General features: G+C 47.4%; 2 protein-coding genes across 3 annotated transcripts; one reads left to right on the plus strand and one right to left on the minus strand.

Moving 5' to 3' along the window:
• Positions 1-23,732: 23,732 nt before the first annotated feature.
• Positions 23,733-26,206, minus strand: LOC115526354. Its single transcript, XM_030333772.1, has one exon. The coding sequence runs from the start codon at positions 26,199-26,201 to the stop codon at positions 23,733-23,735; it is 2,469 nt and encodes an 822-aa protein (XP_030189632.1). The 5' UTR covers positions 26,202-26,206.
• A 185-nt stretch (positions 26,207-26,391) lies between these two features.
• On the plus strand, positions 26,392-110,369 carry ACCSL (1-aminocyclopropane-1-carboxylate synthase homolog (inactive) like). Of its 2 annotated transcripts, XM_030332442.1 has the most exons (17): positions 26,392-26,455; positions 27,562-27,646; positions 91,231-91,325; positions 99,612-100,168; positions 101,399-101,458; positions 101,891-101,961; positions 102,340-102,409; positions 102,654-102,720; positions 103,739-103,836; positions 104,088-104,165; positions 104,510-104,610; positions 105,697-105,786; positions 106,955-107,000; positions 107,094-107,235; positions 108,557-108,699; positions 108,785-108,938; positions 109,966-110,369. In XM_030332442.1, exons 3-17 carry the CDS (start codon positions 91,316-91,318, stop codon positions 110,046-110,048), a joined length of 1,770 nt encoding a protein of 589 aa, XP_030188302.1. In that variant the 5' UTR covers positions 26,392-26,455; positions 27,562-27,646; positions 91,231-91,315; the 3' UTR covers positions 110,049-110,369. The 2 variants fall into 2 exon arrangements, with proteins under 2 accessions (XP_030188302.1, XP_030188303.1); XM_030332443.1 differs by lacking the exon at positions 91,231-91,325.
• The last annotated feature ends 2,426 nt before the right edge of the window (positions 110,370-112,795 follow it).

Genomic DNA, 112,795 nt, shown 5'->3' on the forward strand with positions numbered 1-112,795 from the left:
TAAAGTCTTATTTTAACCAGCTTTGTTGTTGTTGTTGTTGTTGTTGTTGTTGTTGTTGCTCAGCACAAAAATCAGAAACCATCTCTATGCCACCGTCCTACCCTAAACAGAATCTCTGTCCTTACCTCTCTGAGCCTCTATTTCCTCATCTCTAACATGGGAATAATAACAAAGGTTATGTTAAAACTTTCCTCGAGGATTAGTGAGGTAATAAACGTAAACCACCCAGAACAGTGCTTGGCAGATAGTAGGTTGGTTGCCTCGAGAAGGTTAGTTGTTTCTCTTCTTTCCAGTCCCTCCTTACCCTTCCCCTGCGGTGGGAGAGAGCCCTGGGGCAGCAAATCCCTGGTCCCCAGCAAGCCCTGCTGGCTCACAGATCCTGCCAGGACCCCACCTCCTGCCCCACGCCTCTGCTCCTGGCGCCAGCCCCTCAGCCCTCCGGAGCTTTCACTGTTTCCTCTCACTTTTTCCTCCCCGCACTGGACAAGAGCCAGGAATAATGTTTCTGGCTGTCAGCACCTTCCCCAGCCAGCCGGAAACAGCTCTGTCTACAGAGGGGCACAGCCACCTGGGCAGATTAGCCTGTTCTGCCCACTGGGTCTCATCTCCCTCCCCTCCCCTCCACCCCCTCACCCCTCCCCAAAACAGACATGGGGCAGGGGTGAAGTTTTCCTTGATTTTTTGATAGCTTTTCATTTTTGAATAATTTCATATTTGGGGGAAAAAGGATGTAAAAATAGTACAAAGAACTTCTGTATGTCCTTAACCCAGATTCCCCAAGTGTCCACATTTTACATTTCCTTTATCACTTTATCAATTGATTTATCTATCTATCTGTACACACACACACACACACACACACGCACACACACACATTACTATTGTTATTTTCTGGACCGTATGAGAGATGCAAATATGGAGTTCCTTCACCCTATAGTGCCTTTTTGTGTGTGTACCTAAAAACAAGGACATTGTCTTTCATGCCTCCCATGCAGTTCTCAAATTCAGGAAATTAATATAAATGTGATACTATGATGTAATTGATAGACATTCATATTTTTTCCAATTGTCCCAATAATGTCCTTTATAGCAAAAAAGAGAAACTTTTTTTTTTTTTTTGTCCCAGATCCAGAATTGCACGTAGCACTTAATTGTCAGGTTTCTTACCTGGAATAAGTTCTTCAGTCTGCCTTTGTCTTTCATGATCTTAACATCTTTGAAGAGTATAAACCGGTTATGTTGTAGAATGTCCCTAAATCCGAGTTTGTCTGCGGTTCCTTCATGATTAAATTCCCAGTTATGCATATGTGGCGGGAATACCACAAAGGAGATACTGTGTCCTTCTCAGCACATCACACCAGGAGGCACGCGGTGGTGGTTTGTCCCTCACTGGTGATGTTAACTTTAATCTCTTGGTTAAGGTGGCGTCAGCCAGGATTTTCTACTATAAAGACAAGATTTGAAGACAAATGAGCATGGGAGGAAAAAAGAGAGTGTTGAATCACTACATTGTACACCTGAAACTAATATTACACTGTATGTGAAGTAACTGGAATTAAATGTTTTCAAAGATTTTATTTTTTTTTTTTAGAGTTTATTTATTTTGTGAGAGAGAGCACGTGAGAGCATGCGAAAGTGCGAGTGGGGGTGGGGCAGATAGAGAGAGGGAGGGAGAGAATCCCAAGCAGGTCTCGATCTCACAAACTGTGAGATCATGACCCGAGCCGAAATCAAGAACCGGACGCTTAACCAACTGAGCCACCCGGGCGCCTGAGATTTTATTTTTAAGTAATCTGTACACCCAACATGGGGGGTCTGGAACCCACAACCCCAAGATTAAGAGTCACATGCTCTACCAACCGAGGGAGCCAGCCAGACGTCCCGCTAACTGGAATTTACATAAAAACTAAAAAAATAAAATAAAGCTTCAGTTTACTTAGAAAGAAAAGAATGTTCTTCATTGTAATTAATAACTATTTTGAGAGCAGGTAAATACCTCATTCCTCATCAAACTTCACCCTGTGGTTTTAGCATTCATTAACAATTCTTACCTGAATCAGTTTCTACTATGATATTTGCCAAAAAAAAAAAAAAGACAAAAACAAAGACAAAAAACAAAAACTCCGCCATTTCCTCTGCATTCATTAGTTGCTATTCTAACATAACAAAGAATCCCCCACACACACCTTTATTTGTGCACGCATGCATTTGTATCAGTATGCACTCATGAATCTCTGTTTTATTCAACTTCTTATAATTGTTACTGTCATTTATGTGGGGGCTCAAACTGTCCCAGGCCTGGTCCGCGGGAGCCCACTGGCATATTAACTGTTCTTCTGGCATCAAAGAGCAGGGCCTCTGTTTGTTTTGCTCATTGCCAATCCTAGCTCCTAGCACAGCACCTAACATATTTTTGTTCTCTTATTTTGATTCTAGTATAGTTAACAGGCAGTGTTATATTAGCTTCAGGTGTACAACATAGTGATTCAACAAGTGTCTACACTGCTCAGTGCTCGCTGTGGTAAGTGGACTCTTAAGCCTCTTCACATATTTCACCCATCTCCCCTGGAACCATCTGTTCTCTAAACTTAACATTTTTTTAACGAATGATAGAACGCTTATGTATAAAGTGTCAGTAATAATAGTAACTATTGTAGGGTTTTTGCAAGAAGTAAGTTGAGCTATTGCACACGAAGTGCTTAGAGCACCATTAACATTAATGGCTGATATTTGTTCCCCACTTACCCCGTTCTACAAACTTTGACACGCGTTAATTCATTATACTGATCCTGTGAGGTAAGGAGTACTCTTTCCTTATTCCACAAAAGAGGAAACCAAGGCTGAGAGAGACGGAGCATCTTGCCCAAGGTCGCACAGGCGATACGCAATAGATGCAAGACTGAAACAGTCAATTTGCTCCAGAGCCTGAGCTCCGACCACTGTGACGTGTTGCCCCCTTACACCTGTCATGAGAGTGAGGCAGGTACACTGATGAAGTCATAACGGAAAGGGTTGCAACAGATCGAGGATGAAAAGGGATGTCACACTGATGGCATCGTGCAAGATGTGAAGGTCCAGACCCTGAGGAGTCCTTCCCACCTGGCTCCCTGGGCGTCACCTTGTGAACCCGAGCAGTCCTTTTCTATCCTCACCCTTCCAGCCTCTGTACTGCCTTCCTCCAATCCTGCTACCGCTGCCTTCCCCCAACCAGGCAGCGCCTCACAGGCAGCAGCTCTGGGTCCTAGCCCTCGCCAGTGCTCCTGGACAGTGAGCTCCCTGTGCCTACATGCGTCCATGACTTTGACTGCTGGACCTTCTGCTTCTTAGCACCGATCACTGTCACAGCCTCAGTTATTTATTTGATTAGTCAGTTCATGTCTGTCTACCCTGATAAACTGTAAGCCCCCTGAAAACAAGGGTTGTCATTGTGTCTGCTGGGCCAATCTGACAGATAGTAGATGCTCAGTAAATACATGTCAAAGGTATGAATGACTACAGCCTTTTCCTCTCTCATCTACTCTTCTCCTGACTCTCCCCCAGAGTCCCGCAATAGAGAATGTCCTCAGCTATAGAGAATGAAGGTACTCTTCTAACATTAAAAAAAAGTGGGGGTGCACCTGGGGAGCTTAGTCTGTTGAACAGCTGACTCTTGATTTCAGCTCAGGTCATGGTCCCAGGCATAGGATTGAGCCCCGAGTTGGGTTCTGTGCTGGGCAGGGAGCCTGCTTAAGATCGGCTCTCTCTCGCCCTCTGCCCCTCCCCAACTTGCACCCTCTCTCTTCTCTCTCTCTCTCAAATAAAAAATAAAATAAAGAAAGAATGAGGGCACTTTTGATGATTCAGAGAAAGAAAGGACCTGTTTCCAGAAGCCCACACCAGGCAAGGAACAGAGCTAGGACCCAGGCCCATTCCACCTTTGTGACTTGTGTCCCCCACTGCCCTTTACCTCAGTGTTCAGATTCCCAGTCCCAAGGAAGTAGCTCTGGGCTTCTGGAAACCCACACAGAAGGACTCTGGGTAGTATTTAGTTCTCAGGAAAATGGAGCTATTTATATTTCTAATACTTGGTTTTGAAATTTACATAATTGAGGTGTTTCTGGTGAGTCATGGTGATACCAGGAGGGGCCTTAGAAGCCATCTAAAATTGACAGCTATCCTTGGCTGCGCAATTCTGCAGGTGACCACAAGAGACCTTTCTGGGAAGACTGTCTTATGCCTCCCATGAAGTCCAGACCCAGCTGGTAATAGAAGATTGAGACTAAACCCAGCAGAGGAGGAGACATACCCTAGGGCACAGGTGATGTGCTGTCACTGACGGGCACAAGAAAGGAGTTTCTGTATCAGGTTTACCAACAGGGCCAAATAAAGGGTGAATATCAATTCAAAGAAAAAAGTCAATTAAAACCCAAGCAATGAGTCAGGACCAGGAGGAGAATACCCATGAGTGGGGTTTCTCTGGAGCAGAATCACTGAGGGAGCTGGTTAATGCAGACTCGTGGGCTCTACCTCAATAATGCTAAGTCACAACCTCTAAAATGAGTTTTTCTCTTTCACAAGTGTCCATCCACCCAAAGGAACACTGACTCACACTAGTCGTTGAAGCCCAGTGTCATAGAGAAAAGACTACATGATATGCCCTGGCATGAGAAACCTCTAATACCAAATATTTAATGTATCCTTTGAAACTAAAAGAATAAAAAACAATCCCATGTAAAGAACTAAAAGATAAAGAATAGTGGGCATGGTTATATGACTATCAGATAAAGTAGGTTTTTTAAAAAAAATTTTTTTTTCAACGTTTTTTATTTATTTTTGGGACAGAGAGAGACAGAGCATGAACGGGGGAGGGGCAGAGAGAGAGGGAGACACAGAATGGGAAACAGGCTCCAGGCTCTGAGCCATCAGCCCAGAGCCTGACGCGGGGCTCGAACTCACAGACCGCGAGATCGTGACCTGGCTGAAGTCGGACGCTCAACCGACTGCGCCACCCAGGCGCCCCTAAAGTAGGTTTTAAAACAAAAAGCAGAGACTAACTAATAGAAATCCAGATGGCAGTTAAAAGAAGGATCACCGTCTTGGGGCACCTGGGTGGCTCAGTCTATTGAGCAACCACTTCGGCTCCTGGGCTCAGATCATGATCTCCCGGTTGGTGGGTTGGAGCTCCACATGGGGCTCCTCTCAGCATGCCGAGTGCACTTCAGATCCTGTATTTCCCTCTCTCTCTGCCCCTCCCCCACGCACGCGCTCGCTCTCGCTCTCTCTCAAAACTAAAATAAGATTTTTTTTTTTTTTAAAAAAAAGAAGGATCACCATCTTGATTACAGTAGCAGGCTGCAGGTGCTCATTTCTGGGATAGATGAAAAGAGGGGCTGCCATAAGGACTGGTCGGGGGACTTAACGGTTGCCAACAGTGGTCAATCTCTCTGCTGAATAGTGATCTTATGGGTGTTTGCTTTAAATTTTTTTTTTTCCAACGTTTTTATTTTTATTTTTGGGACAGAGAGAGACAGAGCATGAACGGGGGAGGGGCAGAGAGAGAGGGAGACACAGAATCGGAAACAGGCTCCAGGCTCCGAGCCATCAGCCCAGAGCCTGACGCGGGGCTCGAACTCCCGGACTGCGAGATCGTGACCTGGCTGAAGTCGGACGCTTAACCGACTGCGCCACCCAGGCGCCCCTGGGTGTTTGCTTTATAACTGTTGTACATAGGACACAATGTACCTTTGCTTTAATTCCTCTCTGTGTTGTATTGCACCCAAGAGTTAGTTTTTGTTTTGTTGATGAATGAATGATGAGAGTGATTCCATCCCAGGCAGCCTGCCATCAAAGCCTAAGCCTTTAGTTACATTAATTCTGTGCTTACTAATTACCTAATGATAAGTAAAGCTCTGTAGATGTGTTAACTTATTTAACCCTCATAATGACCCTATGAGATAGATTCTATCTTTCATCCCCATTTTAAGATGTGGAAACAGGGCAAACACATTAAGTTCAAAGTCAGAGACTAGAAAGGGACAGAGGCGAGAACTGAAACATACAGTCTAGTTTCTGAGCCTCTGTGCCAGAAGGGCACTTCGTGGTCCTTACCACACTCTGGAAACAAAAGAAAGAGGCTTTCGGGTGCACTGATAATATTTTTATATCTGTAAATGAATCTTTGCTATCAGGTTGGAGAAAAATTCATATTGAAGAGTAATTGGCTTAGAAGAGCAAAGATAATTTTGGAGAAAAATGGAGAAATAATCCTATACTAGTATTTATTAAAGCAAAAATTGCTAAGCACTGTCTTTTAGGGGAATGGAATTGAGGACCTAGAAACAGACCCACATAAGTATGGGAGTAGAGAATCAGTAGGAAGACATTACAAATCAGTGAGGAAAGTATGGGCAATTTAATATATTCTGTTGGAGAAAATGGCTATCCATATGGAAAAACATAAAGCTAAGTTACTAACTCACACCACATGTAGTTATAAATTTCAGACAGATTTAAGACCTTTTTTTAGCAGAAAACATAGAAGAAATGTCTTTATGTCTTTATGACTATATTGAAATTTTTAAAAACCCAAAAGATATCTCATATATCAAGTTAAAAGATGCACCGCATATGTCCTGGGCTTCCTGTGTTTTATCTGGCAACTTTACTGAAAAGATGCTTGACCTCACTAGAAATCAAAACAGGCAAATTACAACAACAATGAAATTTTACATCCATCAGGGTGGCCAAAATACTCTAATAACAGTTGCAGGTGAGTCTATAAATGGGTGCACTCATTTCAGAGAGAATTTTGTAATACCTGCTAAAATTGAAAATGGTTGTTGCACTATGACCTAACAATTCTATTCTTCGGTGTCCGTGGAGAAACTTGCTCACCAGTACGTAAAGAAACACATACAAGATGTGGATTGCATGCTATAGAAGTAAGGGAACAAAACAAAACAAAACAAAACAAGATGAAGACAACCCTGTCACCCTTCAGTGGCTCAAACCTTTGTCAAAGGTTGCATCATGTAACATGACTATCATCACAATCACAGAACAAAGAGCTAATCAGTAGTCAAAAGTGAATGAGTTCGAGCTGGATGTACATTTCCACATGGATACACTGCAAATACATTACATGGAGTGATTGAGACACAAATGGATGCCTCCAGCACACGTAGATCCACAGAATCGCAGAGGATGCTATTTATTAGTATGTGTCTGCACACTGGAAGTGAAAGACTAATTTATGTGTGGGTATGTGTCTTGGCACCAGATGGAGGTGCGAGAGGTCAAAGTAGGGGTGAGCTTTTAACTGTATTTATACTGCTTTCTTCCTATAATAAAAATGTTCAATCTGTTTCATCCAGGTGGTGGGGTGTGGAGGTTGCTGTTTTTCCTATTTTCTGTATCTTTGAAATGATGCAGAATTAAGAGTCAGAAGTCATTTTTTTTTTTTTAAAGGAACAAAATGATCTGGTAGATACTGCAATGCCCAGATGTGCTTCCAGTTCACAGGCGGTATTTGGTATCAACTCTGGCTCAGGTTACTAATCTCGTGGATCTCCTTGAGTCACCTCCAAAGGGAAGGTTGTTATACTCCAGTGAGTCATTCTCAAGCTGGTGGCTGCTTTTAAGTAAGGCGGGCGTGTGTCTGGGTGGGAAGGCAGCATGAATTGCACGGACAGCAGGGAGATGCCTTTTGTGTGTGTCAATCCTGCCTTAGCTATAGATGATGGGTGGTATTTCGAAGTCCCTTGGTCACACCTAACTTGTTTCGGCAGGCTTTGGCAGAGGGCAGGGGCTGTCATCCCAAAAGGCTGTTTTGACCTGTTCCAACCCAAGCCAGGCCTTAGTGCGTTAAGCAGAGCTGGGCTCCATACCTTCTCTCAGCTTCCTCCTCCCTTTCAGCATCAGCCTACGGTTTAAGGGCCTCTAAGGCCAAGGCTTGCCTGGGCCAGCTCTGCTTCATTGGGCTTGCTTTGCCTGCCAAGAGAAACAAGGAGTGCGGGGAGGAGGCACAAAAGCGGTATTGGAGAGGAAGGGGGCCAAGTGCTGCAGACAAAACGTAAAGCAGCCACTGGCTGAGCCCCTCAAAGAGTCTTCTAAATGCGTGCATCTCTAGGAGCGCCTGGGTAGCATAGTCGGTTGAGGGTCCAACTCGTGATTTCGGCTCAGGTCATGATCCCAGGGTTGTGCTGAGCGTGGAGCCTGCTTAGTACTCTCTCTCCTTCTGCCCCTCTCCCCTCCCCCCCCCAATAATAAATAATAGTTTAAATACGTGCATCTTTAGCAACAGATCGGTAGAGTGCCAGTTCTTAAAAAGCTTACCTTTTCAGCCAGCTTCCCTGTATTTAATAGGGAAGATCAGCACTTAACCTAAAGATGCAAGTCCTAAAAAAAATTAAAAAATTAAAAATAAAAATGATGTAAGTCCTAATTAATTCAGTGCAGCTTTCTGGATCCAAACCTTCAACCATTCCCAAATTGTCTGCCGAATTCGGTACAGACACCTACCCTGGCATTCAAGACTCCGAATCTGCCTTTCCAGCCTCTTCGCTACTTTCTACCACAGCTCTGTGCTCTCACCAAGCCAGACCACTGGCTCTCTAGAGGCTGGCGTAGAGGCATGCCTTCTGCCTCCTGAATTCCAATGCCAAGGCCACTGTCTGTTCACAGGAGGATCTTGGGAAAGCCACTTCAAGTCTCTGAACCTCTGTGTCCTCATCTGTAAAATGGGAATAAAATAGAACCGAAACTTCTTGGTGAGGAATCCATGTTATCCATGAGAGAACATCTAGGGTGTGGGAACAGCCCAGAGCCTGGTGTGCAGTTGTTCAGTCAACATGAGTTCACCTTCCCCACATCTGCTGAACCATTTCTCCTTTCAAAATCTACACTTATCGACCATTGTTTCCTTTTCCTTGTTGGTATTTTTCTCACTGGAAACTTTCCTTTCTTCTCTGTCATCATTTATGTGGTAGCCGTTGCTACTTGATTTAGCCTACTCTATTGGCTTTAAAAATCATTTTTTATTGTGGTAAAATATACATAACATGAAAGTTACCCTTTAACTCTTTTAAGTATACCATTCAATGGCATTAAGTGTATTCACATTGTGCATTCATCACCACCAGCCACCTCTAGAATTTTTTCATGTCCCCAAATTGAAACTCTGTACCTATTAAACACTAACTCTCCATTCCCTCCTCTCCCTTCCACCTCTAGCAGCCACTATTCTATTTTCATAAATTTGACAACTCTAGGAACTTTATACTAGAGGATTCATACAGTATTTGTCCTTTTGTGACTGGCTTCAGTTAGCGTAATGCCTTCAGGATTTATCCAGGCTGGAGCCGGTGTCAGAATGCCCTTTCTCACTGTATGTGTTCACCACGTTTTGTTTATCCATTCGTCTGTTGGTGGACAGACACTTGGGTTGCATCTACTGGTCTTTGAATGTCTGGAGGAGCAAGATTGGGTCTCCTGGCAGAGCCTGGCACCCAGGAGGCAATGTCAGTCCTTCTGAGTTGGAGAGCTTTTCTCCAGCAACATGAGCGCAGAAGGCGAGAGAGGCCACCACCACGCTGAGAAGGAAGCCAGGGAAATCCAAGGCAAAGTGGGTGAAAGCAGCTTTTTGACTGGCCCCCACGGCTTCTACCCTTAGTCCTCCCATCCCTCCTTCCAGCTGTAGCGAATGCAAAGATGGCCACGTCAGAACCTTCAACAGCTCCCCAGTATCCTCAGGATAAAGTTCAAGCTTTAAAAAAAATTTTTTTTTACATTTATTTATTTTTGAGAAACAGAGTGACACAAAGCATGAGCAGGGGAGGGGCAGAGAGAGGGAGACACAGAATCTGAAGCAGGCTCCAGGCTCTGAGCAAGCGGTCAGCACAGAGCCTGATGCGGGGCTTGAACCCACAAACTGTGAGATCATGACCTGAGCTGAAGTCGGACACTCAACCGACTGAGCCACCCAGGCACCCCTAATAAAATTCAAGCTTTTTACGACGGTTCACACAACCCTTCATGCCAACCCTATCCTACCTCCACTCCCATCTCTTAGCAATCCTCTTGCCAGCTGGATTCAGCCTCTTCTGAGTCGTGAAACACATCATGCACAGGTGCCTACAACTCTGTGTGCTGGAACCCTCTTCTTGGGGCGGATTCCAACTCATCCTTCAGAGTCCAAGTCTGCCCTTTGAATCCTTGGCTCACTGCATGAGGGTTTAACTGCTATAAAGTTTGTTTTCAGTTGCAAGTAACAGAAGAATCAATACACAGTGATTGATTAGGAGGGACTGTTTATTGTCTCATCACAGATGTTGAGGACTGGTTAATTCAGTGACTCAGGAATGGCATCTAAGTCCCAAAAAACCTTCCTCTTTCCCCTCCGCTATATTCGGGCAGTCAGCTCATCCTTTTGGCCTCGCTCCCCTCATGGTGCCAAGATGCTTGCAGCAGCTCCAGACAGGATGGAGCCTTAGGTGTCTTTTTAGGCACAAAGAAAACCTCCTCAAAAGCCCCCTATCAGATATCCCCAGACGTTCCATTGGCTGGAATTACATCACGTGTTCATACCCCAGCTAGTCACATGGCCTGGGGAATGAGATTATGCTGAATACACAGAACAGTCAGGGACCCACCCCCTGCGGGATGGGGAAGGACCCAGCACAGTGCTGGATGAAGGATGAACAAAATCATCATGTAAGAAAGGAAGGAGTGAAGAAATGGCTATTTCTTAGTCTCCTCTGTATCCCCAGCGCATAACCAGTGCTAAGTATATGATAGGCATTTAATAATTATTCGTTAATTGTTGTCACAAGCCCAAAGGGAGGATGTGGCATTCTTTACCCTTCTGTAAGCATCCATGAACATGTTGCCACCAGATGTGGGCTCCATGCTGTGTTAGGGATAGTCCTTTGAGTGTTTCATAGCATGGATGTCCCTCAGGGCCACCCCATTCCCCACATTGATACTGTGCTCACCAAAATGCCTCATGAGGAAAGCAGAAATACAAACCACCAATACATCTTATTTCAAACGAGGCACTGTAAGGCATGCCAAGAGAAATAAGCTGCCATTTCTTATCTGACAAGTTGGCAGAGGTGAAACTGCTTGATGGCACATAGTATTGGCAAGGGTTTGATAAAACAGGCACCTCCATTCACTATTCATTAGAGTTGACGCTGGTACAAACTTGGGGGAAGGCAATTTGATGATAACCCTTCACAATGGGTATATGAGCCGGTCTTTGATCCTGGCAGCTCTCCTTGTAGGAACATCGCCTCCGGAGAGCCGCACGAGGCTGTGCAAAGATGTATGTGCAGCAAAGTCTGTAGTGTGTTATTCATAATACCAAATAGCTATAATCATTTGAAATATCCATGGGTGGGGGATTGGCAAAGTACATTCCAGGGCAGCCCTACACCAAGAAATTTGATGCCATTAAAAAAAACTAAGTAGATACACTTATTCTTAACCAAACGTCTGAGAAGCAATAGTGTCTAGAATTAACAGCACAGCTTTGTCCACTTCACAATTTGTTAACAGGGTAGATCTCATGTCAGGTACACACACACACACACACGCACACGCGTGCGCGCGACAAAGGGAACTCTGGGAGGTGCTGGGTATGTCTATTACTTTGATTGTTACACAGGTGTTTGCATGTTTCCAAACTCCTCAAATTGTACACTTTAAATATGTGCAGTTCTTTGTATATCAATTTTACTGTAATAAAGCTGTTAAAAAAACACACACACACAACTAAGTAGATCTACATGTACTGAAAGATGCCCTCGGTGTACTGCTAAGTGAAAAGAACAGGTTACAAAATAGCATTTATATCAAGGTACGATTTCAGTATTTGTCCCAAAGGTATATGCTTTATATTTGCCCAGTATAAGTCATTCTGAAAGATTTAACGAAACTTAAATGTCTGAGTATTTGTTAATAGTAGCTAGTATGAAAAACTGGCAGGTCTGGCAAAGTCTACACAGTAGAACTTCATCTCTGGCTCCGAGTCAAAAGCAGGTGTCCTGACCCATGCACTTCTCTCCTCCAAGCAGTGATGCAGAATTCCAGATGCATCCCGAGTGCTGCCATTTTCCGTATAGGGTGTCCCAGGAGGAGGCTTCCCGGGGCCAGGCTTGCAAGCAGTGGCCTTCACCCCTGTGTGTCCTCATTGGCCAGAACATGTCACATGGCCACACAGGACTATAGGGAAGATTGGGAAAAGAGGACCAGCTGTGTGCCTGCTGAGACTGTGAGGCTTGTTCCAATGAATGCATTACGGTGCATTGCAGTCACATGCTTCTATAATGTTTATTTTGCGTGAGCAGATACTACTTTTGTAAAGTAACCATAAATAGCTTTGGGTAAATAATCCTCATGCTGGGTCTTTCTGACCTATCAGGACCAGGACAGGCATGCTTCCAACTGTGACAGATCATTGATGTTCCTGGCCTAGGAATCAGTCTCTTGGGCATTTTCGTCAGGATGAGTCAGTTTCTCCACTGGGTGGGTGAAAACCAGACCCCGAGTTTGGTGGCTCCTTGAAGTCACTGCCTCCCTAAGCGTGGTAGGCAGAGTAATGTACCCCCTTCAACCAAATGTCTAGGACCTTATCCCCAGAGCCTGTGAAGAATATGTTCTGTTCCATGACAAAGGGGAATTAAGGCTGCAGATGGGAGTAAGGATGCTAATCAGATGACTTCAAAATAAAGAGATTATCCTGGATTACCTAAATAGCCCAATGTAACGGCAGGGTCTTGACATGGGAAAAGGGGAGCAGAAGAATGAGAACCAAGGAACAGGCATCGTGTAAAGACACCATTGGCCTTTGCTCGCTTTGTAGATGCTGGTGGAGGCCACCAGCCCAGGACAGGGCAGCTCTGGAAGGCAGAAAGGATTAGGAAGTGGATTTTCCCTTAAGCCTCCTGAAAGGAAGGCAGCTGTGCCAGCACCTTGACTTTAGCCCAGTGAGACCTATTGTAGACTTCTGACCTCCTTCCAAATTCTAAGATGATACATTTGTGTTGTTTCAAGCCACCAAGTTGGTGTGATTTTTTGCAGCAACAATCGGGAAGGAATATACTGGGTATCCTGCCTAAGGAACTTACCAGGATTGTCTGGAGACATCTCTGTCTCTCTCAATATAACAGCAGTCCACAGTTGTGTAGCCAAATTGACTGGGTTTGAATCTTGACCTCACCGCTCACCAGCTGTGTGACCTTAGGCAAGTCACTTCATGTCTCTGAGCTTCATTTTCCTCCGTTGTAAGATGGGGAGGATAATGTTCTTAGGGTTGTTCTGGGTAACAAATGACATCATTTGCATACAACATGTAGCATATGCCCCATCCTGATGGCAATAATAACGATGCACGTGTCACTGGATGGAAGGATCTCTCCTTTACTTGCCTCTAGGAAGGTCCAGCCCGAGACGATCGAGATCTGTCCTTGGACTGCCATTTTGTCAAGTGTTTTTGTAAGGCACTCATGAAATATGGTTAGAAGAAAAATCTTGAATTGATACTATAAGCTCACACAGATCGCTGTGTAATAGAGGCTCTTCTGAGGTCCTGGCAGGGTGGTGGGGGCAAGGGGCCCAGAAGTTCCCTCCTCAGCCTCCCCACTGCCAAGGTACCTTTGCCCGTACCTACAGATGTATTTTGTTCCCACCTGGACAGGGAGTCACCTTATCTCTCACCACCCCATCCTTTTGAGGTGGGGAAACTTGTTTTTTTCTTTGTGCTTGAGACAGTGCTCACTGGGGTTGATGAAACACTGTCCACTTAATGCCTAAAAAAAACCAAAAAAAAATCCCGAAACCTAGAATGAATATAACTTCCTGGTGGAGAAGGTGGGGTTTTCACCAATAAAAGGAAGGACTGCTCTTCTGCCAGCTCTGAGCCCCTCCTGTTCTCCAAGGTCAGCTGGTCTGGTAAGAAGTTTTCATTCTTTTAACTATCTGGCCCCGCTTTAACCCTCAGTGGGGGACACTGTGATCTGGGGTTTCATTAGGAAAGCCTTTTGGTAGTAATTATTGTTGTTATGGTTTCCAGGTAAGGAATCTTTCCAATTGCTTTCCCTTAAATCTGGATAAAGGACCAAGGAGGACCCTCACACACAGGTTCTGGGTGGTTTATAGCTGGCCAAAGTAAAATCGCTCAGGGTTTCTATCATATTCAAGCCTAACACATCTTCTGGGGGGGCTGGGGCAGGGGTCCTGGATGTGGCAATCCTGGCCTTTTATCCCAGGGAAAAAAGCTGCAGTTACTCAGAGAAGCTTTAGACTCACCTTGTGTGTCCTGTATTTGATCTATGTTCTATACGCTGGTTGGTACAAAGAAGCCGTTTCTTAGAATGTTCTCACATGACTAACCCTAACTCCCTGAAAAGGAAGCTTTTGGCACGACCAGTTGAGACCACCCCACTTACTGCCATCTCTTTTAAAATCCGCATGCTTTGGGTCTAATAATAAAAGAAGTATCTGCAGAGCTCCTGGGTGGCTCAGTGGGTTAGGTGTCTGACTTTGCCTTAGGTCATGATCTCACAGTTCATGAGTTTGAGCCCTGCGTTGGGCTCTGTGCTGACAGATCAGAGCTAGACCTGCTTTGGATTCTGTGTCTCTCTCTCTGGCCTCTCTCCTGCTCTCTCTCTCTCTCTCTCAAAAATAAGTAAAACATTAAAAAAAAAAGAGAAATATTTGCTCATCATAAAAAATATGAGAAATACAAAATACCAAAAAAAGTAGAAAAGAACAAAAAGAGAAAGTCACCTGTGTACCACCCCTGTTAATCTTTGTACTTTCTGTTCTTCCTTGATAGTAACAGTTTCATACCCTCACCTTATGGTGCAGGTACTATTTTTGTGAGCTTTCATCACTTAAAATAATCCTGCTTATAGGGGCATTTTTGATCAATGCTTATACATTAAAGGAAAACCACTTTCTCCCAGCACAACGTTATATATGCCCCTCCCAATTTTAGTCAACGACTCCTTCCTACCACCCCAGCATCCCTGGGTGTTTCGTAGGAAGCCATTCATCTGTCTGGCTCTTATGCTGGGTAGTTTGGCTTCTGAGCTCCAGGAGGCCAGCCCAGAAAGCTAAACCCTAGAGACCCTCTGCTCACGAGCCTCCTCCCGGGACATCTTGGCAGAATGCCTGGATGGGGAAGGGTGGCTGGTGCCTGTGCTCGCTAGCAGTCTGGGGTGGGATTCTGAGGCCAGGCTGGCTTCCTTCTGCCCATCCCCTTCTGCTGCACCCTCTCCCTGTGGTGGGGGCGGGGGGATCTTCACAGTCTGCTTTTCTTTTTCCAATTCCATTCCAAACATCCCCTGGAAAGACCTGCAAGGGGAGAGGCAGGCGTTGGGGTTTGGTCTGTTTGTGACTTTAAGGGTGTGGAGTAGGCAGAACCCACTTGCTGACAAGGCTTTGGTGACATAGCTCACTAGAGCATGGTGGGGAGGGTTGGGGGGCCTGCAGGGCATGCCAACATGCCCCCTTCCTAGTTTGCAGGGTGACAGAGCCTGAGCTGTGGAGGGCTGTGCACTGCGCCGGACCTTCAGCTCACCTTGTCCTTGCCCTTCATCTCCCTCCCGGATGCCTTCCCAGGGCCCCCAGTCTAACCTACCTCCCCACCCCAGACCCTCCTGACCACTTCTGCCCATTGCTAAACTTTTCTTCATACAACTTATTGCCACTTTTTTTTTTTTTTTTTTTTTTTTTTTTTATTTAAAAAAAATTTTTTTTTCAACGTTTATTTATTTTTGGGACAGAGAGAGACAGAGCATGAACGGGGGAGGGGCAGAGAGAGAGGGAGACACAGAATCGGAAACAGGCTCCAGGCTCCGAGCCATCAGCCCAGAGCCTGACGCGGGGCTCGAACTCACGCACCGCGAGATCGTGACCTGGCTGAAGTCGGACGCTTAACCGACTGCGCCACCCAGGCGCCCCTATTGCCACTTTATCCACTTTCTTTATTGGTGTGTGTGTGTGTGTGTGTGTGTGTGTGTGTGTGTGTGTGTGACTCTCACGTGGGGGAGGAAATAAAGATGCATCCTCTGAGCAGAAAGTCCCCAACATTCACCCCGTAGCCCAACGCTCTCATGGGGACCTGGGAGCCAGGGGTCCTGGAAGTCCTTCCTCCTGTTGTGGGCTAGGTGCCCGGGAGTCAGCTCTCACAAGGAGATATGTATACAGGGCCATAATTAAAGGGGGCCTTGGGGACCCATGCCATGGGAGGAAGAGAAGAGAGGGAGCAGTGGGTTGCAGCACAGCTGACCTCTCGCCCAGAGCCCAGGTCACTCTGAGGATGGGATGGCCTTGCAGTGCTGTTCCAAGTGGGGCCCAGGGCAGGCCTTTCCTTTATCAGCCCAGGAGGGGACCCAAGAGGGGACGGGATGCTACCCAGGAGGGGATGGGATGCTGGGAGGAGGTTCTCTTCCAAGGCATTCTCTGCCACAGGAGGCTGGCCGCGGAGGGTGAGGGGGCAGGCCCTCTGCGTTAAGGGGGTCTGAGCTAGCAGTGCGGCCTCCACCCACAGTCTCTTGCTCGTCATCCCTCCATCCCTCCATGGAAGTGATCTTATGTCCTCTCCTCCAGGCTCTCAAGGGACTTGCTTGAGAAGGCAGATAGAAGAGCTTTGGTTAAGGGGTTGTAAATAAAGGTGCTCCTGGCAAAACAAAATTAATTCCAATTACTTGGAATTAATTAAAGAGAAGCAGAAGGCCAAGTTTGAGTTAAGAACATTCTTTTTTTTTTTTTTTTTTTAATTTTTTTTTTTTTCAACGTTTATTTATTTTTGGGACAGAGAGAGACAGAGCATGAACGGGGGAGGGGCAGAGAGAGAGGGAGACATAGAATCTGAAGCAGGCTCCAGGCTCTGAGCCATCAGCCCAGAGCCCGACGCGGGGCTCGAACTCCCGGACCGCGAGATCGTGACCTGGCTGAAGTCGGACGCTTAACCGACTGCGCCACCCAGGCGCCCCTTGAGTTAAGAACATTCTTAAGAAAAAAAGAAGTTCATTGCTTTTATTTATCAATGCTTCTATAAATACCCATTGAGCACCTACTGTGTGCCTGGTATGCGGGACTTAGTCCTTGCCTTCATTCCTGTACCTTCTAGTGGGAAGACAGATGACCACCAAACACACACGAGGATCCCTTTAGGTGTTGATCACCACTGTGAAGAAGGGAAGGGAAGCACAGACGAGTGTGACAGGGGCTGGGGAGTTCTGTCAGATGGGGGCAGGGAGGTCTCTCTGAGGAGACCCAAGTGCAGGGAGAGAGGAGCCAGGCTTGGGGGAGGTGGGAGGGGCCCATGTGCAGGGGCCAGGCAGGTGCTGAGGGCGGCCAGGTGGGAGGGAATACACGGAGAATGCTGTTGACTGAGGTCATGAAGGAACACGAGTAACTTTTGAAAGAACACACTGAGAGATGGAGGTACTCTGCCAGGGTCACTTCGGTGAATCACGCCTGAAATGTTGTTGATCTTAAAAATAATCGTGGGGGGCTGGTCGGGGCAGGGAGCGTCAGACAGACCTGGGCGGATGGCAGCCCCTGCACCACTAACCGTGGCTTCACGGTTTCTATAATCATGCAGAACCTCCATCGTCTCTTCCGTGGCACTGAGGGGAAGGGAGAACGCAAATCACCAATATCAGGACTGAAGGAGTGGACATAACTAGAGACCCTACAGACATTGATGAGAGAGGGAATGTAATGCCAGTACAACTGGAATTTTGGATACAAAAAATTCTGTGGGAGACATAAATTGTTTCTCAAGAAGATTCAAGAAGAGATAGAACACTTTAGTAGTCTTAAAGCAATTAAAGAGATTTCTTTAAAAAAAATCTGCCTTACTGAGAAGTTGAGGGAAAGAGACAGAACATGTATAAAATTCCCAGCCCTGTTTCTGGCACATGGCAGGTATCTAACACACATGACTATTATTTTTTTCAACGTTTATTTATTTTTGGGACAGAGAGAGAGACAGAGCATGAACGGGGGAGGGCCAGAGAGAGAGGGAGACACAGAATGGGAAACAGGCTCCAGGCTCTGAGCCATCAGCCCAGAGCCTGACGCGGGGCTCGAACTCACAGACCACGAGATCGTGACCTGGCTGAAGTCGGACGCTTAACCGACTGTGCCACCCAGGCGCCCCCACACATGACTATTATTATGCACTATTCTAAACAACAATGAAAATATTTCGTCATCTTCAGAACCACATAACAGTCTAAGAAAAAAAATGCTCTGTAGAGCCTTGCCATTAAAATCTCTCCTCCACCTCTGCCCCTACCGCCCCTCCCCAAAAAAACATTATCTGCTTTATTTATTAGACTTGATAGAAAATGACTTTTTACTTGTGACTGAAACTACGTCACTTGCTTGCCTCGGGAGAGGATGCCCAGATGAGTGTACTGTATGTAGGCTTAGACCTCCTCTAAGTACAAGCAAGAGGTTTGGGAGCACAGAAGCCAGAAGTGAGGCCACTGAAATGCCACCCGTCCTTGACAATGACCCAGCAAGCCTCTGTATTTAGGGATGCTGCCGGGACACGACACTGCAGCCAGGCTCTGAATAAATTAGCAGTGACCCAGAGTTATTGGTGTCCAAAAGGACATTTCTGTGTGTATCTTGCCAAGATATTCATTTCAAAGAAGGCCCTGGCTCCTTCCGGCGGCCTTTCCCGTCGGCCACGTGCCTCTCCTTCACAGGGCTGGGTTGCACAATTGGTTTTCCAAGCAGAGGTCAGGTCCTGTCCCTTTCCTGTCACAGCCTTGCCCAACAGAGGGTGATTTCTCCAAGCCTGGGCCCACAGGACTCAGATGTGAAGAGCAGGTGGTGAGCGTCTGCTAGACTGAGCAGTGACTGCTGGGAAATGACCAAGGGCCCCTGTAGCCACCAGAGAGAGGGCTGGGGGTGGGCATTCAGATCCACAGCCTTTAGAACCTCCTGGGAGAGGCTTAGAGCTGGGGTCCAGGGGCCTTCAAATTAGAGAGACTCAGAGAACTGCACAGAGGGAAGGGGGACCTGTCCAATTACTTGCAACTCCCTATTTGTCAGATGGGGAAACTGAGGCCCAGGGAGAGAAAGGGAGTTGGCCAAGGCAGCACAGCAAGTTCTTTCCAGTCCTCCACAGAACCCCCTCTGCCAGAGCTAGTGGGAGTTGTTGTCGGGTAGAGGGTGAGCCTGGATCATGGAACGCTGTGGAACAGAAAACAATGTGAGGGAGGCTGGCTTTCCCACGGAATCCTATTCAAAAGCATGTAGGGGCTGTGTGTGGAGAGGTCCCTGGGGTTGGCCCGCTGGTGCCCAAGACTTTCCCCTGCCTTGCCCTCTCCCTGGCCGGATGTCACAAGACCTACAAGGCCACCATTAACACTCCCTCCTTTGAAGGGCTTCTCTGCTCTCCTAAGTGCAAGACTCCTGGAGGATTCTTGTGAAAGCAGCGAGACAGAGGTCTATGCTCCCTTTCTGATTTTGCCAGCCCCATGCTGAAAGCTTCTTCCCTCATTTCCTGTCAGGGGCAGCGGAGGGTGGGCAGGGGCTGTGTCTGCCCCCCTCCAAGTCTAGCTTCAAGGATCATTCAAGATAATGGAAGGCAAAGTGTTTTGAGAACTAAGTGCAGCTCCAATGTAAGAGGTGATTGTAGTTAATGATTTATGCCTGGGGGCTGTGCTTCCTGCCCGGAAGCGGGGGTGGGGAGGGAGAGGAGGGGAGCTGAGGGAGAGCTGGGAAAGCAGGAGCCCAGGACTGAGTTTCCCAGGGGGCCAGCCCGGATGGTGGCTTAGGCACGGTCTGTCCCCGGGGCCCCAGTTTCCTGGGGCCTCATCTGCATACCCAGCGCCCTCTGTCCATTCAGTTGTTTATTTGACAAATGGTATTGAGCTCCCACCTCCGGCAGCACTGGATTCAAGGCTGAGAGCAGGTTTAGAAGAAAAACCAGGCTCAGCCCCTGCCTCTCGGAGCACACCAGGCACACAGGAAAATAGGAGCACGAATCAAATAGGATCCCCACGATTATTGTCCTTGCTGTGAACATCCAGCTGCTTCCTCAACATCTCCCCTTGGATGTTTAACGGCTTCGCTTGCTTAACTCAACTGAAGCTGAGCATTTCATCTGCCCCTCCCCAGTCTTACTACGTTTCCCCTGGGAGCCATCCTTGTGCCTCCCTGTCCCCACAGTCCTCCGCCCCCTCAGCAAGCCCTGTCATTTCTACCACCCAAAGCTCTCTTCCACGAGGTGCATGCCCCTAGGCAAATGGCATCACCTCCCATCCTGACCACGGGCCCCTACAGCCCCCTAACCAGTCACCCTGCTGCCTCTCTCTCTCCCATCCTGTCCCATCCCCCTTTATTCAGAGCAACATATGGTCTTTAAACATAAACCGGATCCCATCAACCCTCTTGCTTATAGCTCTTCCCCAGCTTCCTGGTGCTTTCAGAATAAGACCTGAGCTCCACACCCTGTTCACAAGACCCTGTGTGACCAGGGCCCGACCAGCCTTACAGACCTTGTGGGGGGCCACCCTCTGCACCTCACCCATTGTGAGCCCAGCAACACACCCATTGTGGCCTTTCGTTGCAGAGGATGCTGAGATCTTGCACACCCGAGGTCCTTTTGATGTGGAAATGTTGGGATTCAGAGCCAAGGCCAAGAAAGAATTTTTGAGACTTTTTGGTGCAAAAAGGTTTTTGCTATTAACGCACGGAAACAGGACCCAGTGGGCAGAAAGCCGCACTGGCGTTGTGAGGAGTGACCGATTCTATACTCAGTTGAGGAGGGAGGTAAAGACAAAGGAAGTTTCCAAGAGGACTTTCATATGCTAAAGAAGACTCACAGGATCCTGGAGGGCTAGCTATTGCCAAGCTAAGGTAGTTTTTCCCTCTAAGAAAGCATTAGCATTAAACAGCTGGGAGTTCTGGGGTCCTGTCGTACTCTGCCAGCCTCAAGTATTTATCAATGGGCTGCAGATTATGAGGAAATTTAATGTTATCTGCATTTCTTTTTGCCTTCGTTCTCCAGTTCATGCCCCCTCCCTACAATTTTGACCCTTAAATCTTTAAGGTTATTGAGGGTGGAATGTCCTCTGTAACTTCTTCCTGCTGAATAGGGGCGTAGAGAGGTCCCTACCCCATTGGTCAGTTGGGGAATTTATACATAGGAGTTATTGAAGGCAAAGGCAGCCGATCCAAGGTAGACTGTAATGCCCGAAGTTCCGAAACCTCCCACAAAAGTCCACCAGAGTCATAAGTCAAAGCCAAGCGGCAAGGGTCGTTTATTGCAGGTTCGAACCTGGTCCTCTGCGCACTCGTCGCCGGTGACGCAAGAGGCCACGATCACGGTTGGTACAGCGTTTTTATAGACAGAGACAAATAGCACAGGGGAGGTTTCAAATTATGAGGGGCCTGATTAGTTGATTTTAAAGTAAGGACATTTGTTGTTCTCTGATTGGGCGTCCTTTGTCTGTCCTTTGGCGGGAAGGCTTTGTCCATTACTTGTGGCGGGAGGAAAAAAGGGGGAAGGGGGAAGGGGGTAGGGTAGGTGGGGAATGTGCTAAGCAAGCAGGTTTACAGAAGCGAGAAATGCCGGTTAGTTTATGTACAATCACTCATTCCATTACATATCAGACTACATTTAGGAAGGTTTACAACCCATTCTACTACACAGCGGGTTACATTCAGGAAAGGCCTCACAACGCTCGTAACAAACAGCAAGCAAAACAGACTTCTCAGCAATTGTATTTCTTATCAAAGATCCATAATAAGCAGAAAAGAGAACCTAGCTTTAAACTAAGGCAGGGCTGTCATTTGGATTGTTCCTTTCATTCCCCCCTTTTTCTTGTGCCTAAAGAGCCAATCTTGGGTCTTTTAAGCCTCTGTTTGTAATGTCTCGAGCGGTAGGTACTGAGTTCGTAAGACCATTAATTGTACAGCATTGAACCTGTCTTGGACAAAATTAATAATTTTGTTTATGATGCAGGGGCCTAATGTGAGAGCGAGAAGTAGGATGGCTAGAGGCCCGAGTAAAGCGGAGAGCAGGGTAGTTAACCATGGGGACGCACTGAACCAGGATTCAAACCATCCAGCCTCCTGTTCTTTTTCCTTTTTCCGTTTATTTAGCCCTTCTCGGACCTTGGCCATAGAATCTCTTACTATTCCTGTGTGGTCAGCATAGAAACAACATTCTTCTCCTAGTGCTGCACAGAGACCACCTTGCTGTAGGAACAGCAGGTCTAATCCTCTCCTATTTTGTAAAACTACTTCCGAGAGGGAGGTTAGGGACTTTTCAAGCGAAGTGATGGCAGTTTCAATTCTTTCCATATCTTTGTCAACCGCTTCTCTAAGTATACTAAATCCCTTGTTTTGTATAGTTAAGGCCGAGATCCCTGTCCCTGTTCCTATGGCCCCGAGTCCGAATATGGTGGCTAGAGTTAGAGCCCCTGCAGTAATGAGTGCTCTCTTAGTTACTCTTTTGGGTGCTATCCACATCTGGTCTACATACTCAGTTGTGTGGTATATGATTTTGGGGAACACAATTACCATTACACAGAACTCTGACTGATCGAACATATCCTTGTAGAGGCAAGGGGTTAATCCCGCATAAGAACAAAGCCACCATGAGTTATTTGGTGGAATAATCCAGTTTTCTGAAGTATTGAATATATTTCTGTTACTTATGCATAAGTGGCTATATTTTGTTGGCACTGTTCCTATACATGTCCCATTTCCCATAAGCACTGGTAGTGTGAGGCCGGGTCGTCTCTGTCCCCAACTGCAAGTGTCTGAGTTGTTCGCAGTGCTATAATTTCCTACTATTGCTACTGACTCGTAAAATGGAGGCTTTGTGGAATAGCACAGCCAACAAGCTTCTGTTTCATTGGGTTTAGTATGGTTTAAGGCCTTATAAGTGGTATTCATCATTACCCATAAGGGGTCATCTTTGAATGGGGTTTGAATTTTTGGGGGTTTTCTTGGAGTAGTCCCGGTTACAGTGACCACCTGAGTGGCCGGAGGATTAGTACCCTTATTTGTGGACCGCGGGGTAGTATTAGGCTTACTTGTGGGCCATACTGACTGGTTTGGCCCTATTAGTGTTGGTGAGGCTTTGGGTTTTATTTTTAATCTTATCTGAATAACAGTTGCAAAGTAAGGCGGTCCCCGATACAGGTAAATTCCCCAATTTAGTCCCGTAATCCATCTCGTCTCCTTTTTTCCGTCCTCTAGGAATTTGATACGAATAAGGTTACAGGCATGGGTTTGCTTGGGACAGGGGCTGGCAAATTTCATGTCAATATAATGGGGTTTTACCTCCCATTTCCAGCTTCCATCATTGGTAGTGACACAACTCCAAGCCTTACAGTAGAGGGATTCGATTCCTCCACAGGTTTTTTTCATTGCTCCTGTTCTGAACCCGGGACATGCATAAAACCCACTAGATCTTATATGCTCTTTTTCATTTTCTGGGGTTCCGGTCCATGACGGATTAGGACGCTGGCGGCTTCCATTGGGGGGAAGTACCCCCATGGTTATGGCTACGTCCTCTAGGTTAAAATATAGATCAGGCCACCACCAGGCATTTAGGGGAGTATCGTCTGCTGTGGTAGTATTATAGACTTCCTGGGTTTCTAAATTAGAAACCTCCCAAGTTAAAGTATAGGGTATATGGGGGTTGCTCGCAATACTTATCAGTCCGTAGGAGGTGAGCAGGAGCACGCTAATGTGTGTTCCTCCGATCATTGTGGGTCAGGAGCTGCTGCAACAGTCTTGGTATGGGACACCCAGGCCTTTGGTCTCAGCCGGTTTTCGGGGTCAGGTTTTCGACGCAGAGTCAATTTTAAAGGATGGGTCTTACTCTGGTCAACTGTCCAGGCGGTGTTGGCTTCCGGCACGAAGTCTTCTCGAACCACAAAGGGATCAGCTGGTCGGGCGTGGGCGTAATGGATCCAGGTGGCAATCCCGTCGACTTTGAGAGCAGTGGGTGTGGTTAGGATCACAATGTAGGGTCCCTTCCACCGTGGTTGGAGGGTCTCTTGCTTGTGTCTCCGCACGTATACCCAATCTCCGGGTCGGTAGTGATGCGGCTCAGGAGGGGGCTCGCTCTCATAAATGGCTCTCAATCTGGGCCAAACTTCCTGGTGTGTGTGCTGGAGTTCCCTCAGGGAAATAAGAAGTTTATGATCATCAAATTCAGTTAACACATTAGACTGTAGGTTGGGAATTATGGGGGGGGGCACTCCATACATGATTTCAAAGGGGGTTAATCCCAGTTTGTAAGGGGAGTTCCGCACCCTGAACAGAGCGTAGGGGAGTAAGACTACCCAGTTAGCGCCAGTCTCCATGGTCAATTTGGTTAGTGTCTCTTTTAGGGTTCTATTCATTCTTTCTACCTGTCCTGAGCTTTGGGGTCTATATGCACAATGTAGTTTCCAATCGGCCCCAATAAACTGCGCTATCCCTTGTATTACCTTTGAAACGAATGCTGGTCCGTTGTCTGATCCTATTAGGGTAGGGAATCCGTACCTGGGCATGATGTCTTCCAACATTTTCTTTGCTACTACCTGCACAGTCTCATGCTTGGTGGGGAAGGCCTCTGTCCATCCTGAAAAGGTATCTATAAACACTAACAAATATTTGTATCCATATTTTCCAGGCTTTACCTCGGTGAAGTCTACTTCCCAATAGGCTCCCGGCCTGGTTCCGCGGGTTCTGGAGCCAGGGTTTTTCCCGTGGTTGGTGGCATTAGTTAGTTGGCAAGCTTTACAGCTAGTAACTATCTGTTCAATTTTTGTCCTAGAGTCTTTAATGGTGATCCTAGCATGTCTTATTAAGTCTTGCATTTTTCTTGTGCCCATATGAGTGGCTCGGTGCATCTTGGATAAGACTTTATTTCCCATTTCTTCTGGGAGGATTATGCTACAGTCTGCTGCTCTCCACCATCCATTAAGGCACTGAGTCATAGGCAATTTTTGGATCCAGTTTAGGTCTTCTTTAGTGTAGGTGGGACTTTCTGGTAAACTAGCTGAACTGGGGTCTGGTAGGGTGGTCATTAAAGCACAGTCCACCTGTAAGGCCACCTCTCGGGCCACCTGGTCAGCCAAATTATTTCCTCTGGCCACCGGTGTGACCGGTTTTTGGTGGCCTGGGCAATGTATGATGGCTAGTCGTTTAGGCAGCCAGAGTGCCTTTAAAAGAGCCAATATTTCTTCTTTGTTTTTGATAGTTTTCCCCTCTGCAGTTAACAGTCCCCTCTCTCTGTATATAGCTCCATGTATGTGGGCCGTAGCAAAAGCATATCTGCTATCGGTATACACGTTTAGTCTCTTGTCTTTTCCCAAAGTCAGTGCCTTGGTTAAGGCCACAAGTTCAGCCCGTTGGGCAGAGGTGCCAGCTGGCAAAGGCTCTGCCCAAACAGTCTCAGTTTCAGTTGTGACTGCTGCCCCCGCATACCTTTCACCCTGATGTACAAAGCTGCTGCCGTCAGTGAACCAGGTAACTTTGGCATCTGGTAGCGGGCGATCCTGTAAATCTTCCCGAACTCCATGAACCTGTGCCAATATCTCAGCGCAGTCATGGAGGGGGGTATCCAAGTCCGGGTCTGGTAACAGGGAGGCAGGGTTTAGTGTTCGGGGGGGAGCATAAATGATTCTGAGGGGATTTAATAATAGTCCCTGGTAGTGAACCAGTCGGGCGTTACTTATCCATCGGTCAGGAGGTTGTTTGAGGACTCCCTCAATGGCATGAGGGGTTGTAACATGTAACTCTTGTCCCATAGTTAACTTATCAGCATCCTTTACCATTAGAGCTGTAGCAGCGATCATACGGAGGCAAGGGGGCCAGCCAGCCGCTACTGGGTCCAATCTTTTTGAAAGATAGGCAACGGGCCTGGGCCATGGGCCAAGGAGTTGCGTCAGCACTGCTTTGGCTACCCCTTTGTTTTCATCTACGAAGAGATGAAAGGGTTTGGAGACATTGGGGAGCCCTAAGGCTGGTGCCGACAACAGGGCGAGTTTAATTTGCTGGAAAGCCTGCTCAGTTTCCTCTGTCCATTCAAAGGGCACCTGTTCTCGGGTGACGAGGTAAAGAGGCTTAGCCATTTCGGCGAACCGAGGTATCCACAAGCGGCAGAACCCGGCCGATCCCAGGCCTAACCTGCCTTCGCGTTGTGGGTCGGGGGATGCGGAGGACGGTTTCCTTCCGTGCATCAGTGAGCCATCGTTGGCCTTCTCTTAACAGATACCCCAAGTAGGTTACCTCGGATCTGCAAATTTGGGCTTTCTTTGCTGAAGCCCGGTACCCCAGGGCACCAAGTGTCCAGAGGAGGTTTTTGGTGCTTTGCAAACAAACTTCAGCAGTCTCAGCGGCTATTAAAAGATCGTCAACGTACTGCAAGAGAGTCACTTCGGGGTTTTGATTCCGGTACTCACCCAGATCCTCGTGAAGTGCCTCATCGAACAAGGTGGGTGAGTTTTTAAATCCTTGGGGGAGCCGGGTCCAGGTGAGTTGCCCATTTATGCCTCTCTCAGGGTCGGACCACTCGAAGGCGAAGAGCTCTTGGCTTTTGGGGGCCAGAGGCAGGCTGAAAAAAGCATCTTTTAAATCAAGGACAGTATACCATTGTCTTCCTGGGCTGAGGGCATTTAGGAGGGTATAGGGGTTGGGTACTGTTGGGTGTGTGTCCATGACTCGGCGGTTAACTTCTCTCAGATCTTGTACCGGACGGTAGTCCGCACTGTTAGGTTTTCGTACAGGCAGCAGGGGGGTGTTCCAGGCTGAATGGCAGGGACGCAAGATGCCTAAGTCTAGGAGGCGACGGATATGTGGCGTGATGCCATTTCTGGCCTCCATTGACATCGGGTATTGTCGGACCCGAACTGGATCTGCCCCTGGTTTCAGCTCTATGAATAGAGCTGGGCGATGTTTAGCCAACCCCATACCCCCGGTTTCAGCCCATGCTTCTGGAAACTGCTGGAGCCAGGGCTCTATGTTTTGACTTTGTGAGGGTGGCCCCTGATGGAGTCGATATTCATCTTCTAATCTTAGAGTAAGTATGGTAATGGGTTGGTTGTGAGGGCCAGTCACTTGGGGGCCCCCTGGCGTAAAATGAATCTGGGCCCCCATTTTAGTGAGTAAGTCTCTTCCTAATAAGGGGCATGGGCTGTCGGGGATGACTAGGAAGGAATGGGTGACCTTTCCATTTCCTAGGTCCACAGTCCTCTGGGTGGTCCAGGGATATTTTTTTATCCCGGTAGCCCCTTGGACCCAGGAAGATTTTTCAGAAATTTTTCCATGGGGTCTGATCAAGACCGAATGTTGTGCCCCTGTGTCGACTAGGAATTGAACTGGGTTCCCCTCCACTTGTAGCATTACCCTAGGTTCGGGGAGCGGATCCGAACCCCGTCTCCCCTATTCTGCATCTTGAGTGAAGAGGGCGGGTGTGATTTTTGGCTGCCACGGTTTTTGATCATGACGTGGCTTTTTCTTTTTAGGGCATTCTCGGGCCCAATGGCCTTTTTCTTTGCAATAGGCACATTGGTCCTTATCTAAGGGCTTTTGTTTATCCAGGGGCTTTTGGACAACAGCGGCCAGGACTTTGGTCATTTCCTCGGTGGTGAACAGGATTCAGAGGAGCTGCTGACAATCATCCCAGGTGGGTTGGTGGGTAAACATAACACTGTCTAAGAGACTTATTAAATCTTTAGGGTTGTCAGAAAATCGGGCATTCTGGGTTTTCCAGTTATATAGGTCACTGGTAGAGAAGGGCCAGTATTGAAGTCGGGGGTTCCCCGTACCATTGGGAGGCCCTATTTCCCGTAAGGGTAAAGCTACGGTGGAGTCAGGAAGGCGGAGTCCTGGCTCATGAGGGGCCCGCCTACGGGTACGTCCAGCCGGCCTTTGGACTTTGCCCCCACTAGGCATGGGCGCGGGTTGAGCCTCCCTATTCTCTAGTTCTCCTATGGGCTGGGCTACGGGAGGCTCTGCCGGCGCAACAGGGATAGGGGCAGCTTGCGGAATAAGAGGAGGAACCTGGTAAGGGGGAGGGTCAAGGGAAAGTAAATCTTGGCTGTCAGGGAGAACAGGGGGTGCATTTGGAGTTGGCGGCTTGGGAGAGTTGATAGGTTTAGCCGCTAGAATTTTGCATGGCCCTGTTGTTAAGAAAGAGGCCACCCAGGGACGCCTGGGTGGCGCAGTCGGTTAAGCGTCCAACTTCAGCCAGGTCACGATCTCACGGTCCGGGAGTTCGAGCCCCGTGTCAGGCTCTGGGCTGATGGCTCAGAGCCTGGAGCCTGTTTCCGATTCTGTGTCTCCCTCTCTCTCTGCCCCTCCCCCGTTCATGCTCTGTCTCTCTCTGTCCCAAAAATAAATAAACGTGGAAAAAAAAAAAAAAAAAAAAAAAAAAAAGAAAGACAGAGGCCACCCAGGGAGGTGGGTTTTCTACTAAATCTTGCCACACCAGAATATAGGGAATCTGATCCGAGTGACCTTCTTTCCCTGGTAGGAAAATTATTGATTTTACTTTAAGGACCACGGGGAGGCAGAAGGTTCCCTCTGTAGGCCAATTGACCCCAAAGGTGGGCCATTCAGAGCGGCAATAGGTGATCAACTTCCTTTTGCGAATGTCTAGGCTTAAGTTGTGTCCTCTAGCTTTTACGTCCCTGAAGTTGGCGAGATGGAGGGAGAGAGGGGTGCTCTGCGTTTGGCCCATGTTATGATTCTGAGGAAGAGGAGAAGAGAAGGGGGCGCGGGCAGCACGGACGTGGGGGAGGGGGCGCCGCTGGCCAGGGGGCGGGAGGGAAAGCCTCAGGGAGCTGAGGAAGGAGGAGAGAGGAACAAAGGATGGAATAATTAATTCTGATCAGCCGAGAAAACACTTAATTCCAATAAAACATCCGACCCATGAAAGAAAAACAAGAACTAACAAGAATCTTTCGCAGCGGTTCCAACTTTCTGGTGCCGTCTCGGCCAGCCCAACAGAGAGGGTTGTGGCTAGGACGGCGGTAATTACAAGGGCCCAGGGGTGACAATACATTTAGACTGACATAGAAGCACTCACGTACTCGCCCGTCCGCGTCCCTCTCGGGAACTTAGGTGCCTCTTAGCATGGGCGGGCAGGTATAAACCCCCTGCTTGGATCAAAATAAATTTTGACCGCCTTAAGCCGTATGAGGATCACCGCGGAAGTCGGGTTAGAGCCCACTCGAATCCCGTAGCTTATGCCGTGGGACTACACATAGGGTAAGTCAGGCGCGTGCCCCTGACTCCCAACAATCATTCCAGTCGTTTTAACAGACAGACACACAGACACACATCACATCAAAATACGGGTAACAATTGGCATGCCTAGATGGTTTTTCTTTTAGACGCGTAGAGATATTTCTTAGCACTCTGGAAGTTCATAGAGAAAATGAAAGTATTTAGTTCGCAGGCGCGTTGGGCGTAAGCAGCCCACAGAAAAGAATCCTGATGGGCCAAAAAGGCCCCCCGATGGACCAAGAAGGTCCCCTGATGGGCCAAGAAGGCCCCCAGATGGGCCAAGAAGGCCCCAGACGGGCCAAGAAGGCCCCCAGATGGGCCAAGAAGGCCCCAGACGGGCCAAGAAGGCCCCCAGATGGGCCAAGAAGGCCCCAGACGGGCCAAAAAGGCCCCCCAATGGACCAAGAAGGTCCCCTGATGGGCCAAGAAGGCCCCCAGATGGGCCAAGAAGGCCCCCAGATGTCAGTGGACGTCTCCAACTGACCCCGGCTGGGTGCCCTATAGCGCGTCCGCCAGGGTCACACCAGCTTCCAGACAGAACCGGTTCTCCAGAGAAGAAACACAGATCAGAGAGAAAAGGAAGAACGTTAGAGCCGGCTTACTTACCGATCGGAATCAGATATGACCCGTTGACCAGAAGTCTGGTGGGCTCGGGGGGATCTCGGTGGGACCTCCAAATGTAATGCCCGAAGTTCCGAAACCTCCCACAAAAGTCCACCAGAGTCATAAGTCAAAGCCAAGCGGCAAGGGTCGTTTATTGCAGGTTCGAACCTGGTCCTCTGCGCACTCGTCGCCGGTGACGCAAGAGGCCACGATCACGGTTGGTACAGCGTTTTTATAGACAGAGACAAATAGCACAGGGGAGGTTTCAAATTATGAGGGGCCTGATTAGTTGATTTTAAAGTAAGGACATTTGTTGTTCTCTGATTGGGCGTCCTTTGTCTGTCCTTTGGCGGGAAGGCTTTGTCCATTACTTGTGGCGGGAGGAAAAAAGGGGGAAGGGGGAAGGGGGTAGGGTAGGTGGGGAATGTGCTAAGCAAGCAGGTTTACAGAAGCGAGAAATGCCGGTTAGTTTATGTATAATCACTCATTCCATTACATATCAGACTACATTTAGGAAGGTTTACAACCCATTCTACTACACAGCGGGTTACATTCAGGAAAGGCCTCACAATGCTCGTAACAAACAGCAAGCAAAACAGACTTCTCAGCAATTGTATTTCTTATCAAAGATCCATAATAAGCAGAAAAGAGAACCTAGCTTTAAACTAAGGCAGGGCTGTCATTTGGATTGTTCCTTTCACCAAGGTAGACAATACATATGAACCTCCTTGAGTAGAAAGAATCATCTGTCAGCTGGAAGTTATGGCGGCGAAGGGGTCTTGGCAACAGGCTGAGAGACACCAGCAAAGACAACAAAATAAGGTTAATCTTATTGACCTTTCATAGTTGACCAAAATCTTCCTCCAGGAGGTCCAGGAGTTTAACCAATCACTACAAGAAAGAGAGAGAGATGTAAAGCACCAATTTGAGTATCTCTATGTTTTAGCAATATGGTTACATTTTTGTGATCTCTGGGATATCCTTGTGCAGCAGTTAAAACATCTAATGCCATTTTGAGGGTCATTTAATTGTGTGGCAGGTGGTGTTAGCCATCATATACTCTGTTTTGTTTAGTAAGCGATCAGGTAGTTAATAAGAGGCAATTTATAGAAACAAAGGAAAAAAATACGGGTTAATGGCTAGAGAAAATTACAAACCCAGTGTCCGAGTCTTGAGTGCTGTCAGTGAGAAGATTTTTAGATGCCAGGCTTGAAGTATAGAGTGGGAACAGGCAGCTGGAATCAGATGGGTTTTTCTCCTTTGTAATTTAAATGTCTCTGGTGATCCGTTTGAATGGCCCATTGTAAGAAGGAATTATCAGTATAAATTGGAGAAAGGAGAATGAAAAAGAAAGTTACAACCTTCATTTTCATTTGAAGAGAAGTTTGAGGGCTTCTAAACAGGTTCACAGGAATAAGAAGGTGTATTAGCTGGCACACTGGTTTCTTGTGAGGAAGGTAAAGGTTTGTTGTTTTTTTTTTTTTTGTACTTACTTTTTTTAAACATTTAATTTACGTTTTAATTTACATCCAAGTTAGTTAGCATATAGTGCAACAATGATTTCAGGAGTGGAGTCCTTAATGCCCCTTACTCATTTAGCCTATCCCCCTTCTCACAACCCCTCCAGTAATCCTCTGTTTGTTCTCCATATTTAAGAGTCTCTTATGTTTTGTCCCCCTCCCTGTTTTTATATTATTTTTGCTTGCTTTCCCTGTATTCATCTGTTTTGTCTCTTAAAGTCCTCATATGAGTGAAGTCATATATTTGCCTTTCTCTGCCTAATTTCGCTTAGCATACCTTCTAGTTCCATCCACATAGTTGCAAATGGCAAGATTTCATTCTTTTTGATTGCCAAGTAGTACTCCATTGTGTGTGTGTGTGTGTGTGTGTGTGTATATATGTATACATATATGCATATATGTATATATATATACATATATATATATATGTATATATATATACCTATATACCACGTCTTCTTTATCCATTCATCCATCGATGGACAGATATTTGGGCTCCTTCCATACTTTGGCTATTATTGGTAGTGCTGTTATAAACATTGGGGTGCATGTGCCCCTTCGAAACAGCACACCTGTGTCCCTTGGATAAGTACCTACTAGTGCAATTGCTGGGTTGTAGGGTAGTTCTATTTTTAATTTTTTGAGGAACCTCCATACTGTTTTCCAGAGTGGCTGCACCAGTTTGCATTCCCACTAGCAGTGCAAAAGGGTTCCCCTTACTCTGCATCCTGGCCAACATCTGTTGTTGCATGAGATGTTAATTTTAGCCATTCTGACATGTGTGAGGTGGTATCTTATTGTGGTTTTGATTTGTATTTCCCTGATGATGAGTGATGTTGAGCATTTTTTCATGTGTTGGTTGGCTATCTGGAGAGGAAGGTACAAGTTTAATTGTTGATATATGAGTCCATGAGGAATGTCCTTCTAATTTTATGGGTGGGGAGTACATAATATGACCTGGTAGGGGCCTTTTTATTTTGGAGTTAAACCTCCTGCTGTATTAGACTTTCAATTCTTTAAATAAACCATGTCTCCTGGGTTTAAAATGGGGTGGGTTGCTAGTAACTGTTAATCAGGTTTAGGGAGTGTTAGAAATAAGTCCATTGACCCAATCAAAGGAGGGAGGCAGAGACTCAGAGTATAGTGAAGGCACAGTGAATCAAGGCTTTAATCAATATTCTTGCAAGAGTGGGTACCTGATGGACAGGTACACTTGGGGCAGTTACAGCAGACAATTTATCTCCTAGCATGAAGTCCTGCCCCTGGTTCCTCATTGGCTGAGTACTACAGAGATTACAGCCTCACCTGGATGTCATCTGTGCCCATGTAAGGCAAAAAGTAGTCTTACTGGAACAAATGTACATTCTCTGAGATGACGCAGAGACTTTCAGTCCAATCTCCCTTTGTTCTTTGGCACATGTTCATTGAAAAGCCCATGAAAATAAGCCCGAGAAACTGGAGAGGGGAAGAAGAACCAGGAAGTGAAGTGTCTAAGTGTTTGGGACTCCACTGTGGGGGGCTGGGGTTCATACATATTTCCAATAGGTGGTAAACCTACTGTTAACTAGACAGCACAGCTTTCATTTGACATTTCTGAAAATGAACCATCTCCCTTACTTCTCATAGGGGGGATATTGTTTACACATTTATAGAGATTTAAGAATTAATTGGGCCTCAAGTGAATAATTTAATAAAGCATTATTAAGTTAAATTAAATGAATAGATAAGTAGTGTATATCTACTGATAAGACTATAGTGAGAAAAGGCTTTTCATATACAATTAATTGTTGGGGAAATCCATCCCATTTTCCAGTTGTTCCAAGAATCATATGCTCATGGGGGCTTGTTATTATCCCCACAGAATAATAAGCAGGAAGATTGTCTATACATGAACTATTTCAATGAAGTTGACCTCAGGTTGTCCAGCATCAGTTTTTAGGACTTTTAGGAAAAAGGCAGTTTTCATTTTTAATGATGTTAAGTCAAGAGGATGGAAGAGGATAGGAAACCTTAGTTGGAGAGTCATAGCCAGATATTTGAGGAAACCTGAAGAATTCAAGGTCTAGTCTAGTTTATAATAGTATTAAAATTTAATATCTACAAAGATGTGTTGTTGAAGCATAATTTTCCTCTATATTTACTCTTATTTCCAGAGATAGCCAAATCAAGACTAATTTGTTTGTAGAGCAAGTCCAGTTTAGCAAACTTGGCCTAATTATTTACATAAGCTCAGCAAGAACAGTGATTGATCATACAGATCTTTGAAATTTTGCTTTGCTGGAACTTTCCATAAGGAATCTCAATTGAACTTTTAGTAGCCTCTCTAGGCCAGATGCCAAGCCAAATACTTGCCGTCAGACATGCCTGCAATATCTGTAGATTTGGGCAAATTCCTCTTCTTGAGGTCCCCAAAATATCCTGAGTTTCCTGCACCTGCCAAGAAGTAACATTCTTTATTCACCTGATGTGGCTCCTGGGAACTCTGTAAGCAAGGTATCAGGCCGACATTTCCAAGAGGCTTTATTGGTTCCAGGCTTCATAAAGTCAACCTTAGTTTTCTAAAGCTGTCTGGTCATATCTGATTCTATGTAGATTTCTCTCAAATATGACAATTCAACCAAAAGCCTTGGTAAAATGACCATTGTTTCCAGTGGTGTCCTCTTACAAGGAAAACAGATTCTTAATGAACTTATGCAAATAACGATAAGAGTTTTTGAACTTCAGTGGGTTTGGTAGGTAGAAAAGTTAAATAAATGCTTCAGTTTGTTCACAGAGGAATATTTTATCACATTTCTGTAAGTCATAGATATCTTAAGAGCAAATTTCCTTAATATGGAGGAGCAAACATTACATAACCAGCAATGTTTCAAACACAAGTCACAAAAATTATAATCATCTTCCTTGACTTATTTAACCCCATGTTAACTAATGCTTGTTCAGTTTGAGTATAGCTTGCAGTTAGTTCTGGAAATTCTAACCGATTTTCAAGATATCAAAAACCTTGTCAAAGGTTTGTCAAAAGCCCCCCCCCCTTTTTTTTTAAATCTCCTTGAAGATGAAACATGTTACACAAGAGAATAATAACAAGAACTATAAATGAAAAAAGGCTAAAAAATGGACATGGTTAGGGGCACCTGGGCAGCTCAGTTGGTTAAGCGTCTTACTTCGGCTCAAGTCATGATCTTTTTTTTAAATTTTTTTTTTTCAACGTTTATTTATTTTTGGGACAGAGAGAGACAGAGCATGAACGGGGGAGGGGCAGAGAGAGAGGGAGACACAGAATCGGAAACAGGCTCCAGGCTCTGAGCCATCAGCCCAGAGCCTGACGCGGGGCTCGAACTCCCGGACCGCGAGATCGTGGCCTGGCCGAAGTCGGACGCTCAACCGACTGCGCCACCCAGGCGCCCCTCAAGTCATGATCTTGTGGTTCGTGGGTTTGAGCCCCGTATCAGGCTCTGTGCTGACAGCTCAGAGCCTGGAGCCTGCTTCAGATTTTGTGTCTCCCTCTCTCTGCTCCTCCCCCACTCACGTTCTGTCTCTGTCTCTCTCAAATATAATTAAAAACATTAAAAAAAATTTTTTTTAAATGGACTTGGTTAAAGATCTGATGTGGGTTCATTATAATGTAGCTGACAAGGAAATCTGGTTGTTTCTGTAACACATAACAACGCTTCAATAATTAGAATGTTAAGTGATGATCTTATTACCAAAATATTAAAACTTTTACACACACAACCACACACCACACACACACACACACACACACACACACACACACACAGACACGTGCACAGCTGTAGCATTGACCCAAACATAACCTAAGGCTTATTATTTGTTGGATGGTGTTTCCATAGTCACTTAATATACCAAAGAAAAAGGTCTAATTAGTCAGAAAGACTTTATTTACAGTTTAAATCCTGGGAAGTTTGTTTAAAAACCTTAGAAAGCTTTTTTTTTTTTAATGTTTATTTATTTGTTTTGAGAGAGAGAGCACAAGTAGGAGAGAGGCAGAGAGAGAAGGAGGGAGAGAAAGAATCCCAAGCAGGCTCCATGCTGCCAGTGCAGAGCCCTGTGCGAGGCTCGATCTCATGAACTGTGAGATTAGGACCTGAGCCGAAATCAAGAGTCAGAAACTTAACCGACTGAGCCACCGAGCCACCCTAGAAAGTTTTTAAAACACATTGCCTAAATAGGATTACAGATCATTACAAAACTTAATTATTTCTTTAACCAAAGTGGCAATAAGAGATTCTAAAGGCAAGTATGTAGGGTTATGTAGTTATGAGCAAAGCTTAGTGTTTTAATATTGAGAAGTTTTAACTAAGTAATCAAAGACCTGATAAAGACAAAACATAGAAACTGGTTTTCCTGGCAGACAAAAGAGGAACTAAAACAAATAAACAAACAAAAAAACCCCAAAAAGAACCTTTGTTTACATTTTCTTATCAAGAGCAGACCAACAATCCAAGAAAACTTTGTCTTTTGAACAGACAGAAAAACAGAATTTCAATCTTATACCAGTGGACTTTTAAAATCCATTCATTTCAGCTTCAGTCCTGAACACACATAAAATTCCTTTCCAAAGATTTCCCTTCATGAACCTACAACTTTTTAATTCAGAGTTGCTTCCCTTATTTCCATCAGTCTTAACTACATTTAGCAGAGAATTTTAACTCTTGGAAACCTTGGTCTCCAGTGAAAACTAAGTAGTAACCAATTGTGAACTGTTATACAAAAATTCTTTAGATGGCAAGTTTATGAATCTATTAAGCACAAATTATGTTTTCCAACAGACTCAAATATCCTTAGTGTCTTTGCAATAAGAAGCGAAAAACACAAACCCACATTCAGTAATCAATGCTTTAGCATTCCATTCTATTTGGAAAAGACTTACATGTCCAACCAATTCAATCCAATTTATCATCCAAGCAAAACTTAAAGTTCCAGGTCACTAAAGACTTGAAAAGCTATCTTAACAGTTACCCATGAAAACTTTTAGACAAAATTAGCCATCATTTTAAGTCATCTTTTTGCTGACAAATTTCAAAAGAGATAACACGAATTTATTTGACCTTTAGTAAACTTTGATAGCATAAAAGTTTCTTATATGATGCTGATAGCTCTATAGACATGTCTATCTTAATTAAACCAACAAACTTAAATTAGTTTAAATATAGAATTATGTTCCATCTGCATCCACTTAAAAGTCAATCAATTTGTTCCCCATTGTCAGTTTTTACCTGAGGCACTGATGGGTGGTTTGAGACCAGTGGGGTGCTCCTCCTTACTTGACAGCAAGAGGAGGAGGAGGAGCCTATGGTGCTGAGAGGCACCTGGATGATGGGAGCTATTACGTGGACCACACCCAAGGTGGTGCCCAGAGGGGGTGGGGTGGAGGCAGGAGAGGTGAGGTGCTACCTGGAAGGCTGGAGAAGGATAAAAGTCCAGAGAGAAAGAGGTCTCCCAGTCCTAAAACTCATCCGCTTAGACAGATGAAAAGACAGGTTTTCTTTCCATGAGAGTGGTAATAGGCAGTCCATGTCAGGCCAGAGAAAACAGGGAACTTCCCTGAAACAAAAGGAATTCAGGCAGCAGCTTGGGAATAGTCCTTAAAGTCCCTATCCTGAGGTAGACTCACCAAAGACAATGGGCTCCAATTATCATAGCCGTTAGCCCAGGAAATGAATGAGGGAGAAGCCCCCACATAAGGCTAGAGTAACCTGGGTGTATTAGGAGGAACAGTGAGAGAGAGGGTCAATGCTGCTTCCATCAGGGGTGGACTGTGTTTCCTCACGCAACCTGGGTTTATTCAGAGGAGGCGTGTTTAGACAGTCATCATGCAATATATCAGGAGAGGGTTTACCAGCCAAACACATTTGGGCAAACACGTTCTGCAAGACGTCCTTAGGTTGGGGTCCTGATTTATGGGCCATGCAGTGCTGGACACGGGGTACCTCTGTTCATTTTCTCTGTTTCCTGCAGAAGAGATCTAACTGATAGATCATATTGAAATTTAATGTCCCATTAATGGGCCATTTTTCTTGTCTACTAAGGAGTACTAAGTCCTTACAGTGTAACAAAAGAAGATCAGGGGTTTTTCCTTTCAATCTCGCAATCTGAACTATTTCCATTGGGTTAAAAGGTATCCTGAGGCAGAGTCCCTGGGGACAGAAGAGAGAAGATCCATTACCAAGAAAATCCCCCCTGACACCCTGGTGGCATCCAACACAGGATACGTCAGAGGTTCCTGGTGTCAAAGCAACCAGAGGTGTCCCTTTAAGGAAATCACTATGATCACCATCCTACCAAAAAGGCCCCATAGGAGGGATGCCAGCATTTCCCTATTTTCACATTGCATCCTAGGCTACAGATGGGTGCCTCATGAATGGACCAAAATACTGTGCCATGCCTTGCCTTGACGTGAAGTCTATGCCTTGAAGGCCATACCATACTGTGAATAATCAGCTGTTTTTAACCCATGGGAAACACTAGAAAAGTTTTACAAGAGGAAGTTACCCAATTTTATTTTATTTTTATTATTTTTTTTAACATTTATTTATTTTTGAGACAGAGAGAGAGAGAGCATGATCCCGGGGAGGGTCAGAGAAAGAGGGAGACATAGAATCTGAAACAGGCTCCAGGCTCTGAGCTGTCAGCACAGAGCCTGATGTGGGGCTCGAACCCACAGACCGCGAGATCATGACCTGAGCCGAAGTCGGACGCTTAACCGACTGAGCCACCCAGGCGCCCCCCCCCCCCAATTTTATAATTTAAGTAGTCAGTAGACAGTGACAGAAAACAGTAAAGATAGAAATCCATCATGATGTAAGTGACATTCCATCATATGTAGTCCTCTAAAGCCAACTTCCCTAGGAAATGGTCCCCAGTTGGGCTTTAATTCAATTCATTCAGGTACTGGTTTCAGCTGGCTCCAAGTGGAGATCTTGTGGCCAGAAGAGGCTAGACCAGGGATGTGGGAGGGATCACACTAGACCAATGAGGAGGAAACCTTACACTGGAGTCTTAAGATTGGCAGCATTCCTGGTGACCTAGGTGGCTGTCCTGTGCCCAAGACAGCTTTGTATAAGGACAGGAATAAAGAGAGAGCATCAAGTTCTTGGATCTTATTACCATTCTGGCCAGGGTACTAACTTCCACTCAAAAGGCAAGCTTTCTACTCCCTGTAGAGTAGCCAAGGGCTAGAGGATTCAGCCTGAGCAATTGACTTGAAAGTGTTCCAGTAACACCATATTCCTTAAAAAGCCCCTTCAATGAAAATAAAAGAAGAGAAGAGGAATTATTCACCAAATTTGCACTGAGGCTGGGAGTCCAGATGAGAAGACTCAGACCCTCAGGCCCCACATTGGGCACCAAAATGATGTGGAAATGTTGGGGTTTGGAGCCACTAGTCAAGAAAGAATTCTTGAGATGTCTTTGGTGCAAAAAGGGGTTTTTATTGAAGCACAGGGACAGGACCTGCAGGCAGAAAGAGCTATATCGGGGTTATGAGGAGTGGCTGATTATATACTTCAGAGTTGAGGTAGGTAAAGACAAAAGAAGTTTCCAAAAGGAATTTCATATGTTAAGGAAGACTCACGGGATCCTGGAGGCATAACTATTGTCAAGCTAAGGTGGTTTTTTCCTCTAGCAAAGCATTAACATTAAAACAGTTGGGAATTCCTAGAAGAACGTCCTATTCTGCCTGCCTCAAGAATTTGTCAATGGGCTGCAGGTAATAAGGAAATTTAATTTTATCTACATTTCTTTTCTTTTTGTTCCTCTGGCTGAAAAAGCCCTTTCCTAGACCTTTACCAGGCTGGCTCCTTCTCATTCTGTGGGCTCAACCTAAATGTCACCTCTTTGGAGAAGCAATAGAGACCCCCCCCCCCCCCGCCAGACCTTTTCTCTACCAAGCACATCCCAGCACCACTCACTTCTGTCACGTTGGTCATTGGTGTTAGTGTCGTTGATGTTGCAGTTGGTCATCTCTCATTCATTTGTTTGCCTATTGGCTAGTTGTCTCACCTACAAGTGCAGGGGCCTTGTCTGGATGGTTCACAGTACAAATTCCATGGTTAGCATATAATATGCCCCCAATAATGAGCACCCAATAACGCCCTCACTGCCCCCCATCCCAGAAGAGGTGAAAGCAGCAGCTTCTTAGAGCCAGAGAAAGTATGGATCCGGGGCTCAAAAAGTTCTAGCAACACTCCCACTCCAACTATCAGAATGGTGTGGGTACTGCAGCACCCTGGGTCCTACTCCCTCTCTCCGGTGTTCTGGTCCCCTAAATCTGTGCTTAAGAAGAACTTTTTAATTGACCCTTTATTCCCCGTCCCACCCTCTATCACTACTATAGGGGCACATGCATCAGGATTTTCATTTGTGCATTTATTTCGAACATCCTGAGAACCTGGATTCAGAAGTCCTGGGCTTAGGTGTGACCTCTACCACCAACCCATTGTGTAGCTTTGGTCGTGTCTCTGCCTCATTCTGGGGCTTAGTTTGTTCCTGTGTCAAAGGGGAGGTAAGGGGTGGACCTCATGAGCTAAGTCCCTGATGATGTGGGAAACAAAGGCAAAAGAAAAATTAAATTTACTGACTACTTACAGCCCATTGACAAGCCCTTGAGACAAGGGAGCTCAGCTGCCTTGATGATGACACTTTACTAAGGGCAAAAGGCAATCTTAGCTTGACATTATCCCTTCCCTCCCCTCCAGGATCCTGTGAGTCTATTTTAACATCTGAAAATTCCTTTGGAAACTCCCTTTATCTCTACCACCCAAGATATATGTTAGCAATCATCCTCCAAGCTTATGGTCCACTGATACATATCTGAAAGGCCTCATGACTGAGGTTTTATTAGACAGTAATAAATGACCTTTTCCTAACAATAGCTAGTCCCCTCAAGTACCTGGAAATCTTGCTTCCAAAATTCTTTAGAGACTTACCCTATTCCTAACCCCCTCCCAACTTGAAAGTTTATAATCAGTCACTCATCACAACCCCAGTGCAGCTCTTTCTGCCCATGAGTCCTGTCCCATGGTTTAATAAAAAAACCTTTTTGCACCAAAGATGTCTCAAGAATTCTTTCTTTCTCATCGGCTCTGAACTCCAACATTTCCACATCATTTCGGTGCCTGAACATGTGGCTCAAGTCTTCTCATCTGGATTCTGAGCTTTGGTGCAAACTTGGTGAGTAATTCCTCTCATCTCTGTTTACTTTCATTTTAGGGGCTTTTCCAGGAGTATGGCCTTATTGGAACACTTTCATATCAATTGCTTAGGCTGAATCCTCTAGCCTGTGGCTACTCTATAGGGAGGAGAAAACCTGCCTTTTGGCTGGAAGTTAGTACCCTGGCCAGAATGGTAATAAGACCCAGAAACTTGATGCCCTCTCTTTGTTCCTGTCCTTATACAAAGCTGTGTTGGGCACAGGACAGCCAGCTAAGTCACCAGGGAGGTTGCTGATCTTAAGACTCTCGTGTAAGGTTTTGTCCTCATTGGTCTAATGTGATCCCCTCCATGTATCTGGTCTAGCCTCTTCTGGCTGCAAGACCTCCACCTGGAGCCAGCCAAAACCAGTGCCGATTTAATTAAAGCCCACTGGGGACTGTTTCTTAGGGAAGTTCACTGTAGAAGACTACAAATGATGGAATGTCACTTAGATCATGACAGATTTCTTTTTTTTAATGGTTATTTATTTTTGAGACAGAGAGAGAGAGCGCACGCGTGCGCGAGCAGGTGGGGGGGGGCAGAGAGAGAGAGAGGGAGACACAGAATCTGAAGCAGGCTCCAGGTTCTGAGCTGTCAGCACAGAGCCTGACACGGGGCTCAAACACATGAACCATGAGATCATGACCTGAGCCAAAGTCAGACGCGCAACCGACTGAGCCACCAGGTACTCGGATCGTGATAGCTTTCTATCTATACTTTTTCTGTTCATGTCATTTACTAACTATTTAAATTACAAAATTGGGTAACTTTCTCTTGTAAAACTTTTCTGCTGTTTTCCATGGGTTGAAAATAGCAGGTTCTTCATGGCAAGGTAAGGCATGGTCTTCATGGTATAGCCTTCAAGGTAAGGCATGGAACAGCCTGGGCTTCGTGGCAAGGCAAGACATGATATCTTAGACTGTACATCAGCACACATTTTGCAGTCTAGAATATGATGGGGGAAGCGGGAGGATGCTGACATCACTCTTACAGGGCCTTTAATGGTAGGGCAGTGATCATAGAGATTTCGTTTGAGGGATTCCTCCAATCACTTTGACACAGGGTATATGGGATGCCACCTGGGAGTCAGGGGTGGGGGGTTTCCTGCTACTGGACCTTCTCTCTTCTTTGGTCTCCAAGGACTCTCCCTTGGGATGCCTTTTACCCCACTGAAAACAATTTGGATTGCAAAATTTGAGGAAGGATTGATCTTCTGTAACACTGCATGGCCTCAGTATAATCTGTCAGTTAGATCTATTGGCAACAGGGCAAATGGACGGAGGTACCCTAGTTCCAGTGGACCCAGGTGGAACATAATTCATTATTTATTTATTTTTTTTTCAACGTTTTTTATTTTATTTTTGGGACAGAGAGAGACAGAGCATGAACGGGGGAGGGGCAGAGAGAGAGGGAGACACAGAATCCGAAACAGGCTCCAGGCTCCGAGCCATCAGCCCAGAGCCTGACGCGGGGCTTGAACTCACGGACCGCGAGATCGTGACCTGGCTGAAGTCGGACGCTTAACCGACTGCGCCACCCAGGCGCCCCCATAATTCATTATTTAAATGAACTTAAGTTTGTTGGTTTCATTAAAACAGATATGCCTTTAGAGTTATCAGTACTAAATATAAAACATTTATTCTACCAAGGTTTACTGAAAGTCAAATAAGCCTTTTGCAATATGTCAGCACAAAGATGACTTAAAATGATGGTTCATTTTGTCTCAAAGTTTTCATGGGTAATTGTTAAGATAACTTTCAAAGTCTTTGGTAACCTGAAACTTTACAGTTTTGCTTGAATGATAAATGCAATTGAATTTGTTGGACATCTAGGTCTTTTCCAACTAAGATAAAGTGCTAAAGCATTGATTACTAAACAATAACATTTATTTGCTTTTGACTTCTTTTTTCTTTTTTAATTTAATGTTTATTTATTTTGAGAGAGAGAGGCAGAGACAGAGACAGAACACGAGCTGGGGAGAGGCAGAGAGAGAGGGAGACCCAGAATCTGAAGTAGGTTCCAGGCTCAGAGCTGTCAGCACAGAACCTGACTTGGGGCCCAAACTCACCAACCAGGAGATCATGATCTGAGCCAAAGTCGGACACTCAACCAACTGAGCCACCCAGATGCCCCTGCTTTTGACTTCTTATTGCAAAGAAACGAAGGGTATTTGAGTCTGTTGGAAACCATGCTTTGTGTGTAAATGTATCCATAAATTTGCCGTCTAAAGAATTCTGGTGTAACAGTTCACAACTGGTTACTACTTAGCTTTCACTGGAGACTAAGGTTTCTAAGGGTTAAGATTCTGCTGCATGTAATTAAGACTGAAGGGAGTAAGGGAAGTAACCTTGTATGTGCAAGAAAGATGTAAAGAATGGGAATACATTTTTGTTGAAGGTAAAAGAAGGTAATTTTGTCCAAAATGAGACTGGTTGTTTGGAGAGAAATGGCTTGGGACAAAATCTGAATGCAAAGGAAAGTTGTAGATGGTTTGTGAAGGGAAATCTTTGGAAAGGAATTTTACGTGTGGCAAGGACAGACTAAGCTTGAAATGAATGGATTTTAAAAGTACACTGGTATAAGATTGAAGTCCTCTTTCTCTCTGTTAAAAAAAAAAAAGTTTTGCTGGATAGTTGGTCTGCTCTTGATAAGAAAATGTAAACAAAGTTGTTTTTCCTTTGTCAGTCCAGAAAAAACAGTTTCTATGTTTTGTCTTTATCAGGTCTTTGATGATTTGTAATCCTGTTTAGACACCTGCTTTAAAACTTTCTAAGGTTTTTAACAAACTTCCCTGAGATTTAAATCACAAATAAAATCTCTTTGACTAATTATTTATTTGGTATGTTACATTCTGGTATAAGGTCATCACTCAATATTCTGATTATTAAAGTGTTATGTGTCACAGAAATAGCCAAATTTCCTTGTCAATTGCATCATAATGAACTCTCATATTAGATATTTAACAGTGTCCATTTCTGAGGTTTTTTTTTTTTTTATCATTTATAGTTATTGTTCTGATGCTCTTGCAAAATGTGTTTCGTCTTCAAGGAGATTCATATAAAGGGCTTTTGACAAATACAGGTAGTTGATATCTTTAAGATCATAAAACTAAAATGGGTGAGAATTTCCAGAACTAACAGAAAAGCTGCATTCAACCTGAACAAGAATTAGTAACATGGGGCAGGGAGTGTCTCCTGGGTGGCTCAGTCGGTTAAGCATCAGATTCAGGTCACGATCTTGCTGTTCATGAGTTCGAGCCCCGCATTAGGCTCCACACTGACAGTGGAGAGCCTGCTTGGGATTCTCTCTCTCCCCTCTCTCTCTGTCCCTACCCAACTAGCACACATGCTGTCTCTCAAAATAAATAAATAAAGTTAAAAAAAAATTTTAATAACACCCAAAAAAAGAATTAGTAAAATGGGACTAAATGAATTAAGAAAGATGATTCTAGTTTTTGTGACTGTTGTTTGAAACATTGCGGGTTGTCTAATGTTTGCTCTTCCAGATTAAGGAAACTTTCTTTTAAGATATCTATGACTACAGAAATGTGATAGAATATTCATTTGTAAACAAATTGAAGCATTTAACTTTACTGTCTACCCAAGCCCTCTGAAATGCAAAGTCTCTGTGAGTATTCTTTCTTCCATAGCAATCATCCTTATTTGCATTACTAGTTCAAGAAGAATCTGTCCTCTTTGTAACAGGACACCAATGTAATTGGTCATTTTGCAAGGCTTTGACTGGAATGTCATATTTGAGAGAGACATCCATAGAATCAGATATGACCAGACAACTTTAAGGGACTCAGGTTGACTTCATGAAGCCTGGAACCAATAAAGCCCCTTTGAAATGTTGGCCTGATACCTTACCAGATGAGTAAAGAAATGTCACTTCCTGGCAAGTGTAACAATCTCAGGGTATTTTGGGTCCTTGTGACGAGGAATTCACCCAAATCTACAGGTATTGCTGATGGTGAGTATTATTAGGCTTGACTTCTGGTCTGGAGAGGCTACTATAAGTTCAATCAAGATTCCTTATAAAAGTTCCAGCAAAGCAGATTTTAAAAGATCTCTACAATAAATCATTCTTTCTGCGCTTTTCTAAGTAATCAGGCCAAGTTTGTTAAATTCGGACTTGCTTTACAAACAAATTAACCTTGATTTGGCTATCTCTGGAAATAAGGGTGATTTTAGAGAGAAAAATTCTGTTTTAATAACCCACCTTTGTTGATGTTAAATTCTAGTTCTGATTGTCTTTGAGTGTTTGTTGTTTGCCTAAGCTAGACAACTTGGGGTAAACTTCAGAGAAATTGCTACAATAGCTCAAGTATAGACAATCTTCTTTCTTGTTATTCTGTGGGGATAATAACAGGACCCCGTGGGCATATGAAATGGAAAATACTGGAAAATGCTCCAATAGAGCATAATTGTTCAGAGGCTATCGATCTTGTTTATTCTGGCCAATCCGACTTAAAAGGGGATTCTCCTATTAGAAATGCAGACGACAGTTGGTTTAGCAATGGCAGAAGTTTCATGGAAAAGGGGATTAGAAAAGCTGGGTATGCTATAGAAGCCAAAGCCCTCCCAGCAAATACATCCACCCCAAAAGCGGAGTTAGTAGCACTCACTGGTGCTTTGCAATTGGCAAAGGGCCTCAAAAGTCACATCTATACTGACTCTAAATATGCCTCCTAGTCCCACATTCCCATGGGGAAATTTGGAAGGAAAGGGGATTATTATCAGCTCCACAATCAAATATGGGCCCGAAATTATTACTCTTCTTGAGGCTGTACACCTTTCTAGGGAGGCAGCTGTAATTCACCTCAGAGGAGATCAAAGGGATATGACTTGAGAATCTAAAGGAAACAATGTGGCAGACGGTGCAGCCAAACCAGCAGCACAAAATAAACAAATACTAAGTCTTATACCAGCCTTACCTCCAAGAAAGTCCATGACTCCAGTCTATTCAGACCCAGAAAGTCACAGAGCCCAGGAACAAGGATGTTCAAAACATGTACAGGACTGGCTTGTTAATAATGAAGGAAAAATCTTTATACCCAACAATAACCAATGGAAAGTAATACAGGGTTTACACCAAGTAACTCATTTGGGTAAAGAGGCCCTGGGGCGATTGGTTAAAAACACCTTTGCTGGAATTAACTACACCACTACTAGAAAACAGGTCTGTCGATCATGTGCTATTTGTACACAAGCAAATCCAGAGGGTGCAACTCGACACCCTCTTTTTTTTTTTAACATTTATTTATTTTTGAGACAGAGAGAGACAGAGCATGCGCAGGGGAGGGGCAGAGAGAGAGGGAGACACAGAATCTGAAGCAGGCTCCAGGCTCCGAGCTGTCAGCACAGAGCCCCATGCGGAGCTCGAACACACAAATCAAGAGATCATGACCTGAGCCAAAGTCGGATGCTTAACCAACTGAGCCACCCAGGCACCCCTTGACACCCTCTTTTAAGGCCGGCCCAAAGGCAAGGGGGACATATCCTGGGAGGACTGGCAATTAGATTTTACACAAATGCCACCTTGTAAAGGATCTAAGTACTTACTGGTTTACATAGACACCTTTACTGGGTGGGTGGAGAGGCCTTTCCTTGTAAAATAAAAAAGTCCACTGAGGTGACAAAAACTTTGCTAAGAGAAATTGTCCCTAGATTTGGCCTCTCTTGGTCCTTACAAAGTGACAACACTCTCTTTTACTGCACAAATAACTCAGCAAGTAGCTTGGGCCTGAAAAATTAATTACTATTCGCATTCGGCCTGGCATCCACAGTCCTCTGGAAAGGTGGCCCTCCAAAACTGAATTGCCCTTGATATTCTGACTGCAGTTCAAGGGGGCTGAAGATTAGATTGCTGGCCTCTAACAGGGCCCCAACGGCTATGCTGCTGTTACTTGTGTCCGTGGCTTCCGCAGGCTGGTGAGGCTGCTGTATTCTGGGTTTTGCCTCGACGCACAGATGCATTATTAAAACCACTACCAACCCAGCCAACCTTCCAAGTTTAAAACAACGGTGAACACATTCTGTGTTTCATTAGTGTGACCACCTAACATCCACCCTTGTTTCCTCTTTGGGGCTGAAGAATGTTGTCTGGCACACGGAAACTCTTAATAAGTACATAGTCAAAGCCCTAAATGACACCCAAAATAGCATTTCCCTATTAAACACTTAAGTAACACAAACGGGTAAAGCAGTTTTACAAAACAGAACGGCATTAGATGTTTTAACGGCTGCGCAAGGCAGAACTTGTGCTCTCATAGAAACAGAATGCTGTGTATACATTCCAGATTACCACAAAAATATTTCTGGGTTTCTGACAGACAAGAATACTCAGTTTGGTGCTTTAAACGATCCCTCTCTTTCCTTTAATGATTGGTTAAACTCCTGGACTGGAAGAATATTTTGTCAACTATCGAAGGACTCTTATTTGGGCTGCTTCTTCTTTTTGTTATTCTAATGATGTTTTACCGTTTTTCTTCCATGTCTCTCCACCTGGTGCTGAGACTCCTTCACTGACATAACTTCAAGGCAACAGATAGCGCTTTCCACTCGGGAAGATCCGTACATGCGGTCTCCCTTAGATTCAGCTGCCTCTGCCTTTCATAACTCCCGTAAATTCCCCAACTGACCTATGTTGACCCATAGGTGGAGACATCTCTATGCCCCTCATTCAGAAGATGAGACTTTCCTCCCTCAGCAACCTTAAAGATTTAAGGGTCAAAATTGTTCAGGGGGGAATGACGGGGGAAACAAAGGCAAAAGAAAAATTAAATTTCCTTACTACTTACTACTACAGCCCAGTGACAAGTCCTTGAGACAGGCAGTGACCTTTCTCTGCCTTGAAGATGACACTTTGCTAAGAGCAAAGGGCAATCTTATAGCCCTCTCCGCCCCCGGGATGCTGTGAGTCCTACTTTAACATATAAAAATTCCTTTGGAAACTTCCTTTATCTCCAGCCCCTGAGATATATGTTAGCAATCATCCTCCAAGCATATGGTCCACTGATAGACGTCTGAAGGGTCTTGTGACTAAGGTTTTATTTTATTTTGTTTTATTTTATTTTATTTTATGTTATAAGGTTTTTGTTTGTTTAAATGTTTATTAATTTTAGAGAGAGAGGGCTCGAGAGAGAGCATGGGCTTAGGAGGGGCAGAGAGAGTGGGGGACAGAGGATCCAAAACGAGTTCTGTGCTCACAGCAGAGACCCTGATGCAGGGTTCTGTGGGGCTTGCAGAAGGGAGATCATGACCTGAGCAGCAGAAGTTAGATGGTCAACTGACTGAGCCACCCAAGTGCCCCTGTTTGTTCGTTTTTAAGTTTATTCATTTATTTTGAGAGTGAGAGCAAGTGAGCACAGGGGAGGGGCAGAGAGAGAGGGATAGAGAATCGCAAGCAGGCCCCACATTGTGGAGCCCTGATATGAGGCTTGAACCCACGAACCATGAGATCATGACCTGAGCTGGAATTGAGTCAGACGCTTACCACTGAGCCACCCAGGTGCCCCTCGTGACTAAGGTTTTATTAGACAGTAATAAACGACCTTTTCCTAACAACAGCTAGCTCCTCAAGATGCTGGAAAACTTGCTTCCAAAATTCCTTAGAGACTTACGCTATCCCTAATCCCCTCCCAAGTTGAAAGTATACAATCAGTCATCCCATCACAACCCCAGTGCAGCTTTTCCTGCCCATGGGTCCCATCCCTGTACTTTAATAAAACCACCTTTCTGCACGGAAGACATCTCAAGAATTCCTTCTTGGCCATTTGTTCTGAACCCCAACATTGTCACCTCCATTAAAAAGGGCTGGGGACATGGTCCAGGGGGGGACCATGTGGGCTGTGGGATGTCTGAGTCTAGCTGGAGCGCCTGAGTCTAGCCTCACTCACGGCAGGGAGACAGTCGGTTTCCTGCTGGCCTGTGCTCCACGTGTCCAGCCCTCCTAGCTGGTATCTGGGAATGAAGGGAAGTGGGACAGGACGTGAAATCTGGGTCACCAGCCCACCAAGCACACCCGCCCCGCCACGTTCCCAGACTCTCTCTGCCTCCCTCTGAACTGAGCTTCCTCACAGGCTGTGGAAGTGGCCCAGGTCTCATGCAGTAACTGTCCCAATCTATGGGAAGAGCAGGGTGGGGGGGAGGGGCAGGGCGGGGAGCACAGAACAGGCAGACTAGCCAACTTCCCAAAATAGGCTCACATCTCTTCCCAAGTGAGCAGAATCAAGATAATCCAGCCTTCTGAAGTTCAAGGCCAAGGCAGGGCAGAGGTCCCAGCAGAAGTGGGTTTGAGGCCGGGGATATGGCAGGAACAATAATGTGCATTTGGCAGGCAGAGAAGATTTTTCCTTTCAGGCACTTCAGGCGGATGCTTCTTCCTGCACCTCCTGCAGGGAATTTCCTTGGTCCGCATGGAAACTGGTTTCCCTGGTTTCTGTCCCAGGGGTCAGATCTGCATCCCCATTCCAATCCCAAGCAAAACAGGATGGATGAATTCCCCTGCGGCTCTCTCGGCTCTCTCTTGGCACTCTCTCTCTCTCATCTCTCTGTCTCTCTGGGCTCAAGCAAGAATTTTCCATGGTGTGAAACCTTTTCTTCTACAGACTTGGTCATCTCAGTAGAAAGTCCCCTTCCCCCTTTCAAGGACAGTAGTTTGTTAAACTAATTCATATCAAGGTGTGAACAGTTCCCTGACGGCTTTCAACCTGCTGTGTGCATTTGACTATGAACTCCTGCAGCAGGGGGTGGTGGGGGAGGCTGTAATTAGTGTTTGGATAATAATAAAGACGATGACCGTACTAAGTAATAGTAGATAACAAATAATAGTAGATAACAAATCGTAACAGCCAGCAATTACGGAATGTTTTCTAAATGCGATGTAATCTCTTAAAGGCTTTATGTATATTACCTTATCTCACTACCCCTTATGGTAGGTGCTATTCTTACCCCACTTTACAGAGGAGGAACCAAGGCTCAAAGAAGGTAAATAAGGTGCCTAGAATCTCACCAGAGCGGGGTGGGTTGGAGCTTCAAATTGGAGAGTCCCTTCCAACAGGTGTGTGGATGGTGGCGGGAGCAGATGGGAGAGGACGGAGCCAGGCCCCAGCTTTGGGGTAGAAGATGGGCCTATGGCCTCTGCAAGGTTTGTGTCGTCCCTGCCTCCCTCCCAGGCAGAACCCTGAGTGCCGAAACCACCCTCACTACCAAGCCTCGTATTGCTGGGGCTCTCCCAGGCAGCCGCGGGGCAGGCATGCCACAAGACTGGTCCTTCCTGGGCTACCCTTGGTGAGTCACAAACTTGGCTTTCAAGGGGAGCTGGTCTCACGTTAGGTTTAGGCAAAAGGTAGGGGATTAATAGCAGACCGCAGGCCTTGGCGTCCAGCCTCATGGCTGTGAGGACAGCTCAACACTGTTCGCGGGCCTACCCGGCTCTGCCCCTTGCCAGCTGTGTGGCCTTGGACAAGTCACTTTATCTCTCCGAGTCTCAGCCTCCTGATATTTCAAATGACAACAACCCTGGCCTTGCAACCGTGCCATAAGAGTCCACGGAAGATGAACAGAAAACCTGGCAGGGAGAGGTGCTGGGTGAACGGTGGGCGCCTGCTTGGCTCAAGGCTGCCAGCCCATCCACACTCCGGCTGGCCCCTCCCCCGCCCCACTTCCGGCCCAGGTTCGGCCAGATGGTGGGACCTGGGAAACGCAGCAGAGCTGCACGCTCCTGGTCTATTTTGAGAATCCTCCTGTTTCCTTTCCTGCCTGGGGCCATGTGGTGGCTGCGGGTCTCTGCTCACAGGATGGGCTCAGAGCTAGACCTTATCCTTCCCCTGCCCCTCACTTCTAGCCCTTCCCTTCCTCCTGGCCTGGGCCCTGTGAGCCCCCACATCCTGGCTCCCAGCTCAGACACTGCAGCCGGTGACCAGAGGGGCAAAGGTCAGGTGCCCAAAGGGGCTTTGAGGTGGGGGCTGGTCGATTGCCTACAATATCGAGAAGGTGGGCAGCTAGAGCCGGCCCCACTTCTGCAGAGCCTTGTCCTCAGAGGCCGCCAGCACCCTGTTGTCACTGCTAGATTGCCGGTTGGGTGGAGTCATCTGTATTCCACACACTGTTTCCTTCACAGCCACCTCGGGATCCTACAGAGAATCCTGGCCCAGGCGGAAAGTGAGAATGTTCCCTGGCCTGGGCCCTGGCTGGTTTAAATTCCAGGGGATCGGGGGAAGCAGAGGTCCCACATCCCTCAGTCACCATGCTGGAAACCTGGGAGTCCTCCCTGCCTCCTGTCTCTCCCTTCCTTCTCTCTGCACAGAGCTCTGATGCCCTCTGCCTGGCTTTCAGTCCCCCCTCCCTCACTTATTAAACCTGTGACCTCTCACCTCTCGGTGCCTCAGTTTGCTCATCTGAGAAAAGAAGGGTACCTGCTTCATGGGCCTGTGGGGAGGTGATATTGAGTCGATACTGGTAAAGTGCTTAGGAAAGTGCCTGGCACACAGTAATTGCTCAATAAAGTGTAGCTCCTATTCTCTAACTGGTCAACAAAGTCTGCCTCCTCCAATTCTCTTACGTGGTTTCATCCCTTCTGTTGCTGTCCTTGTTCACCCTCTCCTGGAGTGCGGCCAAATCCTTCCACCGGTTTCACCTCCTCTGTTCTTCACCCTGCTAAAACTGGGCATCTTGCTAAATAAAAAGTCTGATTTGTGTTGCAGGGTTTTGGAATCAGATAGATTCGCTAATTTGCTCAACAAATGCTTGAGCACCTACTGTGCCCTCAGCCCTATTCTGAGAGCTGGACCCCCGGAGTGCCCTAAACAAAGTATGAAGTGAATTTTCTAGTGGGTTCCAGTTCCAGCCCCTACTACCCAGTGGCCATGGGCAAGTTCCTTACCTCTGGGACTCTCAATTCTGTCAGCTACAGAATGGGATCATGGAGAACCTGCCCTGGGCTGGCTGTGAGGATTAAGTGAGCGCATGGCTCTACCCACAGAGTGTATGAAATGTTGTCCCAGTGGTAGCTCCAGAGTAAGGACTGGGAGGATGGTGTCATTCCACCCCTCATGACCTTCCAGGTTTCATGCTGGCCTCAGGCGTGGCATTCAAGGCGTGTGTGATCTGGTCCCAGGAGACGCCTCCCCGCCCCCACCATTCCTGTCTCTGTGCAACTCCGGCCAACCCAGGTGTCGCCCCAGGCTCCCCCCCTCAGCCGCTCGGCAGGAACGTGTCACATGTACCTTGTGCCCCCAGAGCCTATCCCTGGCGTGGCGTACCGGCATACCGTGGATTTTGGTGGATGCGTGTGCGAGGGCGCATGCGTGTGGGGGGTTCAGTGTTAGAGATTCACGCTCCACTGGAGGGGAGAGGGTCCCCACAGGCTGGTGGGATGGAATGCGTCAGCTAGCATCCACTAGCTAGCAACAAGCAGCAACAAGTAGAGCCCAACGTGGATAATGGGGCAAACATAATAGGTGTTCATTTCTCACTTGAGCCTGAGGCCAACGCTGGCCGGGCTGCCTGTGGGTTTCCTCCACTCTCTGATCTGGGGAGGCCGAGGCCGGCTCCCTCCCTCGAGCTGGTGGCTCTGCCACTATTTAGGTGTCATCTGCATCCGACTGGCAGAGAAAGAATGTGGAGGAGGTACAGCTGCTCTTCAAAGCCTTGGCTCAGCAGTGGTACTCGTTGCTTCAGCTCATGTCCCATTGCCCAGAGCTCCGTCACACGGCCTGGCCTGGGAGCAGGGGACGTGGGAAACGGAGTCTAGCCATGTGCCCTGGAAAGAGCAGGGAGCACGGATTTCGGTGATCACTGACCATCCCTGCTAGTACAGCCAGCAGGCTGATGCCGGTTTTCTAGTCGCCCCTCTGTGTGTGTGTAGAGACCGTTGGGCAGACCCCCCAGGCCACCGTGAAGGGGGCTGGGCTGCCGGCCTGGCTGCCCCCACGCGCCTCACCATGTGCGACTGACACAGCTTGATTCACGGGTTACAGCCCCTCCTCTTCTGCTGGGCAGAGAGCGAGGCTGACCCCCCCCCGCCCCCCGCCATGCATCAGGATGGGGGTGGGGCTCAGGGAAGCCCACGTGGGGCTGGAGGGTGGCTCGAGGTCAAGTGCTCTTCTTGGTGGACTGAGGGCTCTGTCAGGGTTCGGGGACGGGGCTTTCGAGCTGCGGGAGTCCAGACCCATGCCAACTGCTGCTCTTCCTCCTTCGTCAGGAGGAGTCTGGGCTGTGTCCTGCATAACGTCCTAATCTTCCAGATGGTCACAGCTGCTTCTCCGAAGCCGCAGCACCATCCAGTAGTGGAGACCAGGCTTATTTCTATGGCCAAGTGCACTCGGTTGCAGTTTGAAAGGCTCTTTGAGAGCCAAGCCTCTTTGCCCCTCAAAACTTCCAGCCATGGGAAGCAGAAAACAGGCCTCCCCCACCCCTCCCCCCCACCCCTCACCCCCACCCCTCGCTGTCGCTGTCGGGGGCAGAGCAGTGTCACCTAGAGCACGGGGCAGCCTGGCCAGCGCCGCCCCTCGGCTTCCTGCCCCACCTCCTGCCCAACTGCAACGCCTGCCCCCTGCTCAGCCAGCCTCACTCCAAGGCCAAGAATCTCAGGAAACCCTAGCCCAGGGGTCCTCACTGGGGAATGTTTAGAACTTAGGGGGGGGCATTTTATATTGCTGCGGGGACTGGGGCATACACTGGCCGAGGAAGCCGCAGAATCTGGGCCATGTAAGAACCATCCTGGGTCCTGCGCCACCTCTGCCCGTGCAGCCGTATATTCCTGTAGGACAGTGCTTCTCAAACTCGAACATGCAAGGCCTGAAAACAGACCGCTGGGCTTCGTCTTACAGTTCCTGATCCAGTGGGTCTGCAGCGGGCCAAAGGGTGTGTGTTTCTAACGGTTCCCAGGTGATACCGGGGACCATGCTCTGAGAACTGTCGTAGGGGGAAATCTGTTTTTAAGCATCTGAGCCTCGGTATAATTCTGTTTTACATCTGAACACAAAGTATTCCTTGCGTTTTTGTATTCGCGTAATTTTCCTGGATTGCAACTGCTGCGTCAATTAATCTCTTTTGTTCTTTTGCGAACTTTACCAGGAGTTTTTCACCTCAGAAAATGGCCTCCCCGGTGATGCCCCTGGGGGTGTCCAGGTTGTGGGTTTGTCGCTGTAGCGATCTGCGTTCACAGCCGCCACGTGACATTTGAAGTTTGTATCCATCTCTCTCCGTATGTGCCAGTCTCTGTTTCTTCAGGCCTTCGATGTACTCTTAGAATTATTCAAATAGTTTTAAAACGCCCATGACTTTTAAAAAAAAAAAATTTTTTTTTAATGTTTATTTATTTTTGAGACAGAGAGAGACAGAGCATGAACAGGGGAGGGGCAGAGAGAGAGGGAGACACAGAATCTGAAACAGGCTCCAGGCTCCGAGCTGTCAGCACAGAGCCCGACGCGGGGATCGAACTCACGGACCGTGAGATCATGACCTGAGCCAAAGTCGGACGCTTAACCGACCAAGCCACCCAGGCGCCCCTAAAACGCCCATGACTTTATTGCAAAATGCTTTCCTTTTGTTTCTCCCTTGTATCAGAGTTAGAACACTGTGTTGTATGTGCGTGTGTGTGTGTGTGTGTGTGTGTGTGTGTGTGTTTGTATTTCAGATTAGCGACTGGATAATTTTTTGTTTCTGAGAATTTCATTTGGGGAGGTCAAGGGGTTGTTTCTAAATATTTATTTTAAAAACGGGGTATTGCGTCTGTTAGAATTGAGACCAATGGTTTAGTCCAGCTCCCACACCGGACAGGGTAAAACACACCCCAGATGGGGGAGTGACTTGGGGGAGGCACAGGGACTCCTTCCACCCCCACCCTGACTCTGGGGTCCATACTCTTTCTCAGCAGAGGAGAATGAACCTCCGTGAAAGCCTACTGGGTGCTGGGCACCCTAGTGGGTATTACAGGAGATGGGAGAGGGTGTCGTTAGACCCATTTTCCAGCTCAGGAAGGTTGGGTGACCTGCCCAACAGACACACAGCTGTGGAATTGTAGCACTGGGATTCCAGCCCAAGACTCTGGTTCCACAGCCACTAAGAAGGCTGCTCACCGCTATGCGGAAAGAGGATATTTTCAATGACTGCTGTTCTCACCACGCAGCTGATAATCCACACGTGTTGAGGACATGCACGAGACCCTATGTGCCTCAGCTGTCAACAGAATTGATTTAGTGTCTCTCTTCAGGGAGCTTATGTTCTGGTGGAGAAGCCTGAGCATAAATAGCTCATTGCAAGGTGGATGTTCTAACAAGGTGGAGAGGACAATGAGAGCGTGTGCTAGGAAACGTGACCTGACCGGGGAGTGAGGGTGGGAAGGCTGGGGTGGGGAAGGGGGGGCAGTGCAGTCGGTAAGGAGGCAGGAAGGAGAGGGCTCTGTACCCAAGAAGACAGTGGTAGGAACTGTCCGATATGACTTGTGTCCAGTTGTGAGGAACCCAGCGCATTTAAGAGGAAGGAGGCTGGTGTGTTTGGAGCCTGGAGAGCAAGAGAGAGAACAAAGCAGGAAAGGTAGCCAGGTCAGCCCCCACCGGACCAGTTGGGACAGAGGACCAGGGGAAGAGTTTGATTTTTATCCTAAAAGCAATAGGAAGCCGGGTGTTATGGTCAAATGTGTCCCTCCTCACACATGCCCCCTAAAAGATGTTGAAGTCCTACTCCCCAGGACCTGCGGATGTGACCTTATTTGGAAATAGGGTCTTTGTAGACAGTCAAGTTAGGATGAGATCATTAGAGTGGACCCTAATGCAATATGACCAACAGCCTTATAAAAAGGGGAAACGTGGACCCAGAGGCAGGAAAGGCCATGTGAAGACACAGGGAGAGCTGTCTACAAGCCCAGGAGTGCCCGAGGCTCCCAGAAGCCGGAGGAGAGGCATGGAGCAGGTTCCCCATCACAGTCCTCCAACCCTGCCCACACCTGATCTCAGGTGAGGGCCTCCAGAATGGTGAGACCATGCATTTCTGTTGTCTAAACTGCCCGGTCTGGGGTACTTTGTTTTAGCAGCTCCAGGAAACAAATGCACCAAGGATGGCTTTTCGCAGAGGAATGGTGTGGCTAGATTTGACGTTTTGAGATGGTCTTGCTTGTCATGGCGTAGAGAATGGACAGAGGCACACAAGTGGCTGTGGGGAAAAGACTGCCGTGCTCCAAAGACAGTTGATGGTAGCATGGTGTGGCTGGAGCAGACAGAGGTGGACCAAAGTGGACAGATGTGGGAGATGCATAGAAGGTAGAGTTTATAGGGCATGTCCAGGATAGATCCTAGGATGCTGGCTTCCGCTAAGGAGAGGATGGCAGTGCCCGTCCCTGAGATGAAGACACCTGGGCCAGGTCTGAGGGTAAAGATCATGAGTTTGTGTCTGAATTTGAGGTGCTTTTCGGGCATCTGGTGGAGCTACAGATTCTGTCCCTCAGGAAATTTGAACTGGAGATAAAGTTTGGACCCACATTCCAGATGTTTCCAGAAGCTTCTGCCTTGGGGACTCAGGGCAGCTTTCATGGGCCTCAGTGTGGCAGAACTCATGTCCTTCAACAGAAGTCCTCGCCTTGGTTTCACATGATGCTCAAGTGGGGAGATTTTAAGGTCCCAATGCCCAGGCCATATCCCAGACCAATTAAACTGGGACCTCCTGCGGTAGGACCCAGGCATCAGTGTTTGTGTTTTCCCTTTCAGCCGAACAGAGAGTGCCATGTTGCTGCTCCGCTGTGGGGTTGTCTGACTGAACCGTTTTTGGAAACCCCCGGTGTTAGTTTCTTTTGGGCTGTTGGAGTTCCAGAGATTCTTCTAGTTCCCTCGCCTCTTCTGCTAGGGTGGGGTTGGGTGGGAGAGCCAGGGTGGGAGGGGTTGCCCAACCTCAAGGAATGGAAAAGGGGATCTGGGACTCTAACTGCTGTTCTAAAACCTTTCAGCCAGTCCCCTTATTTTAGCTCATCTCAAACCTCACTCCCCCCAACACCCACTTCCAGGCATCCTGGTCCTCTGGGGGATTCTGCCGTGCAAATGAGGTGAACTCCCCATGTTTCCCCACGCTCAGGCTCAGGATTCAGCTTGCCGGGGTCTGCGAAATCAGAGGCAACCTGCGTGGCTGTTTACCAGTAGCAAACTTTTTCAAGCAGCTTTTTCCTTTCCTGACCTCGCGATCCTTGGAGCTGCGTGCCTTAGAAATCATCCTTCGGCTATTGTTTCAGTGAGGTTTGGGGAAAATTGAAAGTAGATGTATATGTTTAGGGTTCACCCAGCCAAGGAGCGGGTGTGAACACCCGGAGATACGGGTTACTTATTGCCAATGTAGCATCAGGAAGGCTTTGGGCCGTGTGTGATAGAAACCCCAATGAACAGTGGCTAAAACAACTGTGGCTTTGTTTATCCTCCACAAGAGGCTAGATTCAAGCAGCTGAAGACTTTGGTTCGAGGGCTCCGCGGGGCTGGTGGCTGCTCTCTGCAATCCTCTTGGCCTCGCCTCATGGGAAGAGAATGCCTTCCTTCTTCATCTGTAGGGGGGACAGGCAAGGGAGAAGGGGAGTGGGTGCTGGGTTAGCCACCCAACAGTTTCTCTCGCGGTCACCAAATCGCCGTCAGCATGGCATGGTAGTTAAAAGTGTGGCGTCTGGAATCAGGCAAACCTTGGTGTAAATCCCAGCTCTACAGTTTCTTAACTGTTTTGAGCCTCGAGTTCCCCATCTGGGAAAAGAGAATGGTAGCAGCACCTCCCTAAACAAGGGATCGTTGAAAATGAAACGAGAGGAGGTATGTAAATGGTTGAGCCCGGGTGGGAGTGGAGGGGTGGGGTGTCCTTTTGGAGGAATTGAGTACATGGAGGTGCTCCACATCATTGTCACCACCAGGTATAAATGTTAGCCAGGTTAGGCTGGCCAGAGCCGTTTAATCCTGTATTTGACCCAATGAAATAAATACTGTCAGCACATTTCACAGAATAGGAGGCTGAGGCACAGAGAGGTTAAGAAAATTGAGGCTAGATTCAAACCCAAGCAGTGTGATTCTCGAACTCATCCTCATGACTATTTTTTTAAATGTGTATTTATTTTTGAGGTGGGGGAGGGGCAGAGAGAGAGAGGGGCACAGAGGATCTGAAGCGGGCTCTGCACTGACAGCAGTGAGCCCGACGTGGGGCTCGAACTCACTAACTGTGAGATCCCGACCTGGGCTGACGTCAGACGCTCTACCGACTGAGCCACCCAGGCACCCCTGGAGCTTATAACTTTTACACCGAGCTGCCTTCTTGACATATGGTAGCCAGTATTGTTCTCATTCATTAATAACTATTCATTACTAATAGTAACATTAAGTAAGCTCCTGTTTTGTGCCAGGTTCTGTTCTGGGCATAGGGGTCACAGAGGTGTACTAAGATAGAGTCTCTACCCGCAAGGAGCAAGGAGTCTTGTAGGGGAGACAGAACCGTAAACAGACACATAATAACAGGCAGTGTGGACACCGGGACCGATCTACCAGCAGAAAAATTGGTGAGTGGTACTCATTATTTGTATGCAAAATGAAATCCCAACGGTGAATTGTGCTTTCAATCAGGAGCGAAACAAGCTTCCCAGCTTTGGGTGGTGGCTTGCTTCCAGCTTTGCCCACGGGTCTTTCTGGCTCTTTCTGTTCAGACTTTTGCTGGCAGCAGCAACAGGCATCCAGGTTTAAAAAAAAAAAAAAAAAAAAAAAAGGAGGAGAAATTTCAAAATTATTAAAATTGGGAAATGCTATAAGATTTAGGGGAAAGGAATGGAAGTCGGTGTCTCTTGCGCTGGTGACCTGCCAGTGGCCTCACTTTGCCCATCTGTTAAATGGAGACTCATTCACGCGTTCCCGCATCCATTCAGGAAACTGTGAGACAGATCCCACCCACCCTGTTCGGAGCTAATTATAAACACAAACTTTAAGTGGACAGGAGGAATTCTAGAAAAGGAGGCTCGGCTTCTGCCTTAGAACGCAGGGGTTGCAGGGTAGGAAGGGCTGGGATGAAGGGGTTTAGTCCGAGTGTAAGAAGGATGCTGAGCCCTGCTTCCCCACGGCTCCTTCTCCCACCTGGGTGTTGAAAGGGCTGCGGAGATCAGAGCCCCTTTTTCCCTGGTACCCCTCACCCCCCTGCACCCTGAGTAACAGGTCCTCTCAGAGGCAGAACGGCTTGTTCCCAGTATTAATGGCTCAGGGAGGGGGCCTTGGTGACAGGCGATCAGGGAGAAGGAAATGGTTTTGCAATTACAGTCTTTATCTCTCTCTCTCTCTCTCTCTCTCTCTCTCTCTGTTTTTTCCATCTGCAAGCAAGGAGGTAGGGAAAGCCTTTGTCCCTGCTCCTTTGTCCCTGCTTCTGGGCCAGGTGACACAGGCCCTCCCTCCTCTTGTGCTGTGTGACCCAAGACTGTGTGGGCGTGCATTCTAGTGGGACCGAGCCTCCCCATACTGCTCTGGGCTTTGTTGGAGCCTGACCTTGAAGGACTATCTCCTCAGACTCCTTCCAGACCTTCTTGCCTCTGAGCTGGCCTGGTGGCACCCAGGTGGGGTACAAAGGACCCCCAGGAAAAACCCACTCTTTGGAAGAAGATGCACCCCAGATGGTTTTCAGAGCAAGCTTGTGACATGGGGGTCTCTGGCAGTTAGTAAACATGTCTCCTCTGGTTTCTGTTTATGGCTTCTCTGGCCTGACACACAGGAAGGCCAAATTAGTCCCTGCAGCCAACTCATGGTTTTACAGCTCACTTCCCCAAGAGACTGGGCCTTGGGAACTGCCATCAGGCCATCATTCCCCAGGGACCACCCCTCCCTTACTCGGGGCCCTCCCAAGCCTAAATTGGCATCTGGAAAAGGGCAATTTGGGAAGCTGCCTTCTATGGGTCTGAATGCTGTGTGATGTTTTAACCTCTCTGGGCCTCAGAATCCTCACTGGCAAAATGGGGATAGTCAACTTACCTGGCAGTGATTTTTGTTGTGGAGGTTCGGTGAGATAAGATGCAAAATCCAGTGCCTGTGGAGAAGCTAGTCTACAAGAGAGAGTGACTGCTATGGCCTTGTTCAGGGCTACAGGGTCTGGATGGGGCACTGTGAGGGTGGCCCTTCTGGGAACGAGGAGGGAGAAAATGTGACCCCGCTGACGTGCAGAGGGGCCACAGCTATGCAGGCGGTGTTTTATTGCTTAAACTGGGTGGGCGTTCATGGGTGAGACTTTTTGGTTCATCTGAATTATTTCATAATAAACATTCCTAAATATAAAAGGTTATGGCATTTTGCAGAAAAGTAACTCAATTACTAAAAACCTGTGGTTAAAAATTTTTTTAAAAATTTTTTAAATGTTTTGTATTTATTTTTGAGGCAGAGGGAAAGCACGAGCTGGGGAGGGGCAGAGAAAGAGACAGGATCCAAAGCAGCCTCTACGCTGACAGCAGACAGCCCGATGCGGGACTTGAACTCATGAACCATGAGGTCATGACCTGAACCAAAGTCGGACACTCAACTGGCTGAGCCAGTCAGGCGCACCTAAAAATTAAAAAAAAAAAACTTTTTTTTTTTTTTAACATTTATTCATTTTTGAGAGACAGAGACAGAGTGTGAGTGGGGGAGAGTCAGAGAGAGAGGGAGATGAGAATCCGAAGCAGACTCCAGGTGCTGACCTGTCAGCACAGACCCCTATGCGGAGCTTGAACTCACTGACTGTGAGATCACGACCCGAGCTGAAGTCGGACGCTTAACCGACTAAGCCACCCAGGCACCCCACCTAAAAAAAAATTTTTAAAGTAATCTCTACACCTAACATGGGGCTTGAACTCATGACCCTGAGATAAAGACCCACACATTCTACTGACTAAGCCAGCCAGGCACCCCAAGAAACCTGTTTTTAAAAAGAGTGAGAGAGAGAAAAATTATAACAAAGCCCAGGTTTCAGTGGCCAAGGGCTGTGGAAGGCGCTTCTCAGGGCCCATTCAGTCCTTCAGACTCCACCCTGTCTTTTCACCTGCCCCTCTGGTTGCCGGCATGGGGAGGCAGGCCGGGAGGTTTCCAGAAGCTCACTACCAGATGCTGCCTGTGGGCTGTGGGTCTGTGTCCTGCCGGGGGGGCACCTGTTACCCAGGAGACGGTAGGTGCCTCACGGGGAAGAGCCTCGCCCAGGTCCTCAGCTGGCAGGCAGGGAGGCACTCCTTCTGGAGTTGTGGGCTGGAGACAGGAAGGTGACGGTGCGTGAGAGGGGCTGCAGCCGGCTGAGCAAGGCCAGGCATCTGGTGCGGGGGGAGGGGGTGGGGGTGGGTGGCAGGCGCTGGGGACAGGATCACCAGAACCAGGCCCCCTGGCCCTTGAGCAAAGACTGCCTCACTACCTGCAACCAAGAGAAACTGAGGCCAAGGAGCTCTCGGGAATGAGTCAGGTGAAGGGGAGGAGAGTATCCCAGGCAGCTAGAGCCACTGCACAGAAGCTTGGAGCTGGAAGAACCTGGAGCAGGACAGTCAGGAGTGCAAGTCAGGGGAAGGGCACGGATCAGGTTGTCCTGGGCCAAGCTCTTCTTGGTGTCTGCCCACCCATGTGCCCCCCTTGGGGACCCCCAAACCACCCACAGACCCCAAGATCAAGAGGTGAGAGAAACGGCTGATCCCTACCCCCACCCACGGCTTTCTGGGTGAGCTGTGCCAGGCTGAGGTCCCGCTGCTCCCTGACACGCCATTCTGCAGCTCACGAAGGCGTATTTTCAGCTGCTTTTCCATTTTGTTCATAACACAGCCCAGTGATACAGAGTGTCCCCTCTTTTCTGTGTTAGGATAACGAGGCTCTGGGAGTTTAGGGGGCTTGCTCAGTGTCACAGAGCAGGAAAATGACCCCGGGGTCTTCCTCTCCCTTCTGCCCACGCCATCCCCAGAGATGCGTTGGAACCTCGCTCCTCAGACTGTGGTCCAACATGAGGACATCGGCAGCATCTGGGAGCCGGTTAGAAATGCAGAATTTCATTGGGTGCCCCGGTGGCTCAGTTGTTTAGCATCTGACTGTGGCTCCGGTCACGATCTCACAGTGTGTGAGTTCGAACCCCACCTTGGGTGAGCTTGAGCCCTGCTTGGGGTAAGACATGAACCCCGGCGAGCCCCGCCTCTCTCTCTCTCTCTCCCCCTCATGGGATTCTCTCTCTCTCTGCCCCTCACTCACCTGCACCCTCTCTCTCTCTCAAAAAAAAGAAAAAAAGAAAAGAAATGCAGAATTTCAGGACCCTCCCTGGATCCCCAAACCAGAATCTACATTTCAGCAAGAACCCTGGTAATTTGCAAGCACTTTCCGGTTGGAGAAGCAGCTCTTTAGAGAAGTTCTTTCCTGTTTAGATGAGACTTCCCAACAGGGAGGCGATACCTACTTCAAAAGGGTGGGCCCCTAATGAAGGACGTTGAGACACTTGTGGAAGATCTCTTTTGTGGGGCATGCTGCAGTGATGAGGGTGGCCCTGTCTTCAGAGACCCTCCCCTCCCCACCCACCACTTCTCCCCCATGTCAGTCTGCCTGGCGCTTTCGGATTCCAGCAAGGGCACCCTCACCCCTTCATCTACACGACAGCTGTAGAGGGGTGGGGGGGGGGAGCTGTTTCAATGGCTGCCTCCCCACGACTCCCAATCTTTCCCTGCCCCCAGCACCCCTGCCTGGTGAGGCTGATTGTCCCATTCAGCACCCCCTCGCCGCGGCATCGGCTGATGGGCTTTCAAACCCCCTTAGATGCCTAATTACCGCCGATCGGGGGCTGCACGTGCAGGCTTCTGTGAATAAGTGATTCTGTAATTATGGCTGGCACCCAGCCTGCCAGGATGGGGAGGGAAGGGTTCTGAGGACAAAGGGGTTCCTCTGCGAGGAGGGCCTCCCTCCCCGCCAGGGCAGTACTGGGCTTTGTTCTGCTCTGGGACTCCAGTGGCAAATCCCCTGCAGTGAGGCAGGGCTGATGTAGGGAGCCCCAGCTGAGGAGTGGGCTTGTTAATGCAAAACAGTTTGTGTGCCTCAAGTGTGTTCTGGGCCAGGCTCTCTGCTCCGTGCTTTGCATACTGGATCTTACAGGGTGACAACTCATCTTGGTTTCCCTGGGGCATTCCCAGTTTTAAAGCTTCCCCCAGAGACCACACCCGCACCACCACTCCCCGCACCAGTTCCAGGCAAACGTGGACAGGTTGTCATGCTACATCTAATTCTCTCAACAACTGGAAGATCCCGGAGACCCATTAACCCCATTTTACAGATGGAGAAAGCAATGCTCCGAGGCGTTGAGGATTTTGCCTAGGGCCGAACAGCTGCTGAGTGGCAGAAGCTAGATTTGGACCCAGGTCTGTCTGATCCCAGAGATGTGTGGTGCAAGGAACCTGCCCAAATGCCAAAGTGCAGTGGAAGGCTGGTCTGTGGTGTCCCTCTAGCCCCATCTTTTCTCCGAACCGTGGCTAAGGCCCAAAGCCCCCTCCCACCCCTTCCCCAGCTGCCCACAGGGGTTCCAGCCTTTCTCTGCACAGACTGTTTTCTCTTGGATCCCAGCACTGGACCTGGCTCAGGAGGGCTGGGCTGTGTACAGCCAGGACGTGGCTAGAGGCTTAGGGGCAGGGTGCCCAGGGCAGGGTGCCTGGATCTGCCACCGACGAGCAGCCTGGAGACCCAGGCTCCCCTGTGGGGTGGAGGCGTCGGCTTGGATGCAGGCTGAGGCCCCTTCCAGCTCCGTGTGCCAGCTGGATCGAGCTCGTTCGAGTGGCTGAGAGCCAGTGTGCCTGGCTCTGCAGCCCCTAGATGACCACGTGACCTTGGGCAAATTACCTAACTTCTAGAAGGCGCTTGGGAAGGAAGGATAATGATGCTGCCCACCTCTTTAAGGTCTTAAAGAAACAGTGGATGAAAAGCTCTTAGTATGATGCCTGGTGGAAATAACAGCTAGTTGTGGCTATTGGTGTTATTTTTGTTATTATTTTTGGTGATCTCCTTCTCCCTGAGATTGGGGACTCAAGCTAATTCCCCCCATTTCCTGGCTGCGTCAGGGTCCTGGCAGGCCTGGCTGACGTTTGAGCCAAGGAGAGCTGAGGGGAGAGACTGACACTACCCTCGGGGCCTAAAATAGAGATAAAGCTGACTGCAAAGCAAGCTTTGCAGGAGGATTTTGCCCGTACAAGGCCAGAGGCGTGCCACCTTGCAGCCCCTTGGGGCAGGGAGCCGCGGGGCGGACTGCCTCGGGTCTGCCCCAACGGTGTCACAGGCTCTTTCTCCCTCTGATGGATGACTCTCTGGGGGCTGACTTTTATTTAAAATCAGTTTAAGAGAAGAGGCCCCCGGCTCCAGGCCCCCCCTCCCGGCCAGACAAGCCAGAGCCGGCCCGGGAAAGAGGCCCCACAGCCCGAGATTTCCCAGATGCCCCTCTTGGATGTGGAATTTGGAGCCGCTGCTTCTGGGGAGTGTCTGGGCGAAAGCGAGGGGCTTCAAGATCTACCCCGCACTCCCCCGCGAAATAGACCTCTAGGTGGCTGTTCAGTCATGCGTCACTCTTTGTCCTAGAAGGAAGGTCCTCTTTGTCCTAGAAGGAAGCTGGTCCCTCAAACCACGTCCCCGTTGCCTCACAGGGGGAAGGCCTTGGAATCGGTCCAAGAAAAGACACCCAAGTGTAAGGGGAAAGGCAATTCCTGAACCTGGCCTCTGACACCCAGGAGCTGTGTGACCTTAGGCTAGACGCTTAACCCCTCTGCGCCTCGGCTTCTCCTCTGGTAAATAGGGATAATAATGCACGCCTTGTGGGTTTGTGGTGGGGGTTGAACGAAACAACGAAGGATGGAACGAGCAAGCCCAGGGCTGGTGCACTGGAGGCGTTCTGTACACGCTCCCCTTACCCCTCTGCTCATAAGACAGTGTGGGTGATGGTTTGGGTGGTGCAGTGACACCTGTTTCAACTCCTGGAAACAGCACACGGGGTTCAGCTCTCTCTCTCTCTCTCAAGGTTGCATCAGGCACTTGAGGGTAGGAAGAAGGCACCAGACGGCCACCCAGTCCACCCAGCACTTGCGTACGTGGGGCACTGGTCTGGCCTGGAGCAAGGCGTAGCTGCTGACCCTCCAGCCAGTTTCTGGGCTTCTGTCCCATCGTTCCCATCAACCTGGATGTGCCGATACTTCAGACCCCAAGGGACACCTCCCAAAAGCCTCTCACACCCCAGGAGGATGTCCTGTATGGCTGCCACTCACTCCAGGCCATAAGCAGGTGCTCAGTGACTGCTTTTGGGGGTGGTGGTGGGGACCCCGACCACTGTGAGTTTAGATACGTCCTCCTCGGGATGCGATCAGATTATAGAAAGCTAAGAGAGGTGACCCACCGGCCCAGGGCCAGGTGCCTGGCCTGCAGGGATCTGTTTGTGCTCTGGTCACCTCTTGGGCATGTCCTGGAGCTGTCAGGGCAGAGAGCAGTGCTGGGGGAACTGATCGGCACCCTAGGGACCGTCCTATTCTGTTGCTGCGGTGAGCAGGACTCGTCTGCACCTTGTTTTCCTCGTCCGTAAAAGGAGGATCTGCTGAGACCCTGAGCTCAGTGGTTTAGAAGGTGAGCTTGGAGCCAGCTGCCTGAATTTGAAGAGTAGGCCTCCTACGTGTGACCTGTGCCTGCCTGGGTGGGCTATTGAGTCTTTCGGGGCCTCTGTTTCCCCATTTGTAGAATGCCAATGGTGATAGAACCCGTCTCCTAAGTTTGCTGCTGTAAATGGTCCAAGGCACCTGGTAACACAGGCTGAATGCCTGCCAGATGCGGGCCACCTGCATCGACGGGTGCCATCTTCCGGACAACTCTCGGAAGAAGGTGCCAATGCTACTCCTGTTTACAGATAAGGAAACTGAGGTCCAAGGTCACATAGCTAGTGACTGTCAGAGCCAAAGCGTCTGTCTCCATGAGCCCACATTCTTTTTTTTTTTTTTTTAATTTTTTTTTAATGTTTATTTATTTTTGAGACAGAGAGAGACAGAGCATGAACGGGGGAGGGGCAGAGAGAGAGGGAGACACAGAATCGGAAGCAGGCTCCAGGCTCTGAGCCATCAACCCAGAGCCCGACGCGGGGCTCGAACTCACGGACCGTGAGATCGTGACCTGAGATGAAGTCGGACGCTTAACCAGCTGAGCCACCCAGGCGCCCCGCCCACATTCTTAATAAATAATGTTACCTTCTAGTGTTATTGTTGTAATTAAAATTAAACACAATGCCGGTGTCCCATAAATGTGACCTGCCTTTGCTGTTGAATAGGACAAGGGTGAGGTGGTGTCAGTGTCCCCAGGCCTGTGCTTCCCCCAGCTGCTAAAGAGGATTCTGTTGTTTCTCTTGCCCGCCTGGGGGACGAGGGCTGCCTAGTGCAGGGCAGTCCATAGCCATAGCCAGGACTCGGAGAAGAGGGACCAGGAGAGCTGGAAGGGAGCACCAGAGAACAGAGGCAGGAAACAAAATTGGGAGAAGAAGAAAACTGAATGTAAAAAAAAAGTCGCCCAGAGCTATGAACTGGTCTCTTAAGAACCCTTTAAGAAATGGGAGTTAGGGGTGCCTGGGTGGCTCAGCTGGTTGAACGTCAGACTTCGGCTCAGGTCATGATCTCACAGTTCAGGAGTTCAAGCCCCACGTCAGGCTCTGTGCTGACAGCTCAGAGCCTGGAGCCTGCTTCTGATTCTGTGTCTCCCTCTCTGCCTCTGCCCTACTCATGCTCTGTCTCTTAAAAATGAATAAACATTAAAAAACATTTTTTTAAAGAAATGTGAGTTAAGAAAGAACCTATTTAATTGTGAACTGTCATTTGTGCTGTCTGAATCCAACGCCACCTACAGGCTTAGCCATCAGCAGGGTTACATTTGGGGTTATGCCCGGGCCTCAGGGAGGCCCTGGATGCCTGGGGGAGGCGCAGGGAGTAGGCTGACTTCTGGTGCCTCAGAACGGCAGGTGAGTCTTGACACTGTTACGTGTGCCTTCCCTCTTGGTGAGGCGAAATCCTCCACCTTCCCTTGTCCTCTGGCCTTCTGAGGTCTAGGGGGGCTCAGGCCTCTCCTGGTGACCCCTGATGAGGGGTCTCAGCTGCATGCCAGTGAGTCCTGAAGCAAAGCCCCTCTCTGGGAAGCCCCCTCTGGGCAGTGAGGACCGGAGGCCGGGACTGCAGTGGGGACCCATCAATGTCTGGGTCAAAGGCCCAAAGAGCCCTTGTTCTTAACATTCCTGGTGCAGCCTAACAGGACTGTGAAGGATGAGGGCCACTGGGCAAGTGCAGAGTCAATGTGTGGCTAGGGGAGCAGACAACGAGACTGACCGCTAGGGCCTGCGTCCCCAGTGGGGCGCCCAGATGTCTTGTAGGGCTGATGTGATGAAATGCGCTGGGGGCCAGGATAGTGTTTTATTTATTTATTTGTTTATTTAATGTTTGTTTATTTTGGGAGAGAGAGAGAGAGAGCATGCATGAGCAGGGGAGGGGCAGAGAGAGAGAGAGAGAGAGAGAGAGAATCCTGAGCAGGCTCCATGCTTTCAGCACAGCACGAACCGTGAGATCATGACCTGAGCTGAAATGAAGGGTTGGTCGCTCAACTGACTGAGCCATCCAGGCACCCTCAGGATAGTGTTTTAAAAATGAATATACTACATATTTCCATCCGTTATAAGATAAACCATTGACTTTATCCTGGTTCTTTGGGGGGACAGGAAAAATAGATGTCTTTTAAATGTATTTATCGGGGCGCCTGGGTGGCGCAGTCGGTTAAGCGTCCGACTTCAGCCAGGTCACGATCTCGCGGTCCGGGAGTTCGAGTCCCGCGTCAGGCTCTGGGCTGATGGCTCAGAGCCTGGAGCCTGTTTCTGATTCTGTGTCTCCCTCTCTCTCTGCCCCTCCCCCATTCATGCTCTGTCTCTCTCTGTCTTAAAAATAAAATAAACGTTGGAAGGAAAAAAAAAATTTAAAAAAAAAATGTATTTATCAATTGGGAGGCCCATTCAGTTACCCCTACTATAAAAATGTGAACAAATTGTGTATCTCAGAATCAGGGACTCTGCTGCTCATGGAAAAAGTGTCCTCACTCTGAGAAGACAGGTCACCCTCACCAGCCCTCGGTTCTCTCTTCCCTCTGTCCTTCCTGGTCATACACATCTTCTCTCTTATTAAGTGATGCTAAATGTGAGGCCAGAGCTGTCTGCTCCTGACTCTTTGGTGATGGAATACTAAGGGGACTGACACATACATGAGCGATAACAAAGCATCCTCCCATTCATTCATTCATTCATTCAACAAATACTGAACACTTCATACGTGCAGACAGTAGTCTGGGAGATGGAGATGAAATGGAAAAATGGTCCAAGTTGACTTGGGTCTTCATAGCGTGCTGGCTACATGACTGGCAACATTGAAATCAAGCCCTCTCATGTCCAGGTAGATAACAACATAGGAGGCAAAGTCTCCCTTCTCTCTTGAGCTCTCCCTGCTGAGCGGCTCTGCCGGTCGCCGAGCAACGCATTGACAATGCCCTTATGTCGCAGATCCTGGGTAGTCGAAACTGAGACAGAACCACACAGGCAGATATGGTGTAGTATGGTGCAGGTAGCTAGAAGCAAGCAATGAACTTGCTCATCTAAAGTCAAAGCCCTTTCCTGGGTCTCCTGAGAAGTTGTCTGGGCTGGAAAATGGCAAGGAAAAGTTGAAAAATAGAAGAGGGAACAAGAAGTACGGATAGCTGAGTGAGGTTTCACTCCCGTGAAAACCAGGATTAAGGAGCTTGCACCCAATTTTTAGCAAGAAGTTGTAAACATATCCATGTAAGTTACCTCTGTCCCTAGTCGGTGAGGGTGACTCAAGTTAGGCAAATGGCATGATGGAAAATCTGGGAATTAAAAGTCCAAATAAGTTAAAATATTGTGTTGCACTCAGGGCCTGGAATCTGGGACTTTCCCAATGTTTCCATCCTCTGGAAAAGACTCCACCGTGAGCCAGAAACCCAGGAGTCCCCTATTCCTCCTTCCCCTTGTCCTACTGTGATTTTCCTTCCTAAGGATCTCAGATCTGTTCACGTCTCTCCATCTCCCCTGCTACCTATTGGATTCGTGCTGCTGTCGCCTCCTGCCTGGACATCTTCTCAACTACCTCCAGCCTCTCAACCCCCATGAGTCAGGCCAAATTCCCCCCATCACTAGCTCTGGCACTAGCAGTTTTCCACGGTGCTCATCGTGGTCCTAACCGTGGATTTATTAGTGAGCTTGTTTAAGTAATGGCTGCCTCCCCCGCTTCATTATAACCTCCTTGAGTGCAGGGACTACATCTGTTTTTGCTCATCATTCTGTCCCCTGCACTTAGCACGAAGCTAGGAAGGAGTTGGAAACATATTTTGACCAAGACTTTGTAAACATATCCATATAAGTTAGCTCTATCCTTACACTTCCCCTCTATCTTTGCTTATCCTTAGCCATGGCGGGTGCTCAGTAAATATTTGTTGAATGAATAGATTAATGACTAAAGCTGTTTTAAACATAAAAGAGAGAGACATAATTTTTACATGTATGAAATCAGCTTTTTTTTTCTCCCCCACTAAACAAATGCTGAAGACATATTTCAAGACTGTCCATTTGGAAGGACATTTTGGCCTGTTCGGAGGCCAAAATGTGGGTGGTGGAGCCCCTTACAAACAGTGTGTGTGTGTGTGTGTGTTTGAGAGATTATTCCCTGGGGAGTGCACAAAGAGGAAGACAGTGAGAATTATCTATGATCTGATCATCTATTATCTGATTATCTAATTATCTGTTAAGACAAACACATCCAACTGAGAGTCCCGGGGACTTCCATGAAGTAAAAATAAAATCCTGTTAAGTATTTGCACACCGAATGCTGACATGAAGGAAGCATTAGCCTGGTGCTGATGCTATGAACAGGTGTAGGAGAAAAGATAGGTATCTTCTTTGCAGACTTTCTCTCTCCATCTTGTCAAATCTTTTCCTGGATGCTGCTGCGGGTTCCTGGGAGGAGGTGACAGCCCCGGAAGTAGTCTGCTGTGGTCAGTGGGGCTACCGTTTGGCTCTCGTAGTCCTTGCCCCTCCCTCCGCTCCCCCGTCCCCGCCTTTACACCCCCTTTGTGCTCAGCCATCCAACAAGACCTGTGCTGTCTAAGTGTAGAGAAACAGGCTCTCTTCTCTACTGTTTTGGGGGCTGTAAATTTGATCCACGTTTTGCAGGGCAATTTAGCAGTACCTATCAAACATTTAAAGACATATGCACCTTGATCACGGCCAATTCTCTTCGAGAACTGTATTTCCACAGATATACTTGGACTTGTTTGCGGAGATGGATGTGTGAAGATGTCCACTGCAGTATCATTTATGCCAGCAAACAAAAATTAGAGCAATTAAATGTGAAATGTAGGAAATGGCCTAATAAATTGTGTCCATCTGTACTGTGCAATATTATAAAGCTGAGGGATGGCTTTCTCGAATGGTTCTTCCAGACTCCAGAGTGTTCCTTCTCAGTGTCCTTTTGAGTTCACTTTCTCTCGACAACAAAGAATTATCTGGCCCCAAATGTCAATAGTGCCGAGAATGAGAAATCCTGGGCTAAACCGGAGCCTAGAACGCAGAAAGTGCTCATTAAATATGTCATAAATGAACAGAGTCTGGCATGTGTTAGGTGCTCCGTAAGTAATCAGTAAATGATTGGAGGAAAGAAAATGAGGTAGATCCACACATTTCAATAGGGAAAGAAGTCTCAGATACGGTGTTAAAAAAAAAAAAAAAGCAAAGTGCAAACCTGTGTATATTACTATTACTTTTTGGTTAAAAATGATATAAACAAATGAATATGCTTGTCTATGCATAGGAAATTTATGTAAGAGAACGTAAGTAAGTCTTACTGGTTATCTCTGTTAAGTGGGACAGAGTTTGGAGTGGGGAACAGGGGAAAACATTGGCTTTTCATTTCATAGGATATTTGAACTCCTTTAATTTTTTTTTAAGTTTATTTATTTATTTTGAGAGAGAGACAGAGCACCTGAGCAGGGGAGGGGGAGGCAAGGAGAGAGAGAGAGAGAGAGAGAGAGAGAGAAACAGAGAATCCTTAGCAGGCTCCACACTGCCAGCGTAGAGTCCAATGTGGGGCTCGAACCCACAAACTGTGAGATCGTGACCTGAGCCCCTGAGCCGAGGTTAAGAACCGGATGCTTAACCGAGTCAGCTGCCCTTGTGCCCCTGAGCCATTTTAATTTTATATAATGAGCATACAGCATATATCATGATTCTAGAACACCCACCACCACCACCGAACCCAGCTTAATTAAAAAACCCAAACCAAAACAATAGGACGGCCTGGTCTACCTCAGCGGCAACAACACTCGGTGTAAAAAGTGGCACGTGGGGCCTGGTGGACTGAACCTCGGGGTGGGGGGAGCTGGATGTGGTTTTCGCAGCCTACAGCGGTGACTCCCCCCCTCCCCCCAGCCCAGTAAGCCACCTCCGACTCTCAGCTCATCTCGGTTGGTCTTCATATCAGCCCTGAGAAGGCCTGTCATCATTTTTACTGTTGAGGAAGCTGAGGCCGGAAGAAATTATAGTGCCTTGCTGAGGGGGTGACAGCAGAAGAGTGTCCTTTTGTGCTTTGACCCCAAGGGTATTGGTGGGGAGGGGGCATGTATTAGTTATCTAATGCTGCAAAACAAAAGATCCCGAAACAGCATCTTAAGACAAGAAACCTTTATTGTCTCACAGTTGCTGAAGGTCAGAGGTTCTGGTTCGTGGTTTCTCCTAAGGTTGCTGTCAAGCTGAAGGCTGGGACTGCTGTCCTCTGAAGGGGGAGGATCCGCTTCCTCTCACCCTGTGGGCATTGGCAGGCCTGGATTCCTCAGTGGCTCTTAGAGATTCGCTTCCTCACTGTGTCGGCCCCGGGCTGTCTGAATGTCTGTATGGTGGGTCAGCCGGCTTCTACTAGGGCAATGAGCTGAAAGACTGAGGGACAGAAAGAGAGAACCCAAGGCAGAAGCGCGGAGTTTTATGGCCTAATCTCAGAAGGGACATGCAGTCACTTCTGCCATGTTCTGTTGGCCACACAGTACAGCATGGGAGGAGACCACACAAGGGTGTGGGTTCCAGCAAGTGGGATAATTGGAGGACGTCTTGGAGGCTGGTGGCCACAGAGCAGCTTCTGGAAGTCTTACTCTGAAAGCCCGGACTCTATCTTTGGGTGGCCCCTGGGGCGGGAGAATAGGAGGACCCACCTGGACCGGTGCTATGGTGCAGCAGGGGTTACCATGGAGAGACACCCGGAGGGACGAAGGGGTACGGACCTCCGGAGCACATCCCCAGTGTGGGCTTCTGCCCCAACCCTGAGAAATCACAGGCAAATCGTCGTGCTCTCTGGGTCTCAGCACCCCCCGTCCAGGGCCAATGGCGACTTGACACCTTAGCCTTCCCTCCGCTCGGGAACGTGGTGGCCCAACTGTGGGCAGTGCCCGGGAGCCAGTGAGCCCTGTCGGCGCCATAATCACAGGCCTGAGTGACCCGCTCTGGACAAACGACCTCGCCGAGCTGGCCACGTGGCGAGTGCTAGACAAGCGCTCGGTGACAGGTCAATGGCTCCCTTTGTAAACACATGTACTCATTGTTTACTGCATGCCAGGTCCTTGGCTAGGCCTCCAGTTCACACATTACATCGGTGTTCACCCCCAGCACACTCTAAGGTTGGTAGTTATATTAGGCCCCATTTTACAGATGGGAAACGGAGGCAGGGAAGTTCAGCGCGTTGCCCCAAACCACACCGGACTTGGGCCCCAATCAGCATGGCTCTAAGATCTCTGTTCTCCCTGCTGATGCGGCACTGCCGCCCATTCGCTTCCCTGCAGTGGGAGTCAGGGCTCTTTAGCGGGAGGGCATGAGTCTGCGGCCTGAGAGGCTTCTGGGTCCTCTATTCCCCACCGAAGGGGTGGAGAAGGTGCAGTCCCAAGACAAGAAGCCTCCTCTTCCCTCCTTGAGCTGGAGGCAGAGCCCAGACCCAAAGCCTCCCAAGAGCCAGACTGGTGGTCTTTCACTTCCGTCTGGAAGCCCAGTCCTCATACCACCTCCTGCAAAAATACTTCTGCAACAAGCAGGAGGCTGGTTCATTTTCAAGGCCGGAGCTAATTCCTAGTAGGCAGCCTGCTAGAAAGAGCCTGGGCTGTGGCAAGAGGCAGATCTGTGTTAAGTCCTTGGGCAAGCAGCTAACCTTTCTGAACCTCAGCTTCCATATCTGCAAAATGGGGACAATCGCACTAATTTCTAAGTTAGTTGTGAGGATTAAGTGAAACACAAGAAGTGAAAATACCTGGTATGTGGTAAGTACCAAATCACATTTGTTTCTTGGTTGTCTTGAGTCCTTCTAGATCATATTGCAGAAGCTCCGAGTCTCCCTCCAATAAAAATGTTCTTCTTTGCATTAAAACGGGGCCCTCAGGGGCACTTGGGTGGCTCAGTCAGTTGAGTGTCAGACTTTGGCTCAGGTCACGATCTCACGGTTCATGGGTTCAAGCCTCACGTCGGGCTTTGTACTGACAGCACGGAGCCTGCTTTGGATCGTCTGCCTCCCTCTCTCTCTGCCCCTCCCGGCTTACACACTCTTTCTCTCTCAAAAATAAACATTAAAAAAAAATTAAAAAAAGGGGGGGCCCTCAGTCTTGCCTGCTAGGGTTTTTTCCCTGTGTGACCGTAACATCTCCAAACACTTCTTCCAACCAGTGAAGACCTCCACAGCGTTGATGGGGGCTTTCTCTTCTGCACCTTGTTAGAGCCGGACCTGAAGCCCCCAAGAAAAGGGAGCCTTGATATAGCCGACCTAATTTCACCAACTGCTCCTCTAGTGGGCCAGGTTGGGGGAAGTTCCTGCAGTACTTCTGGAGTGGAAAAACCCCAGGTCTCCAGGTGGTGGCTGCTGCACTACATTTGGCCAGCTTAGTCACTGGCGGCAGGCCTAGGAAGTGGTTGGATTCCAGCAGCTGAGGTCCCATGGGGAGCAGCTGCTTCTGTCCTAGGGAGCTGGGGGAGGGGGCATGGGAGAGCAGACATTCTAGAGACTCTCATCTAGTTCACAGTGGGATTGGAAATGAGGCTAAATTCTCTCCTAGCTACTCTGGCCTGAAGTTTTAGGGTGAAAACCAGGCCCCTGTGGCTTGCTTACTCACAAATGGTTTATTTAATAGAAACAGAAAAAGATAGTATAGGGGCGCCTGGGTGGCTCAGTCTGTTCAGCGTCCAGCTTCCGCTCAGGTCATGATCTCGTGGTTCGTGAGTTCGAGCCCTCACCGGACTCTGTGCCGACAGCTCAGAGCCTGGAGCCTGCTTCGGACTCTGTGTCTCCTTCTCTCTCTGGCCCTCCCCCACTCACGTTCTGTGTCTCTTTCTCTCAAAAATAAATAAACATTGAAAGAAAGAAAGAAGAAAGAAAGAAAGAAAGAAAGAAAGAAAGAAAGAAAGAAAGAAAGAAAGAAAGAAAAGAAAAAGATAGTATCCTTTCAGGTAGGGAGGCTGGCTCCTGGCAAAGGTTGGGTGGCTCTCAGGGAACTGAAAGCTGGTCAGACCAGGCCTTGAAGGTCATTTCCAGTCCCCAAAATGCAGGGCTCCATGATTTGGGACATTGCTCTAGATCAAGTAGATAAGAATGAGGGCTCATAGCAAACCCACCACAGCATCCCTAGGGGAGAAGCAGGGCCAAGAGCCAAGACCCAGGGCGGAAGAAGTACCAGACAAGTCAGACCTCTGACTGACCTTGTGACCCCAGGCAAACCGCTTTCCTTGCTGAGCCTCGGTGTCCCCGCTTATAAAATAGGGAGGGCATGCTCCTTTACAGACACTTGCAGCTCTGAAAATCCCTGCTTCATTTCTGGAGTTTTGGCCTCGTCCCTGGTAATCTGGAGACCTGCCAGTACGCAAACATTTATGGAACATTTGGCACCTTGTCAGGTGAGGTAGGAGAAACAAGTAATTTCAGAGTCAGCCTCTGTCCTCCTGGAGCTCATCAAGGACACTCAGATGTAGGCAGGCACACACACAGAAGCGGCTACCTGATACCCAGTGGATGGTGCCTGTTACAGGACCACCCAGCGTGGTCCACAAAGACTTTCTGGAGGAGGCAGAATTTGAGGCAGGCTTTGCAAGATGGGAAGAATTCACTAGTTTAGGGGAAGGGACTAGGGTATCTGTGCAAGGCCTGGTGAAAAGTCAGGGCTCACACATACAGCTGTGTGGGATGTGCACTGCACAAGTTCAGAGGCACTCTGCATTGTAGCTCATGTGACTGGCACTCCCTCCCTGTGTATAACCTCCATGGCCTTGTGTGAAAACCCTGGAAAAATGCTGGGATAGGTGTCTTCCAGGGCTGGTGGGGTGGGGCCCATTTGCCCACCCCTGGCCTGAGGTGATACGATTCTCTCTCGGCCTTGGGCTGTAAGCTGTGCTCCTTCTTGAACAAGGCTCCAAGTGTTCATGAAAAGAGCTCAAAGAGATCAGATTCGGGTGTTTCTTCCATTGCTTTGTGGGATCCTCAGCAAGTGGCACAACCTCTCCAGTCCTCGGTTCCCTCCTGAAAGTGGGCATCGTAAGAATTCCACTCTACTGGGTGTGGAGGAAGTGAAAGCAGATCACGTATTTAAAGTGCTAGCCCTGGGCTTGAGAAATGATCCGTGCGATGATGACTGACTTGGGGACAGAGAGAGAGGACGGAGACAGAGAGGTTGGTTCCCGGAAACTACTGGGTTCTGGGGACGGTTGAGTGGGGGCAAGCGGCTTGCAATTGGGCTGGGCAAGAGCTGTTGCCAAATAGCAATGATTTTGCCATGAACTTTTAAATGGCTCCCAGGGCACTAGCAGGGTCTTGTGGGAGAACTGTTTTAGGAAAAAATATTTTGTGAAGAACATTGGAGCCGGGGCCTCAGGGGATTGGAGTTCTTTGCTTCGCCCAGCAGGGATGCTGGGCCACTCCCTGAATCTGAGTTTCTGTGTGTCCCTCACCCCATTAGGGGAAGGACCTCACAGTGGCTAGACTCCTTGGCCACCCTGGGTACTGCCCACCCCAGGCCCGGTTAAGGAGCCGGAAAATGCAGGTATACCCCGGGGGAAAGTTGAGCTTTCCAGGGAACATCATGACTCCAGGCAGCCAGACTGGAACCTGAACTCACAGCAGTGGAGTCTATGCAGTCAGTCTTAGTTTCACTCTGCTTACACCGCTCTGCAGACACAAGGCTGAGCAGCAGGAGGCTCCAGCTCACCCCCATTTACCCCCAGGTTTGCCTTCTGGACCCAGGAATCTACTGATAGGACGGAAGCTTCTTCCAAAGGCTTGGACTCAGCCCGGGCTCAACTTCCTCTTCCAATGGCAGGTGCAGACAGAAAGTGAAGGGGTCTTCACTTGGTGGGGGCACCAGCCCCTCGGTCCTTCAGATCCCATTCTAGAAGCGTGGCCAGGCTCGGGGCCAGCATAATAATAATAAAAAAAATAATAATGTGTTCATTTTTAAATAAAACAGCTTTATTATAATTCTCAGATCTTAAAATTCACCCTTCAAAAGCATACAATTCGGTGGTTTTATTTTATTCACAAAGTTGTGCAATTATCAATCCCTATTATCTAATCCCAGAACGTTTTCAACAAAGAAACCCGGACCCAATTAGCGGTCAGTCTCCATTCCCTCTTCCCCCTCAGCCCCTGGCAACCTCTGGTCTCCTTTCTGTCTTCATGAATTTAATGATTCTGAGCATTTCACATAAATGGAATCACATAAAGTCTTTTATGACCGGTGTGTTTCACTTAGCATACTGTTTTCAGTGTGGCATATATCAGCACTTTGTTCCTTTTTTATGGGTGAATGATATTCCATTGCAGGGATAGGCCACGTTTTGTCTATCCATTTACCAGTTGATGAACCAGGCTGTTTCCAGCTTTTGGAATATTATGAATAATACCGTTATGAATAGCTAAGTTTTTAATATGGCAGGGGGCCAATATCAGCCTTCACATGTGGATGTCCAGTTGTTCATGTCATTTGTTGAGGCTCTTCTCGCCCCCATTCAAATGTGGCAGTCTCACTGAAAACAAATTGACCATAAATGCAGGGGTTTATCGCTAGGCTTTCAATTCTATTCCGTCGATCTATAATATACGTTTGCCTTTCTTTCAGTACCACACTGTCTTGATTACTGCAACTTTGTAGTAAATTTTGAAATTGGGAAGTGTCAGTCCTTCATCTTTGCTTTCTTTTTCAAGAAATTTTCTTTTTCAAAATTTTGTGGGGGCTGTGGGGTGCCTGGGTGGCTCAGTTGGTTAAGCATCCGACTTCGACTCAGGTCACGATCTCAACAGTTCGTGAGTTTGAGCCCCGCGTGGGGCTCTGTGCTGACAGGGCAGAGCCTGGAGCCTGCTTTGGATTCTGTGTCTCCCTCTCTCTCTGCCCCTCCCCTCCTCACACGCTGTCCCTCTCCCTCTCAAAATTAAATAAATATTTAAAAAAATTAAAAGAAAATTTTTTTGGCTATGTAGGTCCCAAATGAATTTTATAGTATCAGCTTGTCAATGTCTGCAAAAAAACGCAGCTGGCGTTTTGATAAGGATTTTTATGGAATCTGTAGTTCAATTTGGGGTTTATTACCATCTTAACAATTTGTTTTTCATCCATAGACATGTCATTTCATTTATTTAGATCTTCTTTAGTTTCTTTCAGTGATGTTTTGCAGCTTTAAATGTACAAATCTTACACTTCTTTCAGTGATGTTTTGCAGCTTTAAATGTACAAATCTTACACTTCTTTTGTTAAATTTATTCCTAAGTATTTTATTCTTATGTCTTTAAAACAAGTATGAAATTGTTTTCCCAATTCCATTTTTGAATTGTTCATTGCTCGAGGGTAGAAATGCAACTGATTTTTATATTTTGATCTTGAATCCTGCAACCTTGCTAAATTCATTGCTTAGGTCTAATTGTGTGTGTGTTTGCACGTACCTGTGCACATGTGTTTCCTTAGGATTTTTTATATATAAGATCATGTCATCTGCAAATAGTTTCCTCCTCCTCCTCCTCCTCCTCCTCCTCCTTTGCAATCTGGATGCCTTTTATTTTATTTTTTTTTCTTGCTTAATTGTCCTGGTTAGAACCTCCAGTACAATATTGAATAGGAATAGTGAAAACAGATATTCTTTTCTTGTTCCTGATCTTAGGGGAAAAGCTTTTAGTCTGTCACCATTAAAAATGATGTTAACTGTTGGGGTGCCTGGCTGGCTCAGTCAGAAAAGCATGTGACTCTTGATCTTCAGGTTGTGAGATTACTAAAAAAAAGAAAAGAAAAAAAAAAAAGAAGAAGAGTGATGTTAACTGTGGAGTTTTCATAGATGTCCTTTATCAGGCTGAGAAAGTTCCCTTCTATTACTATTGAGTATTTTTATCATGAAAGAGTGTTGGAGTCCTTTAAATTCTTTTTCTGATTCTATTAAGATGAATATATGGTTTTTGTCCTAATTCTGTTTTTTCAAATATATTTATTTATTTTGAGAGAGAGAGAGAGAGAGAGAGAGAGAGCAAGGGAGGGGTAGAGAGAGGGAGAGAGAGAGAATCCCAAGCAGGCTCCGCACTGTCAGCGCGGAGCCCAATGCAGGGCTTGAACCCATGAGCAATGAGATCTGGTCTGAGCTGAAATCAAGAGTTGGAGGCTTAACCAACTGAGCCACTCAGGTGCCCCTGTCCTAATTCTATTAATATGGTATATAATTATACTGATTGATTTTTGGATGGTAACGCAACCTTGTATTTCTGGGATAAATCCTACCTGGTCATGGTGTATAATCCTTTTTATGTGTTGCTGGATTCTGTTTGCTAGTTTTTGTTTAAAATTTTTATGTCTACATTTATAAGGGATATCTTTGTAGGTTTTCTTTTTCCTTGTGCTAATTTTGTATGGAGGGTAATACTGTCCTTGCAGAATGAGTTAAGAAGTATTCCCTCCTTTTCTGTTTTTTAAAAGAGTTTAGATTGGTTCGTCTTTATATATTTAATATAATTCACCAGTGAAGCCATCTGGGTCTGGACTTTTCTTTGTGGGAGGATTTTGATTATTACTTCTGTCTCTGTACTTACCATAGTTTTGTTCAGATTTTCTATTTCTTCTTGAGTCCATTTTAATAGTTTGTGTCTTTCTAGGAATTTGTCCCTTTAATTTAAACTATCTTATTTGTTGACATATAGTGGTTCATAGCATTCCCTTATAAACATTTTTATTTCTGTAAGGTTGGTATTCTTGGTACTATGTCCTCTCTCTCATTTTTTATTTTAGTAACTTTAATATTTTCTTTTTTTTTTTCCCTCGGTCAATCTAGCTAAAGCTGTTTCAGATTTTTTTTTTTTTTAATTCAGGAAATATTTATTGAAACCTACTCTGTGCCAGGCATTGTTCTGTTTTTTTGTTTTTGTTTTTTTTTTACATTTTTTTCCTTAAAAAATTTAATTCCAATATAGTTAACATACAGCATTATATTAAAAGGTTTGTCAATTGTGTTATCTTTATCTTTTCAAAGAATCAACTTTTGATTTTGTTGATTTTCTTTAGTATTTTTCTATTCTTTATTTCACTTATTTTGTTTCAGTTTTTATTTCTTTCCTCCTGCTTCCTTTAGGTTTTGTTTGTTTTTTTTCTTATTTATATTTTTATTAAGATATAATTGATATGTAACATTACATCGGTTTCAGATGCACAACAAAATGATTTGGTATTTGTACATATTGTGAAATGATTATCCCAATAAGTCTAACTAATACCTGTCATCACACTTAGTCACAAATTTTTTTCTTGTGATGGGAACTTTTATAATCTACTCTCCTAGCAACTTTCAAATATATAATAATATAGTCATCATGTTGTACATGACATCTTAGGACTTATTTATTTTATAACTAGAACTTTTTACCTTTGACCCCCTTCACACCCATCTCACACATTTCTTAACTACTTAAGGTGGAATATTAGTTTACTTATTTGAGATCTTTCTTCTTTTTACTTTTCATTATTTATTTTTAAATATTTTATTTTTAAATTTTTAAATGTTTATTTTTAAAAGAGAGAGAGAGAGAGACAGAGCATGAGCGGGGGAGGGGCAGAGAGAGAGGGAGACACAGAATCTGAAGCAGGCTCCAGGCTCTGAGCCATCAGCACAGAGCCCGAGGCGGGACTTGAACTTAGGTGCTATGAGATCACGACGTGAGCCGAAGTCAGACGCTTAACCGACTGAGCCACCAAGCCATCCCTTAAATATTTTATTCTTAAGTAATCTTTACACCCAACCTGGGGCTTGTACTCATGACCCCAAGATCAAGAGTTGCTTTTTCCTCCAACCGAACCAGCCAGGCACCCCACCTTTCTTCGTTTTAAATATAGATGTTTACAGCTGTCAATTTCCCTCTAAGCACTGCTTTATCTGCATCTCATAAACTTGGTATGTTGTGTTTTCATGTGTACTCATTTCAAAGCATTCTTATTTTCTTGTGTTTTCTGCTTTAATCTATTGGCTATTTAAGAGTGTGTTGTTTAATTTCCACATATTTTCTTCTGTTAATTGATTTCTAATTTTATTCCATTGTGTCCAGAGAACATACTTTGTATTACTTCAATCCTTTTAGATTTATGGCCTAAAGTTTGGTCTGTCCTGGAGAATGTCCCAGGACATTCTGTGGGTATGCTCACAGCCCTGTGCATGTATGTGGAATTCTAGATTCCCAGAATATGGGGCACTTTTCACAGCCCTCTATAGACATTCCATTCTTGTGTCTACTTTTAAGTTTGGTGAGCATTTACTGTGTGCTAGGCCCAGGGCTAGGTCTCATGAACCTCTTTCCCTGACTCTTATAAGAATTCAGTTGATTTTTTTTTGGAGCATTTAATTTATGGATTAAAAGGCTGGGGCTCAGAAAGGTGAAGAAATGTGCCCAGGGGCGCATAGCTGGTTGAATGGTGAAGTTCTTCTCTATTTCCCATGCCTCTACTATACCAGTGTTTCGACATCACAAGATGATTTGAGGTAATATACAATCACTTAACAGTTTTAACTGCGTGTGTGTGTGTGTGTGTGTGTGTGTGTGTGTGTGTAATTTGTATACCCAATCCATGCCTTTACGTTTAGGACAAGGCATAAATCCATGATTAACTTTGAAGAGTTAGTCAACCTAAAAACAATTTTAAGGGCACCTGGGTGGCTCAGTCGTTGAAGCATCTGACTCTTGATTTTGGTTCAGGTCATGACCTCAAGGTTCATGGGATCAAGCTTCATGTCGGGCTCTGAGCTGACCGCATGGAGCCTGCTTGAGATTCTCTCTCTCCCTCTCTCTCTGCCCCTCCCCTGCTCTCTCTCTCTCTCTCTCTCTCAAAATAAATACATAAATGTCAAAAAATTAAAAGCAATTATTAAATAATATATGGTTACGGGTGACATCTGTCAGGACAAAAGTTGAGCATGATGGAAGTTGGCATGACACCACATTCTGCCCACACGCCCTCCACGCTGACATTGGGAGTTAGGGTGGGGGAGGGCAGAAGGCGTGTCTATACGGCACCATCCGGTAGGATTTTCTGTGATAACGGAAACATTCTCCTATCTGTACTGCCCAATATGGTAGCCACTGACCACATCAAGTACTTGAAATTGTATTTAATTGTAATTCTTTTAAATTCGAATTCATACAGCCACGTGTGATTAGTGGCTGCTATATTGGAGAGGTCAGCCACGGCCAATTTCAGCTCACCTGCTCCACAGGCCTGCCGGCTTCACTGAGCTGGGAGTTGTCGTCCCAGAAGCTCGTACCCAGGAGAGCAGCAGACAAGGCTTCTGTCTCTAACTCTGGATTGTGTGGCTGTTCGGTCTTGCCCAAAGGACTGAGTCTTTTCATGCCTCGGTTTCCTCATATGTAAAACAGGACTAATAATTACTGCCCCATATATCACATAGGCTTATGATGAGGGTCATGTGACTAATTTAGGAAAGAAAGGTTTATGAACCATTAAGTAGTGGAGAAATGAAAAAAAAACCGTCTAAAAATATTTTCAGAATAGATGCGTTTCTTGGAACAAGTGTGGTCAGGCTGGGCTGGGCGTGGGGAGGCAGTGTGAGTGAATTTGGGGTCATGGAATCTGACCTACACTACAGCCTGGACCTCGGCTTGTCCTCTAGACCACACAGCCTGGGTCTGAACTCGCCTGTGGGCTGTTCCAGAGTGAATGCATCAGATGACATGATGAGAGGCCCTCGGGGAACCCCTACTGACCTCAGGCTGGATCCACACCATTTTCCCGTGGTTTCCCCTACCTCAGTAACTGGCAACTCGAGCTTTCCAGCAGTCGTCCTTGAGGCCTTTCTTCCCCTCCCATCCCACCCCTGAGGACTTGACTTCTACCCAGAATCAGCCACTTCTTACCATTCTCACATTATCACCAGCTCACCCCGGAGCTATCATAATATCCTCCTATCTGGTCCCACCCTTCACCCGCTACAACAGCATCTTTTCCACTATAATCAGGGAGATCTTTTCCAATGCTAAATCAGATCAAGTCTGCCTTAAAACCCTGTAAAGGCTTCCTGCTCCACGGGGGGAAGCCTGCATCCTTCTGGTGGCCCACAGAGCCTACCTACCTGTTCCCTCTGACCTCCTCTCCAAATACTCCACTCCAGCCATCCAGCTTCTTGCTGGTCCTTGAACACATTAAGCCTCAGGGCCTTTGCACTTACTGTCCCCCTGCTTGGAATGCCCTCCTGCCAGATACCCTGTTGGCTCACCGCTAGTGCCTCCAGGTCTCTGCTCAAATGTCACCTTATCAGACGGGATTTCTGTGTACACTTGACAAAATGATCATCTCTGTCTCTGGCCCTTGCATGCCAACTTCCCGAGGACAGTGCCCGGGACGTACTTGGCAGTGTCATTCTTGCTGGATGAATGATGTTCTGGGCAGATGGGATCACTGGCAGCTCAGGAAACTTGCTATGTGGTTTGGACAAACTGCCCTCTTTGGACTTCAAATGCCCCATCTGCACAATGAGGCCTAAATAAGGGACGGCACAGTCTTGAAGATTGCTCACAGTTTGAAAGAGTCCTTAGGGCCCCCGATTCTGCTCTCGCGTTTGCCCGATGTTGGTGAGGTGGCCCTCCAGAGGGGTGTTGGACCTCGGGCTGGCCGAGGCATCACTTAGGAAGGAGAAGGATGAGATCTAAGTTGGGTCCCTGGGGTGGTCCACGGGGCCAAAAGACAACTTCTGCAGAACATGGGCCTCTTGGAAGCTGCTCCGTTGGCCTCGGATCCTTTTAGATACTTCAGTCCTGGTCCCCTGGGCCTGTTTTGTTTTGTTTTGTTTTGTTTTGTTTTGTTTTGTTTTGTCTTTAAGGTCCTCAGGGGCTCCTCTCATCTTTCTTGCTTAGAGGCACGGTGGCCTGCCGCTCCCCTTCTGGTTTATCAAGTCTAGCCCCCGGCACTTCCTCTCCCCACTTCCTGAGCAGTATTTCCTTAGGATTTTCTGGCATTTCTGTCTCCTCTTCTGGGAGGTGTCATCTCCCCACCATCCCCTCAGACCCCAAACTGCAGAGCCCCACTCCCCCCGCCCCGTTTCTCATGGACATGGGCGTGTGTCCAGGAGCCAGGCCCGTCCCCTCTGTTCCTCCCTTTTCTTCTCCAGCCGCACAAGGGGCTGTCTGCTGCTTGGGCTATTTTTATCCCAGGAGCTTTCTCAAGGAGAGAGCTCCCCGAGCCAAAGCATGGGGCTGTGTCCCTGTGGAAAACCTCCCCTCTTGGGGAAAGAATCTGGGGTTTGGGGGGTTTTTTTTTGGGTCCTGGCTTCAAGCCTTCAATTTTTGTGTGTTCCTTGCTAATTTATCAAGGTTTCAGTTGTTGAAATGTTGTGTTTTTATAGGGACGAAGTCAACACCAGATTATGAGTCAGGCTTGGATGTCGTCTCTTGTGTTGTTGTGATCAGCCTGCATTTGGGGTTTTTTTAAAAAAACTTCTTACCTTATTTCTGTCAATAGTGGAGTGGAACAAAGAGGTATAATGAGGCAGGAGTGGCAGTGCAGAGCAGAGCTAATATGTCCTGAACACCCACTAGCATCAGATTCTGTTTTCTGTGCTTACAAGGCCCCTAGGAAGAAGGGACAGTTAGTGTCCAGGTTTTATATGTGGGGAAACAGAGACTCAAAGAGATCAAATAACTTGCCCAAGGTCTTCCAGGAACACATGAAAGAGCAGAGATTTACCCCCAGGATTTGGGAAGCAACTGATGGCTCAGCTTCCTGGGTTTAAGTCTCGGCCCTGCCACATGGTAGCTGTGTGACCTGAGGCAAGCGGCTTCACCTCTCTGAGCCTTGTGTCCTCACCTGTAAAGTAGGGATCGTAATACTGGCCTTATGGGCATTTGGGAGGATCCAGCGAGATGCTGTGTAAAGGGCTGGGGGCAGAGAAGAAAATATATGTTGGCATCTGCACCCCCACCCCCCCGCCTTTCCTTCTGGGTCACAATCGTTCCAAAGAGCCAGCTGCCTGTCGGGCTCCCCAGGCATGTCTGTGGAGGTTCCTGCACCTTGTTTTTCTTGTCCTGGGAGTTTTCCTTTTCCGAGGCCTCAGAGAGTCTGAGGTCTGGACAGTAGCACCCTTTGAAGATGGCTGTTTTTGCGGAGAGGAAAAGAGTAGGGAGAGAAAGAAAAGGAAGTGTCAGCGGAGATTCCAAGGGTTGAGTCTCAGTGCTGTCGCTGCGTTCGTTCACGTACTCCGAGAAGCGGGCACCACAGTGCAATTCAAAATATAGCATGTTTATTGGAGGCAACACCTGCGAAGCATGACTGGAGGGGGCAGGAGGAGGCGGGGAAGAGCCTTCAGACCGTGCTTTCCTGGGAGAGAAGAGAGAAGGAAGGGGAATGAGGGATAGAAGACTCTTGCATTGCAAGACAATTGCAAAAAAGCCTCAGCCAGGCCGACGAGGAGTCCTTGAGCCAAAGTAGGCCGATGGAGGAACCCCACGTCTCCCGGGAAGAACCTGTGCTGCTGGCACCCTGGTCCTCCATGGGCTGGGAGCAGCCTGGGGGAAGGAGAAGCAGACCGCAGGGAGACTGCAATGGTGGATCCAGGCGGACAGTAGCTGGGGCCGTCAGTCCATTAAGCCCCACCCGACAAGAGATCCCAGTGGTCATTCTCACAGCCACCGGCTTGCTTACTCACTGGGCAACCGTGGGAAATGTGCTGAAGCTCCCTGACCCTCAGAGTCGGCATCTGTGGAAAGGGGATGATGATAGCGTATCCAGGTCCAAGGACTTGTCTCCGTGTTCCACTGCTGTGTAACAAATCATCCCTGACAGTTTTGGCTTAAAAGAGTGATGTATTATTACTCATGATTCTGTGGGTTAACGGGGATAGTTAGGTAGTTCTGCAGCTTTGCGCATTATTGCTAAGGTTACTCTCAGGGGCTAAAATCAGATAGGCCCCCCTGGCTGGGACCGGATTGTGCAAGGTGCCTCTCAGCCTCCAGGCTGTCTCTCCACATGGCCTCTCCCCACTACGTGGTCTAGCCTGGGCTTCCTTACAGCATGGTGGCTGGCTTTGAAGGACAAGCATTCCAAGAGGACAAGCCCCAGGGCCTGAGCACTTGTCACACCTCTGGCTGGTACCAGGCTTGCTAATGTCCCATTAGCCTAAGCGCATGGCATGGCCAGTCCAGGGGACCACCCAGGACATTCACAGTGCTGTGGGAGGGGAGGGAAGTGATAATGTTGTTAAGTGCTTTAACACGCACCCAATGAAGAGTAGCTGGAGCGTCATGAAATTGCTCTCAGAAGGGCTGGGGGGGTGAGGCTGGGGTGGGGTGGGGAGGGGAGGGTGAGGGGGAGCCCTCTCTGGCCCTGAGGGAAATTAGAAGACTGGGCTGGGGGGAGGAAAGATGCCGGAAGCTGTGTGGCCGGAAGGATGCCCAAGAATTCCTAGGAAGAAGGGAGGTGGTAGGGACCAGCTTCATGGAGTCTGGGGATGGTGTGTGTGTGTGTGTGGGGGGGGGGTGGTTAACTCAGGTCAACAGAAGCCCGATAAGTCAGGGCAGGCCTCTCTCTCAGGGGCAAGAAGACTTCCCGCCGAGAAGTTTCCTGGTGGGAAGGATATGGGCACATGTGGTGTGACTGGAAGGAAAAGTCCTGTGGAAGCTCCGTTCATCATTTCCTGGGTCTGCCGGGTGAGAGTCACAGGAGTCAGCTCCCTCCAGAACATTCCTTGTAACTGCTTCAGTCTTGGGAAACTGGTGAGTGTGTAATACAGCCCAGTAGTGATGGGTGGAAAGAATGAAGGTTTAAATGACGGGGTGGAGGAATGCTTTGGTGGATGGATGGCCGGACAGAATCTGGAAGAGGGGAGGCTCCAAATTTATCTGTTATCTCACACAATCTTCGCAACCGCCTTCCCTTATGTCTTCACAGATGAGCAGCTGATGCCCAGAGATGCTTAACAAGTTAGAGCCACACAGTGTGTAGGTGGCTGAGCTGGGACTTGAACCCCAGAACCCTGATAACAGCTCAGTATAGATCCCATCACACCATATCCCGTACAGAGAAAGGGACATCTCAGGGGACCACAGCAAAGAGGGCCAGAGAACAAGTAGATGAGTCTGGCACCTGCCAAGGCCAGTCAGCCCCGCCCCCACCCCCTAGGGAGCCGGGCCACCCAGTCACCCCACTGCTGCCATCTCCTGCCTGCTGTCCCCTAGTATACCCAGGGCCGAGGTCACTCGGTCTCCCTCCCAGGACCTGGGCTCTTGAAGGGGGGAGGCCTCCACTTTGAAGGTGGGTGACATGCGTAGATAGTGTCACTGGAAAATGAAACAAAACTCTTTTCTTTGTGCCCTCGGCAGTATACCAAGTCCTGGGCAGGGGGACAAAAAAGCGTTTGGAACAAACTCCTCTTTGATGGCCGAAGTAGGAAGACCTTGGGGGAAAAGCAAACAGAAAGAAAAGTCTGACCTAACTGAGCCACAGCTCTGCCAGGGAGAACAGCTTATTCACGTTTGAAGAGCTATCGAATGCTGGCAGCATATTAAGTGCTGAAGGCAGGGAGCCACTGCCATCCAAATAAATCTAGGCACAGTAATGAGATGGAGAAGCCGGAGGGGAGAGCATTGGCAGGAGAGGTGGGGTGGTGGGGAGGGAAGGATCGGGGAGGCGAAGGGGCCGGCCAGCATTCCAGGCAGTGGGTTAGGGTGGCGGTTTCCCTAGCAGACCCACTTTGTTTGCCTTGGAATGTGGTTCTCTATCTTGGGGAGTCTGATGAAAGCTGTGGCCTTTATCATCCCTTTGCCAAACATACGCGCAGATAAAATGTGGGGTGGGAGGAGAGACCCCCTGCGTCCCTGCCACACAGCCCCTCTGAGACAGTGGTTCTTAACGAGTGGCATTCACCTTCCTGCCCGCCCCAGAGACACTGGTTTTGGGGAAAAGCTTCCCAGGTGATTCTGACATAGCGTCCTGGTTGAGAATGCTGTCCAGGGGCTCCGGGAACTCCAGGTGAAGTTCTTTTCGGGAGCAAAGGTTTTTTTTAAGCTAGCAGTGAGAACAAGTGAATCCAAGCCAGGAATGTACCTCATATAGCTGCAGGTGTCCTTACTGGTTTGGGACCCCCAGCCAGCTCTACAGGGCAGTTAGTGATTCACATACCAGCTCTGGAAGATCTGTGCTGTCTTCCCGTCATGCTTAGATTCAAAGCCAAAGTCTTTATCGAGGTTCACAAAATCTCACGAGATCCTTTCCTCAAATACAGCAAATACATGCTCCTACCTCAGGGCCTTTGCGCTTGCTGCTCCCCCTGTCTGGACACTGTTTCCTCAGAGAGCCCCATGGGTTACTCCCTCACTTTCTGTGGGTCTTTGCCTAATGACCTTATCTAAATAGCATTCCTTCCCGCTCTTGATCCCTTACCCAACTGGAGTATTCCTCACAGCATTTATCCAACCATATCTATTCATATATGTCGTTCATTTTCTATCACCTGCTTGAGAAGGTAAATTGCAGGAGGGCTGTATCTGTTTTGTGGCCATCCTTGTCACCAGGGCCTAGAACAGGGTCTACCACATGGCAGTTGCTCAATAAATATCTCTTGAATGGCTGAATAATGCTAATGTGCTTCTCCCGGTTGTCCAACAGCATACGAATGTCATTTTCGAATTTGGTTCAAACCGCCATGTAAACAGCGAGCTGCTTTTTGGATCTGTTTCCCATACGGATTCCCGTGTAAACTGTAAACAGGTAAACGAAGAGCAGTTAGTTACCTGACACCTGCTATATGCTCAGCCCCCACAGGCTAAAGGGAGGTACGAGCAAAGAGTCTTTCTCTTCAAGGTCCTTAGGGTCCTGTCAGGTATGAGTGCTAAGGTCAGAATACCCAGGTGGGCAGCTGCTCAGGACCTTGAAAGACAGTGGTCGCTGCTCTGAGGGGCTGGCGGGGTCAGAGGGGCTTAGCGGAGGTGTGCCCTTTGAGGAGCAGGACCCAGAGGGCAACCGCGCGGGAACCAGTGAGGTACCTGGCTCTGAGGCCCAGTCAGAGCAAGATGAGTTGCGTGAGCCAGAGCCACGGGCCCCTGACATCCTGGCGTCTCTCCTCCGCCTCCCTGCTTGGGGTTGCCTCATACAACCCGGAGACCCGGCCAAACCCAACAGGACCGTTAGGGGACTGGTGCTTTGGCCAAGTACCCAGAGAACACTGGGAAGAAGGCCTGGATTCAGACATGCCTGGAGTCAGGCATCAGTGCAGGTGGCGTAAACTCGGATAACGTTGAGGAAAACTCGCTGGGTCTCAGTTGCCCCACTTGTAAGGTGAGGCCAAGGGCACTCTCCTCACTGGATTGTGGGGAAGGCCAGAGATGTGGACCCAGAAATGTGGATGTGGACCCCTGGACCCATGTCAGCAGAGAGAGCCCCTCATTACAGACTCCCAGGTTCTGGTCACAGGTGTGTATGGGCCACAGTCTTCTGGGGTAGCACCCCCCCCCCCAACTTAGTTTCATGTCTGTCTTTGTTTGAGAAGGCACAGAAGACCGTTTGTTTGCAGACTCCTCCCCCTTCTGCCTTTCTCTGTGCCTCAGGCTCCTCTCCGAAGTGGATCTTCCTGCGGCCGAGTGGCTACTTAAAAGATCAGGGGACTGAAATCAAGGGGGTAAGAGTGATAGAGACAGGGAGATGGTGGGGGTGGAGGGCGCCTGGGTCCCGTTCTTGAGGGAGGAGCTCTGTCTCCCCTCCCCCCCCCACTGCCTCCCTGCTCGCTTTCCAGACCTGGAAAGAGAACCCAAGGGCCTTCCAAGTTAGGCCACGCCAGGCACAGGACTTGGAATCTTTCTTGCTTTGCTTTTGGAACAGAGAGATGCCAAAAGCAGCTGGGGAGGAGGACGGAGGGAGGAGCAACAGTGCTCGTCCAATCTGGATTCGAATCCTACCGCTGATGTTTTCTAGTCGTGTGACAATGGCCAGGGCACCCCACCTCTGGGAGCCTGGGGTCCTCTCTATAAGCTCGAGACCCCCAGGAGAGCCTCAGAGCACAGGGCGGGCGGTGGATTAGAACGGGTTGCGTCGCCGGTCCCTCGCGCGGCGCGCGAGCCGCTCGGTGCCCAGGCTTCCGCGCGTGCGCACTGCGCGCACCGGGCCGGCTGCTCCGGGAGGGCGCGGCCCTTCGCCCACCTTTCCTCGTCCTCCCGCCCGGGCTTCGCCGCGTCTGGGGAGGTGGCGGCCCTGTTCTCCGAGCCAGAAAGGAAAATAGGGGTTTCGCGCCCCCTCTTGGCGAATCCATGTTACGGCTGTTGTGGTCGGAAGTGGGGCCACGGGAGAGGCTCTGGCTGCCGCAGGCTGTGGGCAACGTAGGAGGTCGTGGGAAATGAGGGTTTTCCTCTGGACAAGTCTTCACTCCGCCGTCAGCGTTCACCTGCTGCTGACAACGAATTCCCTCAATTCCGTCTCAACCGCTGATAAGTTGCCAACAACACTGAACAAACACTTTATAACCAAGAAGCCCCTCTGTGCCTTGAAACTATGGCAGAACCAGAGGGGGACGCAGACCTTAAATTGCATATGGCATCCGTCCATCCGTCCACCCACCCGTCCGTCCACCCATCCGTCCATCCACCCACCCATCTGTCCACCCATCCGTCCACAAATATTGAGCTTCCCTAAAGGCCAAGCACGGTTCTTTGCCTTTGAGGAACATCAGTAAACAAAACAACTGAAGAGCCTTGGCCCTCGTGGAGTTTATGTCTGAGAAGGGGGACTGATAACAAACAATGCAGATAACAAATAAGAAAATATATGGTACACTTGGAGGAGAAAAGTGCTGTAAAAAATGACAGATAGAATAGGGGAGGAGGTACCACGGTGTGGTGAGGGTGGGAGCAGGTTGTGGAACAAAGTAGGTGATCATAGTAGACCTCTGGGGGAAGATGACATTTGAGCAAAGACAAGGAAGTGAGGGAGTGAGCCAACCAGGTACTGGGGGCAGGGCAGCGCAGGCATCAGAGCTCAGCTGGAGCAAAGGCCCTGGGCACACTCCCTGGCTTGTGTGCTTTATACCCTTGGCATGGGCCCCTACATCTACCTGGGGAGTCAGGGAGGAAGATTCCTTGGAGGAGCATAGACTTAATCTGCCAAGGAGGTGAATCTGTTAGTGGGCTTTCTGAGTGGAGGGAACAGCATGTACAAAGGATGAATGAGAGATCCTGGCATGCTGGGAGAGTTACGGGAGGGTCAGTGTTTGGTGTTGTCACCTGGAGGCGGAATGGAAGAGATGTGCAAAGAATGGGATTAGGGAGGTAGGCTATCATCGATTATTCTAGAAGCTGATATGCCACATGAATGAGTTTGGATTCAGAGGTTGCAAACTGATGGCTGAGGGGCTGACATAAACTGGTCAAACCATTTTGCTCTCTTTGCACATTTGTTACCATTGTGTCCCCCAGGTATTGGAGTTTATAACCCCTCAGAAAAGGGGAGCCGTTGGAGGATCTTAGGCACAGGAAAGATGTGATCAGATTTTTCCTTTGTAAGGTATTCTGGGGCTTCTTGAAGCCAGGGACCTTTTCCTGCATTCTGATAGTCTCAAGGTCTAACACAGCCTAACACAGGATCTAACACATGTATCATGGGTACATAATAGGTGCCCAGTGAATTGTTTTTAGCTTTAATGAGTGGGGGGGGGGGGTGAACAAATAAATGACACAAGGAATGGGCCGTCAGGGCGGGCCAGGCTGGGGGACATGTGAGGTCTTAACCCTCTGCAGTAAAGTGCCAGCCCACAGCTCATGCTTCCTCTCACTGCGGAGTCTGCCTGGGCAATGTGTCTCCAAGAGTAGTCCATAATCACCTGCCATGTTTGTTTTAGAATGCAGACTACCAGGCCCAAGTGTAGACCTACTGACTGGAATCCCTTCGTGGAGCCCAGGCATCTGCACATTAAACCAACACCCACTAAAGTTGGAGGAGAGTCGCAAGGCAGGGTATTTTCAGACTACAGCCTGCCTTTGGCCTTGCTTCTGTTTGTTGGCCCTCAGGGAAAGCAGAACAGGAACGGTCAAGCGTGAAACTGATAAGCCCACACATAGAGTTATGCAGCAGTTCTCTCATTTTGGCATATATCCTCTGACTCAGCCTCCACATCACCCTCTGTGAGGAAGGTTTCTTGATCTGCCCCTTTGACAAGGAGTAACTGAAGACCGGAAAGACCCGCAAGGATATGCTGACAGGTAAGGCTGGGGAGATTGGGACCGGGCTTTCTGGCCGCCAGCCACTCCAGTGCTGCCTTGTCGAGTTGTCCTTCCTGCCCTAGGTTAACCCACTTCAACCTGTTCTCAATCATGGCCTCTCCAGAAATGGGGAAAATTAGTAGCTCATTTGTGCTTTAATTGACATTTGCTCGCTACCAAATGCTGGTAGTATTTGAATCACCTGGCCATCTTGAGCTACCACACGGCCCCGGCCCTAGCCTACTTCCAAGAGCCCCTGGCTCTTTATTACCTCTCCAGGTGGTGCCAATGCCTCCAAAGTTTGAGAACTGTGGCTCAATGTGTGGTTCTTCCATGTGTGGATATTGCTGAGCCTTTCCTGTAAAGATGCGAAGAAAGGCCATTTTAGGTAATGGGGAGCTCCTGGGGAGATCCCTGTGAAAGGGAAAGGGTGGATCTTATTATTGCCCTTGACACTACTTTGTACTTAAAAGCAGAGCATGCGGGCACAAAGCAAGCTTAGTGACAGGAGGAGGGTGGTGGAGAGGTCTCTGAGCCCTGACATTCAAGGACAGTTTCACCAGGCATAGTAAGGATTTTAGGCCGGAGAAGAGATGAGTGGAAACAGAGATAAAGGTAAATGTGGAATGGTAAGGAGGGGGAGCCGTGGGATATGGAGTGTGAGAGGGGCTTTGGATGAGACATTGCTGTGGCTTCAGCTGGGGCTCCTGGACCCCCAGTGGGGTAGGACCCACCATCTGACTTAGGTTTTGGATTCCCAAAAGTGAGTACCAAGTTTTGAAGGTATGTGCACCCTTCCAGGAAGAGGCCTTGAGGGAGGATGGGGCCTGGGGTTAGCAGACTTGGGGTTAAAGCTCCCCTTTCCCATCCTACTTGTGTGAGTCACCTCCTTCTTTTGGGCCTCTGGTTTTTCATCTGTAAAGTGACGCTAATGGCAGTGCTCTGCTAACAGAATCCTTTTGAGAATTAAATCACCCAGGCCAGAGCTTGGCTCCGACAGTGCTCAATCAGTGTTAGCTGTCACTGATAATATTGTGATTTGGGAGAGTTTTGTGTCCTCCCCCCCTCCAAAAGTTTACATCACTCATGCTCATCCTGGATATATTGGGGGGCCTTGTTGAATTCAATGGACTGTAATAAATTATGTCATTAGTTGCTCCATCCGAAAGCTGGGAATAATTCTTACCACCTAGAGGTTAGGATTAAATGCTGCGTGTGGCTGGGGCTGCTGGGCAGCCGCTAGGCTCACTCATTAGGTAAGTGACCCGGGTTGAAAATGCTGGTCTAGTGTTTATTACCAAAGTCTGGTTGGCATATGTGTGCAACACAGGTGAGGCTGTGTTCCGATAAAACTGTATCTACAGAAACATGAGTCGGGCCTCTATTCTATCACTACACTAAAGTCTCTTGTAGATCATCTGCGAATTCTCTAGTGTCTTCCAGGCAGACACTAGTAATCTGTAGATAGCAGAACTCCAGATTGCCTTGTTCTAACTCTAATTTCTTTCCTTGCCTAATCTCGGCCAAGACCTCTGGTACAATGTCAGCTATTTGACAGTGACAATGGGTGGCCTTTCCTTTTGTTCAGGAGTTCAAACCTTTCAGAATTTCCCAAATGAGTAAGAGTCTGGCTTTTTGGCTGAGAGATGTCTAATGTTAAAGAGGTATCCATTCATCCTATTGTCTAAGTCAAGAATGGGTGTCTAATTTTGTCAGATGTCTTTTTAGTGTCTATAGATCAAATGATTTTTATTCCCCTAGGATCTGTTAAGGAGAAGTTCATTCAAATCATGGGGTTGAACCATCCTTCCATTCTGTATGATCCCATTTGGTCATAAGGTTATGTTACGATGCGTTTGGAATCTGTGTGCAAAGTGCGATTCAGCATTTAAGTATTGATAATTTGATGATAGGTAAGACTTGTCCATAGTTCTTCCTATAAACTTCATCAGATCTGTTATTGTTTAGTTGTAAAATGTGGGTGAGTTTCCTCTTCTCTGGACAGTTTAAATAGAACTGGAATAATATACTTCTTTAAATATATGGTAGAGTTCCTGGTGAGACTGTCTGGACCAGTTACTTTTTAAGGGAATTAGTCCTTTGATAACTTCTATGTAAATTGATTTCTTTTGACTTTATTTCTCACCTGAGATTAGGATTAATAAACTATATTTTTAAGCTAAATTAGTAATTTCATCCAGACTTAAACATTCTCTATATGTGCTTTTTTTTTTTTTTTTTTTGAGAATTGGCTCTTCATTTCTTTCCTACTATAAATAATTATGTAAATGTGCTCCTGTGTCCTTGGCACCTGCCCCCATATGGGTCTTTCCACTTAATGGGCTAGCACTGGAAGCAAACTTACTTGGCTATTTATATCCTAACAGAATTTTAAATTAGCTACAGCTGCATTTGAAAAACCTGCTTCCTAAATATATTAAAATTCCTAAGTGTACAATTTGAACTATGACAAATGGTATAGCCATGTAACCACAACCTCAAGTTATAGATCACGTCATCTCCCCAGAATGTTGCCTGTACCACATTGCTGTCATTTTCCCAACCTCCTCCCCAGGCAACCTCTGTTCTGATTTTTATCACTATGGGTTACTTTTGCTTGTTCCATAAGTAGAACTGTACAATGTGTACTGTGTCTGGTTTCTTTCGCTCAGTTGGCCTTAGCTTTTAAAGGCAAACTTACTTGCTCAGATTAGTAGTATCCTCTGCACAAATCTAGTCCCTCTAGCAGGGAGGAATTGGTAACACCTATTGAAATATTGATCCTTTGATGGCTACAGGATTCTAGGTTGGGAGTTATTTTCTCTCTATATGTTGAAAATAACATTTCAGGGGTACCTGGGTGGCTCAGTCGGTTAAGCATCCGACTTCAGCTCAGGTCATGACCTCATGGCTCGTGAGTTCGAGCCTTGCGTCAGGCTCTGTGCTGACAGCTCCGAGCCTGGAGCCTGCTTCAGATCCTGTGTGTGTCTTTCTCTCTCTCTGCCTCTACCCTGCTCACACTCTGTCTCTATTTCTCTCAAAAATAAATAAACGTTAAAAAAAATCTAAAAAACAAAAGAACATTTCATTGTTTTCAGGTTTCCGCTGTTGGCTGAAGTCCGCTTTTGGTCTGTTATTCCTCTGAGGGTAACTTTTTTTCTTGGCTGATTTTTGAGATGTTTGTCTTTTTGTAGATCTATAATCTCCTAAATATATACGTATATACATATATGTATGTATATGTAGATTGCTTTATTTTAATTTGCATTTGTTGGGCTTGCTGAATCCATGCTGCGGTGTCTGGTTATTTGGCACTGATAAAACATCTTATTCAGATTGCTTCTGCTCTATTTTTCTCTTCCTTTGGGACTTGAAATGAATATGTATATGTACATTTTAGATCCTCTGCTATCTTCTTTTACTTTTGTGTCTTCATGTCACGTTTTAGAAAGTTTCTTCAGCCTCTTCTTCTGGGTCATTAATTTTTTCTTTAGCTGTATCTAATTTGATGTTAAACTCTGCCATTGAGGCTTTTCACTTTTGGTCAGTGGATTTTAACCTCTAGAATTGATTGATTTCTTTCAAATTTGTCCTGTTAATAATTTCCATTTATTCTGTCAGTTTTCAGACTTGAGTTTCTATCTCCTTGAGAAGAAAAGCAATCATTTTATAGTCTACTCTTAGTAGCTGGAGTCCATTTTAGTCTTTCTGTTGTCTGTACTGGTCTTACCTCATGCTGCTTATTCATGTGTCTGTATTTTGTGTTCTGGACACTGTATTTGAAAAGTCATCCTCTGAAAAATGCAACTAAGTCTAAGGTAACCACTTCCAGAGTATTTGTCAGCTTCTGCCTGGGGGCTTGGAGTCAATACAGGAGGACAAGATTGTTGGGTGAAGTTAATCTGCCTTCAGCAATTGAGACTTCCTGGACATTGTGAAATGAGGCCAAGCTGCTGTCCATGTAAGGGCTGGTTTTCTTGTAGCTTTCTCTTGTTCTCAGGAGTTCTGGGCTAACGTGGGAGGTCTGAGGTTTAAATCCTGGCTCTACTGTGGCCTAGAAGTGACTCATCTTCATGAAGCTTCAGTTTTATCCCCTTGAATTGAGGTTTCTTCTTATCTTACATATGAGAAACTGATGCCCAGACAGGGGAGATCATTCTCACAACATGCTACAATTGGTGAGTAGGAACTATAAAATAGAATCTAGGCTCTACAAGGCTGCTTTTACCTGAGACTTCAATTTTGCAACTTGTGTTTAGGGGTCTATTTCCCCCACACCTTGCTTCTCACGCACATAAAGGAGGCTCCGCAATCCTTATCATACTTCCCATAACAAGGAGGAAGTATTTGACTGAGGCCCAAGGACTGGGACACCAGGAGAAGCTGGTACATGGCAAAGGAAAGGAAGGTCGGAGGGCAAGACCGAGCTAGAGAGCTTGTAGGGTCCTAGGGAAAGTGACATAAAAATTGTCCTGCTTGGAGTCAGGTGCTGGCATTGCAAACAAATGAGCTGGTTCTAGCTCATTTCCCATGTTCATTCCCTATTCCCAGCTTCTACTGTTTGTCAGCCCTTTGGCTCTTTTCAGAAGGTTGTTGGTATCAGTTGGGCTGGTTCTGAGCCATGGCTTCTAGCTGTTATAGAAGACCCCTGAGTGTGACCTAATTGGCAGATGGTTGGAAGCTGGGGAATGTTGAAACCAAGGGTATGTACAAGACAACTTGAGGAAAGGGTTGGTATACCTCAATACCAGACAATTTAGGGGCATTATTGCCTTTGTGGGCCAACATTTTTCACAATAGACTTTTCTTATAGAAGATATAAGTCTTGGCAGAAATCTAACTGCCAGGTTTCCTCCTGGCCTTACCACATACTCATTTCAAATACATTTTGGGGTGCCTGGGTGACTCAGGTTAAGCGTCAGACTTTGGCTCTGGTCATGATCCTGCAGTTCGTGAGTTTGAGCTCTGCATCAGGCCCTATGGTGACAGTGTGGAGCCTGCTTGGGATTCTGCCTCTCCCTCTCTTGCTGCCCTTTCCCCACTTGCTGTCTCTCTCTCCCTCTCAAAATAAATAAATAAACTTAAAAAGAATTTGGGGGCACCTGGGTGGCTCAGTTGGTTAACCACCCAACTTTGGTTCAGGTCATGATCTCATGATTTGTGGGTTTGAGCCCGGTGTCGGGCTCTGTGCTGACAGCTCAGAGCCTAGAGCCTGCTGAGAATTCTCTCTCTCTCTCTCTCTCTCTCTCTCTCTCTCTTTCTCTCTCTCTCTGCCCCTTCCCTGTTCACACTCTGTCTCTGTCTCAAAAATAAACATTTAAAAAAGAAAAAAAATACATTTTGCCAAGAAAACACACTTCTTTTAGGTACTTGCCTTAGCACTATTTGCTGTTCCATAAGCCTGCCTGGAGAGGTTCTCATCCTAACTGCTTCGAGCAGCCTTTCTCCTCGAATAGCTTGTTGGGCCACACTGGCCTCCAGTTTCCCTTCCTGATCCTGATCACTGTTTTCTTTGTACCTGGAGTCCCTGGCTGAGGGCTGGGTGGATGGGACAGAGTCGTGGAGTTTTGGTAACATCAAGGACTTCCAGGGCAAGAAGTTCAAGAGAGCCCCTAATCCAGCCTGAACTGGGATTACTGCTTAAAGTCTGGGACCGTGTGCTGGTCTAGTGGATATTACAGAGCTGTGATATCTTTGGTTTTGTTATTAAGGTGATACAGGACAAAGACCTTCAATATGTGAGAGACTAGCCCTGGAAGAAAGCAGAAACTCCCTACTTCTTGCCCATTGAAGAGAAGTCTTGTCCAGCAGTGTGGCCCTTCCCACCAAACTCCTCAGAACCAGCAGGGATGATAGGCACCACCTTTTGGAAGGCAAAACCACAGGAATCTCTGTTGACACGTAACTACCCCTCTATGCTATCCGAGTATAGATTTTCCTTGACTTATGATGGACTTCTGTCCTGATAAACCCGTTGTAAGTTGAAAATGCATTTAATACACCTGAACTACTGAGCATCATAGTTTAGTCTTGCCTACCTTAATTATGTTTAGAACACTCACACTGGCCTACAGCTGGGCAAAATCCTCGAACACTGTCCATTTTATAATAAAGTGTTGAGTATCTCATTTAGTTTATTGAATACTGAAAGTGAAAAGCAGAAGGGTTGTATGGGTACAGGATAGTTGTAAATGGTTTTTACCCTCGTAATTGTGGGGCTGACTGGGAGCTGCATCTTGCTGCCAGTGCCCAGCATCATGAGACGGGATCCTACAACACATCACTGGCCCAGGAAAAGGTTCAAATTCGAAATTCCAAGTACAGTTTCTACTGAATGCGTGTCACTTTTGCACCATCGTCAAGTCATAAAGTCAAGAACTGAACCATTCTACGTTGGGGGATGTCTGTATCTGGAAGGACCATATGAGCTCCTTATCTGCAGGGTTGAAAGCCCCATTGAAATGACCCTTTAACTTGTAGGGGAGGGAGTCTGAGCCAGAACAAAGTATTTTGCTTGTGGAACAAAGGGTTAGTCTAGACATGAGAATTTATATCTGTTCAATCTCTTTCTAAACAGTATGCGTGTTCCTAATTCTGGCGCGTGAAGTTCTTTGTATCACTGCTGATGAGAAGTTGGCACCCTAAATCAAGACTCAGTACTGTTTCGTCCTGTGGCTGCATCTGGTCACCGCTCCATCTTCTATAGCAAAGTCCTCATGGCTTTGCTCTTCTCTTCATTGACTTGGCAACATCCTGTGGTTGTGCCTCTCCTCCTAGCTACCTATGTGCCAGGCACTGTGCTAACAATAGAAAGATGAAGGCTGACCTGGGGAGATACTGAACATGTAACAGTATTAAGTGTCATGAGGGGGAAGTATAGATTGCTATGGGCATATCCCAGGCAGACTGAACATGTTTTGGAGAAGTTGGGCAGAGTGTCCAGTACTTTGAAGCGCTGGTGCAACAAACCTGTGAAGGAGGTAACGAGGCTTTGCATATGGCGGGGATGGAACTTAGAATAAGAACTCAGAATATGGCATCTAGTGGAAGGGCTGTAAATCTAGAATTTTTAGGAAAAGAGGTCTCTGTGTCTGGGAATATGAAGATTGTCATACAAAGAATTAGAGGCAGCTGTTGGCCTCAGGTTTTCTTACTGTGTGGCTTCTTGCTCTCCGATTTGTTTGGTTGATTCTTCAAGGCTTTTAAAAAGGTGTTTCTTAGGTCTTTCCCATCATGTTGACTTCTCTTCAGATGAAAGGTTGGTCTGAATAGTTAGAGGCTCTCAAAGTAGAGTCTCAGGAACTTGTTTGAACTGAAAATTCTCAGGCCCCACCCCAGATTTACCGAATCAAAGTCTGGCAGTGAGGCCTCACCATCTCTGTGCTAACTTGTTTGTTAGCACAAGTTTGAAGTTCAAGAGCCATGTATCTAGCCCCTGGTTACTAGTGATGGAAGTCTGAGGCAGCTCTCACAGTGAGCAGGTTGAAGGTATTTATAAGGAAATGACACAAAGAAGGATAGAAGGACTGAAGAAAAATAGACAAAAAGAGGGGCTGATCTTCTAGAACAAGGGATGGCAAACTTTTTCCAAACAGGGCCAGATAATGAACATTTTATGCCTTGTGAGTCATATCCTATGGTCTGTGTCACAGCTATTCAGCTCTGCCATTATAGTGTGAAAACAGCCATAGATGATATATCAACAAACAAATGTGACTGTATTCCAGTAAAACTTTATTTACAAAAAGAGGTAGTTGGATTTGGCCCTTGGGCAGTACTCACCTCTATGCTAACAGAATAATTTACTCAGGCTTTTTATTCTTTATCTCTCTCTCTCTCTCTCCCCCTCTCTCCCTCTCCCTCTCCCTCCCTCCTCCCCCCCATCTTTCCCTCTCTTTCTTTCTTTTTCTCTCTCTGTCTCTTTATTTCTACAGAATCCCCTTTTCTTAGAACACTGTAAAGCAGGAATTGCTCTGATGGAGGGAGAGGGAGGAGACCCCAGAAGCATACCTGTTCACTTTCCCCTTTTTCTCAAAGTGGGCCCTAATGCTCTTCTTCAGAACACATTTTAATGCCATTTAACTACAGTGTTCCAGGGTCTGGGCTTGGGGCCTCTTAGGCATTGCCCTCAAATGAGTCGGTAATTCTCCCTGAGCCAACATGTACCTATACCCAAGTCATGGAAGTAGGAGGAGGCAGTGAGGAGCCTGAGATCGGGCCTGGATCTCCTCAGGGTCAAGGAGGGTTTCCTTTAATGCACTGTGTGGTCTCTCGCTTTCTCTGCAGGTTCCAGCCAGCCTGCTGAGGCCAAGACAAAGACCCAGAGCATGAGTCATCGATTAGGCATGTGCCGTATGCCCTCTGCCCAGATGAGGGGTCAGGGCCTCAGAAACCAGAGAATCCACACCCACCTGATGGAGATGATGCTGCACTTGAAGCAGACCATAGAGAAGAACCTCATGCACCTAACGACCAGGCACCTGCAGCAGGACCTGGTGCTGGAGGAGCAGAGGCACAGTCAGGCTGCCAGTGAGGAGGAAGCCCTCCTGGGCCGCTTAATTTACCAGTTGGTCAACCTCCTACAGTCTGGGGCCGTGGGTGGCCTAGGGCTCCAACCATCTTGCCCTTCCCTGGACGTTAGGCGTGATGTCAGAGGTGGGCAGTGGGCCCAGTCCTCCAGGCAGCCTGACTGGCCAGTTCACCAACTGAGTGATCTTGAAGCTACATTTGTCAGTCAGCACCTGTCCAGCCGTGGGATTGACATCTCTGCCTTATACCACTCCAGCTTCCAGGACTACAAGATCTACCAAAGAGACAAATACCACGAGGACAAGAACACCATGGTGAGGATGAGGGCAGGGGGAGACACCTATTCAAGGGCCCCAATCACTAGGGTTGACTGAGTCCTGTGCCAAGTACTGGGCTCTCTTACTCTTCTTAGCTCCGTAAAGTAGACGCTATTGTCGCCTTATAGATAAGGGAATGGGCACAGAAACAAGGTGACATGCCTAATAAAATTAAGAGCTGTGTCTGAGTCCCCTGCCTTCCAGTTCCCCCAGACTCCCGCCACCCACCCCCCACCCCCGCAGTCTGCTTTCCCTGAGTCCATGCTCTTCCCCACTAGGAGTCACTGTGATCAAAGTGGTAAGCAGACATGCCCTCATGGAACTCAGTCTAGTGATGAATGTAGTCAGCCATTGGGGAAAGGAACATGAATAATAATTCCAAGTGTACAAGGGGTTGCCTGCTTCGGGTGGTCTAAGGTGTCTTAAAGACTGAATCAGCCAGCCATATGGTGGAGGTGGTGGGAGGGGGGACCTCTAGGTAGGAGGAACTACATGTGTGAAAGCTTCGTGGTGGGAAGGGCTGGGAGTGATAAGGGAAAGGCTAGGTTGGGGGAAATGAGTGCTGTGACGAGGTGTGGATGGGGGCAGGCCATTGTGAGGTGTTGGGATGGTATCCTAAGTGTTAGGGAGCCAACGAGAGACTTCCAGCAAGGGAGGTTCACTACAGCTCTCCAGCCAAAGGATGGAGGACAGTGCTAGTCAAACCTTCTTTTCTGTTTCTAGCTAAGTGATGTGTGGTCAATGGCCATCTGCTTCTCTGGGGACCAACTGAGCCCAGTATTTCCACTGGACTCTGAGGGACCATATCTCCTCCAATAAGTTGAAGGGCCCTCTCATGGAAGCAGAGATGGGTATGAGGCAGGTACTGGGTCAGGCAGGTGGGTTCTGCCCATCGCTGTGGTCACGTGGCTAGTAGGTTATTCAATCTTTCTGAGATTCACTCTCTTTAAATCATGTGCTAGGGTCTGGCACATGATAAGAACTCAACGACTGGTATCTGGTATATAAGTACTATGTGGCTCTGAAGGGGAAAACTTGCAAGCTGTAAGATTTTTGGGTCTGTGAAAGTTTTCTAGCACTTGAAGTTGTTAAACATGGATTGAACTGCCTCATGGGGCAGTGAGATTTCCATTTGAAATAACCTAGGATGAGTATTTACTAGAATGTTTAAGGAGGCCCATATAGGGCAGGGCAAATGGACTGATCTCAGATTCCTTCCATCTCCAGGGCTTCATTAACCTTGGACTCAGTGAGAATAAGCTCTGCCTCGATCTGATGACTGAACGGGTAAGCCAAGCCCTGTGCTATGCTGGGACCCGCCATCGGGCCTAGTCTCACTAGAATGTTTCTTAGCAAGTGGCAGATACAGGAGTTGGACTTAGGAGTTTGGGGAAAGAAGGGAGAAAAGAGCTTCTAGAATAGCACATCTAACCTTCTGACTTACTGACTGTGTTTGGAGGTGTGCTGTGGACGGGTATATGGTGGGTAGGCTGCCAAGGGAGCCTCTGGCCCTGTAGGGCCATCAGACACTCCCCAGTGATTCTCTATTTGTATAGTCTATGACAAGATTGGGCTTCCATTCATTAAGGGGCATGTTTCCCTGTTCGTCTTCTGTCAGGCCCTGTGTTGTAGGGCAAACACCCAGATGTGTCTGAGCCGTGGGATGAGGCCTGTTGGGCTTCCTTGGGCCAGCTGTCCTCATGCTCTGTTTGTCCACAGTTGAGTCAGAGTGATATGAACTACATTGAGGATGACTTGCTGCAATATCCTGATTGGAGAGGGCAACCATTGTAAGTAACTTCCAGATCTAAAGTCTCTTGGCCCCTAGACACCTGCTCTCATCCAGGGAAGGACCCAAAGCACCAGATTTTTGGTTGGCTACCTCCCTATTTCTTTGGGTAACAACTTCTACAAAATATCTAGAGTGAAACCTCATCAGGAGCCTGGTGTCATAGAAATAACACTGCCCTATAATTCAAAAGGCTTGATTTCTTGTCTCAACTCTCATACTTCTTGTCTGTGTCGCCTGGGGAGTTGATCGCCTCAGTCAGTAACCTGTAACATGAGGTTGGATACCTTGCTCTTTGGAAAAGACTGTAGTCTAGATCCCGAATGAGGAAGGGCCCCTGGGCCTGGGCACCACAAAGTCTCTCTGGGTTTGTCCACAGCCTGCGAGAAGAGGTGGCCCGGTTCCTGACCTACTACTGCAAGGTACCTGACCAACTTGATCCAGAAAATGTGAGTCAGTTTCCCACCCTCACTGCCCCCTTGGTAGAGGGCTTTATTTTTGGGGGACTCTTTTGTATTTTCTAGAACGAGTAGAGACCCTCAGGGCCAGGACAGAGGAAAGGCCAATGGATAAGGCCAGTGGATAACCAGATAAAGAGGTTCCTGATACCCGTCCTAGGGGGAGGGAGAAAAAAGGGCTAGACCTTCTTATATGGGGGATGGGTTTTGATTTCTGTCTTCTGTCCATCTTCAGGTAGTTGTTCTAAATGGCTGCTCCTCTGTATTCTCCACACTGGCCATGGTTCTTTGTGATCCAGGGGGTAAGTTAATGGGCTTTGCTTTCCCTCTGGGAAATAGCAGCACAATGGGCACTGGACCTTAGGGAAGAAGAATATCTTGACCCAAGGCCTTTCCCCTAAAGTACTGGGACTTCTACATTGATCAGAACATCTTCCTACTATTTCTGTAGTAGCGAGAGATTTGGGTCCCCATTTAATATGGAAAGAAAACGTGTGATGGTCCTCAGTGAGTTATGCTTTAGAAATGTGACAATGGGAGCCAATTCAGTATATTCTTAGCTGGGCTTCTGGACTCAACTCCAATACAGAGAGCCCTGGTAAACTGGCTCACAATATAGATTTCCTATCCTCGTCCACCAAACAAACAAACAAACAAAATACACACACACAACCCCTCCCCCCCACCTGAACAAACAAACAAAAAACTAATTAGTTCTAGATCAAACAAGGCTGAGGGATCTGTTCTTGGTCTCCCTCCAAACAACACCCAAACAAGAGTCTCAGATCTTGATGAGCTCTGGCTGCATAGAAGGAAGTTACCAAGATGGCGGTTTCATTCAAAGGAGTGAGTCCTTGGTTTGCTCATCAATGAGGCCAAAGGAATGGGAAGAAAAGAACCCATGGGTTCACCAAGTCTAGGTAACCTGAGCCATGCAGAGAGATGAGCGCCCTCTCTGGGCACAGACCTCAGCCTCTTGTGTTCCTACTGGAGCTGGTAAGACTCAGTGGATGACTAGCATTTCACCTGTTAGCAAGCCTATTTTGGTTTGTAACCTGGATTCTGAGCCATTCATAGCAATATTCTTCCCCTTCTCCTTCTCTAGCATACCCCCAAAGAAGAAACTTCTCTAGTGTTCCCCAAATAACATTTATAAGAATGCAACTTTTATAGAGCCTGAGCCCAAAAGCATTAAGCCCCAAGCAGGATGGATTGCCAAACTAACCTTCTCTGTCTATAGTGTTGCTGCTGGTCTGGGGGGCCTGGCGTGTTCTGACGGGGAGACCATGGACTGACGACTTTGTCTCCCTGTGCTTCCAGAGGCCTTTCTGATTCCTGCCCCCTTTTATGGTGGCTTCGCCTTTAGTGCCTGCCTGTATTCGAAAGTTGAGCTGATTCTTGTCCACCTGGACAGTGAGGTCAGAATGGGGACCCTTCCCCCTGCTTAGCCCACCTAGGCAATGGAAGGTCTCTAGGGCATTTGGAAGGTGTAGGGGAACTCTCTTTCCTCCTATATAAGTGACAGTGGGGGGAGATGGAGAAATTAGAGCAAAGAAGGCAAGTGGGGCTGCAGCCCTGGGCATGAAGCATTGTTCAGTGTCTGTGGGATGAGGAACTAAGGCTTAGAAGCTTTCTGGTAGGCAGTTCTCAGACAGCGTTTGTCTTCCAGGTCACAGATGCAAATCCCCATCCTTTCCAGCTCACTGTGGACAAGCTGGAGCAAGCTCTACTTGAGGCTAGGCTTACAGTAAGGAGGGACCTCTGTCTTCAGGGTGGGCACTGCTGTCCCTGAGAAGGGTTGAGGACTGAGACCCAGTACAACCTTCTCACCACGGTGGTATGGGCTCCTTCGGAAGAAGCAGTGTCCCAGGTGCCATGTCCCCCTGGGAGCCCTGAGCCTTGTCTATGGCAGCCCCCAGAGCTCCTTCTGGGGCTGCATGTTCAAGATCCCACCTAAAGGAGCTGAGATCCCAATGAGGCCTTGGTTGGGTTTCCATAATGGGGTGTCCTGATGTGACCTTTAGCTGAACTTCAGGTAGATGTGTAGGACTTGTGTTCACTCAGTTATGGTTTTTTATATTTTTTTTTTAGGGGAAAAAGGTCAGAGCCCTCATTCTAATCAACCCTCAGAATCCTTTGGGAGATGTCTACTCTCGAGACTCACTACAAGAATACCTGGAGTTTGCCAAGAGGTAAGAGTTACACCCCTCAAGACTACACAAAGTCCCTTAATGTTCTGATCACTCACGGTCAAGAAGTCAGAACCAGACAAAATTTACTCCAATATTTTTACTGCACAGTATACTTTGCAAAGCTATGTAGAACTCACACTGAAATTGAAGGAAAAGGCGCCCACATGCTTCAACCCTACATTTTTGGGCCATTTTGCCTTTTTTCTTTTTTTTTCTTGCCCAGGTACAGACACCTACATAACAATTATGATCTGGTTTTGTTGCTTTTCCAATTCTTGTTGTGTAACCACTCTCTCCCAGCATCCATTTCCCAAACTACTTGGCCTGAGGTGCTGAGAAAGACAGACTTTCAGACCTTGTGGGGTGAAGATGTGTCTCCAGAGAACCCTCATGTCCCATTCCTACAAACATGTTGACATCCACCATCTCTGGAGTTCTGAAATAGCCCTATTGTTTAGGGTACCTAATCTCCCATTTTCCAGAAGAAACACTTATTCAAATTTCATAACTCTAATCCAGACCAATTCATGGCAGAACAGGAGGACAAGAGGATGAACACTGGAAGTCCGTGGGCTGGAATTTGGCAGAACTAGGTTCAAATCCCAGCTCTAGCATCTGCTGATTGAGGAAATGAACTATGTCTCAGAAACTGTTTCTTCATCTGTGAGATGGAGATACCACCACTGCTTCAGAGGGTTGTTGGGAAAATAAACAAGATGATGTGCATTAGCACTGAGCCCACTGAATGCCCCTACTCAGTTCGGACCCTGGGTGGGAGCTCCCTGACTACACCAGATATAAAACTCTTTGGGACACCCAGCCCTCCTCGTTGGTCTCTGCTTTACAGTTGAAGGGTTAGATGTTCTCCTGAGTGTCTTTGGGTCCTCTTCCTTCCTACCCCCGAGCTAGGTCTAAAGACCCCTTCTGGTGGCCACCCCCCTTCTACCTTGCCATGCCGCTTGGAAGGGTTGGATGGGCTGCTGGAGCAGTAGGAGTAGCTGATCTGTGTCCAGAGAAGACCATAAAAGAAAATGAGTTGAGATTGGAGAGCGCCTAGACATTCTCCTTCTTTTACCCAAACTGCAGGTACCACCTTCATGTAATTATAGATGAGATTTACATGCTGTCTGTGTTTGATGAATTCATCACATTCCACAGTGTTTTGAGCATGGAAAGGTGAGTTGGCCTCAGCTGTTGGGAATGAGAGCCAGGAGGTTCCTGCTTTTGCAGGGTGAGTTCATGTGCCATAAACTTTACCAGCTATGTGCTAGGAAAAGGACTAAGTGCCACTGGGAGTGTGAAAATGAGCAAAGCATCATCTTTCCTCTCAAGTGTCTTTAAGTTTATTTATTTTGAGAGAGAGGATGTGAGTGGGGGAGGGGAAGAGAGAGGGAGAGCAAGAATCCCAAGCAGGCTCCACGCTGTCAGCACAGAGCCTGATGTGGAGCTTGAACTCATGAACTGTGAGATCATAACCAGACCTGAAATCCAGAGTTGGATGCTTAATCGACTGAGCCCCTCAGGTGCCCCCCAGGTGTCTTTTTTAAATGCCATTTTGTACATGAGATAACTTGACAGCATGGTAGAAGGTTACTGTCAACATAAAGCCCTACAGAAGGTCAGGGAGGAACTTCTTAATATGCAGTACACAGGGAGAGAATAGAAATAGGGGGAAACTTTTTAAAAAAATTTTATTTTGAGAGAGATTGAGTGAGCACGAGCAGGGGAGGGGCAGAGAGAGAGGGAGAGAGAGAGAATCCCAAGCAGGCTTGGTGCTGATAGCACAGAGCCAAATGCAGGGCTTGATCTCATGAACCATGAGACCATGACTTGAGCTGAAATCAAGAGTTGGATGCTTAACTGACTGAGCCAGCCAGGCGCCCCTAAGGCAAAACTTTCTTAAGGATAGTATATGGCCCTAAGATAGGATCCCAGCAGCCAAAGCAAGGCGAGGGCATGCCCAGCAGAAGGAGCAGCTTCACCAAAAATGGGACAATAAGAAATAGGTGAGCACATTTTAGAAACAATGGGTGGCCCATATGTGTGAAGAGCTAACTGCTAAAAAGATGGCTTTGGATCAGCTACAGGAAGGCCACCAGCCAGGCTGAGGGTCCTGGACTTCGTTCAGTGGGCGCTTGGGAGCTGTCCCGTCTAGTTCGCCAGCGATACCTGTTGTTGATTTCCTGGCTTAACTGGGGCAGCTGTTTCTTGAACTTTGGGCCCTGTAGGTCTTTTTGTGTAGGAAGGACCTCAAGTCCATTTTCCCCTTCTTACCCGCATTGACCCCAAGTGTTCATTCTTTAGCTACTTCTTCATAACCATGATTGTACTGTCTCCTCTCCAGTTTGCCTGACCCCAACAGGACCCATGTGATCTGGGGCACCAGTAAGGTGAGCCCCAGCTTCCTGTCTTTGGGTAGGAAAGGAAAGGGAGCCAGGAGGTGGGCAGACCAGGTATTTCTTCCCCTACTTCTTTTCCTCTAGGATTTCGGCATCTCTGGCTTCCGCTTTGGTGTTCTCTACACCCACAACAGGGAGGTGGCCTCTGCTGTGAGCTCTTTTGGCTACCTCCATGGCATTTCTGGCATTGCCCAGCATAAGTTGTGCCGGCTGCTCCAGGACAGAGGTACTGAGTCCCATCCCGGGCTGGGATCTTGGCTAGACTCCATGGCCATGGGGATTCCTGGGTCTGCTTGGGCCTCCGATGTATGTCTGAAACACTGAGACTCTGTTTGCTGTCTTGGGCTCAGTGGTGGCAGGACAGGAAGTTTTGAAGAAGGGCAGGATGTGGCTCTGATAGTGTAGTAGGGCAGAGATGGAAGACGGAGCTGCTGGTCTGAAACGTAGATGGGCCTTGTGTCTAACTGTCTGGGGGCTCATGCTCTGCCCGGACAGGGATAGTCAAATTGTACTCTAAGGCTTGAAAGCCCAAAATTTGCCTTTATGTGGAGGTCAGTTTTCCCTCCCCAGTGCCCTGCTTGCTTTAGCCAAAGCTTACAAAGAAATGCCATGACTCCTTGAATATGACTTGGCTTCATCATCTAAGGTGGCCAAAGGAGGGCTGCCATTTGGGCAAGTTGGTGTGGCTAGATCTATGGCACCTGGATTCGACTTCCTCCGTGGATCACAAGTGAATACTGGCTTCAGAGGAAAGACCCCCCCCACACCCCCTCTGTCTAATGCCATGGCCCAAACTTAGATAAGGCCCTGTCTCTTTAATTCCCTATAACAGAGCAGATGCCAGGCTGGAGGATTTAAATTAAAAGCTGGTATAGAATGTTACAAATGAATGTCATTCAATAATCTGGTTTAGAGACACTGTCTTTAAGCTTTGGCAGGGGGAAAGGGGCAGATAGGAGAAATCCAAGCAGATGTCTCTGGTGGATGGTGCCAGGCCCTTTTGATATTTGGCAGAAACCAGGTGCCTAGCCCCTCGAACACTAGTTCTCAGCCTTCGACACATGGGAACTGTCTGGGGAGCTTAAATGCTGATATATGGGTGTTCTCCCCCAAGATTCTGATTTAGATGATCTAGGGCTATAACCTGGGCATCAGGACTTTTGAAAGCTCCCCAAGCATATCTAGGGTTCTCAAAGTCTGCTGCGTGAGGCTCTGAGGCAGGAGGTAAGGAGGGCTCTGATTATCTGCTACTTGCCCAGTTGACAATAGCAACATCAACCTCACTTAGGGGGTACCCTGACTCTTTGTATCAGGGGTGTAAATCCAAATAGAACATCCCTACCAGACTATTGAGAAGCCTCATATCTCTACCTCGGCTCTAGGTAAGTGGTGGGTGTGTTGGGGATAAAGGTCATCAAATATAATACAGAGTCAGCCTTGAATAGGAACAGCTGGCACAAAGCCCAGGTAGGGAGCCTTGGGTAAGGATCCCTCTGGCAGATCTCTGCCACAAGCCCTGTGACAGCGGTCTTTCCCCACCCATCCAGAGTGGATTGACAAAGTATACCTGCCCACCTACCGCTCCCGGCTGCAGATAGCTCACGGATACATGACCAAGAAGTTGGAGGCATTAGGGATCCCTTTTCTCAACCGTGGCTCTGGCCTCTACATCTGGATGAACTTGAAAATGGTGAGCTCTGGGATGAGGCCCAGTGCCGTTGGGCAGACCTACCGGATGGGTCCTGGGCTCAGCTCCGTCCTTCTGCCTGCCCTAGTACCTGGATCCGTGCACCTTTGAGGAAGAGCTGCTCCTGCATCGCCGCTTCCTGGACAACAAGCTGATATTGTCCCGTGGCAGGACCTACATGTGCAAGGAGCCCGGCTGGTTCCGTATCACCTTTGCGGATAAGCCCCTCCTGCTAAAACAAGGTGAATGGTCCTGACCTCCAAATCCTGGCATCCTTCAAAGATGCCTCACCAACTCCTCTGTCGCCCGGTTCCTGAATCTTCCTGTTTTTGGCCTTTAGCAGCCGATAGCGCTAGCCCTCCTATACCATCTGTTCCATTTTCCGTTTTTTTGTTTTTTTTTTAAGTCTATTTTGAGAGAGACAGCGCGAGTGGGGGAGAGGCAGAGAGGGAAAGAGCGAGAATCCCAAGCAGGCTCTGCACTGTCAGCACAGCAGAGCCTGACTTGGGGCTCGAACTCATGAAACCTTGAGATCATGACCTGAGCCGAAACCAAGAGTTGGATGCTTAACCATCTGAGACACCCAGGTGCACCCCACTTTCCTATCTCCTATTTCCCAAGCTCCTTTGCAAACAGGAACAGATAGGCACTTGAAGGACACTGCGCCCTTTGGGTATCTGTTCTGTGCATGCATTGAGCAGGGCATTGGGACTATCAGCTAATCAGAAGCGGTACACTGCCCTTGTGCAGCCGTGGTTTGGTAGGTGAGACAGACGGAGGACCATGGAGGTCCCTGTACATTATACTGTGGTGTTTCAGATTCTCCTCGGAAGGTTATAGAGAACATGACCTTTATTTCACCAACTTTTTTATTGCATCTCTCCACATACCAGACACTCTTCTACCTTCTGGGAATAGGAGTGTTAACGAGAGAACGTTTATGTTACAGAAACATCTTTTAGAGCATGGACTGAGCCAAAGGACACTAGAGGCAGATAGAAACCCTGATGAGGACAAAGCTATAAGCCAGGTTACAGGATCGGAGATATGAAGGTGTCTGGCAGGTGGATGCTGTGATAACGAAGCTTAGCAAGAGACCCTGGGGAGGCGGCAGGTAGACTGGGAAATCTGTCCCAAAGAAGGGAGGATTGAACTTCAGCATCCCTGAACGAGGGGCTCTGTGGTGGTCTGCCATGATCTAGGGATGTCTGGAACCCACCCGCAAGCCCATTAAGTCTTCATTTCTCTGTCCCCATTTGGACTCTCTAGCCATGCACCGGTTCTGTCAGGTGCTCTCGGAGCAGAAGCAGGATCTGATCATGAAGCAACTGGAGAATGCACAGAGAGAGTAAGTGGGCTGCCGCCAGTCACATGCTCAGGGCATCCCTGACATCAGCGTCTGGTCCAGAAGGCTGAGGGTTTTGGCCTGATGCTGTGACAGAGCCAACAAGGGGCTCTTCCAGGAGTGGGCTCATCTGACCCAATCATCAATTTTCTCAAGCTGAGGATCTGTCGTTTTGGAAGCGTTGCACCTTTTTTAGTCTTTGCTAGCCATTGTGTGCCTATGTGGAATGCTTTTATAGAGTTTGGGGTGGGAGCTTTTGGGGTCCCTATTTTGATGGTTTTACTTTTGTATTTAGTATCTAATAAATTTAATCTTCTCTTAAACTCTAGGCCTATTTTATTTCTTTACATTCTTTTGTATCATCTTTGGGTTTTTTTTTTTTTTTTTTTTTGGTCCTTTTTAAATTCTAAGGCAGGTTATATGTGAAGAATACTGCATGGGGAAGGTCAGAAAGGAGGGAAAAAAGCGATCTCTAATTGACAGAGCACGTTCTAGCTGTCAGGATCCTATGAGACACTGCATCCCATGAGATCAGGCCCACCTTACACCTGAGTGGGTAAGTGCAGGGTGGGGGCATAATACCAGACGTCCCTTCTTCCAAATAGGAGTTCTTTCCATTTGCGCCCCGTTCAAGAGGCTTTTAGAATTAATCTCTGGCGATGAGCCTGGGATCTCCCAGTTTCATATCGGGTGTTTTCAGCTGTTGGAATCACATCACCTGGGAGTTGCTCTGTAAAGCTCTTAGATATCTGCACTCTAGTTGGGGGATTGATGCTGTGAAACCGGCACAGCAGGGACTACCACATTTTGTAGAGGACAGAAGAGCTTTTAGCACCAATTGATAGCTTTGGTCGGTCACTTGGGTTTGTGATCATCCTCCCTCTCTTGGGTCCAGAGTTGGTGGTTCTTGTTCTTCAATGACAATCTTTCTTCTTCTTCTTTTTTTTTTTTTTCCTAATCATCAAAAAGTAGCATGCCAACAAATCCTGATTCTTCAGTTTTGTTTTTTTTTTTAACTCCGGAAACTTTTTTTTTTTTTAAGAGAAATTGACTAATAAGGTAATGGACAAGGGGGAGTTCACTGTATGAATGAGGGAGCTCACAGGACCAGAGAGAAGATGAAGATCAGAACCACAAGTGCTCTCAGGATCTCTCTAAGGGACCTAATAGCGAGTCTCATCAGCACACTGTGCTGGGGCAAAAGGGGTGGTGACTTCCATGGAAGGGGTAGACTATTTCTGTCTTCATTTCCACTCAAGATTTGAATGGTTGAAGGGAGAGAATTTAATATCTCCCTATCTATGAGCATGGAGTCTCCTTCCATTTATTTAGGTCTTTAATTTCTCTCAGCAAGGTCTTTGTGGCTTTCATTGTATGCATTTTGTTTTACACACATTTTAAGTTTATCACTATCCTATGCTTTTCATATTCTGTTAAATGTATTGTTAACTTCATTTTCTAATCGTTGCTAGTACGAAACAGATGTTTGTATCTTGTATCAGGAGCTTTGAAGGCTCTGAAGTTTTACCCTAGTTATAAATGAACAGGTGTTATGGATGCTGGCAGAAGGCATGAGAATCCAGGGTCAGAGATAAAGGACAGATTATTACTCAAAGAAGTAGCAGGAATCAGAGTAGCTGGTTTTGGCTCCCAAGTCCTGATTCCTATAGGGCAAATTGAAGAATATCAACTGATGCTTGCACGTGCAGTGTGGTATTTTGCAGAAGAGGAAACCCAAGCTTAAGGAACATGATTCTTTTATGGTTAGCAGTAAGCCTGCCTGAACTTTGGCCCCAAGGGAGACATTATCCCTATTATATTGAGTAATAAACCCACCCTTTGCTCCAGAGGGAAATACTATTGCTATCATTCAGGGCTGTTCACTCTACACGTGTGTGTCTGTGTGTCTCCTTGAAGATAGCCTAGAACAAAGACAGTCAGTGCTCCTTTTTATAAGACAGGCAGAAACATGAGAGACCCAGAAAGAATCCTCTTGTGACATTGCTAAATTCATTTATTAGCCCTAGCAGTGTCGGGTGAGGGATTTCTTTGAATTTTCAGTGTATACAATCATGCTGACTGTGAATAAAGATGATTTTCCTTCTTCTTTTTCAATATTTCTAATTTTTCTGTTCTAATTGCATTGCCTGGAACCTCCAGTGCAATGTTAACTAAAAGCAGTGAAGGAGGACATTCTTGTTCTCAATCTTAGGAGGACCTACGTCACTCTCTCTCTCTCTCTTTTTACTTTCTTTTTTTAACGTTCATCCATTTTTGAGAGCGAGGGAGAGAGAGAGACAGACAGACAGACAGAATATGAAGCTGGGTCCAGGCTCTGAGCTGTCAGCACAGAGCCCAATACAGGGCTCAAACTCACGAACCAGGAGATCATGATCTGAGCCGAAGTCGGACGCCCAACTGACTGAGCCGCCCAGGCGCCCCACTCTTAGTCTTAAGTACAATGTCACTGTAAGTATTTTTTATACTGCCCTTTCCCAGATAAGAGTTCCTTTGATTCTTAGTTTGCTGAGAGTTTTTCCATGAATGAGGGTTCAATTTTTGTCATGTTTTATACCTCGAGAGAAGATATAATTCTTTTAATTATTAATGTGGCAAACTACATTAAATTTTTTAAATGATGGGATGCCTGGGTGGCTCAGTCGGTTAAGTGTCCGACTTTGGCTCAGGTCATGATCTTGTGGTTTGTGAGTTTGAGCCCCATGTCAGGCTCTGTGCTGACGGCTCAGAGCCTGG

This window comes from Lynx canadensis, chromosome D1, assembly GCF_007474595.2.
Source record: "Lynx canadensis isolate LIC74 chromosome D1, mLynCan4.pri.v2, whole genome shotgun sequence".
NCBI classification, from domain to species: Eukaryota; Metazoa; Chordata; class Mammalia; order Carnivora; family Felidae; genus Lynx; species Lynx canadensis.

Excerpts from the sequence above, each read along its gene's own strand:
- LOC115526354 (XM_030333772.1), bottom strand. The coding sequence starts at position 26,201 with ATGCACGGAAGGAAACCGTCCTCCGCATCCCCCGACCCACAACGCGAA.
- ACCSL (XM_030332442.1), top strand. Across the intron at positions 100,169-101,398 it reads ACGAGGACAAGAACACCATG|GGCTTCATTAACCTTGGACT; the intron begins GTGAGGATGAGG and ends TTCCATCTCCAG. Across the intron at positions 103,837-104,087 it reads TTGTCCACCTGGACAGTGAG|GTCACAGATGCAAATCCCCA; the intron begins GTCAGAATGGGG and ends TTTGTCTTCCAG.